Consider the following 121,896-nt stretch of genomic DNA (forward strand, 5'->3'; position numbering starts at 1 on the left):
CTCCGCAATGTCACTTTGAAATTACGTGTTTTATTTTACCTCTCAAATGTTTGGTCAAAACACGCAGCCAAACCCTAAAACCAACACCTAGTTTTCACGACTAAAGCATGAATATGGACATGACGATACAAATACTGAGATTGTTGCAACTCATTTTGTTTTTGCTCCCATCCCAAGTCTCGAGATCGTGATGGTAAAGTTTAATCTCACGTTAAAGGTACATATGTGATAAAATTGATTTGAATAAAATTGAAAATAATAATAAAAATGAGATTAATTATTATAATAATAAAATTAAAATTTATTATAAGATATATGTTTGAATATAAAAATAACAATAATGATGTGATGAATTATAATAAAAAAATGATCATTAAAAATATTAAATATATTATCTAAAAATTATATGAAAAAATTTAAATTATTTAATATTTTAAAATTAATAAATTATTTTAAAATCAAATAATAGTTTTATTAATAAATAAATTAAAATGATTTTTAATTAATTTATTATATAATAATAAAAATTATTTTTATATTAAAATAACAAAATTACTTTATATTTTTAAATAAAAAACTCAAAATCTGAAAAAAAAAGTATAAAAATAAAAATATAATATAACAAAAAAAAAGTTAAAAGCTTTTAACTTAAGGAGAAAAATGAAAATAAAAAAAATGAATTTTAATTTAATTGCATTGTGATAAATTATTTGGATGTCAAATTATTGGTGTGATTGGTCAAAAAAGATTTTATCAAGCCTCAAAATTTTCATTAAAGGGAAGGAGTTTGTTGAGATTTTTCATTCACACCGGAGCCCCATTTTCCATAAAAGACCCTCTTTTTTTTTTTTTTTTACTTTTAAAACTATAGTGCTCTCAAGCTTTTGTTTTTTTTTTTCATTTTGTTCATTCTTTTATTTTTAAATTTTATTTTGAATTAAAAATAATTATTATTTTGATATAAAAAATAATTATCTTCTAAATTATCATCAATTGTATTTTATTATCAATTTTTTAAAAAATATAATCAACTTATTTATTAAATAAAATAATTATATAATAAATAAAAGATAGATATATAATAATATAAAAATAATTTTATTAAATTTCAATTATTTACTGCCTTTATAAATATCAAATATAATACAAAATTTATTATATATAAATTTTAATCTAATACTCATAATGATTATTTTTTTCACTACATTTTATTTTATTATCATTATTGTATTTACATTTAAATATATATTTTACTAATAATTTTAATTTTAGTATTATAATATTTAATTTCATAATTATAATAATTAATTTCATTATTTTTAATGTGACGAAACCAATATGATATGATCTGTAAGAAATATTTTTGTCTTTTCATCGATTTGACGTCTCCAAACAATCAATGGGGAGTAGACTTGACATTATCGGATCCTTAATGAAGGCACACAACTGACATTGTTGGACTCTCATTATCTATCAGTAACGTGAATCGCTATTGTGATCTATGCTTATCAGGCAAGCATGCTGATGTGCTAGGCAGTTATCAGTCCACCTAAGGCCACATCGACACCACCCACTCCAAATCGGACATTACCTGCCACAGTATCTCAGATATAAATGCCTCTCACTCCTTAACGGGTAAGGCAAGTAATCTTTTTTTCTCATTCTAGTTTTCTTACTTACCTTTCTCCCCTATTCATTCACATCATTGACTTCAATGTTAGAATACAAACGTCAGCAACTTCCTGGCTTTGTTCTTCTTTGATAGAAGCTTACACCAACCGTTTTTGGTCCAAACAATGTTAAATATATTTAATATACTATGCTTCCTATTAGAATTTAAAAACTTTATTAATTATGCATGAAATATTTTTTCCATTTGTAAAATGATTTTTTCCCAAACTTGAATTGGATTCTAGGTAACCTAATTACAAAATAAAAATTTAAATACCACATTAAACAGTTTTATGTTGCACCAAATATCATATTAGGTATTTTTCTTTTTTAATCTATAAAAGGGCCAAATGCCACATTATCATTACCTTTCTAATTTGATTTGTAAATGATCAAAAGTTAATGATCAAATAAATGGTAAAAAAACTAACTGTAAAAAAACTATTTCTTGAGAAAAATTAAAAAAAGAAATTCACGAAATATTTTTAAATTTTGGTGTAAATTTATCATTATTTTTATATGAGTAATTCAAATTTACTATTAATCTATCAATAGATATCATTTTACCATTATACTTTTATTCTTAGAATAAATTTACCATCATATTTTTAATTTTGGAACAATTAGAAAATATTAAATAAAATATTTTTATTAAAAACTGTTTTACAATTGAAAAAGTACTTTTAAAATTTACTTGAAAGCAAAAAAAAAAAAAAAAAACCATGAAGATAAAATCTGAAATTTTCTTTTTTTTTTAATTTTATTTATTTACTTTTTTATATTATTTTTTATTAAATATAATTTTACATAATCTTTTTTTTTTATTTTTTCTTTTATCATGGAGCTTTTTATTTGATATAAGGTCACATCATTTTTTTACTTGACCTTGACCTTTTTGCTTGTTATATCATTTTTAAAATTTTTTATTATAAAGTAACTGCCAATAAAATAAATATTACATCTTGACCAATTTTGTTTTCATAATTAAAAATATGATGTTAAATTTATTTCAAAATTAAAATATAACACTAAAATTGTATAATTAAATTTACTATTAAAAATAATAGTATTTTTTTTACCTTAAATATAATAATAATAGTAAATTTAGACTTTACCCTTAAATTTGTTTGTTAAGAGAATCCTTTTTAACATTATGTAGCATAAAGTATAACAAGGATCAATGGAATTATAAGAAAACATGGTCTATTATTAACAAAAGGAGCAGGTATTACAGATGTTTGATTACATTGTTGAACAACTAGGTGATGTTATATACCATCAGCAATCGCCAATTATCCATGTACAATACAAGACCATAACTATTATATTATGTACATCCAAAGTAAGAAAAAATAAAATTACTATAACAATGGTGCAAATTGCTAAAAGTTCCAAATTTTCTTTGTCACATCAATCGATCAACCACACACAATATTATTATCATCCCATCTCCTCTTATTTGACAATCAAAATACAATATAAAATAATATAATTTAAAATTTTATTAAAAAATTATATATAAATTTATAAAAATAAAAATATATTTTTATATTTTATATTTTTATATAAAACAAAATTAATATCACATCAATTTTATTCCAAGATTCTGCAGCCACATCTTTCGGCGCAGTTGCCGGCTTTGCCTATAGGAGCTATCAGTCTACATACAAATTGAGCATATATACATTTGTTTGTATATATAAATATATATTATAAATTGGGGAGGGATAAAGTTACAGTAAAAAATTTTATATTTTTTATATTTTTATTTATTGATTTCAAAAAATTTAAAAGATGAAATTAAAATTTTTATTTATCTTTTTTATTTTCAAATTTATTAAAATTAAAAATTTAATAATGTAAAACTTTTACAGTAAGTTCAAGGTTAGGACGAGTTGAGAAAATTTTGCTCCGAGCAATAACAACAACAAATGGGATAATACAAGGTGGATTTTTTAAGGAAAGCAATGAAAGAAAAAGATTAAAAAAAAAAAAAAAAACCCATATGCTAAGTGGCATCCATCAACCTCAACAGATCCGACAAAAGTGACGCCACCGATCGCACTCTTCAGAAATATCCCCTTCGCCTAAAGCACAAATAAACCCACACCCCCCGCCCGACCCTCCCCCAAAAAAAAAGTGTGAAATCTAGTTTTGATCATTGAAGTCGTTCATCCTCCATGCCGCTGCCAAATTCCATCTTCTCTCCTCCTTCTTCTACCACTCCCGTCGGCCTCCGCCGATCCCATATTTTGGATACCGTTTTCGCCCCTCATTTCTCTTCTCTTCACTCCTCCAGATTGCGCTACAACTTTTCTGACTGTTGCATTAAGACCGATTTCTCTGCAAAAAAGTAAGGAAAAAAAAGACAATCTATCTATCTTTTCATTTATTTATTTATTTTTCATTTGGATTAACTGATTGTTTAGTAGTAATAACATATAAGATGGTTGTAGTAGTAGCAGTTTTGTATGAAAAGATGATGGGTGTTTTCTTGGAATCAAAATTATTAGTATTTTCTTGTTCATGTAGGAACATTGTTTATGCTGCTAACAATGGTACCAACGCTGTTAGTTCAACCTCATTGGTAAAGAATCATCTTCCTTTTGCACCTTTTACTTAACTCACATATGGATTATGGATTTGGAGGCATCATTTTGTTCTTCTAAAATTAACAATTGTTTTCTGTCATATCAAATGCTTAATGTATCCGAGGTTGAATGTTTTATGACGTTGTTCTTCTGTCACAATGTGAGTATATTTTTTAAATTCAACCAAAATAATTGTAAAAGCAGGAAAAAAAAAAGATTGTGTTACGGATCCATATTTGTGTAGAATACATTAGGAGACTAAAATATAGGGGTAAGCCACAACTGAAAGAAATATAGTTTTCGAATACTATTTTATCTTCATAAAGATGCACCACCTATTTGAGTCACTTCTATAGACATTGTAGGTGTAAGGATATGTATTTGGAGTTTTGGACCCGTGAGATGAAGTGTGCTTTTACAGGTGAAAGGACTGAATCGTTATTTCACTAATTGAAGAGCTTGAGATATAGTCCCTCTCTTGCTTTCTTACTGAATTTTGGAAGTTCTTTGGATGTTGGATTTTTATTGAAAAGCTTATTCTATAATAGGTATGTCTGTAAACGTTAGATGACAACCTGATGCAGCATAGGGAAGGGGGGGTGGGAAGGGAAGAGTAGATTAGAGATCAGGAAATATAGGGAAAGGGAAAGACATAGAGGGATTTGGGGGGAGAATGATAGAGAGAACCAAGAGATAGGGGAATCTTATGGCTCTGTTCCAAAATCTCAATAATCCCTAATTGGAAGGGTTTGATACTAAAGATAGAATAAGTATTTATTGCTTACTTCCTATCCCTTATAAAAATTCAAAATACCAATACAACAACAACAACACACTAAGTCTTATATTGCATACTCTGGGGTCGGTTGTATAAAAGACCAATGAGGATCCTAAATGCTATAGTAATCTTCTAGATAAAAAAAATTACAATTAAACCCGTAAAAATATAAAGTTCATAAAACAAATATCTGAGTAGATTAATCCCTGATGAGAGTATTCTCATTCTGCATCACAACTAAATATATAATGATCTGTCATTAGTTTAATTGGGTGATTTTAATTGCAGAAGACTGACCAAGATGCTGATTCTATTCCAATGCCAATAGTTTTGATTGATCAAGATTCAGATTCAGAGGCAACAATTGTGCAGCTGAGTTTTGGAGATCGTTTGGGTGCTCTCATTGACACAGTTAAGTGGCTATTACAACTCATATTGATTTCTCCTTTCAAAAAATTATAAGCTTATTTTTCTGAGATTATTCGCCTAGCCAACAAGCAGAAGCTTCCTCATGTTCAATATTCTCCAATAGTTACATAAGATTGAACTGTGAAATTTCCATGTAAAGCAGGGGCACTAAATTACTCTGTAGAGGCATGATGTGAGTGATTTTTATCTTTTATCTGTTTTATTGTGTAATTTATGCTTAGGTAAGAGACCTCCTTAGTTCAATTTGTTTAATTTACTAGCTGATTGTATTTTGCGGATGCATTTAAAATGCTGAAATCCTAAATATTGTTACATATTGGTTGTTAGTTGCATGAGTTTAGGTCACTGTTCTTAATTAAGTAAATTTGGATGTTTGAGAAAAATGTGTAATACGGATGTTAATAGCAGTGTCTTCTTGTTATACACTAATGAATGGTCTTCATTCCAATTCTAATTATCCTGGGAGGCTATAGATCCTAGCTATTTAATTTTAGGGCAAAAAAAAGTAAAAAGATAATTTCTGATAATTCTCTCTTTCCTTGTTGATTTTCTTGACTCTCCTTTTATTTATGTTTGGGCAGATGAGGGCATTGAAAGATTTGGGATTAGATGTGGCAAAGGGAACTGTTGTCACTGAAGGATCCGTCAAACAAACAAAATTTTTTATCACGCGATTGTGAGTAGTCCTTTAAATATTGATAACTTTGTCCCTTCCCCCTGTTTGACCATGTGTTTTATAACCAGTTGCTGAATACTTATAATAATTCATTTGCTTGACCAGTCTCACAACTTTCTCAAGTTCTCTGCCTCATTGCCTTTGGATGTATAAACTACCAGTTGGACGCTTCTGTTCATAAAAATGTAGTTTTCCCTTATCAAACATGCATAAATCTGCAGTTCTGATGCTCAAAAAGGAAGATGGCTTACATTTGGGAATTCATTAACTAATATAGTACTTTACAGTGGTCATTATTGCTGATTGCAATCTTGTTTGTTTTCCCAATACATACATTTGAAATCAAATGTATGCTATCCAAAAGAAAGAGTTAATTACACATTGGCATAACATGTGGCGTGATTCTATTAGTTAGATGCCGCATAAGTGGGTAGGGTTAATGAATTAGTGGTTGGACTAACTTGATACATATTTTGAAAGTTCAAGGGGCCAAAAGCACAATTTTTTAGTTTGGGTACCGAAGTGTATGCTTTAATGCAGTTTGGGTGCTATGTGTATTAACTAAAAAAAAGAATAAGGAAAGAAATGTATGGTATGCCTTTTGATTGTAAAGCAAGCAAATATTTATATATCATAATTACAGAAATCAGCGGCTGCAGTTTGTTGAGAACTAGATATGAGTCTAGACTGAACTATTAATATTAAGAAAGAAACTGGCTAAAACATAGTTGCAGCTTCCTACCTTAGCAGCCATGTCTAGTTTTAAAGACCCTATTCCTAATTTCTTTTGTTCAATGGTTGGCCAAGATCCCTATAGCCCTATTGAAACCACTAGTTAGATTATGTAGACTAAACTATGGTTCATATGCTAATGAATTGCAAAAAAGTTGTTAATATGCGGAATCAAATACCTATTTTTTTTTTCAAAATTCATTGGGAATTCAATATACAAGGGAATTTAAGATAAAGAACTTGGAGGAAAATATATATGTACATGTAATTAACCATGTTTGCCATCATTATATTGTGTATTTAAGTCAAGTATGGCATGTTGCCTAGGTTGAATTTCTTTTATATTGCCTTGATTCTACTAATTTTTGCCACAACATGAATGGTTTCTAAGCACACTAATTAGCCAAGCAAAAACCTCTATGTTTTTTTTTATCAATTCCAAATGTTGAACACTTTGGTGAGAATTATTGAAATATAAAGAACAAGCCAATCACGTGCTGGACATTAAATATATCTTTGCAAAGTGGATTTGTCAGTAAGGTTTTACTAAATTGTTGTGTCATCATCTTTCCTCCTGGCTTCTTTTTGACTTCTAAATATTTTATGGTTTTTCTCACTCTAGCGGGATAATACGTAAGTGGAATTTGATTGGAGTGTATGCATGTGTGAGAGAGCATTTTTATCAAATTTTTAATGTTTAATTCAGAGTGATCAGCATTCATAAATTGATTTGGTTATGCTAGAGACACTGGGCGCAAAGTTGAAGATCCTGATATGTTAGAGAGAATTCGGCTCACCATTATAAATAATCTTTTGAAGTACCATCCAGTATGTATGCTGAATTCATGCTTTTAGTCTCTCTTGCTCCCCCACCCCCTCTCTTTCTCTCTCATAGGTTGTTGGTCTTTTGAGTTGTCAACTTAAAGTAGATATTCTATACTTACTGATTTTATGCATTAGATTTTGTTACATATCCCGGTTTGAATTTGATTTCTTGCCAGGAATCTAGTGAGCAACTTGCTATGGGAGAGGCTTTTGGATTAAAGGCTCCTGAGAAGAAGGTGATGTTATCTAAAGATAAATGGCTTGAAAAATTGTTTTCACCTAATTAAATTGGTTCGCTTTGTTATTTCTGGTGTTCTATATGCTGCAAATAGTTCCTAAAATATCCATTGACTTAATTTTGGGAGAAAGTTTTCTTCCTTTGTTCAGGCGAGTGCATTTGTTCCTTATACATGGTGCTTCAGGGACGCCCATTTGTCTCTGACAGCCTTGTTATCTCTGATACATAAACATGAAGAAACTATTATAAGACCATGAATATTACGATGTTTGCTGCTTAGCATCATTATTTTGAACTTTCCATATAGTTCGCACAAACTTGGAAAAACATTTTTTACTGTGGTAGCTTTGCAATTGGTTCCTCTTAAGACATTATGAATAGAAGAAACTCTCTGTTTAATTTAATCCTTTCAGTGTTATTTCAGGAGGGGTGAGTAGTGGTGTTTTCAAGGGGAATATTTCGAGTTAATTAGGAGCCAAAATGGTGTTTTAATTCTTTTCAAAGTGTTTCTGATTCAAAACTGATTGCCATAGCTAAGTCCTTTGAACAGATTTAGTTAGGTTCTTTTGACATGGAATGGCGGCCAACTAATCTTAATGCGTTTCTAAGTTTGGTATTTCCTATCCTCCTTTCTGGAGCCTCATGAAGTACTTTTTCTAAGTTCTTCTGTCCCTCGACTTCTAGAATCGATTACTAGGTGTCTTCACTTTATTATTCTTTTTTGGGATGCCTTTTGGTGGGAGGGCTAAGCAAAAGCACATCCCCATGTCATCAGGATTAGATCAGGTTTCAATAATGAGAATACCTTCTTATTTTTAGTTATTAAAGAGTTGTTGCATGTGCTATGTGCGATTGGGATCTTAAGAACTTTGAATCTAAGTCTTTTAATTTGTTGATGCAGCTTGATATCGACATTGCAACTCATATACATGTAAAGGAAGATGGACCCAAGAGGAGGTCTGCTATCCAAATAAATTATAACAGAAATGGATTTCATACATAATTCATGACTCCCCACTGTTTATATCACACATTACCAACATATTAGGGGATTTTAAACTGGATATGAATGCTTTTTTTAGGTTGTGGACTTGTAGAACATAGGTTCCTTTTATGATAATCAGCTTATGCATTTGTGCCATGTGTTACCAGCTTGCTTTCTATAGAGACAGCAGATCGACCTGGACTGCTGGTAGAGATTATCAAAATCATTGCTGATATCAACATAGATGTGGAATCAGCAGAGATTGATACAGAGGTGTCCCTCTCTCTTTGTTTTTATGTGTCCGTGTCAGTGTGCAGACACTTTTGGTTCTGTAACTATTTTCACCACCTTTTGTTCTGTGTACTTCACAGGGCTTGGTAGCAAAAGACAAGTTTCATGTCAGCTACAGAGGAGCAGCTTTAAATAGTTCCTTGTCTCAGGTATTTTTTAATGGTGACAATAGATTTGCTGAACAATAAGTCAATAACGCATTTTTCTTTCTCGGTTGCCTGAGTTTCAACTTTTGTTTATTTCTCAAATAAAGCCAATAAATTTAAGTTGTGATGTGGCAATGCATTTTGAAAAATAAGGACAATAAATTCATGTTTCTTGTCAAACATTTTATGTTTCTGCTGGATCCCTCTCATTTTCCCTCTCTCTCTCTCAAAAATATCTTTTACTGTGTAACCCACAGGTGCTGGTGAACTGCCTGCGTTATTACCTTAGAAGGCCAGAAACTGATATCGATAGTTATTAATACCTGAAGATGTACCTTATAAACCAACTGTACTGGTTCTTGTATCAATTCGTATGTGACCTCAAGGATATCAAACTTGTATTTTTTTTTTTTCAAGATTTATAGATTCATGTTGCCCAATGCATTCTGGGATCTCTTGAAACTTCACATTAATGCTGACTGCTTCCCGTATGAAAGCTAAATGTTGATTCCAAGTAAATTATATGAAAGCTGTTTGCTTTTTGTGATATGGAGCTCTGGCTTCCCATCTATTAATTGTGATTAAGTCTGTATACCCTGCACAATGTTGAATCCATTCGCCCTATAGAATATCTAGTTGATCAGTTTTGGCTTGTTAAAACTGACCGGAATCAATTTATTTCAAAAAGACCAGGACGTATCTAGTCTGATGGAGGTGCTTCTGACTAGATTTAAATCGAGCAGCTGGTGTTGTGATTGTATATTAAATTAACAAACTGATTTCTGATCTTGATGACTGTGTATACCAACAGCCCGTGTAGTGACTCGTTGTATCTTCAGATGTACGCTTAGTTCAACAATCGAAGCCATAAACACAGTTCACCTCTGGTTATACTAATATTCCACGAGACTCAAAAGCTGATCAGCCTTTTCCTTTGATGCTGCCTTTTTTGAGCTTAACCGTCTTTTTCTTTGACCCCAAGCAAAAGCACTGGCCTATATACAAGTATGGCAACAAGTATTAATTCTACCCACCAACAGCCCGAAGCGAACCAAATTGTTTTTTCTGATGCAGAAATCTTGCCTTTCCCGTGTGCGCTTCACATGCATTAGAGTCTAATTATGTTCTTAATTTATATATCCAAAACCTGGAAAGCAACATTTTCCAGTTTTCCCATTCTTAATTGTTCTGGTTGGAAATGAGTTCAGAACAAAACCGGCAATTTGCTGGTCATTTTGCTCCATACCTATGCCATTGCGACCTTGGATTCTGACTCTGATCCAGTTCAAGATTTTTGTATACCGAACACAGGAATTGCGGCATGCAAGAATTTATCAGCTGCCACAGTGGAAGATTTTGTGTTCCCTGGCATAAAGTTCCCTGGGAAATTCAGCGAAACGGGTTCGGCAGCTAAGCCAGTGAATGTTAATATCTTTCCAGGCTTGAATACAATAGGCATGTCATTTGTTCGAGCTGATTTTGAAGTTGGCGGCATTAACGTGCCGCATTTCCATCCAAGAGCGACTGAAATAGCATTTGTTCTTGAAGAAAGAGTTTATTCAGGATTCATTGATACAGAAAACAGAATTTTTGCCTAAGTGATTGAAAAGGGTGAAATCATGGTGTTTCCAAGGGGGCCATTGCACTTTCAAATGAATGTTGGAGATACGCCTGCTACAATCTTGGGAATTTTTGACAGCCAAAATCGTGGTTTGCTGAGAACTCCAAATGCTGTATTTGGTTCCGGGATCGAAGGAAATCTTTTGGGGAAGGAATTTCGATTGAATGCTAAGGATATTGCCAAGCTCAAGAGAAAATTTGCTTCCCACTTATCTCTTGGATACTTGGATGAATAATGCTTTTGCTTTTCATACACAGAAGACTATGCCAACTACAAGAATTATGATGCTGTGCTCAATAAGATATTTTTTAAACAGATTATCAGAACTTTCTTTCTCTAAACTTTTTCATTGATTATTGGTGGTTTGAATTACTATTACGATTTTTATCTTTCTGATAGAACCAGTTTCATTTTCCTTTTTCTTTTTGAAGAGTAACGGCCCTTAGAAGGATTAAGCAGAGGTGTTCCCTTTATTAATATTCTTAAAATAATTTTTTTTAATAGAAAGAAGACGATGGAAAATTGTCTCATCCAATGATAATGATGAATACTTAACTCCAAAGATAATGGCTTTTACATGTCATGTTCTGACTGGAGAAGGCAAAGTAAATTGTTAGCTTTTTTGTACTGGAAAAAGCATATACCAAATAAAGAATATGAGTGCTACTTCTCGCCTGTCTGTTTTAGGTACCATGATTATCTGGAATAGATAGTCTCTTCAACCCAGGAACACAGCGTGAAAAGGCATCTTGAACTGTCGCTAAGCTCACAACTGTTAAATTTCAATCAGTGATGCAACATGGGTAAGTTACCAGTTACTTTACACAAATAAGATTTCGAGAGTAAAATAACAAATGCACCAAGCCAACATGGAGAGTACATTCTTAAAATCACCCGGGGAAAGGATTAAAGCTCAAGAAAAAGCCTGGATGTATTCGATAGTATTATCCCAAAAGAAAAAAAAAAAAAAACAAAAGAAAAACCCAGTGCACAAAACAGCTATGAGACCTTCCTTCGCAACTACACATATGGTGTTCAACATTTTATGTTGTCCTAGAAACACATAACGCAGCCGAAAAATTCAAAATCTGCAAAACATTACATGAAGCAACTAGAATTCTCGATCGACACAATAAACTGAGGATGTTACTAATTGAACAAGCCAAACATACCATCATTCTCTCTTAAACATTTTCATACAACAACCAGCGCACAAGCTATGACTACTCTGTCTTGACGATAGTACAAAGCCTACATTTTGATAGAACAGTGATCAAATTCACCCTTTATTATTTTCTTAGAGCAGTGCACTCAACATCTCATTCCAAATATCAGGGACCCCAGGGAGGCACCAGTGGCTACAGTCGGAGGAAAATTCTCTTGGGTGCTGCCTCTCAGCTTGGTTCAAAGCCCTTCTGTACACAGAAGGATGTCCATCCCTTCGAAAAGCTGACATTGTTGTAATGTCATGTAGATAGACTGGAAATACCATTCTTCTTAATACCCCTTTTAGCACTAGCAGTTGTTCAGGAACATGTGGGTGACTGAAAAATTCAAGGGGAGTTTTCTGGTTATAGCATTTCCAACCATTTTGTCTGCAATGGAAACAAAAAATCAGCTATGTTAAGACAGCATGAAGAAATAAAGGAGCTGAAAGAGACATGAATTTAGGATTTGTTGATACCTGTTATGCCTAGGCGACATACTTCTAAAGATGACTCTGGTATTGCGAGGGTTGAGATTCAAATCTACCCATTTTGCCCATGTAGTGAGTCCTTTCTGGTATGCAATCATTGGATTCATGTTTTTATATATAGATTTTCCCTCCATGTAATAATCCCACCTGTTTATTAGTTGTTGGAAGACAATTTTGTCATCAATTACTACTCAGAGTACTCACTACCTGCATAAAAGCTTTGAGAAAATTTTAAAATGAAAAATATTCTGTATTTAAACATTTCATTGAAATTTTTATTTTCCTTCGAACTTCAGCAATAGAAATAAAGATGCATAGCTACACTTGCTCAGATGGAAATTTTATAGAAATATTATGAGAGGAGTATAGTTGTGAAATGTATCTTACGAACTCCATTGGTCAGAATGAGTCCACCAGTGTGCTGAGTCAAACACAAGAACATCAACCCCTCTCCAATATCTTGCATTCTCCTCAATCAAATCCAAATGCAATACTCTCGTGTTTTGAGGTCCTTTCTTCAGTTCCACAAGCAGTGGAGCCCAAGAAAACTCAATTGATGTCTCAAAATCCTGTAAAACAACAACGTTATGTTACGATTCAATTTCCATACAAGAAAAGGGGGAAATTAGAAAGAATTGAATGCACCATTTTCTTGAGCTGCAGGCAAAAAGAAAGAGTTCTCATTCTGGATTCACATTCAGAATTGAAAGTTTTAGTCAGAATATAATCTTACCAAGGCATGGAAGGCCATGGAAAGACCATTATAGGTCACCTTTTTATGTCCCGTTGGTATAACTCCTTGCACTAGGCAGACTAGACTCTCCCATTGGTTCCTCATAATAGAATCACCTACCAGCATTATCCTTTTCCTTCTCATCTTTCCAAGAAATTTCAGTGCATCAAACCTGAATCAGAAAATAAGGTCAAGAAACTAAAGTTTCTGAATGTCTGGCATAATTGTTAAAAGAGTACCTTCGTCTAGCTAGTTTCAACAAAATGAGTAAAAACCGACTCCGTTAATCATCACACCTGCTACCACCATCGAACTTTTCTGCTAATTATTTATCTTGACCTAAGTTCTAAGCGTCCTGGAAAGAGAATCAAACCCAGAACCAGCATCGCTATATGTCTAATCTCAAGTAAACCATATATATCAGTAATCTAAGTTGTACATTCTTATTATGCAAGGCCATTCTCATTTATATTAGGATCATGTACAGATGATGGAAATTGAACTTGTAGACTGTAGTAATGGTGAAAATATCAGCTAAAACAGGAAGTTGATACTTTATATTATATTAAAAAAGGTACCTGGGAAGAGAACAACCATTTGGCTTCCATTTCCACTTCTCATAGCCAGAATCCGGCCTTCCATTTCTTTGACAGGTAACTGCAGTACTAAGATATGGGCAGTTTGAATCATACAAGGGGTATGACTGATCATAAACCCATTTACCAGCAGAGAAGTCACATCTCCTAGGCGATTCCTGATGCCTGCTTTGCACCATAACAACTTCATTCTCTTCGCTGTTGAGCCACGACAATGACTTGCCCTGAAAGAAACAAACAAGCAAGCTGATCAAGAAGAGGGTGAAATGTGTTTTAAGCCTTGCTTTGTTAGCCATTGAAACCTAGTGGGGGAGCTTTGGAGTGAAAATTCCAAGCGGAGGAGCATTTCAAATGCTCTTAAAGTTATCAACATAGCTTTCTTTCATCAAGCCATGAATTGCGGTAATTATGTGGACCACATCGATATGTCATAGCCATTTCTTCCTTCTTCCTAGAGGCTAAAGCAATTTGGATTTTCATGCCGTTGTCTTATCATGATTCAAGAGTCCAGTCCTCTTCATCTTTTTTTTATTTTTATTTTTTATTGTCTAGATTTAATTTCAAAAAAAAAAAAAATGCTAACTCATTCTTTTATACACGTTAATGAATTATTATGTCATTTGAGTTTTGGATTTAAGAGGGATGTGTTTAATCAATTAGTAAGACATGTCCCCGAATGTGTCTTTTTTTTTTTTTAAATTTCTTTTGAACAATTTTAAAAATACAATCTACACAATTTTAATGCATTTAAAATTTTATTTGAAAATACTTTTCAGTAATTGAATTCAGATTAATAAAGAAAAGAATGTTCCCTAATTAACCAGATTAACCTCTGACACGTGCGCTGATCCTTCTACTCTAAAACATGAGAGAGAAACTTACAAAACAAACTTGAAATTAGATGCCCTTCCCCGTGACTAGCGGATTACATTATTCAAGTGGCTTTGCTCATTTCTTCGCTTTGTAACTTCAAAAGTCAAAAGAGAAAGAAAGAAAAACAATCATGTTATCAGCAAATGCAAGCAAGCATCGAAGCGTTACGAGACTGACAGAGACTCACCGCTATTATTGCTATCAACAACTTTTCACTTTTTGTGTCAAAAGTTTTCCGGTCAAAACTATTTCCAGACAATTATTTTTACTTTTTAAAAAGTTTTTATTTCGTTTCTTTAAAACAACAACAATCATCTTCTTGTCGGTAATTTTAGATTAGCATAATATTACAACTTCAATTTTCGGATTGCAAACTCTATTTCGTCCATGATAAAACACAAGCTAGCAGGGTGAGGATTTTACATTTCCAATTCATAATATATTACCAGCTAATTATTTCCTTTCTTGTATGTTGCCTTTTTTTTTTTTCTTTTATATATATATAGTTACTTCTTATATATGCCACGTCAACACAACTGATGCATAGATCTTGAATCCATTATTGATTGAACCGAGTTATACAATGCATAAAATTTGAGAAAATTTGAGAAACTCAATTTATACAAAGAAATCTGTACATAAAGATTCAGCCCAACACTTAACCTAAGAATACTGACCAATCGTACAATTTAACCAAAATAAAATTTGGAAAAACGTCCTTAATGATTGTCTTTAAAATTTTTGGACACTAGAAAGACAATTTTAAAATCTAAAGACAATTACCAACGCTTAACAAGAAACTCTTACTCTCAATAATTTTTATAATTTTGTGACCATTTCAATTTTTTTAAACAAAAAAAAAATGCTGCCAAACATATTTTTTGCTGATACTTTCCAAAAAAATTGAAAAAAAAAAAACGATATATGTTCATAAAAGAATAACCACAACACATAATTAAAGCAAAGGTTCAAGGAGAATGATCTCATACTTTGATTGCTTATACATCAGCCACATTAATTAATCTTGAAAATTTCCATGACAAAGATCTGTCGACCAGTAGTTTCGCATCATCAATGGTATGCTCTTTTTCCCAATTGAAAATTCTCAGAATATAGCATAGCTGTAATCCCAAGTCTGCAAACTCTATGACTAGTGTGGCATTGTACCATACTGAAACAAATGTTTGAATGTAACAATCCCACAAAGATCAGCATTCACAAACTTCTCCCGCGCTGCGAGATCTCTTCATTTGTAAAACTCAAAGTCAGTGTCAGGCTTCTTCACATTTGTTCTGTAACCCTTTTCAAAATCCTTGGGAAGTATGACATATCGGTTCTTGCGAACTGCATGCATTCCAGCTTCTTGACAGATAGCCGCAATCTGCATTGAATCAAAGCAGGCATGCCAAATAATGAGTGAAAAAGATTAATAACCTAAACTAGATAGGGACAAATAGGAAGCTATGATAGTATGCCACAACTAACCTCTGCAGCACTAATTTTATCAGGCCGAGAAACATAATCCTCCAAGTCCACCTCATCACTTAGGTTCATTTTAGCAGTACAAACCTGTCAAGGGAAACATCACCTTAAACACAACCAACAAAATAAAATGTAACATTTCCTAATCACAAGCTAATGAGAATAGATAAAGAGGAATGAAAGAAAAATACACAACTAAGGACAATCATGAATCACACAGGAAAGAACTAAAAAGACAATAATGACATAGGCATTGATACATTGCCCTACTTGCCTGGAAAACAAGCCTCTTCTGCCTTCTATCGGGCAAAGGGAACTCAATCTTTCGGTCGAGCCTTCCAGGACGAAGAAGAGCAGGGTCCAAAGTGTCTGCTCGATTGGTTGCCATAATGACCTTAACATTCACTGTCTGATCAAATCCATCCATCTAGAAAAGTTGGTCCCAAAAGCAATTGTTCAGAAAAAAGGAATAGTAAATTAAAATATCAACTTGCTAATATATTTGAAGGATAATATTCTATGCAGCATCTTTATTGATACATCAACAAATTCCTCAAGTCATATATACCTGATTCAGAAGTTCCATAAGGATTCGCTGAACTTCTCTATCAGCTCCAGTTTGAGCATCAAACCTAGCAGTAGCAATGGCATCTACCTCATCAATAAAGATAATAGCTGGAGCGTTCTCTTTAGCAAGACGGAAGACATCACGAACCATCCTTGGGCCCTGAAATAAAGTAATGCTCAAGATATTATTGTCCACCAACAGAAGAAGAAGAAGAAGATGAAGAGAGCAGCTAATAATTGACAAAATCAGTAATAAGGACAGTCAAGTTTCACTGCAGGGAACTAAGTCTTACATTAATTAGTGAATGATGAATCCAATGATAACAATTAAAAGAAAAATGACTACTAAATCCCCTTACCTCACCCAAATACTTTTGAACAAATTCAGATCCAACAACTCTAATAAAGGCTGCAGTTGTATGATTGGCAACAGCCTTTGCAAGCATGGTTTTCCCAGTGCCAGGGGGACCATAGAGTAAAACACCACGAGGAGGGTCTATCCCAATCTGTTTGTAGAGCTCATGATGAGTCAATGGTAACTCCACTGCCTCGCGAATTTCCTGCTTTTGAATGTCACATCCTCCAATATCCTAAGATAAGAAAACAAAGTTTCAGATGCCAGAAACAACCACCAAAAGCATAACTATTGTTATTTTTATTCCAAGGAAAAAAAGATATGTACTCAAAGAGTGTCTGGTTAACGTACTACAGCAGAAGACTAACCCTAACATAAGAATCTCTATCCAAGAATCAAAATAATAAAAGAATGAACACAATTCAGTTGATAGTTGAAAGATGAATTTAAATCCAGTACTTCTCTATCAGTAGCACAAAGGGTACAGAAAGGAATCAATATAATAGAACATTCGAACGATTCAACAGAAATAAGGCAACTAAACTACTAACAAGTAAATTTTTTCTAGTATCAATCATACAATAAAAGTGATGCAAAGATTCCCCCACAATATATTGGAGAAAACTATATGGCATATTCCATATAATAGTAGATTTAAAAGATTACAAAAACACATGGACAACTACAAATCCTGCATGATACTCAGAATATTACTGGAGCAACAAGCACTTTTTAAAATGAAATAAACCACTATCCTTCAACTAGTGCTAATTGTGAAGTATCATTGTTTGATACATAGAAAGAGATCAATTAAGAAAATTTCCCCATGCAATATATGGAATTCACTCCATTTCATATTCCAGCTTGAGGCATAGCCTATATTTGCCAGGCTTAAATCCAATAAGTAAATACAAAGGAGCTCATAAAACTTAAAAATATGTCTAATATATCCACAGCCTCAAACTCAAACATCAAATATTTAAGAATGAAAGAGGAAAACAGACTCAAATCATGTTCAACTATTTTTCTTTTGGCATTAATGCTGACCACTGAATGATAATTAATAAATATTGGCAATCAATTTCTGAATCTTCAATGGCAGTTTTGAGCTATGTGTATCACAATTTTCAACAAAGTAACCCTTTTGCAAACTTTTCCTTGTCTTATAATTAACTCAAAATCTCATATTTATTATCCTGACTCTGGCATAAATAGACAGCAGAAAAGCCCCAATTTTATTACATATCCAAATAAATCAATTAAACAAGTATTCAACTTAAGCATAGTAGCAACCAGAAAACGAAAGGAATGAACATGCTACTGACAACAATCACAAAACCCATGTTTAAAATTTCCCCATATCCAACAATTAACCCAAAATCCCTTACTTTAAATAGAAGTGAAGCAAAACCCTAATCCCTAACCAATCGTCGCAAATTGAAAAACCCTAAATCCAAATAAATCAGTCAAATACCAAATTTCAACATAGAACAAATCAAAAAAGAAGAAAAATAAAAGATTAGAAGCTGACGTTGTAAGTAACATCGGGCTTCTCGGACTGGCTAAGCAGAGAAATACTGGAATCGGCCTCCGGAGGCAACACGTCGACCAAAGCATTGGAGTGTCGGTGAAGAGCCACCGAAGCCGACGGCTTTAGCAGCTCTCTGTTAATGGTGCTCAATATCCTCACATAATAATTGGATCCCGTGGTAGAGCCCACGATTCCGTTGTTTTGATCGACCATCTCCATGAATTGGCCTATGACCAAGGGCACCGACTGGATCCGTTTGACTTCCTCCTGCGCCCTCAACAGCTCTCTCTTGAGATTCTTCTGCTCGTCCTTCACGTACTCTTCTTGAATATCTATGAACTCCAACTGCCTTTGAAGTGATTTTAACCTGCTGTACAGATCGTCCTCGTCGGCACCCGTGGGGTCCACCATCAGGTACTGGCCAAGGTCGGATCTTGTGGCGGGAAACGGTGGGTCCGCCGAGGGTTTCGGTTCCGGCACCATAGCTGAGGCTGCCATTTGCTTTCTTCGACTTCCGAGTTTGGATTGACGAGCAAGTAAAGGGAAAAACAAAACAAACAAAAAGTGGGAAGAAATAGTAGTCCGTCGGCTTTTATATACAAGGACCCTAGGAGTACTTGGCGTAGCATCAAGGGTTTTTTAAATATCATTGACATTAAACGACGTCGTTAGCAACTTTATTAATCTTATCCTGCTAAGCTAATATAAAGTCTCAATGGAGTTTGTTTTTAATTTGGTTTTAATTTGATTTAATTTGATTAATTGATAAGAATTAAATTAATTTTAGTTAGTTAATGAAAACAATTTTTAAAAATTTGTTATTTTTTGATAATTTGATTTGAAAATCAAATTAGTTAAAATATTATAAAACTTGTATATAAAACTAAAAAAATATATGAAATTGTTAATTTTATTTCAAGTTATTAGAGTTTTTAACTTAATTCTTTGATATATGAATATTTTTAGTGGATGATTTTATTTAATTTATTTAATATATAAGAAAATAAAAATTTAAAATATAATTTAACTTAATATATTTTATTATTTGATTAATAAAAAAATTAATTAAATTAATCAAAATTATAAGAAAACAAAAATTTAAAATATAATTTAATTTAATATATTTTATAATTAAATTAATTAACAAATAATCAAACTAATTAAATTAATTTTAATTGATTAATTTTTTAAATTAAAAATTTTAATTTAATTAAAAAATAAAATAAAATAATTTAATTACTTTAAATTTAAATAATTTGATTTAAAATTAATTGAACCCACCAAATAAATACTCGAACAAAAAGAAGCGAAATACCTAATCCAATTATTTATTTACATTTTGTATTAATAGACCTGTTAATGGACTGAATTACTCAAATCGACTTGTAAGCCGGACTCTACCTGGGCCGGAGTTCAAGCCCGAGACACTTAAAATAATTTAAGTGATCAAAACTTTAATCTGTCTTTTTTTAATATCCATTTTTTTGGGTTAAAATTTATGTTTAGTTAATAACGTCCGGTGACAAAATGGCAAATAATGTGACATTAATACCCTAGCATAACGTCAGTGGTAAAAAGAAAAAACAATTTATAAACATTAATGACCAAAAATTTTTTTAGTTGTATGACCAAAATAAAAACATCTGAAAACTTTAGTGGCTAATCTGGTAATTTATCCATGAAAAATTCGCCACTCAAACATTAATTTATGAATTTATCCCTATTTAATCAAGAAAAATCATGCAAACATAGAAAATGCAAATAATAAGAGCATACATTACCTTGTGTTTGAACATACCTTTAAAATAAAATAAAAACTCAAAACCCTTATATCTCAAATGCAGGAAAATAGTCTTTTGCATTTCAATTGGAAATTACAAAGGAAATAGTAAAGGTTTAGGGGAAAAATGAAGCAATTATTCATTATTGTTTCCATTAAGGTGGGGATACAAATCCCGACTGGAGATAGGGGGCATAAGAGAAAGAGAAAAACACAACAAATACATGATAGAAGGAAAACAAGCTGCAGAGACAACCAAACTGACATTATACAGCTCAGAGGCATTCAAATCTCCTTAGAAGAAAAGGTACCAACTCCAGAAAGGAACTTCTTACTTGGGAAGTCCAGTTTCTGGGTCAAGAAGAGCCAGATTTTCATGTGAAAGAAGAACAGTGCCTCTCCCAGTTCTTGTGCAGATGAAGTAACTGACATCCCCAGCGTATTTCTGGGCTGGAGCATTTTCCTTAATTTCAGGAGGTGGGGATAAAGCTTCCACATCCTTCACCCCCTCAAGTCCAGCATCTTGTAGTATCGACTTATCACCTATAAAATAGCTGAATAGAAAGGGGAAAAAGAAAAGTAAATAAAGTCAATATCTGAGAATTCTTTCATGGAGGAAAAGGGGGTTACTGTGCAGTGATAAAAGAGCCTACATGATACATGAGTGGATCTTTTTCTTATTATGATCACATCTATTACAATAATCTGATTCCGATATCATGCTCTTAGCACCTGTATTTCCATTTACCTGTCCAGGTCAACATCAGACTTTGGAGGGAAGTAGAAAAGCAGCCAACAAATTAATTAATCCATAATTGCACCACTAAACCATTATGGAAATATAGTAGTTATGAATGTCTTAGCTTGATCATTACACCGATAAATTATATTAGAAATATCATACTTATTCTTGTATGAGGCTTGAACAAGCAAAATGATTCACAAATGAAGCAATCAATATAACTCTTTAGAGGCACAATGTAGCCCAGAACCTCCAATCAAGATAGCATACATATTCCACTGTCTCCGGCATATACTCAATAAATAGGACCCCAACAAACAAAATGATTCACAGGTATCTTGCAACTCCCACGTTTTATTGTCCTTTCAAAAGTTTACAACTGTCTTGCTACCTTTCTTGACATAACAGAATTACTGATTACACAATAAATTGTCAAGATTAAAGTCATTTACTTCAAAATAAAATGGTAGAAATAAGCAAACCTGAGGGGATTTTTCAGAACGATTCCACTTCTCAACATAGCTGATTATCCTGAAAGATCGGCATTTCATCAAAACTCAACTCTAGAGTTTAAGTATGAAACTCCTAGAAGGAATAAGCATATGTAAAACAAGACTTGCCTGTGAGATGTATCATTCATGTAGAATATGGGTGGACACGTATCCAAGCAGACTGCGTGGAACTGGTTACTATCAGCACAAGTCAATTGTGCAAAATATGCAAAATCACGATTTTTTATGGCTTCTTCCATCTATAACATGCGTTTTGGCACAATTTCCTAGTACAGTCCAAAACAGCAACGAGAAAGCCATGAATGAATACAACTTTAAACAATCTCAGATGAGTTTCATATATCATAAAATCTAAATAAAACCTGATCTCAATGAACAAAATACCAAGCGAATTCTACTGGGGGAAGGGGAGTGGGTATGACTCCACAAGAAAAGTTGAATTGGGCTTCATAAGGATTTTAATTAAAGGACTCGCTACATGAAACCCACAACTTTTAGTTGGAAAGTCAACTTTCTGAGTATTTTTTTTTTGGGCCCTAGCTTCCAGTCAGAAACAGAAACAGATGCTGTAAGAGCAAACTCGTTCCAACACTTGCACCCGTTACAGAGGTGCTACTTGTTTGCTTCTGCCGTGAACTTACTAGAGCCAGAAAAATAAAAATTAATACAAAAAATCCAATCGCAAGCACTGAACTTTTGTAGGCAAAAAAAAAAGGAACTTATGCTGGTATAATATGCTTTTGGACATGGACTGTAACGGTGGCAGGGTTTCGTAGGATAAATATTTTATAAGATCAAAAGAGATTGAAAAAATTTTTTTAACGTGTATATTTGAGTTGATAAAATTATTATTAAAAAATATTTTAATAATCTTACACTTCGATAATATTTTTAATATATCAAAAATTATTGTATAATTTAAAAATATAATCTCGAATATTTCGTAAAAAATAAATTTTAAATTTATTAAATTACATAAATAACTTTCAAGATATGATTAAAGTTTTTAAAATTTTAAAAATCATCAAATAATATTAAATTATGATTTAGAGTTCTTTACGAAATTCTTACTTTGAGAAAGTCATTTTATAAAAATATCTCTAAAGGTATTTTAATAATTTCATATATTTTAATGTATAATCAAGGTTTTTAATGTATTAAAAATACTTAATTATAAGTTAAAAGTTTTCTCAAAAATTTATTTTTGAAATTATTACGAAAATATTTCTAAAACATTTCAATAATTTTATTATTTTTGAAGTATAATCAAATTTGTCAATAGTTTAAAAATAACAAATTTCAAATTAAATAAAAGTTAGAACCGATTTCTTTGACCGTTTTGACTATGCATGAAAAGGAGTAGATACGTATTTACGTATCAAAATAGACATGTGTGCGTTAATCGGAAGGCACAAGAAGACAGCTAATAGGTGTTTGGGGAAGCAGAGTGGAAACATAAGTAAACAAATTGTAGATGCAAAGCATGGGAAGAAATTTATCTGAGATTAAGCATTCAAATGATCAAAATATACCAAATTATAAGAAAGGATGCATACCAAATTATTTGCAATATCTAATTGTAAGCATATTTTAAGTTCTTTGGGGGTGGATGGGATGATCTCACTCCAGAGTAGCAATCCGTAAACCATACTTGAAAGAATGCTAATTGTGAGGATTGGAAAGAATACACTCCACGGCAATAACAATGAAAAGATCATCCCAGTGTTTCTCATCTACTAGTTGAACCGCAAGACTATATCACTTCCATCCTCCTCCTAGGTAAATTAAAGAAGAAAATATTAAAATAGGTTAGTCAAAAGGATACTACCCTTCTTGATGGAAGATGGAAGGCAATACAGATGAACTGTTAAACACATACAGATATAACTTACTTTTCCCATACACCACTTAACAAATCCACCAAATAAACTCCGACAAGTGCTGCTTGAACCTTGTCTATATGAAAAAAAAAAAAAAATCAATAAAACCCCACTTGAATTACAACTAAAATTCTAGCATCTCTGTAAAATGAAAGGGCAATACCTAGCAATAGCAGAAAGTTGACTCTCATCTTCTTTGACATTCATAAGCTTTGCAAGCGCTAAAACTGCAATGAACCCAAACTAGAAGTCCCATTAATTGTATTGAACGTTGAAGAAAAAAGGAAAAGAAAGAGAAGGTGAAGGGTATGTATGTTTTTACGTAAGTATTGTGCCAAGACAAGCAAAACCAGCAGCTGAGGAAGCCAATCCGCCAGCTATCGGAAAATCGTTATAAGAGGCAATATGGAGATGCAGTTTCTCCCAATACTTCTTCTCTATCTTTATTCCCTTCTCTTTATCCTCAACTTCACTCGCCCGTCTTCGAATTTCCCTTAAACAGTTCTGGACTCTGGTACCTTCCTCCAGAAAGGGACATTTCCTATACTAACTAGCAAAAAAACACTCATCAATCGATCAAGCAAAATATATAACATTTTCTTCTTTCTTTCTTTTTTTTTTTTTTTTTTGTAACATGTAAAGAAATTTACCTTGCCATTAAGCCACATGCGATCTTGTTGGAAAGCAGGGCTGACAGCGACGGTAGTGGTGGTGCAGAGATGGGCAGGATCAAAGGTAACACTGATGCTGTCGTTGATGGGCAAAATAAGGGACTCATCCCTCTTCCCCCAATACTTTATCACTGATATGTTAGTAGGCGTTTGTGCCGTTCTCATCAACACCCAGTTCTCCCCCATTTTCAGATCGGATCAGATCTCTTTTTCTTTTCTTTTGATTGCGATGCGAGGGAGGAATAGGAAAGGAAGTAAACTAGTAGTATGACTCAAAGGAGAGTCCAAACAATCTCTTATAGAAATAGCAGGACGAAGAGGAACAAGTAAGAGCACAGACAATGAAGAGAATATATGAATAAAATACTATAATTCCATTTATGGAGGCTGTCCAGTCCAAATTGTCATAATTTTTTAACCGACTTTTTTCGCCGACACATTGAATCTCAATGACTAAACATTTTTCCTCCGGACTTGAGTCTTGGACGGGCCCGGACCGGACAGAACTTACATGCATTTCCTTAGCTCCATTGCCTCCGGTTCTCCAATTAAAATCAGTGACATATTCAAAGAGCTTAATCAGCAAATAACTTCCGTTTCCCAACCGTTAACATTTCTTTTTTTTTTTCCTCCTTCTCTTTCTGGCTTTGTCAAAAATTCCCAGAAATATTTCAAGCATCTCAACCTTCCCTGGCGTAAACCACCGCCTACCACCATTAACCACCGTAACCACCTAAGCAATCAATACCTAAAACCTTCACCACATTCCATTAAAATAATTATTCTATTTGGATACAAAAATCACACCAAAAATTCCAAAATTTCTAGATTTAAATGATCAAATGAATATCTCATCATCGTTGATCTAGGTAAGAATTAATTTGATAAATCTTTGACAAAATGGAATAAAGATTTGAAATTATTCTAAAATTTATTCCGAGAGTTAGTAGCTTAATCGGATATGGTTGGATTGGCTGCATAAACATCAATCAATGTTCTATGTCTAACAAAGATAAAAGTGATGAAAGGATAAGAGCAAGACACTAAAAACTATGCATTGCCAAGTAATCAAATCTTGGAGAATTTTTAACAATTGAGTGGTTACGAAGCACCATTAGACGACCATAATTTACTAATATGATTTGATCAAGTAAAAAATTAATGATAAAATAAAAAAAATTAATTCATCTGATCTACTTAAATAAAAATTTTAAAAAAATTAATTAGTCAAGATATGAGAAGTAAAAGGTTATAATGGGATTATTAAGATGGACTTAATTAAAAAGATTAAAAACATAAATTACTTAATTGAACTAAATCAATAATCTAATTCATTACATATAATAAAAGCCATCTTCAGTTGATTTTACCAGGAACAGTTCAGTAATGTATTAAATGAGATTAGATGGTTAATTCGTAAAAAGTCTATGCAATTGTTTTTTGTTTGGAAATATAAAGCAGAAGCTTCTGGAAGTATATTTTAGAGATGACAAAAAGGCTAAAGCTTTTGATGACCGATATGCTAAATGAAAGGAAACCATCTAGCTGTAGCTATAATTATCGGCTAAGATAGCAACAACATTTGGGCCCAGAGTTCCAATTTCTCTCAAATTTTTTTCTCCTTGAACTATTCTTTTTTTCCCCTTTTTTTCATTAAAAAGTCAAATTTTTATCTCAAGTTTTGTTGTTTGATTGAGATTTTTCTTTTTATCATGTATGAGACTATTGCAAAAGGTTTTCTTTAAGGTTTGATTATATAGGTTTTGATTTTGTATGTTTCATTTATTTTGTTGTTTCATGTAAAATCTATGATTTTATTTTTTATTTTTTTTTCTTGTTATGTGGGTCATGATGTTTTGATTTTTCAAGTTTCAGTTTATTTTGTTGCATACAAAATCTGAGTGTTGAAATAAAAATCAACTAATTGATTTTCAATTTTTTTGCTCTTTTCCCTCTAGTTTTGATTCTCATTAATTTCTTGCTAACTGAAAAATTTTTGTTTTTTGAAAGAAATGATAGAAGAATCCACTAAATATAGAATCTAAAAAAGCCTATCAAGGGAAAGTTTTTAACCTTGATTTGAAAATCTTTTACCTTCTCCCCAATTTCCTTTTTTTATTGCATTTATTAATAAAATGATTCTTCATCTTCTAATCAAATATCCATCCTTAAAAAAGCTCAAATCCCTTCATTTCTTCTACCTTATTCACCTTAAAAAATCAAAATGTTTGCTGCCCAACTGTTGCGATAAGGAATATGAGGCATTTCCAATCATTTACGCCAAAGATTTTTAAGGATGGTTTGAGACTATAATGCTTTAAAGAGGTTTCATTCAAGGTAAAAATCCCAACTTTTAATACTTTACAAGCTTTTTTTTATTTCAATACATAGAATAAGCTTTCGTTCTATCCGATAAATTTCATTTGTAGCTTCTTTATATTTAATTAATTAGTGTAGATTATGTACATGAGTTTGATGGCTTATTTGTCATACATTCTACTTTCGATTAATTATTACAAAATTTCATATCATTGTAATGATAATATTTTTAAATTTAAATCCATTTATCATTCATCAATTATGTTTGGAATGTATATTGCACCAGACATAAATTTTAATGATTTGGCATCTATGAACTTTTTTTCATTTCATTTGTTGTATATATGTCATCACTTTTTTTAAGTAAGTAATGAAAGAAAATGAACCAAATTTAAATGTTGTTAAAAAAAGTTAACTTTGTCCTTTGAATGACTGTTGGTATTTTTGTTCTTGATCTATGTGTTTTTTTAACAAATACAGCTACCATCAAATATCTTAGATTCAATCTTTCTATTCCAATTATTAGGTGATTCTCTCTAAAATCTTTTTCTTGTTTACTTTTCATAACTATGTTAATTTTTTTTAAAAAAATTTTGATTAGATTATTGTATGCTTAAAAAAGTTTAAGACAGGCTTGTTTGAAAAAGGTTCCATTTCAAGTAAAAATCGAATCTTTTAGAAATTTGCAATCTCTTTCTTTGTATACCCAAAATAAACTTTCCTTTTGTTTCATTAATTCCAATTGTAGTTTCTTTTTATCTAAGACATATGTTCATTATTTTGAAATTTAAACCCAATTATTATTAATGAATTATGTTCGGAATCTATCTTGCAGCTAACATTATATTAGTTTTTGTGATTTTTTTTCTTTTTTGTTTGCTACTATCATCATTAAATTTAATTAAGGGACAACAAAAATGAAACCAATTTTACATGTTAAGAAAAATGGTAATTATGTTATTTTAAATGGTTGGTGGTAAGTTGTTGTAAGTGTTTACCACATATTAGATTCAATCTCTCTATTCCAAATATTAGGTAAATATCTCTGAAATCCTTTTACTATTTATATTTCATTTAATTGCACTAAACAAAAACTCAATACATGATTGTATCTTGAATAATGTGCTTTTTGTAAAGATTTTAAGATTAATTTTTAGTATTAGATATTTTTGGCAATTGTGATAACTGCTAGTTAATTTGGTCTTAAATGAAAATGCAACTGTTTGATGTTTAATATTCATTTAAATTTATGCTTTTTCATAATTGTTTGAATTGTTAATCCCATTTTATGTTTATTCTTTTGTTTCAAATGACAACACTAAATATATTACTTTTTTTTTTTTTTTTTGCTATGGTATCTTTCATGGATTTTACTCTCTTATTTTAAAGCCCTCGACAATCCTACTTATTTCCCATGATTTTTTAGACTATTGATTTGTAAAAAATTTTTATTTTGCCATCTTTTACATTTCTTTCAAACTATAGTTTACTTTTACTCATGATGATTTTGAAATAAAATATGTACATGTTAATTAATATGTCTTTTTTTTTTAAATATGCATATTTAATGTTTTTCTAATAACCTATTATTAGTTTCTTTAATTTGTAAAGAATATATTACAAATAAAAAATGACAATAAAATATTTGCTAAGCTATTGTTAACTTTATAATTGAATTACCGGAATTACTATTTGTGATGTTTAGTGCCAATGGACATTACTGAAAATTCTCAAGATAGAAAAAATGGAACTAAAAATGTCACAATGAAAGAATATTATGAGTATTTGATTTAGTAATGGTTGTTACATCAAAGTTCATTGTTAAAAGGTAGAAAACTGTTTCATCAATATCTAGTTAATGCATTTGCCAATGTTGAAAATTTAAGACTTGATTACATAAAAAATAATCAAGAGCTACTAGTTGATGCATTAATCAATGTTGAAATTGGATGACTTGATTATATAAGGCATAATCAAGAGCTTATTAGGACTAAACTTTATAAAGGTATAAGGTACTAAAAAACATATTAGCTATATGCTTACCTATACTTGAACACATTCATGACACATGTAAAATCAACTGTTCACTCATTATTGATTTTTGTTTGATTATGGCAACATAAAAAATACACCACAACCATAAAGAAAAATTACCTATTTAAATTCTTCAAAGAAACATTTATATTATGCTATTAATGGTTTTACATATTTTCAGGTGAAAAACTTCTATGAAATATTTGTTATTACAAATAGACTTTTATATAAACTATTTAGGTTTCAATCATTCAATATATATTGTGACAAAAGTCTATAAAAATTATAATATAGAATAAAATAGGAATTAAAAATTTGTAGTAATGCATGAGATGCTTACTAGCATAAAATAAAAGTTGTCCCCAATTAAATTTGTTATGGACAGCTCAACAATGTATTAAAAAAGAATTTAGTGGGTAATTTTTGGGTGAAAATTATTTTTAAGTTTTGGTTTCTGTTTCTTCTCTTTTTTTTTACTCTATTTTGTGTTTTTCAAGTGAAAGCTCAAACTGTTCTTCTTAGTTTTTTTTTTTTTTTTTTACAGTATTCTTTGTTCAATTGAGTTTTTCTCTTCTTCTCATGTTTAATTTTTTGATTTTTTTTTGCTCTTTTTTATGGGTGATTTTTTTTTGTCAATGTGTGTCGTTGGTGTTTTGACATTATTGTTTTCATGCATGCATGGTGTTCGATTAATTGTTTTTGTTTCTCATGTATTATGCAGATTATTTTTTTTATACAGTTATGAGATTTTTTTAATATGATTTTGTGTTTGGATTACTTTTTTTTTTGTGCATGGTGTTTTTTTTTTTTTTTGTTATGTTGGATTTTTTTTGTTTGGGTTAGTAATTGTTGGTTGTATATTGATAGAAGTTATTAGTTTTATATTTGATTTTTTTTCATCAATATTATTTTTTGATTTTTGAATTGATATTATTGTGGTTGTCGATGTTGTAATAGTTTATATTTGATTGTTTTTTGTTCATGCATGTTGTTTTGTGGGTTTTGGGCTTTTGTGTGGTTTGTAAGATTTTATTGATCTTGAAGTTTGATTATAAATAGGTAGGGTTGACAACCAGTATAGTGACGAAAAAAAAAATTTGCTAGAAACTCTTGATTGCAGTTAAAGGATGATTTTGTGTATATGTTTTCTAGATTTATTTGATCTAAATTTATGGTGTCTAAGTTGTAAAAAGAGGATTTGGCTTATGCTGCAATAGTGAAAATTGTATACACTATGATGTGAGCAAAAACCTTTTAGCTAAAGAAATATTGAAGAAAATAATAGTAGTAATTTCTAAGATTAGATTCTTTAGAATCACTAAGCTCAACTTATTGAAAGTTAAAAGCTATTGTAACAATTAGTGGAAAGAAATGGTTTCTTTAAAGAATAAATAACTTTAACATTATTAATGTGCTCATATTTTTCCAATTTTAAATATATAGAAAACAATTATTTATTCTCTGTTTTAATGTTGTTGCCATAGTTAACTTTTCTATGGGATTGTCATTTTTATTTTGTACATAAAACTTGCATCTGGGATCAATATATTTATTTCATGGTGTCATAACATATAGATCCACGGACCTATCACTAGACATGAATGAAATGAGTCACTATCAATTTTTTTTTGTCTAGATGTGATTGACCACTTGATTGAATCTGATCTGTAAAACAGATGTTAGGTTCAAAGTCGATTACGCTTGAGGAATGTTGTAGCACCTCTACAGTACCCATTCAAATGATGGTACCAATTTGATTTTGAATTATCCAAGCCTTGGTCATTTTATGATTTTACCAAATACTTTAGTATTGAAAATTAACCCTAAAATTATCCCAATAGTTTGGTAGCAATTCTGGATAATTCTCTCACCTCAGGAGTATTCATGTAGATTAATGACCCACTTTGAAAAGGCTTCGTCATCGAATTTATTAATTTATTTTATCCTGAAAAAATTAATGAAGCCTCCCAATAATTTGGTAGGGCTCACTTCAAAGCAATCCCTAAATAGTTTAAAGAATAAAATTTGTTATTATTTGGAAATTTATTTTTTTATTTTTTTCTCTTTTTTTTTCGAAAGGTTTTTTTTATCACTTTTTTTCTTTGAAAAAGTCTCCCTTTTTTTTTTTTAGAAATACTAATGACGAAAATATTTATAACTTTTTTTGTATCTTTTTTAATTTTTAAAAGAAAAGAAAAAAAATAAACCAGAAAATATAAAACAATGAGTGAAAATAAAATAAAATAGAAATAAAAAAATAAAAATAAAATGGAAAAAAAAAATCTACGATCGGGTCAAGTCGATACCAGGTTCAACGCAGAATCCTGAGTCAGATTCACGTAAATCCTAAACAGCCAAAACGACATCGTGTAGAGTTGGTATATAAGGCACCCTTCAGCATTTTTTTTCAGAAATCTTAGAGCCTCTCTCTCTTTAACCCAAAAAATTTTTGACTTCTTTCTAGAAAATCCACTGACAAATGCATCCGAAAACCATGAATCTCATCGATTTCTGGGAATGTCATCAAAAAATTCAACCAAAAACTAAAAAATCCACTAGTTTCTAGAAAACATACAAAATTTTGAAAATCTCACCAGAAACTTTAACTTTCGTCGAAAAATTTCACTGAAAAATTTAAAGTTCTTCAAAAAATCCAAAAAAACCCAAAAAAATTCAAAAAAAATTCCTAAATCGTTCTAAGCCTTCCCTGAACCTCATACAACTTTAAATTCACCTCAAGAAACCTAAAATCCCATAAAAACTCTTAATCAAATCCAAAATTCTAATTTTTTAATCACAAAAACCCTTACTACTAAACTTTTCCCAATAATTTTCTCTTTGTTTTTTGTGTGAAAATTCTATAGAAATTAGTCCAATTTATAGGCAACTTTAACAATGATTTTAGAAAATGGACAAAATCAATCTTAGGCTTGAATCCTGAGATTGCATCTTTTCCAAATAAGATTTTAGGTCCAGAATTTCAACAATCATATTAATTCAATTTTGTGTTACCAAAAAGATTCTAATCCTGATTTTTTTATCTACGTACAGGTTGAATAAAAAAGGAAAAATAGAAAAAAAGAATAAAAAATAAAAAATAATAATAAAAAAATAACAATAAAAATAATAACAATAATAATAATAATAATAATAATAATAATAATAATAATAATAATAATATTAATAAACAAGCTCTCCACTTAAGCCTGGACCCAAATGGGCCTAACTAGGCTCGAACCTTAATAGGCCTAATCGACTCAGACCTTAATAGGCCTGGACACAAATGAATGTTTATAGCTATCTTTCTTTGCATATATTTCTTAGACAAATATGATGCAAATACCAAACACCCACTCTGTTCGAGTCAAATTAGAGAGTAAAATCGACCGAGGGTGAATCTTGAGTTGAAAGTAAAATAATCTAACCTGAGACAATGTTGAATGACTGAAAAAATGCTGCGAGTCAGAATATGATTTGACCAGAGTCAAAATCAAATAAATGACTAGACTGATGTCGCGAGTCAAAATACGATCTGATCGGAGTCGAGATCAAATAACTGAGATGATACCACAAGTCAAAAAGTGATCAAGATCGAGTTGATGTCATAAATAAATGACTGGACTGATGTTGTAAGTCTGAAGATGATCTGACCAAAGTCAAGATCGAATAAATGACTAGACTGATGTTGCAAGTCGAAATAAAGTTACCAAGATCGAGTCGAGATAAAAAATGAATTACTGGACTGATGTCGTGAGTCAAAATAAAGCGTCCAGGATTGAGTCGAGATAAAAAATGAATGACCGAACTGATGTCATGAGTTTGACAATAATCTGATTTGAGTCGAGATCAAATGACTGGGACTATGTTACGAGTCAAAATAAAGCGATTAGGATCGAGTCGAGGTAAAAAAAAATTACCGAATTGATGTTATAGTCTGAAAATGATCTGACCTAAGTCAAGATCAAATGAGTGGATAGTGCAAGTGCATGTCTTATGCAAATGAAACATCAAATGCTGTTGATATTGTTAACACCTAGTTCTTTTTCTTTTTAACTTTTTTGTGTATTTTTTGTTTTAGAATTGATAATGTATAAGATCGATTTTTGTAGTGACCTCAAATAGATATATTTTTGGTAGACAATTTTATACCAATCAATTAAAAAATCAAATGCATATTTTGTTCAATTCAGCTCAAGTTTTAGTTCAATTTCACTATTATTGTTTTCAACAAGTTTAAGCTCGGTTAATCACGATAACATGAATTCGTGCAAGTTTGAGCTTGATTAAGTGGGCTGAAGATTTACCTAGTCGCTTAAGAATATCTTAAATCAAATTAACTTGGGAATCCATCTAAGTTTCAAGATAAACTTTGTTAGGTCGATTGATGTATGAGCTCAATGTAAAGGGTAATTTGATTTCTATATTCAGGTATAAATTACAAGTGTGAGCTCAGTTTAGTTCAAGCTACGGGTAATAGAACCTTAAGTTATCCACATTTCATGTCTTCGGGATGGTGTTACCAGTTATATCCTATAACTTGTATGTTGCATCATGGATAACTTCTTTAACTATGTATGGTCTTTCCTAGGTTAGGGCTAATTTGCCATCTCAATCATCTATTCCCGAAGTTTTAACTTTTCTAAGCACCAGGCCATCTTTTTCGATGAACTTATGTCAGACCTTTTTGTTATAATGGCTAGATACCTTTTGCTGATAAGCTGCTATCTGTGTCAAGGCTATGTCTTTCTACTCTTCGACGAGGTCTAGGTCAGCTCTTAACACTTTTTCATTTCTTTTTTTTCCCTTAATTTGTTATTTAAGCTCAAAAAGTCAATTTCGACAGGTAGCATGGCTTCTATTCCAAATGTCAAGTGAAATGGGATTTTAGCTATTAGTACTTTAGTCATCGTCTTTAGAGCCAATAACATACCTGGTAATTCATCGATCTACTTTTTTTTTACTATATCCAATTTTTTTTAAGGCTTCCAATATTGGCTTATTCATCATTTTGACCTATCTATTAGACTAAGGGTTGGCAACCGATGTGAATCTCAAGTTGATGTGAAAGTTTGAACACCATTCCTTGAACCTCGAGTTTTCAAATTATTTGCCATTTTTCGTTATTATGAACTGAGGTAAGCTAAATCTATGGACTATATTCTTTCACATAAATTTTTTAACTTGGGCCGTTGTCGTAGTGGCCAAAGCCTTGGTTTCAAGCTATTTCGTGAAATAGTTTATTGTTACTAAGTAAATCTCCTCTGACCTGTGACTGAGTTGAACAATCTAAAGACATCCATTCTCCATTGCATGAAAGGTCATGGGCTGATAATAAAGGTAAGCTTGATAAAAGGGAAATGTTGCACGTGAGCAAACTTTTGATACTTTTTGCATCTCTTGACCAGCTCAGTCGCATCGCTTCTGATGGTGGGCTAATAATAGCCTTACCTAAGCACTTTGTAGGTTAATGGTTGAGATTTGAGGTGGTTTCCATATATTCTTTCGTGAATTTCTCATAAGACGTAGTTTGCTTCTTTCTTATCAATGCATCTTAGATAAAATAGGCTAAAAGATCTTTTATATAGTTTTTCTTTGATCATTGTATACCTATGAGCTTTCTTATTAATGCTTTAGCTCAGATCCTATATTTAAGTAGTATTTTTGTGGTCAGATACACTTTGATCAATGTCATTCAATATTTTTTGGTGATCTATCTTACAAGTTTGTTCTTGGTGCTTTTGTGTGCCAACTCTTTTACCATGACTTGGTTTGGACTTTCTGTCATTATTCTTAAAGCCAATTTAGGTAAGGAGTCTACCTGCGAATTTTTTAACCTTGGTATTTTTTTTACCTCTGCCTTCTTAAAACTAGCCACCAAAGCCAACACTTTATCTAGATATTTTTGAATTTCATCTTTCCAAGCTCTAAAATCCTTATTTATTTAGCTGACCACTAGTTGGGTGTCGCTATATACAATTATATGTTGAACATTTTACTCGGTTGTTAACCTTAAACTAACTATTAGTGTCTCATATTTTGTCTCATTGTTATATACCCTAAACTTAAATCTCAAAGCATATAGATATTATAGTCCTTCCAGACTAATTAAAATAAGGTTGGCTCTTCTGTTGTGGCTCATGGTCGATCCATTAACATAAAACTTTCAATTTTCCTTATTCGAGATTTTTTCATTTTCTTCTGGTTATCCTTCATTGTGTACCAAGGTAAGCTCTATGACGAAGTCTGCTAGTATCTGAGACTTTAAGGCCAACTTGGGTAATACATGCAAGTTAAATTCATTAAGCTCTACTGCCTATTTGATTAACTTCCCTAACATTTCTAACTTCTGTAACACTTGTCTCAATGGTTGGTCGATTAATACGTGGATCACATGGGCTTAGAAATATAGCCTGAGTTTTTTGGCCAAAGTGATAACTACGTATGCTAATTTTTCTATGCTATTATAGTTGATTTCTTGCCCTGTCAATACTTTACTCACAAAATGCATCGATCTTTACTTTTTTTCTACATCTCAGACCAAAATCGATCTGTGGTGGCTAAGTATAAATACAAGGTTTCACTGGACCTTAACTTCGACAAAATAGGTAGAGAAGGTAAGAACTCTTTGAGTTCTTCAAAAGCTTTTTAACATTAAAGGGTCCACCTAAAGTTAGAAATGTTTTTGAAAATTTTGAAGAATGGCAGACATCATTTTATTAACCTGGATATAAATTGGCTTAGGACGACTATTCTTTTAGTTAACTTCTGCACTTCTTTTACCAAAATCGGTGCTTTCATGTTTAAGATTGCCTGGACCTATTGTGCTTTGCCTCGATCCCTTTTTTATTAATCATATAATTAAGGAACTTACCCGACATGACCCTAAAAGTACATTTACTTAAGTTAAGCCTCATATTATACTTTTTCAAAGTATTAAAAGTATTTCAGAGATCTTTCAAGTGCTCGGTCAAGTTCTTACTTTTGACTATCATGTCGTCTATATATACTTTCATGTTGCAATCAATCTTGTTTTTAAATACCTTGGTTACTAGCTTTTGGTAGGTCATCCTTACATTTTTCAATCTGAAGAACATTACCTTACAATAGTAAAAGCCTTTTTAGTAATAAAAGCCATTTTTTTCTTATCGTCTTTTAGTATTTTGATTTGATTGTAACCAAAATAGGCATCCATAAAGTTGAAGAGGCCATGCTTAGCACTATCATCCACTAGTCGATTTATGCTAAAAGGAAGAAAGTTATCTTTTAGACATACTTTGTTCAAGTCGATAAAGTCAATACACATCCTATATTTTTGTTTTGTGTTTTTTGACCATGATCACGTTGGCTATCTATTCAAGGTAGTATACCCCCTTGATAAATCTTACTTGCAGTAATTTATCGACCTCCTCTTCAATGGCCTTTTGTTTTTTTGGGGCAAAGGCTATTTTTTTTACGAATTGATTTTACCTCGGGATTACTAAACAGCATATAAACGATCACTTAGGTATCAATTCTAGGCAAATTGGATGGTGTCCAGCGAACAGGTCAATATTCTCTCTTCGAAACCGAATTAACTAACCCTTATGCTAAAGTTTAGTTTCAATCTGCATATGTTTTGTAGGGATGTTATCTCATAATAGTATGGCTACTAAATCTTCAGTCGACTCAAGCCAATTTTCATTCAAGTCCGATCTTTGGTCAATTATCTCTATCATAACATATAGATCCGTAGACTTATCGCTAGAATGGATAAGAAAGAAGTCGCCACCAATCTTTTTGGTCTAGGTGTGATTGACCACCTAATTGAATGTAATCTGCAAAATAGATGCTAGGTTCGAGAGTCGATTACGCATGAGAAATGTTGTAGCACTCCCACAACACCCATCCAAAAGATGGTACCAGTTGGATTTCAAATTATCCAATATTTTCAAATTATCCAATCTTTGATAATTTTTATGATTTACCAAATATTTAATATTAAAAATTAATCTTAAAATTGTTCCAATAGTTTGGTAGCAATTTAGGATAATTCTTTCACCTAATGAGTATTTATGGAGACTAGTGTCCCACTCTGAAGAGGCTCCATTGTAGGATTTATTAATTTTTATTTTAAAAAAATGTAAAGTCTCCCAGTAATTTGGTAAGACTTACTTCAAAGCAATCCTTAAATAATTTAGAGGATAAAAATTATTTTTATTTATTTAAAAAGATTTTTTTATTATTTTGAAGACTTATTTGAAAAGATTTTTTTTTTTACTTATTTGAAAAGGTTTTTTTCTTATACGTTAATATCTCATATAACAACAAAGAAACCAGAAATCTATCAATGAAACAAATTGAAATCCGTCCTTGAAATCCAAAGTTTTTAAACTTTTAACAACAACTCCAACAAAATACTCAAAACCTAAGCTTGGTAAAGAATCACCTGTTCTTTCCAATCTTTAACGTCTTTTTAGACCTCTCCTTGGTAGCGTTACAGGCAGCCATTTTCTTGTCCTTTGTTTGAAGAGCATCAACGGTAACCATATCTTTCAAGTCCACATCAAGGAAGTAGCACGTGGGTATCAGGTGTTCGTAATTCATGAGCTTGATGAAGCAACTGACGCGTGATTTCTTGGCTATTTTCTTGGTAGAATCTTTACGGATAACCTTGCTTGCATACTCTTTTATTCCTGTAACCAAACAGTGGCCATAGGGGCGATCACGCATGCCTTCGTTAAAGGACTTCACGACCACCATTTTTCGTCTAGCATATCAGTCTTAGAAGATGATCTTGGCCTTATTGGGTTTTAGAAACTTCACCATGGCAATGGCACCTTTGATTCCCTCCTCACAAACTATCTTGTTTATTTCTTTTCATTTCAACTTTTCCAAAGTACCCAGGGTGGTACTTGTCGAAAAGAATCCTGTGGTGGTGCATGCCTCTAGCGTTTCCTCGACCTCTCAAGTGCTTGCGATGCTTGTCGATATAGCTGTGACCAGCGCTCGCATGGTCACGCTTTTTGCCGTTCTTCTTAAAGTGGGTTGTCATTTCTGATTGGTGCAGAGCTGAGGAGGGGTTAAGGGTGGCTGAGAGACGGTAGGAGCAGAAAGATCAACAAACATGAAATCTGCAATTACGGCCATTATCACATTATGATAGAGGATGCTTTGTGAGGGCCTTTTGCCGGCCAACCCGGGGTCTTGGCAGTGGACGACTGTAATGCTGGATTCAGTGTAGTGTGGGAGAAAATTTTCTTTTATGCTTTTTTTTTACTTCTTTATAGGATTCCACCCTTTTTATTTTAGCCAATAAATTACATGTGAATTAATTGCATAAATCAAGCACCGAATTTTTTTACAAAATCTTTAACGTAATTGCATGAATCAAGCACCAAAATTTACTGCAAAATCTTCAACGATTTTTTCTTTCTTTTTTTTTTTTTTTTTCAAACAAGTAGAAATAAATAAAATAAATTAAATCAAATTAAAATTAAAACTTTTCTTATTGGGCTCAAAATTTCTCAATTAAGCTCAGTTTACAACCGAAAGCCCATTTCCAATCTTAAAAATTTTCGGACAAAATAAGATGTCTACGATCTCTTTTTGTTCAATTAGTATGCTATTGATAACTTTCTGAATATGTATATAGTGAAATTGGTATGTATTATTCATTTCATGCTATGTTTTGGCTAATGTATTAGATAACAAGCAGTTGTTCATGTCAACTTAAGAACTCGATTGTCTTTAAAGTTACTTCAAAAAATTTTAAAAATAATATAAAAGATTTTTTTATTCGAACTTAAGAGCTCAAAGCAGTGTAAAAGTGCATTTTTGTCAGGTTAGTCTTATGTTTTATGTTTTTACTTGTGTTCATGCTTCTTGTAGACTTCCACTGTTTGCCCTTCTTTAGTGCTTTTAGCCTTAGCCAAACTGTCAGTCTACTTTTTAGTCCTTATTTTCATTGTTGTGACATAACACTATCGTGCCATAGACTAATCTCTCTTAACTTCTCTAACCTTATAGGGTGTTGGAAATTTCACTTTCAGATGAAGAGTTGAGCCTATGAACTGTATAACAGATTGGCTAGGTCAATCTAATATCATGTTATAGTCTGATGGGACATTGATAACCATAAATTTTATGACCAAAGTGATAGTCTTCAGTTCTTTTCCTAAAGAGATCGATAGCTTGGTTGTTCCTTTCAGTGGTACTTGTTCATTTCTAAATCCCACTAGTGTTGTGATGATCAGCTGCAACTGATTTTCATCAATTTTTAACTTTTTCATAGTGTCATAGTACATGATGTCGGTTGAGCTCCCATTATCAAATAAGATTTTCTTCACTACATAGTTGCATACTACAACTGTGATCACTATGTGTCATCATGTAGGTGTTAGATTTCTTTCAAGTTTTTTGAGCTGAATGAGATCGATTCACCTTTTCAGTCTTTTTTTTTTTTATCGAAGTGCTTATGGCTATGAGCAAGTTTGGATTGAACTTTTTTTTTACCTAGGTAGAGCTGCCTCTAGTGATCATATTTATCACTTTAGTGATCGATCTGTTGTAATCAATTTGGATTTTTTATTGCCTCGACTTATCTCATTGAACTTTTCTTATTACAGTTTTTAGCTTTCTCTCTATGCCTCGGGTGGGCTCTTTTTGATCTTATCTGTAGTCTATTATAAGTTGGTCATATCGTTGCTACTCTACAAACTTTCTTAACTAACCATTTTTTATCAGGGCTTCAATGTCATTTTTTAAGTCAACATAGTCTTTGGTGTTATGGCCTACATCCCTATGAAAGGCACATATTTTGGTTAGATCCTTTCTTGTGTTTGTCATAATGGCTTCGACCATATAAGGTCAGGATTTCTCTCAATTTACATCAAAATCTTCTTTCGAGAGGTACTTAGTGCAGTATAGTTCTTTTCTCTATTAGGGCTTTTAGCCATATATCGTCTCTCTCTCGAAAAAGGATTGTAGAAATCTTTACCTTTCATATGATTGAGGAAAAGGGATGAGCCTCTTTCACCTCAATTGTTTTTCATCGTAACTTCAACATTATATATTTTATCAGCTATTAGTAGGATGTCTGTTAGAGTTTTAGGTGGTTCTAGTGACAAAGTTAACTTCATATGGTAATATTTATCATTGAGTCCATTTGTTAGTTGGCTATAGTGATCGTTTGCTTTAGGTCTTTAACCTACAGTGCTTTCGCATTAAAATAAGTGACATAGCTCTTCAAAAATTCACTACGACCTTAGTGGATCGACATCAAACTTAGTGTTGTCTCTTTCGCTCTTTAACTACTCATAAATTGAGATAGGAAATAATGGCTAAGCTCTTTAAACATTGTAATTGAACTCGATTCTAGGCTACTATACCAAGATTGACCTACGCCTTTTAAAATGGTTGCAAAGCCCTTGCATATCGAGCTTTGTTTACACCTTACATCATCATTTTAGTCCTATAAAGTTCCAAATGATCGAAAGGTTAGAAGTATTGTCGTATGTTTCTAAGGTCAACATTTTAAACCCTTTAAGAGGCATGGCCTATCATTTTTTTCAATAAAAGGCAAAGCCTCCGAGAACTTAAGCTCATCCTTGAATGTTACTATTTTTGTTTTTAGCTTTTTCTTCATAGCTTGCATCCAAGCTTCTAAGTCCTTATTTGATTGAGGTTTAAGATTTATCGATTTGAATTTTTAAGTTGTGGCATGTGTCGAGTTATGGTTGGGATAGTGGTGAATGAGTGTGTTATACTTCTTTTCTTTGAAGGCTGAGGAGGCTTTCATTTCTTTATAACTTGGCTGTCTTACCTCGACTCTTTAGCCAAGGGTAATTAGGTTAGGTACTTTCAAAACTTATGGTGGGGTTATGGTCTGTAACATCTATTTAAGGGCCTATATCTGCTTGATTAAGGATATGAATTATTCCATGGTCAGGCTTATCCACAGTGGGGTAGGTTGTTCTGAGTGTTGACTATTATGTGTTTCTATTCCAGCTAGAATGGTCGTCTCTCCCTACTCTAAGGTTCTTTTCCTTGGTGGCATTGTTTTATGCTCAATTAATGAGTGAAAAAATAACCCTGTACGTAGGGCATAAAATGTTTGTACCAAACTTCGTTCTTAGGATACTTCTGCAAAGATAGAAAAGAAAGACAGTTAGAAGCAAAAGCAGAGAGTGTTCCCTATATTTGTACTTCGATGCGCAAGTCAGGATAGGTGAGGTTGGAAGGAAAGTAATAAGAAAAATTATGAGTAAAATGAACTTACCTTAATAGTGCTTGGATCTTCATATTATAAATATACGATGAAGGTCCATTAAGGGACAATAATGACAGTGTCGAGTTGATGTTGTGTACTGAGTATGTCTGACTAACCTAACATGTCAAATCTACACAAATATCAAAATTACCCATGGTTGTCTGCTGAAAGCTTCTAACATAGAAAAATAACAATATAACCTTTTGACCACTAAATGTCCCAAACAGGTGCAATAATGGACAAAAGCACTATCACACTAGTGGTTTTTATTGTTATTTGAAACTGATGTTGACTTTTTATAATTGTCAAATGTTTTGCCATTCTTTAGGATGATCAATTTATTTTTTAGTTGTTTTTTTAATCTAGTTTAACTTGCTTCATCATTAATTGTAGGGAATCAATTAATTTTTTGCTTTGGATTTGATTTTGTAAAGAGTCTAAGATTGTATTAGTATTCATCATATGAAAGTTTGCTAGAAAATGGTTTAGGTGGAATTAATTTTGCAAACCAAGCTTACTGATATACTTATATAATAAAGTGAGGTAACCCTTTATAAATTTTATATTATATCAACATTTTGATTTTGATTTTCACTTTCAACTGTTGTACTTATCACGATTCAATATAAACAATATGAACTTTGATAGCTCAAGGTTCAGTTTCAATCTATGTCACTATCTAACATGTGAGACATTTCATAGTAGCAGTAGGTTTGTTTCTGCAGCGCCACACTAGGATTCAGAAGCATAGACCATGAGGGTTGAGGTTCAATGATCTCATGTACTACCTTTCATTTTTACGCTAATCACCAGGCTCAAAATATTTTTCCACGATAACATATTATGAGTGAGGATCTCAATGGTTGAGAAATATGTTTGCTTGACACATATTTATCTGTTGTGAAATAGTGATGCTAACTTAATTCCATGCTAAACATGATGCTTAAGCATATGATGCCGCTTTTTGATGGTAAACATTGCTTTGCTTTTTCCATTGTTTTTTCTTTTTGTTTAGTGGAGTTATAAATTACTATTTGCCTGAATTGAGCTTTTGAAGAATCTGAGACCATATGATAAACAATGTGAAACAATAATTCATGCGGTTTTCTTTCATGCTTACTTAGACTATGGTTTGAATTTATGTGTTTTTTGAACAATTTATTCCAGTGACTAATCAGTTTGATATGCTTCATGGAGGAGCTGAATTATGAAACTGATTTATGTTTGTTTTATGAACTATTTAAGCATTATGACTCGATATGGATTGGCATCTTTTCAAAACAAAATGATTCACCTAGGAAGCGCAATTACCGGTGTGTTCAGAGCTAATTCCATCATCAAATCAGGGGATATCCCATACCTTGATCTGAAAAAACATAAAGTTAAGCATCAGTTCATTCTAGATAAGTTACAAATTCTATCCCTTAATTTAGGGATGTACAGTATGTTGTTCTTTTTATCTTCTCCTACCAAGCTGGTCATCAAGTTTTGCTTTTTAATGAATTTTTACTTGATTTGAAACACAAAGAGTTACTTAATTTATTTTGCTATTTGTCAAATCTAATAAATATTTGCTTGAAATGTGTCACTACAATTTTACATGTACCATTCTATTTGTCACTTTTAGAATTAATAGATTATCTGTTGCTATATACGCCTTGGTGTGGGTGGGGATTATAGTTCTTATCGACAACTCGAAAGAAACTCTATGTACAAGCAATATATTGAGAAGCTCTCAGAATCTAGTCATGTTTATCATTGTTTTTGTTCCAATGAAGTAATAGATTTCAACTAAACTTTATGAATGGGAAGAGAATGTAAATTGAATTACTTTTTGATTTCAGCTGATTGCTTTTTAAATTTGAATTGGAAACTATTTTTACACAACTCTTTTTCTTTTATACATTGTTCAACGTTTAAATTATTAATATATAATTTTATTTTACTTATACAACTAAATCACAAGTGTATAACTTTATTTTACTCATGTCGTGAAGCTCAAGCTTGAAACCTAGTGGATAAATTAAAAGGACACAGAACTTGGTGAGACTAAGAGTGACCAAATATCTCTCTAATGTAAGGATGTTGGTCACCCCTCTTGTAACATGCAATCATTATTGGTTTCTAGTTAGCACTAGAATTTGGCCAAGCCAAATTCTTCTCTTTCATAGATTTTTTCATTCATTATTCGTATGAACTATTATTGGTAGTTTAGAGTGCGGTGCATCCTACATTAGATAAAAATATTTAATTATTGATGAATAAAATTAATTTTTATATTAATTTTATTCATATTTTAAATAATTATATTTGAATAGAAATAATTATTATATGACAAATGATCATAACTATTTGAATCTAAATAGATCATTATTCATAAAGGTCATGATTATACAAAAAATCATAACAATTTAAATAGAAATTTATGTATATTTATTCATTATAAATAGATATTTCAGTATAATCATTTTTACTACTTTTGCTTGGAGAGTTTTAAGGTTTTATTATATCCTAGAGGTATAATTGCTTTTAAGAGAGAGTTTTTCACGACTCAAAGTCAAAAATCTTTTCTATTATTTTTATTTTCTTATTTATGGTTTTCTAATAATTTAAAGGTAATTATGAAATTTATTTTTTGCATGAGGAATATACAAGGAAAAGAAATTGGCAAAGTTGGAAAAATCGACTTTTGAAACAAATATGGAAAGTTTCAACTATTCAAATAGTTTTTTGGTGAAATAAATACTAAATACAATGTAAGTTTATTGTTAGTATCTTTCTAGTTTTAATATTCTACTAAAAGAATTGATGATTAATAATTCATAAGAAACCCTGAGTCTTATTGACTTATGCTTTCTTTATTTACTATTCTTTTAATCTTTGATTATAAATTAAATTATTTAATTTATGTTTCATGATTTTATGAAACGTTATAAATGGATTTTTTCAATCATGATATTGAATGGTCATGAGCATAAAATGGATATGAAATACTTGTTAGCTTTGGTTATGAATTTTTTATAGCCTTATTATATTTTGGTAAGACTATGATTATTAAATCAAAATGATAAAATTTTTTAGAATTATTTTAAGTTATAAAAGAAATTGTGAATTTATAAATCTTTTCAACAAAGAAGTAAGTATATATGTTCTTATCATAAAATCATAATTTATGGTCCATATTCCATGATTGCATTTTATTGACAAGAGAATAATGCACAATTCATATTATTTGATTTATACAATATTATTTCGATAAAAAAAAAAACATATTATCTACGATAACTTCAATTCAATTAGAGAAGTTATATAATTCTTTATAACTAGTTAAAATGCTTTCTATTTGTTAGTTGAAAACTTTTCATTTATTTTATAATTTGGATACAAAATTTATAGTATTGTGTAATTATACATGAAATTTTGACTATTTTTAATGACATGAACCGTGGCGGATATGGTTTTAATTACCAAGATCAAATAATTTTTAAGTATTCAAGAATTGGAATGAAAGTCTCAAAAAGAGACTGTAGAACACTGAGTTTACTAGTTTTGAGGGTGATTATATTTAGTATCATACTTATTAATGCATACTCTCATATTGAGTTGAAATAAAACTTTTTGAATTTTTATGAAAAGAAAATATTAAGATATAGAATATTTACTAGTTATCTTTCACTAAGGATAGATTTGGAGACCTTCAACTTAAACAAAAACAACCACCAAATGGTAAAAAAATAAATAAAATGGTAATTTGATTAAGTATATATGATATCTTGATAATTGAATTGGACATTCTTTAATAAAAAAATGCAAATTTGCAGATGATGGGGGTGATAAGAATCAAAAGAAATAAAAATTTTCACTACAGTATAGTAAGATTTTAGTATAATTTTATTAGCAAATTATCTAAACTAATAAGTTTAGTACAACTTATTAAAGTAAAATCATAAAAGGTACTTCAATTTCTTAGAAGGACTAAAATAGCTTGATTTATTCATTGAGTTTATCCAATTGTAGTAGAAGAATAATTGTATCAAAATAGATAAAAATGTAGAAATAGAATAGTTGAAATTTTATATTAATGAGTATAAAGTTGTAGCCACAATTAATATCATTTATTTCTTAAAATGACAAAAGCAAGGTAATAATATCTAAAACATATAAATGATATGTAAAATAAAAAGTTTGGACATATTAGCCTGAGGTTATTATATTAAAAATTCAATCTTAAGTGAGGGTAATTACTATAAAAGAAAATTGAATCTCAAGATATTTTATTAGTAGTACTGCAAGTATAATGAATTTAAACTCTTATTATTAGACACCAATAACGGAAACCTAACTTTTAATTAGTAACCTCTAATTACAAAGTTTAATGGGTAAAAATAAGATATTGTTACTTGTCTATTAAGTACTAGTAAAATTCATTTAAATTTTAAAAATTAGTGTGATCTATTACATAAGGATGATAGGCTTTTATACTCTTAATGAAGTTTATTGTTTAAAGGTTTAAAGTAATAGAGACATAATGGAAACTTTAATTATATAAACATAAAAGTGGTGTCGTCTCAACAAGAAAAATTAGGATATATCTTGTAAATGTTTATGAATAAAATAAGCACATAGCCATAATAGTGCTAAAACGGTTATAAATCTTTAATAAAAGAATAAATAAGTATTAGGTATGTTATATATTTAATTCTAATACTAGAAGTTGAGATTTAATCTGCGTACATCATTAATTTCGTTAGAATTTTAAGATATATACCTTGAGTAAAGGTTTAAATTGAGATATACTTTTTTGTATTTATAATATTTATTTGTATGAAAGGTTAAAAATTAAGTGCCAACATTTCAAATTAGTGGTAGATTATTGGTAGTTTAAAATGTGATGTATCTCATATTAAATAGAAATATTTAATTATTGATGAATAAAATTAATTTTTGTACAATTTTATTCATATTTTAAATAATTATATTTGAATAGAAATAATTATTATATAACAAATGGTCATAACTAATTGAATATAAATAAATTATTGTTCATAAATGTTATAATTATACAAAAAGTTATAATCATTTAAACAAAAATTTATATCTATTCATTTATTACAAATAGATATTTTAGTGTAATTATTTTCACTATTTTTATTTGGAGAGTTTTAAGATTTTATTGTATTCTAAATACATAATTACATTTTAAAAAATCTTTTCATGCTTCAAATCCAAAATTTTTTTCTATTAATTTTATTCTCTTATTTATATTTTTCTAACAACTATCATTGGAGATTAAAAGTCTGTATGCTTATGACATCCTAACTTAAAGTTTCATTGATTCTTTGATTTACCAGTTTACAAGGTTTTTAAGCAAAGTTTATTTCACCTTTTAATTAGTGCTAGAGTTATGCAAAATCCTTCGTTTTGAAAATAAAAATTTTAAATTTTTATTAAATTTACTTATTACTTGCCTAACTAATTTCTAACGATAAATACATTTATCAACTTTTTAAAAATATGGATTCAAATTTTCGAAATTGAAGAAAGATAAAACTAACCAAAAAATAGGAGTGAAAAAAAATTGAAAAAAATTAAAAATCAATTCGAAATTATAATATTCAATTTGATTTAGATCGATTTTTTTATTCAGTTCGAATTAAGTTCGAATATTAAATTTATATATTAAGTTTATATCCAATTTTGAATCAAAAAGTAAAAAACAAAAAAAAAATCGAATTATATATTTTTATTAATTTTTATGTATATTTTAAATTTTTATAAAATAAAAATAATTATTTTATAACTAAATCTATGAAAATATATTAAATATCATGTTAAAATAATATAAAAAAAATTTAAATTTAAAAATCAATATACCGAATTGAACCAATAAAATTCAATTCAAATTGGATAATATGAAAGTTTGATTCACATTGAAATTGCATTTTAAAAAATTTATAATTTTATGTATTATTTTAAAAAATTGAATCAAATTCGATTTAAACCATTACTATCATTACCGATGAAACTACAAATTATCCTTGAACCATTTCTTGTTTCTTGTTCCTCGTTTTTCCTAAATCTTAAGATTTTTAAGTTTTTCCCTTGTCTTCATGACATTTTGTCATCAACAACCTACTATAATGGAAAATCCCCATTACTATGCTTTGCATTATCTGCAACCGCAACTCTATATCCTTTGTACATTTTCTCAGCTTTACCGTAAGCAATCTAGGATAAACAAAGAAGCAGCAATGAACTAGAACAGAAAAGTTATAAAACAATGTCTAACAGTCCACCAATATATCCATTAAATCTAAAGAAAATCGTTGTAAAATGTTTGTGTTACATTCCAGTATCCATCGTACTAATGTTTGTGAAAGCTAAACAATACTAGAAACTACTGCTTCTGTCCAACCAGAAATGCCCTTATGATAGTTTCACTCATCCCATCAGCATATGGAAACAAATGGCCTGCACCTGCTAACTCATGGTACTCAATCCATGGAAGTCTTTCGGCAATGTAACGTTGAAGGATAACTGGCACAAAGCGATCTTCATCTCCCATCCAAAGGTGAACACTGCCTTCATTGTTTGGAAAAGGAGTCTGGAGCTCAAGGGGATTGAATTCCCACTTCCCAAAACCAATCCTCATGTCCCGATGTAAGGACTCAAATACTCCTTGCTGAGTTACCAGTCCCTGCATAGAACAAGATCAATAGGTAAATTCTGAATTTGTCATTAGATATCATAATAGCATTAATGAGATCAATTTGCCATTGTTTACCAAAACTTTAGACGAAGTAAACATTTTCTGGACTAGTTAATTTTGTTAAGAACTCTTACTGTGATCCTATCTGAGAATATTTATGAAGAACAAAACATACTCCTAGAGTCTGATAACACAACATCTGAGGCCTATATTGTCAGCATATTGGTTTTCATATTCAAGTTTCTCTTAATCACAAGACTTGCATTTTACCCTCATTAATGAACACTCTCTGCAGTATCTTCCTCCTCATCGTAATAGAAAGAAAGTTACCTACCTTGTGATTTTGTCTCTTGGCAATTTTAGGTAGAATTTGGACATCTTGATGGGAGAAAATTTCAGGTCTACGGGATACTACACCAGATGCAGGAAAAAGTTTTTGAGTGTTCCACCAATAGACCAGAAATGGAAAATAGTGAGCAACACGCAGGGCCCATTGATCTTGAGGTAGCTGCTGGTGGTATGCTTCTGTAGATAAGTTGCCAGGAAAGCCAGGCCACCAGTAGTTGATAACCGGTGCCAATAGCGTTGCTCCTGCTAGCCTGAAAACATCTCAGAAATTGGAACAAATAACACCTTAAAGAAACACCAACGAGACAATGCAGAAAGGCACCTCTCTGTATTATAACTATCAGAGTGAAACATTTATGCTGATTTTAAAATAACAAATCGCCCATTACATGTAATATTGAGATGGATTTAAACGAACAATGTTCATATCCAGCATTTCATTCTCATTGCAAACTTCTTTCTCCCGTTCAAACTTGTGCATGAAGATATCTTACCTATGAGGTATGTACTTGAGGCAGCTCCAGACAGCATGGCCTCCCATAGAATATCCAATTATATAAAATTTGGGTCCGAGTCCCAACTGATCGGCAAGTTCTTCTATATCAAGGGCCAAACTCTTCAGTGTTCGTCTTGGATCAGGATCACTTTCTCCATAGCCTGGTCTATCGAAGGACGCGCTGTATATCCCTAGCTCCTCAACAACTTCCTGAAATAATGAATCCAGATTAAATTAACCAATACACCACTCACAAAATTATTGAATTCACTGATTATTAAACAAGTGAAATCAAGACAAGAAAGAAGCACCGGGGACAGGCGTGTGACAATGACTTCATCATGTCTACAACTAGAAAAGCCATGAACAAAGATGATCTTATGTTTGGCCATTTCTTTTGGTATACCATGTTCCTTGTAGGCCAGATGTCTTCCATCCCTCAGTTTTATTCTAGTTGCTGTAACAGGAGGGCCCTCTGGAGATCCACATATCTTGGGAGCTGGAGGCTGGATGGCCTGATATGTCCATGCCAGCAAACCAATTAAAAACACCAGTATAATTCCCTTGTGCATCCCTGAAAAGGTTTTTAAATTGGAATTTTTTTTAATGGTGGTATGCAGATATGGAGAAAAGTAGAGCCTATAACTTGAGAGAAACTCGATGTGGTTGCCTCCCACCCAATATCTTTTCCATGGAAGTGGGAATGTTGAAACCAGTACTAGTAGCTAAAATTTTGGGTATTAGCTAGAATATTGGTTGGACCAGATTTTGAGATGCATCTCCATTTGGATTGAATCAACAAGCTTATCAAAATTAGCATTAATTACTCTGACAACCACAGAATACTCAAATTACCAAAACGCAGGTCCATAAACACCAATCTATTTCAAATATACATATATATAATTGGTAATTAATTTTTGAAATGTGAAAAAATTTTGTACAAAGTAAAACAAACTGCAACAGGTTGCATTCTAACAAAAAGGAGAAATCATACAAATTAATTGTGATTAAAGGTTAAGATACAATAAAAATGTCGGAACCATCTATCCCTTAAGAAACTTGTCTGAAATGAACCCATTTGACGTTAAGCAAAAAGGGGAAAAAGAAAAAAGGAAGAAAGAAGAAAGGAAAGAAACCTTTGGTACATTTAAAAGCTACTTTCATTCTCAAACTCTACATAGAATATCTTGCTCAACCTTCGCATGGTAACAAGTAAGAAGTACAAATTATTGGCAACCCAATGAGCATTAGAAGGAGAGAAAGAACCTGAAGAAAATAGAATGAAGCTGAAGCAGCCTGATATTTCCCTTGGATTTTTTTTTTCAAGTTAATTTTCAGTTCTTACAACATTTATAAGATTATCAAGCAGTTGAACAAAGAATTAGGAGTTGAAAAAACTGCCAACTGCCATGAGTGATGAGTGGTAGGAGTTGAATCGGATCATAGACCAATAAAAGGTGCTGCAACAAGAAACCCACCTGTTTTGTTTGTTGCCTAATTAAAAGTTATTTGAACATCCGCGAGTTGCGGTCAATAAAAGTTTTTTGTTTTGTTATTTTTATTTATATTTTTTTATAAAATTTATTTAATTAAAAAAATAAATGATAAAAAATACAAACAGAAGTGGTATCTGAATACTTAAATTAACTATTTATTTTCACAAAATATATTTAATAAAAATTCTAAAACAAAAAATTATAAATAGTAAAAAGAACAAAAATTTTAAAAAAAAACTCATAGGAGGTGTCACATGGACACCTTCATCTAGTTTAAAATATTAATTTTTTATATTAAAGTATCAAATAATAGTTTTCTTAATATAATGTATAATTAATTTAATAAAAAAAATATATATATTTATATATATCTTAAAATGAATTAGGACAAAACAACTTAAACATATTTTGTTTCAATCTCGATCTTATAAAAAATTCGATCTATTTAAACTCGATCTCAATTTAAAAAAATTTTTTTTATCAGATTAAGATGAATCAAAACCCATAAAATACAGATTATTTTAACATTTTTATTAATTTACAACTTTTATTAGAAAATTTATCTAATAAAAAATACAAAAAAGGTGAAAAAAAAGTTAAAAGAGAGTATCATATGGATATCTCCATTGGCTCATTTTTTTAACAAAACTAATTTAATAAAAAAAGTTTTTAAAATATTAAAAAAAAAAAAAGGAATTCATTAAGGTACTATGTAAACATTCCAATTGAGCTTAAAATATAATTTTTAAAATTAATATATTAAATAATAATTTTATTAACTAAAAAAATTTTAAAATAATAATAATAAAGAAAAAAAAATAATTAAGGTACCATGTAGATATTTAAATTAAATTTAAAATGTTAATATTTTAAATTAGGATATAAAATCATAACTTTATTAATATAATATATAAATTTAAAATTAAATAAATAATAAAATATATACTTTTATATATACTATAGAGTGACTTGGGACAGAGCATTTTAAATTTTTTTTATTCTATCATTGCTTTTCTATAAAAAAATCAATCCAACTTAACTTAATATTAAATTTTTACAAAAACATTTATCTTAAATTAAGATGAATAGAAATCTGTCGGATACTAATTATTTTATTATATTTATCAATCAGTTCATTGTGTTATAAAATTAATCTAACTATAAAATACAAAAAAAAAAAAAAAACACAAAAGGAAATAAACAAATGAAGTGTCACATACTTCCACGAACATTATTTTCTTAAATAATTTATCTAATAAAAAATTAAACAAAAAAAAAGTAAAAACAAAAAAAAACAAGAGAAAAAAATCACCTCAGGTTAGATGGAAAGCTATTGGACATTAAATGTTTTGCCATATCTACTCATCGACTCTTTTTATTGCAAATTTTATGTAATTAAAAAATAAAAAAAAAAAGAAAAAAATCAAATTGTGATGTCATGTGACATCTCTAATGGGTTTTTTAACAAAATTATCTAAATTAAAAAAAAATAAAAAATAGAAAGAATTATAAAAGGTCACATCATACTTTAAATCAATGTCAAATAAAAATCAAAATAAGTAAATTTTTTATAATAAATGAATTAAATTTTAATTATGTATCAATATAATGTTTTTATTAAATTAAGATATTAAATAATAACTTTATTAATGCAATAATATATATAAATGATAAATAATAAAAATAAAAATAAAATTTTATATATACTCAAAATAAGACAAAAAATCTTAAATCATCTTTTGACTCGATCTTGATATGATTTTGAATTTTTTTTTTAAAAAGCTCGCACATATTGGATTGGACTGAATAGAAACTCATGTGACATAAATTATTTTGTCATCTTTATATTTGTGTTGAAAATTTTATATTATAGATTTTAAAAAATAAAAAAATAAGTTTAAAAAAATATAAATATGGATATGACACTACACTTTCACTAATAATTTTTAAAAATAATTATCAAATTAAAAATAGAAAAAAATAAAAATATATTTTCAATAATAATATCAAATGAACCATTTAAAAAATTAAAAAATAAAATTTTTCATTACATTTAAGAAAATAATAAAAAAGGTAAATTAAAAAATTAAAAAAATAAAAAAAATCAAATGACTTAACATACGTAATACTCTTGATATCAAGTGCATCTAACAAAAAACTAAAATAATAATAAAAAAAAAAAACAAGTGGTATACCTTTGATAGCAAATGAATCCAAAAAATTTTTAAATCTAAATAAATTTATTAAATTTAAAAAAAAAAAAGAGAAAAAGGATGAAAAAAGAAAAGTAAAAAAAAAAATTGTATAAATGAATCTCACACAAAAAAATGAAAATTTTAAAATATTTTTTTATAGTTTAAAAACATATTTATTAAATGTAATAAAAAATAAAACAAAGTTAAAAAAAAAAAAGACAAAGCAGCGACGACACGTGTACAAACCTGTATGCAAGATTTATATAACTGACGGTGGCTATGATTTGCCTCTTTGTGATCATTCGTCTCTAGAAAAATCTAATTCTCACGTCCACAAAAAGTGATACTTGTCTTAATTCCTATTCAAAATGTAAACATGACAAGATTTATATAACTGACGGTGGCTATGATTTGCCTCTTTGTGATCATTCGTCTCTAGAAAAATCTAATTCTCACGTCCACAAAAAGTGATACTTGTCTTAATTCCTATTCAAAATGTAAACATGACAATGACGCATCCTTATCAAATAAAAAGCGTCAAAGAAATAATCATGTATTAATTCCTCTTGAAGAAGTAATCATGCACCGACATTCTTTGTTTTAGTGGCACTCTTTGATTTTTTATTTACCAGTGCTGATTTTTCTTTGCATGGGTTAATTAAATTAGTTTTATTATTTTATTTAATAAAAAATTCTATCATATGAATCACATTTAAAAAAAATTTTCACTTAAAAATTTTTTAGAAATTAATCATTTGTTATCAAAATTTTAATTCTAAATTTTAAATTTTAATTTTTAATTTTTATAAATTTCTTGTTTTTATTATATTTTTTATTGCTTGAAAATAAATGTCAATTATCATTATTAAAATTTTATCTATAATTTTTCATCATTTTGGATCAAATTTAGAAAAAAATTTCATATAAAATTTTTTTCAAAAGTCAATTATTAATGATTTCTATGAATTTTATTTTTGAAATAATTTTTATTTATTTTCAAAATTTTAATATATTCTATTTTTGGCTTGAAAATTAATATCAATTATCATTATTGAAATTTTTTCTAAAAATTTTCCCTAATTTTGGTAAAATTTAAAAAAACTATCTTATATTTTTTTTTAGAAAATCAACCATTCGTAACTATTAAAAATTTTATCGTCAGATTTTTTATTTATTTTCAAATTTTTATTATATTTTTTCAAATTTAAAAATTTATTATTTTTTGACTAATCATATCTATCCCAATTTAAAATTTAAATAAATAACAAATAAAAATAATTAAATAAAATTAAATAAAAATAAAATAAAATAAAACAAACTAATAAAGTAAAATAATTAAAAACAAAAATTATGTCTATGGGTACAATGATAATTTAACAATATTAGATAGGCGTCACATAGAGAACCCTTAAGAGACTCTTTTAACCTAATGTAATATGGATTTTCTTTTCTATTTTCTATTTTTTAATTTTTTAATGTTTTCTATTTAATAATTTTTATTCGTAAGGCCCACAAACATCTTTTAAGTTTCACATGTCAAGCTCTTTGTTTTTAATTTTCTTTTTTTTCTCTTTCTTACTTTTTTGTTTACTTTTTTCTTTTTCTTTTTTTAAATATTTAATAAATATTTTTGTTTTTAATTTTTTGTAAGGTTTATTTAATATTATTGATGAAAAATATTTATTTTTTTTCATATTTTTATTTTTTTATAATTTTTTTAAATTAAATCATTCTGTAAGAAAGATATATCAATGTACGTGTTTTCGTAATGTCCTAATTTAGTTTTTTTGTCATTTTTTAGTTTTATTTTTTATTTTTGCTTTTACTTTTTTAAAACATCTATGATACAAATTTTGCAAAACAACTCATTATTGCTAACGTTGTGCAGCAACTCAACTTATTTTATTTTATTTTATTTTTGCTTTTCATCTTTTTTTTTTGTTTTTTAATTAAATCAATTTTTTTGAAAAAACAAAGTCAACAAATGTGTTCACACAGCACCCTATTTTGCTTTTTCGCTTTTCATCTCTTTTTTTTGTTTTTATTTTTTATTTCTTTAATTAGATATATATATTGCAACAAAAAATAGGTAAATAATATTTTTAAGATAAAAGTCAATTGAGATATTGATGATGAGATAACCAATATCTACTAGGTTTTGATTCATTTGTATCCAATAAGTGTATTTAATTTTAAATTTAAAATTAGATTAAATTTTTTTTTTTTAAATTAAGGTTAAGTTAGATATAAGTTTAGGCTGTTTCGTTTCATCCGAATATATACAAATATATTTTATTATTATTTATATATATATATATATGTATTATATTAATTAAGTTATTGTTTAGTACTTCAATTTAATAAGTTCATGTGACATCCTCATTTGGCTTCTTTTTTTTTTTCACCAATTACTTCAATTTTTTTTTTTTAAGTTTCTAACTTTTTTAATTTGATAAATTTTATAAAAAAAAGTTGATGAATGTAAAGATGGCAAAATAATTTATATCCCGTCAGTTTCAATTTATCCTAATTTAATATATACAAATTTTTTAAAAATTTGGTTTTGGGTCAAGGTTTTTTTTGTTTCTTCTACAATTGAGGTTGAGTGAGATGTGGGTTTATAGTATTCTGTCTTGGTCTAAATAGATATATATTTATCTTTTTAATTATTTATTTAATTATATATATGTATTATATTAATAAAATTATTATTTAATACCTTAATTTAATAAAAATATTATATTTATATATAACTAAAATGTAATCTATCCATCCATCAATTAAATAAATTTTACCTATTTTGAGTTTTGTTTGACCTTATTCATGGTGTTGACATGGCACCTTTTGTTTTTCTTCACTTTTTTCTTTTTTCCTTTTTTCTATGTTTTGGTTTTATTAATTTTTTGTTTTTAATGTAGAAAAAATTTATAAAAAAAAATGGATGTATTCACATGACAACCTAATTTGGTTTTTTTTTTTTTGTTTATTTTTTTAATTAGATCAATTTTGTAAAAAAAAATGATGAAAAAATAATTCATATCTAATAAATTTTAATTTGATCTAATAAATGTGTGATTTTGTTTAGATCAAAGTTGAGTTGGGACAAATTAGGCTTTTTGTAGAGAAATTACTTGAGTTGGCAACTAGTTAATATTGTTTCACACCGATACATTTTGAAATATATATATATATATATATATATATTAACCATTAATATAAATTTTGCACATTGACTTCCACATGTTGCCCATCTTTAACTCATTTTTTCTTTTTTGTTTATTTTTCTTTTTAATTAATAAGCATAGGTCAAAAATGGATTTAGGATGCTGTCCCAAGCTACCTTATGTTATATATAAAAGTATATATTTTATTATCTATTTACTTTTATATTTATATATATTATATTAATAAAGTTATTATTCTATACTTTAATTTAATATATTAACAATCCATATATCATGTGGGTTTCAAATTTTTACAATTCAATATACCCAAGTTTTTAAAAAGTAAAAGACTAGGTCAAGGTTTGTCCCTTTTTTTTTAAATTATAGTTGTGTCTGAGGTGTATTTTAGGTATTCTATCTTGCCTCAAGCATATAAATATATATAATTATTTTTTTAATTTTATATTTATATATGTATTATATTAGTAAAATTATTATTTAATACTTTAATTTAATAAAAATACTATACTTATTCACAATTACAATGTAATTTATCCATCCATCCATTATATAAATTTTATTCATTTTGAATTTTGCTTAACCCTTGTTTTAAAGGTGTTGATTTGGCACTTTATGTTTCTTTCTTATTCTTTTTCTTTTCTAATTTTTCTTTATATTTTAATTTCTTTTTGTTTAGATAAATTTTGCAAAAAAGCAATGGAGGTATACATGTAGCATTCCAATTTATTTTTTACTTTTTATTTATTTTTTTAATTAGATAAATTTTATGACAAAATGTGTCAATAAATAGGAATGACAAAATAATTTGTATTTAATAAATTTCAATCCAACCTGATCTATTAGAAGAGCAATTGTTTTTTGAATAGGGACAAATTTAGTTCTTTAAACACAAATAAAATTGGGTTAGCAATGGGTTAATTGCACTTTATCCTTATTCATCTAAAGAGATATATATATATATATATATAAGTATATTTTAAAATCTACTATATAAATTTCACACTTTTTTGCCACCATAATATAAAAAAAAAAAGCTCATTTTTCTAATTTTTAATTTTTTTTACTTTTTACTTTTATTTTTTATTTTTTACTTTTCATTTTTTTTATTTTTTAATTAAATAAAATTTTGTAAAACATAATTTCAATTAAGGTGTCATGTAGCACCTCATTTGTTATTTGTTATTTTTTTGTTTTTTTTGTATATTTTAATTAGATAAATTTTACAATAAAATGAGTATGTTAATATGAATGACAAAACAATCAATATTTGATAAATTTCGGTCTATCTCAATTTGATATAAGCATTTTTATAAAAAATTGATCTCAAGTCGAGTCAGGTTAATTTTTTTAAGGAAAGTAGAGATAGGCTTAAAGTCAATTTAGGGTGCTTTGTCCAAGTCAACTCATGATATATATAAAAGTATATATTTATATATATTATATTAATAAAATCATTATTTGATACCTTAATATAAGATATTAATATTTTTAGCGTAATTTTGAATGTTCACATAGCACCTCAATGATCACTTTTTTTTTCCTCCTTATTGTTTCTCCTTTTTATGATTTTTTATTGGTAAAGTTATTGTTTGATATCTTAATTTAATAGATTAATATTTTAAACTCATTTGAAATATCCAATAGTACTCTAATAGGCTCCATTTTTTCTATTTTTTCTTTTTATGTATTTTTAATTAAATTAATTTTGTTAAAAAAAAGGTAAATGGAATGAATGTGATATCTCCATTTGACGTTTTTCCTTTTTGTTTTTTGTATATTATTAATAAGATAAATTTTGCAAAAAAAGTATCAATTGATAGAGACATCAAAATAATTCATATTCGACGAGTTTATGTTCATCTCGATCTGATAAAGAATAATTTTTTTATATTTATATTTATATTATTATAGATTTTGTAACTTAACATTTATATTATTATTATATATAATTATTTTTATTTAACTTTTTATATTTTTCTACTTCAATAATCATTACTCCTATTAAAAATATAAAAAATATACTTAATTTCTTTCATTCATTAAATTTATAATAAATTTTTTTGTGTACGAATAATTAAAAAAAATTAAACCGCAGTGAAGTGCAGATCAATTTTTAGTAAATTTCTTTAATGATAGAATGAATAAAATACCATATTTATAAAATTCAAGTTGCTATATATAACCCCATTGAAAATTTTTTAGTTACGCGGCTGTAATTATCCCTTACTAATTTTTTGGGTTGAAGGAATTAAACTTTAATTATTATTTTTAATAAAATCTTACAACTAAAAGTATTAAAATAAGACTTGCAAATTTTAAATTTCAAAATTTTTAAAATATAGTTTTTAAACTTGAGTTTATTTGAGAAAAAAAAAAAAATATGAACAAACGATAGGGGGGAATAATATTTTTCCTTTTCATATAGGGGGTTAAATGTGAATACATAGATGCCAATTGTTAATATTTTGCACAAACTTTTACTTTTAAATTGATTTTGAAACATTTGGGAAGAGTTTATAGAAATTCCGCTTTGAATGTTTTACCAACCTTTTTGATTTTGAGAGTCTTTGTTTGACATAATGTTGTTTTTCTAGAATCGCTTTTAAAATGTGTTTTGGTGGGACTCTCAAGGCTTTAAATTGTCGCTATCAAGGACAGAAGTCTAGTCTTGTAATATTTTTTTCAATGGAAAAAGTTGAGTCTTGTGAAATGTGTGTTATTGCTATGATGCCGGAGACGACTCGTATCTACCTTTCAGGTTCATTTATGAGTGCGTGTCAAAGCAATTTTCTATTGTTGTTGGCAGTTGCCAGTCATTCAAGGGCAAACACCGCATTTTCAGAGTCAAGATTAAAAGATTGACTGGACTGGAGAACAAAATTCTTCGTTGGAGTCTTCACTTCAATTCATTCTACTCCATCACCCATACCATTTTTCATCCCTATTTTTCATACAGCGTCTCCGTACCGTTGCTGCTGCATCTAAAATTAAAGTTCATTTTTTCTTTTTAATACATTTGCTATTTGTTTTTTTTAATATAAATGAAAAAAAAAATAAATAAAGATGAACAGAAAACAATAAATATAGAAAGTGGAGGATGTCAGTACCTAATTGATTCAATCATCTCTCAAGGTTTAATTTGAATCAATGACAGCATAAAATAATTGTGTCTACAAAAGAATGAATATTGCTTCAAGGATAATGAAAGCGTTACCATAGTTATTAATTTCGTTTAAGTAGTGATTGTATCAGTCATTCCAATTATATCAAAATACAATATACTTATAAATAACTTTTCATACTAGATTTAATACCAAGTAATATCTATTGTTTTTGTTGATTTCAATAAATTTTGATAAATTGACTTATTTCAACCAAAACGTGAATGTAAATAATATTTTATAATTTTTAATATATCTATTGTTATTTAACTATTTTTAACATAATAAAAATAAAATTAATTGATAAAATATCCCTTAAAAGTTGAATTTATCTATTTTTTATTATAATTTATTTTCTTATACTTTATTTTTTCAAATCAAAGTCCATAAATATTTTAATCTCTTTTAAGAAAATAATTATATTCCCTTTCTAAAATTTAAAAATCATAAAACCAAAATTAATTTATTTTATCTCTTTATTTTTATCTTAATATTTGCATTAAAAAAATACTTTTTTAAACATTATATGATTAGATTAAATGTTTAAAAATATCATAAAAAATTTATAATATTATTTTTTATATTTTTAAACTTATTTATTTGATTTTTGAAAATATTGTCTATTTATTTTGTAAATTATTAATAAGATTATAATGTACAAGTTCATATATACTTATAAATAAACATATATATATATATATATATATATACATTAAATTGAAAAATTCAAAACAATATACCAAAACAATTGATACCGTCGTATACCACATTTTTAAAGAAAATCAAAATGTTATCCGGTATGAAGTTACCTACCTTGATGTTACCACTCAGGCTACCTTAGCAGTGTTTGATGAGTGGTTTCCTCGAAGCCAAAAGTTAACGAGGAAGGAATCGAAGATAATCTGCATAACAATATCAATGGTATAAAAACAATGATATTGACAGCAAGAGAAGCTGAGAGATAATGATATAACCTGAATTAAATGTGCAGCAACACATGGTAGAACCAGTAAACCAGATTCACTAAATGCACCACCAAGCTGCTCCACAACTGCCACCTTTACAGGCAGAGTTTTCTACAATCATCGAAAAAACAAGAGCTTGAGAAAAAGTGCTTTTAGAGGAGAAAATTTTTTTTTTGTAAACAATGGCTAGCTCAAGATAGCCACCTGGCTTGCAACAAGCAAAGCTGCTTGGGCATTTTCTTTCTTGGCAAAAATTGATTTACTACCGCCAGGGACAGCTGAGAGGCTCCTTATAGCAAGAGCGTTAAAAGCTAACAGAATGAGGTGTAAAAGCCAGCAATAAATTAAGGAATCCTTAAGTAAGCAGATGCAACTCCATCAAAAGTGTATAAGATACAATCAATACGGAAATTATGCATAATAGTTTCATCAAGTTCTCATTTTTTCCCTCCCTACCTGAACTATATGTACACAACTTTTGGACTAATGCTAAACAAAATACACAAAAATTGTATGATTGGCTATAACAAATTGGAAAGACAATAGATTGGAATATTAGTTTTGACACGAGTTGTAATTTGTAAACCCAGGTTAATAAATCTACCCAAATGATCTAGGTCAAACTAAAATTGCTTGCACTTCAGATTCGCATGAAGACAGTTCGCAGTGAAAGACACAGGATTAACTCAATTGAGACTTACAATAAAGCAACAGCAGGCAAACTATGCCGAGCCACAGAATGGGAAACATGAAAGTCTAACATCATGCAAGAGACAGGTCCTTGGTGGGAACATCAGATGTGATCCTACAATGACAGTTAATGTCAAGCCAGTTTCCATACTATTAGATCTATGATCATTTCTTTTACAACAGGATCTTAGGTCTGATGCATGAAAGTTTTCATAATTTTCTTGTATGTCACTGTTATCAGTAAACTGGAAAAAGAACGAAATGGACATACATTGCCACTCCAATAGCAACAATAAAAGCTGCAGGTTTAACCACCATAAGTAACAACCTCGACCTGCTCACTTGCATCCATGGCACCTGGCAACCATCATAATTATGAAACATAATACAAGTTAAAACCAAAATGGCATCTAAAGTTGCTGCATTATTTCTACAAGAATCATATCTGAGCTTCAGACACGTTTTCATAGAAACAGTGAACCTTAAGCTTTTAATAAAAAGGAAAGTTGATTTTAAATTAAGAGAAATGACAAGAAAATTTTGAAAAACATGAAAATTTGTTGGCACTTGACATAGTATGAAATAAGCCTAATAGAATATTATTAATTGTGTAAACTGAGAAATGACACATGCACAGTAAGTACAGCATGCATTTTAGAACCATAACCACGGTGACACAAACATATAGACTAGTATCAGATAAACCCAACATCTCAATAATGACATGCCAAATTACCTTTGATATGATTCCATCCAAATATTTTTGGTTTTACTATATAGCATCCAAATTACCATTTTTAAGTAAACAAATACAAGCATAGACTTAACTGAAAAGCATTCAAACTGGTTAAAAGTTCATGAATGTATCATATTGAAGGCATAACATGGTTTCTCACACGGCTTACTTTTAGCACTTTTAACATAGGTACTAATAAGCTAAACCTCAAAACATTGATAAAAATGCAAAATACAAAATATAATCCTAAAGCCTAATACGTGGAAAATAAGCAAAACACGAATTAATATAAAATAGCCTAAATAATCTAAAAACCGTAAATCGCTATAGAGAATTACAATTAAGCCACTTGTATGATTCAAAAATAAGGAAAAAAATTCTTAAATAGTTTAAACACTCAATTAGCTTCTTTCCATTCTGTCACAGAATCTAGCTCGTCTTCCCTAAACCCCTCAGCAGGATTCTGGCCTTATCTATAAATTTAAATATTATTCTGACATTACTTTCTAAATGTTAGAACATATGGTAGTGGACAAATTAACTCTTAAGAACTTAAATGAACATGGTAATGGTTTAAAGATTAAGAATGAATAAGTGAGAAAAAAGAGAAAAGAACAAAAAAAAAAAAAAAACTAAAGGTTCCATAAAAGCATGTAAGGACCTAAGAAAGGGAAAGAGGGAGCTTGATAGGTAGGAGGACAGGAAGTAAAGAAATAGAGCCAAATAAATAAAGCTTAGAAGCAAGGCGTGAGAATTGGCTGCTAAAGACTGTTGAATAAGTGATATCGAAACCTATTACTGCATTTAAGATACAATCCCCAAATTGATAGGCAGTCTCCATAGTGCCACAACTAGTCAAAATCAGTATAAAGTTGGGTCAATAAGTATTTTTATAAAAGAATTTAACTAATAAACAGGGTTCTTATATAGGTAGAAAAAGGATAGCCATGGCATTATATCTATGCGAGATAGCATAATCAAGGAAAGCTCAGGGTACCGTTCAATTTAAAACAGACATATTGCAGTCCAATTTGTTTGGTATCTCACCTGCTATGGCATCCTGTGCTGAATCGTTTATTTATATAGTCAGGGCAAGGGCCATAACAAAGAAACAAGCAGTTTTATCTGAAACAATAGTAGGCCTAGAAACACGCATGTCAAGTGTAATTGCTGAACTTGACTATTTTTAAGCTATTCGTTGAAATAAATTAAAAGATCCGATGTTCCAAATTTCAGCAGAGTGAATGGAATGAAATGTTGAAACTTGAATGGAAGAAAACTTCTGAACTGCCAACATAAACTTCAAATGGAAAGAGAGAAATTGTTTCAACACGTTAAAAGCAAAAGTTAAAATTACTTGATGTTACAATATTATTATACGTAAAATAAAACTAAAATGATCCAAAATTTAGGCCTTACTAAGCTGACGAAGACTGCACTGATCTTTGAAAATAGCTTACGGTTATGGTCAACGAAGTCTGCCAATCCTGTATTACACAGTTTAATCATGTTTGAGAGCATGAGTTGGTAAAAAACATAGAAGAGAACTTCCGAGTAGGTGCTGTACATGCAACAAGAAAGCCAAAATACCGTGCATTAAAATTTTCAGTTTGTCTTCACAAGCTCAGATAGCCTTATATTTTTACACAGAAGGAAATTTCTTTCTTTTCTCTGGTTTCTTGAGAATCCATTACTTGGTTGTCAGACATAAAATAGCAATTAGAGATAAATGATAGTCTTGAGTGCACACTGCACTGTTTTTGAGGTTTGGAAGTAAACAAAAGAGTGCTCGAGAATGGGAAAATCTGCCACCCTGAAACTCAAAGAGATTAATAACCTCTATTCATTCTTTCAAACTAATCTTCCGAATCCTGAAGTACATGGGCTCCCATTTTCAGCCTATAGAATTTGATTCTTAAATAGTTTTGAATACCTAACCTTTTGCATTTCAATTTTTACGCTTTGCCAAGATGCATATCAAATAAGACAACATTTACCAGAATTAAAGGTATGTAGAAGTATTGATAACAATCACTACATTATCAAAAAATGAAAAAAAAAGGGCATTCTTAATGTCAGCTACATGTTCCAATCAGCTATCCTATCATTTAGAGGTGGCAAATGAGCAGGCCAGGTTTGGGTTGGGTCATTTGGGGTCAAAGAATATTTAAATATTTTCAGGTTTGGGTTATTTTCGAGTTACAGTTATTGATTTTAAAGTCAAATCAATATAATTTTGGGTCATTTCAGGTTAATCTATCAGATCATTTGGGTTTGGGTCAAATCAAATTCAGGTTCAGGTCATTTGGAGTTCAAATTGTTGACTTTTCTTGGTCAAAATCGGGTTGGGTAGGATTCAGGTTCGGGCGGGTGAATGGGTTTTTCAAATTCAGATCAGATTTGACAGCTCTACTAACATTTCATCCAGTCGAAACATTATAAGTATGAGGAAGCTAAGAAGATTGGTGCATTAGCATAAGTATATTCTAAAACATGGATGCCTTAGCATAAAGATTATGCAGAACCTGCTTAGAAGGAAAAGGGAAAAAATAGCCATGATGGAGAGGCTCACCTCTGAAGGATTCTCATAAAACCTGTAATTAGGAGGCAAAAATTACAGTTAGAAAACAATAAAAACCTATAGGAAGGTTATTCTAATACGACTTGGAGGACCAGTTTTTGTAGTATTAACTTTTCTTTTTAATTTTTGGATAAATAGTATTAACTATTCACTATGTATCAGAAGTCAACCATTGTGTATGCCGCTCTCCCTGACCCCCCCACACCCCCCCCCCCACGGGCAAAAAAGTAACAACATGGTGAATGTAAAATCATGAAAGAAAAAAAAAAATACTGAACTATGCTACTCAAGTACTTCATTTCAAATAGCATGAATTTTTCTTTCTAAATTAGTGAAACCAGAAGAATTTTCTTCTTTCCAGGTAAGAATCAACGGAAATATTACCTTCCCCAATATCAGAGGAACCAAATGTCTAAGAACAAGACTTCTAAGTAGTTGTTCAGTTGGAACAGACACACCAACTCCATCAGCTATGAATTTTGAGATGGAAAATGGAATCTGAAAATGATATATTAGCATATGTTCATTTAAATTAAAAAGGATAGAAAAAAAAAAGAAAATTGAAATTGATAAATCAAACATGTTTTAAACACACAATGTGCATGCGTGTGCACATGAGAGAGGAAACATGAGACAACTTAAAACTTCATTCATTTTTTTTTTTTTTGGATACATATGATCTTGGACTACATAATGGTAGGTATACCTCTCCTATCCCACAAAACCCACTCCTTCCCAAGATTTGTACCCAAAACCTCCAAGTTGGTTTCTCTGGTTCTTAACTGCTGGTGTTCCCCTAGGTCTAGAACTTCATTGAATTACAATGTAATAAATGTTGATTTAAAAGAGAATAAAAAAAAAGAAACAAATGCTCTGATCTTTAGAACATCATTTTTCTCACTTTAGCCCAAGACAACTTAGTTCATTTTGATTGTTCTTTATGCTCCACCATTACAAATCAATGATTTAAAACTTAAGAGATAACCTAACCAAACAGTAACTCTAACAACTTAGATCTTCTGCCTGCTTGATTACCATCCTTTCCTAAGATTTTCAAACTTAAACCTTTATCATTGTAACACGTAAAAATTTCAATTATAGCTGTACACTTTATCAATCCTTCTATTAGTATTTGTGGAAAAACCAAGAGTAATTGAAAACTTCTATATTGAATTATACAAGCACCTTAGGTTTATATACAACTAACTAGAGGATAAATTAGGAAACTAAATCTTCCTAAGGTTGATCCCTATGATTGAGGGATCGTCTATCCTAATTTTATATCCTTAACTTTAGGGATACAAATACTTAATTCTAGGGATACAAATATATACATATTACACCCAGTTGTAACTAAATGTTTTCCCACACTGCCTTTCAAGCTAATGAATAAGTGTTTTAATTTCTTGAAATGTTGCACTGTTAAGACCTTTAATCAACACATCTGCAAGTTGACCCTTGGTTGATACATTCGGTGTACAAATCAACCCACTGTCTAGTTTCTCCTTTATGAAGTGCCGCTCTAATTCAATGTGTTTTGTTCTGTCATGTTGCATAGGATTGTATACAATGCTTATTAAAGACTTTTTATCACAATAAAGTCTCATTGGTCCATCCCACTCAATCTTCAAGTCTACTAGGATAATTTTAACCATAGTAATTCACAAATTCCTTAAGTTATTACTCTAAACTCTGCTTCAGAACTTGATCTTGCCACCACATTCTATTTTTACTCCTCCAAGTCACTAAATTACTACCTAGGAAAATGCAATAGCCCAAGGTGGATCTTTTATTAGTTACTGAACTTGCATAATCAATATCTATATATGCCGATAGTACCAACCCAAAATTTCGTTTGAATAAAATACCTTTCCCAGGATTGGCCTTCAAATAGTGTAGTACACGATAGCCAACCTACAGGTGCACTTCTTTAGGACTATGCGTAAACTGACTTACCACACTCACAGCATATGCTATATCAAGTCTAGTATGTAAGCAATAAATGAATCTTCCAACTATTATCTGGTACATCTCTCTATACAATAGCATCTTTATTAGTTTCTCCGAGTTTATGATTAGGATCTATAAAAGTATTTGCAGGTTTAAATGCAAGCTTCTTGATTTCCTTCAAAAGATCCATCACATATTTCTATTGTGAGATGAAAATACCATGCCGTAAGTGAGCCACTTCAATTCCTAGAAGTACTTCAATCTCTTTAACTCTTTTATCTCAAATTCTCAGGCCAAACACTATTTTAGAGATTCTATCTCTTTTTCATCATCTCCTATTATAATTATATCATCAACATACACTAACAGAACTATAACTCTCCTTAAACCTGAGTGCTTGATAGTGTGTGATCCCTTTGACTTTGCTTATATCTCATTGCTAACATCACTTTGACAAATCTCCCGAAGCACGCCCTAAGAGATTGTTTAAAGCCGTATAAAGCCTTTTTTAGCTTGCATGCTTTGTTTGCTTCTAGATGACCTCCGAATCCCGTGGAACCTTCATATGTATTTCTTCTTCGAAATCACCATGTAGAAAAGCATTCTTTACATCAAATTCTTGAAGTTGCCAATTGTAATTTGCAGCCAAGGGTAAAAAAATCCTATTTGTATTCATCTTGGCAACTGAAGCAAAAGTTTCTTGATAATACACTTCATAAGTTTGAGTGTAGCTCTTAGTCACCAACTTGGCTTTATACCTGTCAACAATACCATCCACCTTGTATTTTACATTAAAAACCCATTTACACCCAACTAGGTTTTTTCCTTAAGGCAACCCTAACAATTCTTGTGTCTTATTTTTCTTTAAGGCATCCATTTCTATTTTCATGGCTTGCTTCCATTTTTTATTAGATAATGCCTCGAATAGTGTAGTTGGAATAAAAATAGTGTTTAGGCTCACAAGGAAATTTTTGTGGGATGGTGAAAAATTTTCAAATGACATAAAAAATTAGACACTGGGTATAATGGATGCTTAGTATATTCTCTGGTTCCTTTTTTAATGGCAATAGGCAGATTATAATCACTAGTTTTAGTTTTAGGAAATTCATGCTCATTTTGAATAATAAAGTCAGAGATAGTAGTTACCTCATTTCCATAGTTAGGATTAGGTTCTTGTACTTACACTGGTTTAGGAGTTAGAACTTTCCTTCTTGAGTATCCCTGTAATTCCTTCATAAAATCAAGATAGTATTATCCTTCATCACACTTCTGTGTTTGGAATGAGTTCAAACTCATATTCAGTGTTTAACTTGGACTTAAAAGAAATAGATTTAGACCTAAAAAAATTAATGGGTGAAGATGTTGAGGAGGAGGACAAGTTAAGCAAAAGGAAATTTTTATCCTTATCTTCCATGAATGAAGTCTCCTCCTGAAGATAAGGTTAAGTAAAAAATGATTTACTTTTGTCAAAAGTGACATCTATGGACAGAATTTTTTTTGTAGGAAGATGCTAGCAATTATACCCTTTCTGAGTTGATGAATACCCCACAAAAATACACTTAATTGCCCTTGTATCCAACTTCCTCCTATAATGATTGTGAACATGAACAAATGATGTACAACCAAATATCCTAGGTGTGAGATTATTTGTGATATTATAGTTGGGATAGAATTATGAGAGTAGTTCCACAGGAGTTTTAAATCCCAAAACCCTTGAAGGTAACCTATTTATAATATATGTGACAGTGATAACAGCTTCCCCTATAGGATTTAGGTACATTTGCTTGAAAAAGCAAAGCTCAGGTTGTGGCTAATAAATGACCGTTTTTCCTCTTTGCCACTCCATACTACTGTGGAGTATTAACACAAAATGACTCATGAATAATCTCCTCCTTTTGGAAATAGATAGACTCTAGTTGAAATAGTCTCTCGCATTATCAGGCCTAAATCTCTTAACTTTCACTCCAAATTAACTTTGGATTATGCTTTGGAAGTTTAAAAATATACTATTCACATCTGATTTGGATTTAAGTAAAAAAATCCAAAAGACCTTGATACAATCATCTCTAAATGAAACAAACCACCTTGCACTAGAAATATTAGAAATTGTATAGGGATCCCATATGTCACTATGAATTGAGTAAAAGGAAGTAATTATTGTTAACTAGAAAAGGCACATATCTATGCTTTGCAAGTTTACAAACATAACAATGAAAATTTTGGACATTTAATCCTTTGAACAAAGAAGGAAACATGGTTTTCCAAAAAAAAGATGTCCAAAACGAAAATGATAAAGCCAAATTGTATCTTTATTAGAGGTTTTCCATAAAGAAATGAGAAAGGTAAACTATTCTTGATATACTTGCATTGTTTGATGTCTTAAGATAATATAGTTCATCATTGTCCTTAGTAAGTCCAATCTTTTTTCCTGAATCCTGATCCTGAAATTCACAATAGGAGAGATAAAAAGTCTCACCGCAGTTCATGTCTCTAACAAATTTTTATATAGATATCAGATTAGTAGACAATCTAGGAACACAAAGAACATTTTTAAGAATAAATGAGGAATTAACTTGAACATCTCCTAACCTTGCCACTGTAGTAAGTGAACCATCTGCAACAACAATTTTCTTATTACCAGGACGCATGGTATATGTATTAAACTTAGGTGATGAACGTGTCATATGGTTTGAAACTCAAGTCAATGACTCATGAACTCGTAATAGACTTATCCAAGACATATAATCCAAAACTAGACTTTAACAAAACTAGAGACCTTACCTGAGTGTGCCAAGGAACATACACCAGTAGGCTTTTCAAGGGTTCATAATAGGCTTCTCAGTTTTTCAATCTCTTCTCTGTCTAACTCTTCTGCTTCCTAAAACTTTCTTGGTTTGACTCCATTACAGTCATGTGAGCTCGGCCTTGATTTCTTGGCTATCCTCGTTTATAACCCCATTCTTTGCTCGAAGTTGAAGGTTTTCCATTTAGTTTCCAACAATGATCTTTGGTGTGCCTCAACTTCTTGCAATAGTTGCACCAAATACTATTATGACTTGAGGTTTTAGCCAAATCACCTTTCCTTTTCTCATTGACTAGTAATTGTTCCAAGCTTTGGTTACTCCCACCATTAGACACCATACTGGATCCTTCTACATGCAGGATATCAAGCATCATTCCTTTTCTACTCTCTTCTACTGTAACCAAGGAGATCACCTCATTTAAAGAAAGCAGATCTTCTTTTTCTAAAATTTGGACTCTGACTTGATCAAACTCAACATTAAGTCTAGCAAGAAAATCATAGACATGATATTTTTCAATAAACTTCTTAAAAGTTATTGCATCTTCACTATACTTCATCTCTATACACTAGTAGTGGTCCATCTCTTGCCAAAGATTTTTCAAAAAAATAACTTTGACTAACTTATTCCCTAGTTTGAAAGCTGCAGTCTTGATCTTTATCGCATAGACTTGAGCAGCATCCTTAACTTTGGAGTAGGTTTGCCAAATTGACTCCAAAATGTCTCTAGTTCAGAATTCCACAACCATGACATAATCATGGAATCCTCTTCATCCTAAGCCTCAAATTTTGGATCTCTTTTCTTAGGATTGATACCAAGAAGATGGCTAAATTTTCCTTTCCCTTTTAGAAAGGTTTGAACCAACTGCAACCACTCCAAGTAGTTCTTTCCATTCAATCCGCACGCAACTTGGATATTTTGTAGTTTTCCTTGGTTTGACCAATTGTCACTTCCTCAAATCGAGTAGTAGAGATAGATTCTGCTATCTCTGACTTGGTTATCTTTTTCAAGACTGAAACGAGTCTTGTTAGTGAAGATTTAACTAGAGACAATTCTTGGTAATGAAGGCCAAAGAAGGAACAAATAAGACTATGGAAGACTTAACAAGATTTGGCTATGAATGCTTAAAAGAGAATTCAGCAATGAATGCTGAAAAAAATTTTCTTCCCAAGAAAATAACACCATGTGAAAAAACCAAGAGGATATTGAAAACCTTTTCTATTGAATTACACAAGCACCTTAGGTTTATATATAGCTAACTAGAGGATAAACTAATAAACTATATCTTCATAAAGCTGATCCCTATGATTGAAGGATTGTGTATCCTAATTTTTCTGTCCTTAATTCTAGGGATATAAATACTTAATTCTAAGGATACAAATTTATACAGATTACAGCCAGCTATAACTAAGTGTTTTCCCACAGTATTAAATCACTTTTGCAAATCATCATTTCCTAAAAATTATGTTGAATATGACCAATCTATTTAGAGGGTACTCTTTGAATTTATCCTTCATTAGAGTCATATTTAATTAACCCCATTTTGAATGCATTCATTCCTTATTTTATAATTTCCAATAGCACCATGTATTCAGATTCAAATTGTGAACAATCACTTTACCATAATTTTTAGAAGCCCACATTTCAATACCATAAAGATGAACTAATTTGAAACTATCCTATTAATTTTTTTTTCCTCAATAGTTCAGCACTAATATGAATAATAACCTCTTAAGTCTAACATCCCATAACATAAGTTAATTGATGGTAGGGGATAATAGTTCTATTACATTACAAAATTCACTAACTAGAAATATATTGTTTTTTCCAGTACATTCTTCCCCTTTATATTTCTCCTTAGTTAACAATAGCAATCTATAAATATAAATTACATTAAAATCAGTGCAATTGATACATTGAAATGATGTACAGCCAGGGGATATCAGACAATAATGATCAACATCAAAATCAGAAAATATTCATAGAGAAGACATAGATAACACTATGCAATCAGCATATCAATCATTGACCAAAATACTCCATCGAGAGTTAAAAGGGAAGCAAGGATATATCAAACATCCAATCAATTCCAATAGCAAAGCTAAAATTTAACAGGATATTAATCATACACCTTTTGCTTGTACAACTTACAATCAAGATTCCCAAAATATTAGATATCACTGTCATTGCAAGAGCAAGTGGAAAGTTCCCCCCAGCAAGCTGCATTTGAAAAATGCATGCCTTATTTAAACACAAAGCCAAAGACATCATGGAATGGATTTAGACAATAAATAGCAACAAGCATGCCTGAGTAAGTGCAGCTGCACTTGATAATGTTGTTGACATACGGTTAAATAAAGCAAGTCCCGTAGTTAAAAGAACAGAAATTATTAGTTTGTAATAAAACAACAACAATAATAATAATAACTAATCATTTTCCCTCTTGTATCGTTCATATTTACCAAGATTGGTGCCCTCCTTGGAAACACGAAAGGGATTATGGGATCTAGATTGTGTTACCTTTACAATCCCAACACTCATTGTACACGATTTGGATACCTAAAAATGGGGATCCAAATTTTTACACGAAACACATAAAACATGTTTGTTAAACCTAAGGTCATTCACAAAGAGAGTAAGAGGAGATGCAAGGGTGGAAGGTAGGGAGGGATTTTGAGTTTGGCAAGCAGCAATATGTTGTGTAGCTATGACTAGATGGAGAAGAAGAACAACAACAATCCCAAACAGATTAGGATTTTCTATTTTATTCCAACTTGGATTCAAATTCCTCAATCCCAAAATCCATTCCAGAAAAGCTTTAAACTTTCATCACAATTGGGTTTAACAAATGATTATACCCTCAAAAAAGAAAGCAACGTGTCTTGGAACCTGATGGGCTTTATTATGTCTTTGGGCTCTTGCTTGATTATATAGTTCAATATCAATTGGCGGGTAATTTTTTATTTTACTCCATTGATTCTGTAGTCAACATGATTGCTATTCATGTAGCCTGCATTAGCCGAAAAAAATACTATTTTATTTTATGAAATTTATTTTGAATTAGCAAATAATGAAAAATATTTGCATTTGAATAAAAAATACTATTGATGATCCAATAGTTGTTTCACAGTATACCAACTAACTGATTCGTACAACATTACCTTATAACTATGACCTACATACACACTGACTTGACTTTTCTAACTTAGCAAAATTGGTTGAGTGCAAAAGATCCAATCAATCAATTCCACTAAGTCAAAAAAGCAACATCATCTACCATGAGTGCCAAAAATGCCAACTGGCCATAATCCTAACGGTTGTTAACGTCACCTATATCACATGACATCTTTCACTCGATATAAGGGTTTATCTGAGTAAAAATCATACATTAGAAGCTTATTTAGGTATAATAAAAGGATAAGAGCTATTTTGAGAAATTAGGATACTTCAAGGGCATATTAAACATTTTAGTCTAATAAAAAAAACTATGCCCATGTCAAATTATAAAATAATTATATTTGATGTCCATGATACAATTTTTTATTTTATATAGGTGCCAAGTGGCTGTTAAAATTGCACTAGCAATGCGCTTAATGGCTATTTTTATCCATTAGGTTTCACTGCACTGGTAATTAATGTTTAGATTTACAATAGCATTTGAATTAAAGTACAAAGCCTTGATTTTGTATGTAATAAATGATGGAGGGCTAAATATGCTTTTTAGTAAAGTTGGAGGGCAAAATCAGGTATGATCCCTTTTGGAACAAAAGAAAAAAAAATCAATCATCTAGATGTCAGTAAATTAAAACATTTGAGTTAAATCATACTTGAAAAATAAAAGGGCAACTAGAAGAAATTGTTGAAAGGAAGTTGAAATCATATAATGAGATGACAAACTGAAACATGGCTTTTGAACATAAAAATCATCATAAAAGCTAATATATTACAAACAAACTATGGAAGGCTTTGAATAAAAGATCAAAGATATCAAAATTTAGTACGCATATGACAATGTCATTCAAATACTAATACCCATACCAATAATGTGGCATGGGTACGGTAGCAAGCTACACCACTTAATATGTGGTGTGAGGGCAGTAGGCTTAGTTGGTATGCTATTTCAGATTCTTGTATGCTTTGAAACAACTATTGGGTCACGGACAGTATATGTTATTCAAAATCCAATAATTTCCATTCTTTGTTACTATAAAACAAAATTACATATAATACAATAGTAGTTTTTTTGGCTAATATGGAGCAATTAACTCTTCTTATCTAAATATGGGGTCATGTGGACTTCAAAATCAGTGGAGTGAAAATAAAAATCACCAACCAATTTACATGGGACTGTATGATCAAGCAATAGCCTGAAGACATAAAAAGCCTAAGACCTGGTCTTTTTTCTGGGCTAGACTATAACCACTTATTAAACCCAAATATGAAGAAAGTACAAAGCCTTTTTAGAATGGATTGTGGGCCTAAAGATTTTGTACTCAAGTTGGAAAAAAAAGGAAACGTGTAATCTATTTGGCATTGTTCTTTTTTTCCATCTAGCCACAACTGTACAATATAATGTTGCGTGCCGAACTCGAAATCCTCCCCCCTCCCCCACCTCTACCTCTCCCTCTTTATCTAGCTTTGTGAATGACCTTAGATTCAACAAATATATTGATTGTATTTGATGAAAAAAAAATCCCCAATTTCAGAGATCTAGATCATGTACCAAGAGTTCCAAGACCACTATGAAACTGAAATCTGGATCCAACAATCTGACTAGCAATTTTGTGTCTATATCTTGAGTTTGCTATGGCTTTCATATTTGAACTTGGGTGTCTCCACCAATTGCCAATTGGTTCTAGGTTGAACACTTGACAAAAGCACAACGGAACTCAAGACAATCAAACTAGTCAACCCTATTTAGTTTTGAGTTTATGTCTTTCTCATATGATTATGTTTTGTCTTTCCAATAGTAAGTTCATCTATACCTCAAATTAGTTTGAAGTTGCTCAAGGTTTATATCATAGTAATTGCAATTCCCTAACAAAAAGGTCACAAGTGGCAAGACTAAGAAAATTATTAGTAAAAGCATGAAACTTAACTCAGCAGCTGTTATAAAAAGAAGTCAGATCCTCCACAAAGTTGGCAACGGCATGAAAAAAAAAAAAAAGAAGGTAAATAGATAATTACTAAATAGTCCTTGCCAGAAGGAACACCAGCAATTCTACTTGGAATTTAGTGGCCATAAGACAGCAGCAACTATATATTTCCAACCATTTCATATTGAAAATAAATTTAAAAAAAAAAGGTCATTTGCAAACTTAGAATTAGAGAAGAACAACATATATATGATAAGTAATTTATTTTCTCAACTTTATTTTTTCAAATTATAAGAACAAGCAAGAAATCTCCCTAAGTTCTATTATCAAACCTGTAACAAACTCAGGAGGTTGAAGCTGAATTTGCAGTATTAGCCTTGAAAAGTATGGAGTAAACAATAGGATGGAGCACTGCAATAAAAGAAGGCAATAATTATTTAAACAACTGTTCTTGCATATTTGACTACAAATTTTAGAAGCATTATAATGCTGAACATTGGAATAAAACATCAAGAGAAGACAGAAGCATGACAGCAAAGATACAAGAAAAACAACCATCTAAGTTCCTTGGTTTTAGCTTTCTATCACTTCCTGAAGGACCATCTGTGGTTCCTAGTGTGCCTCTTTTTTAATTGTGTAATTACTACCTTCCAACAAAACAGAAGTGCAAATATTTAGCCCGGTTCTAGAACTCTGAGGAAGCTCCTAATAAAGTAATTTTTCCCAAGCTGGAGCATTTTTAAGTGGATAAAGTTTATAGTTCTCAATGAAAGATGAAAAAGTACCTTATTATTATGAAAGTGATCTGTAGATTTTTTTTTAAGTTGCCACGCATGAACTCTGTTTTGCGGACTTGGCACTTTCAGCCGCCATACCCATGTTGACACGACACAACATGGACAAAGACATGATATATATACATCCGACACTGTGGTGAAATACAGACTCACCTTCTTCTCAATAGGCAAATCAAACAAAAAATATTAACAATAAAGTGACAAGACAAGATAGATGAATGTAAGTGGTTTGAAGAAGGAAAAAAAACTTTTGTTGTTGTCCTTCTTACTGATGGTCTAGGGTGCTCAGGTTCTCATTGTTTGCAGTTGAAGTAAATTCTAGAAAGAACTTTAGAGCTCAAAAAGAGCTGAATTCTCATCTACCTTTTTAAGGTTAAAATCTAGAAAGCAGATTCTCGTAATTGAATAATTAATTCCCCTAATTTCTTATAATATGAAAGAATGAAAAAAAAAAAAAATTTGAGTTTAAGAGATTTAGAGGGATAAAGAGTTTCCCTCCATTTCCCTTCGCTTCATTTTATAACTCTCTCAAACAAAGGAAATCTATCCTTACCTTCCGTTTCCTTTTATTTCCTACATAGTGTAATATATCAAACAAATGGTTGCATATATATATAACTGCCAGAGATAATTGCACAGAAAGACAAAAAAACTATTATTTATGAAAGAGAACAAAGGGAAATGCAAATATGAAAAATGAACCTACAAAATGCATAATGGCACATAAGAAATTTGAGGTCATACTAGCCCAAAAAGTCCTATAGGCCATGCTTTGGCAGCAGCACCAATTGCATCATTGCGCAGAGTCAAACCTGCATAATAGGTGAATTATGAGAGATGTAAATCATAAGGCAATATCTTTACCATGAGAAAAAAAGGAACAATGCTCAAATTTTACCCGAGATAATAAATATCCCGAAAGTGCTAAATTTTGACAGATAATATTTATCAGCAAGACAGCCAAGGGTAGGATTTGCAAGTCCAAATGCTACCCCACCAATAAGTACTGCTTGTAACATCACAAAAACAACCAAATCCTTGTTATATTTGAGAATGAAAAGACTTATCTCACACAAAGAAGGCATAAGAAAAACAAAATTTTAAATGGACAGGGCAAAGTTTTTGAGATTATAAGGAAAAACTGAACATATTCACATGTTCCTTTCACCTTTCAATAACATGAATCATTTATACCAACGCCTGTTGGTCTGAGTGGCAAGGAGCTCGGTTCTACTTAAGCAAGGTCTCGGTTCTGAGTCTTGTGAATAAAGAAAACAGGCTTGGGAGAGCTTGTTCCCCTTATGGGGTCCGACCAGGCTCGACTCCGGATTAGTCGGGGCCTAAAGTGGCTATCGGACACCGGGGGGGTCCCAGATCAAAAAAGAAAAATCATTTTTGTTGTTAGCACTTGACTCAACTTCATTGTCCTAGTTTCATCATGGATTTTATTTGTAGGATTGTGTTTTTTAGATGATGATTAGAATTGGCTTTCTTGTACCAAAAGCAACATCCTTTCCTTATCCAATAGAAATTCATTTTTTTTTTGGTTGGATAATAAGAAATTGATATCAGGGCAATTGTGGACAAAGCAAATTTAGGGATTTACAAGAGAATAGTATTCATAAGGAGCTTACAAGATTTTCCAGAGATTTAAAGAGCTGGGAAAACACATTCCTGAAATTGCTGTCAATCTCACTACCTCTGTAGTTGCCACCCCCTACTTGCTCATTCGCAGTTACTACCATAATGGAAAGGCAAAAAAAGGATATTTTGACAAATCAATGTTAATTATTCATCTTTCCGTGTGATTCTTTAATTTTCATCAATCTCAATATGATATGCTTTTGCACTAATTCAAACTCTGCCCAAGAAGCCAGCAATCGGAATGACACGTGTATGTGTTTATCCACCTACTATATATCAAATACTGAAGGCATTATCACTTAATCATGAACATTGATTCAAGTTATTTTTTAGCCCCTCCATTGAGCACCTCCTGCTGTGATCATTCCACTTTTTTCTTCTTTTGTTGAATCAATTATAAATGACAAAACTATCCCAACTTTTCTGTTCTTTTCTCATAACAGGCACTATTGTGGACAAATAAAATTAAATTAATATCGCACCTGACCATTTGGCTCAATGCTAGATGCATATGTCCCCTATTCAAAGAGCTACATTCGAATCCCCTTGTCTCCAAATCAAAAAATAAAATAAACAATATCTAATTATGTTGGTCTTATACAAGTTGCATTACTAATAAGTGTGTCTGTTAGGAATCTGAAAGAAATATTGAGAAGGAATTGTTCTAAATGCAAACCCTAAACCCTAAATATATTTTATTAGAGAAGGAATTGTTCTAAAACCAAAAGCAAAAACAAGTCTTTCATTTAAGTGAAAGGGTCTACTGTAAAATATTGAAGCATGTAGTTAAATGATCCCACCGAGGAAGAACATGTTCTGTCTTTTATTTTAGACAAAAAAAGCAAAAAGCAGAGGTCGTTTGAACAATTCTTGTTTCACTTTAAAGTAAATCCTTTTTTCATTTAAAAAAGTGCTTCTTAGAAAGTAAAAAGAAAATAAAAACAGCCACTATCTAAAAATCACCAAAAATACTTGCAGATTTTTTTACTCAAGGTTTTTATCATTACACATTAAACAACCTTATTTTCCAGAACCTTATAGCACCATCAAAGACCATTGCATGGCAACATTCCACAACTGAATTTTCACGAAAAAGAAAGCAGGAAAAGCCAACATTCTCATTTTTTTAAAAGACAGATGAGAAGAATAGAGATATTCAATTTTTATAACTAATAACCTGCAATAAATAAAATCCATTTCAAAATGCACACACCATAAGAATCCTAAAATAGAAAATCAACAATCTTCGAGTGCATTCCTCATGAACAGAAATCATATATTCATATTCAGCTAATTTTGTACAAAAAAATGAAAAATAAAACGGTAAACATTGTTTAAAGCAAAAACGAAAACCACGCTCATTCCCCTTAAACAAATTTATCATTACCTAAGGGAAGAAAATTGTCGGCGGCAAAATTGAGCAAAGGTTTGTCCAATTTAAGCCATTAGCCAAACCTGAACCATTTGTCTACAATTCAAATCAAACTTCGTTAGCTGCAAAAGCATAAAACGAAAAAAAAAAAAGTGAAAGTCAAACTAGAAAGCCTATTGAAGGAAACCTCATCCGACAGTTTACAGCATCTGACAAGTGCTCAAATGGAACGGCTAGGATTGATTCTGAGGGAGCGGCTGATGAGAGGGAAAGTTTGCCGCCGAGAAAATGGCGCCGTGACGGTGCACGGAGGCGTCAAAATTAGGGATCGGATGGTTCCCGCCATAGACCTCTCAAACGATATTGGGAGATGGTGGTTTCTCTGCTAGTCTGCTATCCGGGAGAGGATCCTCTCCACTGCAATGAAATAAGTGGAGATCTCCACTGATATTCAAATAATAATCTATGGTTAAAAGTAATCCACATCACTTCCCTTTTTTTCACCAAACTATGCGTTTCACTTTACTAATACCGTTTCTTCGCTTCTTAAGCTGAAGTCATCCAAAAGCAAGTACAAGAATCTGCTTTTCAAATCAAATTACTACCAACTTTCGGCCAAAAAAAAAAGAAAAAAATTGCTGTCAACTTGCTTAATAGTTAGAATCAAGTAGCTGGGTATTGAACGAAAAAAGGTTATGGGAAGTCTGTTATAGAAACAAAGAGAAAGGCCAATGCCATAGATTTGGAGAAGAAATTAAAAAAAAAAAAAAAACCATTGTAAATAAGAGATAATACGGAGGAGGAAGGATTTTGTGGCTCGACATGTCTTTCTTGCTCAATTTTACCAATGGCGAGGAAGTAAAGCAAAAGAAAAAAAAAAAAAAAAAAACCAGTGAAATGGGTAAAGACGGAAGGAAAGCGAAGAAACGGTGTTGGTTTTGTGAAACGCAAAATTTTAGTCAAAAAGATAAAAAGAGTTATGTGTACAATTTTTAGCTACAGATTATTGTTTGGAAAATCAGTGAACATCGCCGCTGACATCTTTGCGGTGGAGAGGATCCACGCCCCTGCTATCCAGTCTAACTTCAGAAAATATTTTAAATTTACGTGATTCTATAAATGTTAAATAAAATTAGTAAACAAATTAAGTGGCATTTAATCACTTACGATTAAAAATCTTACATTAAATTATTTTAAAAAATAAATTAACAAATGCATTAAAAAATTAATCAATGGTTACAAATTTTTTAATATTCTATCAAACAAGTGATTAATAATTTTTTTCTGTAAAAATAATTTTTTTATCATATTTTCTCAATGCATGTTTAAAAGTATTAATTGTTATTTATTAAATTAATATTAATAAAAAGGTATAATATAAAAGTTAACATATATATTTAAAGTTATATTTTTACACAATAAATAAATAAGTAAATAAATATTAATTTACCAATTAATTATTTAAAAATAATTTTTAAAAAATACATTTAATTCAATTTTTCAAAATTTTAATATCTATCACAGAATTTAATTAAAATGGTAAGAAAATGAAAGAGCTAATGTCGTTAAAGAGCTTTAAATTATAATAAAATTTTTAATATAACAATTGAATTTTAAAAATTTTTAATATAAAATTTGAATTATAAATCTATAATTAATATGATATTCATATTTAATGTGATTGATTTTAAATAATAACGCATAACAAATAAATAATCATCCAAATACTATATTATTTAACATATTTACAATTTAAATATCATATTAAAAATTTTTAAAATTTAAGTATCAAATTTGAGTATATAATTCAAAAATCATTCTAACATTAACCCCAAAAAAAGTACATACGATATTATCATATAAATTTAAATATTTTCATATTTAATTTATTTTAAAAAAATTTTTCATTATAAACCATCAAATTTAAGTAAAATGATAAGGATATACAAAAAGTTATAAAACATTATAATATTAATTCAATATTTTCATATTTAATTAATTAATGATTTGCAAATAAATCTTTAAAAATATATATAAATCAAATTCATTTGAAACATTTCCATATTTTAATAACAACTTAACTTAATTAAAATAATAGGTAGATGAAAAGTTATAAAAAGTTATTATATTTTTTTAAAAGGATACAACGTTATATTAATTTCAATCTATAAATTCATGATTGGACATAAATTTTTTTTTTACATTTTATGTTTATTGGTTTACGTGTGATTTTTAATTTTTTTCATTTTATTTATATATAGGTTTGTAGTGGTAGAATGATGATTTTACATAATATTCTAATTTTTTTTTTTTTTAGATTTCATGATATTATAATTATATTTGATACGTGATTAATTTATCGAGTTATTTCATAGGTATTAGATAAGTGATAATGATAAAAAGAAAAAAAAAAAAGAAAATTTTGAAAAATTAAACTTTGGACGAGGAAGAAGATGAGGAGCAGAAGAGAGCAAGCTGCGCTCCTAGAATTAAACAAATCGAGGGACATTTGGCAGGTGGGGCGTTGGATTGGGTAGGGAGGGATTGGGTGTGGTGGGGTGTTGGGGGAGGGGGTGAGGGTGAGGGTTGAATTTTTTATTTAATTTTGTAATTAATTTTTAAAATTTTTTTAGATAAAATTTAATTAAAGGTTTTGAAAATTTATAATTAAAAAAATAAGAGATTAATAATTTAATATAAAATATATAGAGATTTTAGATGAAAATTTTTTATAAATTTTTTTATATAAGTTAAATGAAAAATAATTAAAATTAAATATTATATTTTGATTGTGTTATAATTAATTTATAATTTTGTATTTGAAGTTTAATTTTTTTGTTATTTTGATATTTATATTATTGTCAATTTTTTGATATTAAATTATTCTTGTTATTTTTATGTAATTATTGAAGATTGTATTTATTATATAATTATTGAAAGTTACTTGTGATAAAAAAATTTATATCAATTAGTGTATCAAAAAGATTAAATTATTTAATATATTTAGCATTACATGATCTATTATTATTACTAAGATTAAAAGCTAAAAAATAAAAAATATATGTTTGAAAATTTTATGAATGCTTTTTATAATCTAAATAAAATTGTGAATAATATTTTAAAAAAAATAAAAAATATTGAGTGTTATAAACTATTTTTAAAATCATTGAATAAGAGTTTTTATAATTATAATTATAATTATTATATTTTATAATAAATTGTGTAAAAAAAAAAATTACGATCGCGATGATCGCATTAACCACAATGATCTCTGTTATAATTAAAAACACGATAAATACGACGCAATCGAAAACGTGAACGCGATCGTTATTTAAATCGTGACTTGTATGCTGAATTCAAATGCTTGATAAGGAGAACCAAACTCACAGCATTGTTTTAAGGCAGGCTAAGCTCTTCAATAAGACCAAACTATTAAAGTTTTTTATACTAAAATTAAACAAAAAACCATTTTTTCTTTCTACAACAATTTCAAAGCCAGACATGATGAAGGAGAAATAAAGCAACAATTTAAAAAAAAAAAAAAAGGGTTAACAGAACTATATGGGAAGCATCAAAATTAAACCATCCATTCCAATCTTAATTATTGTAAAGCAAGCAGCTAAAACAATTAATAATCAAATTGGAATCGACTAGACGATTGGTGATAGCCCAGATAATGTTGCAATAATGGTTAAAATTCTTGTTTTTCTAATGCAATGGAGAAGGATAAGAAGATGGTGATGGAATTGGCACGTCATGTTCACAAGCCTTAGCCTCCTCCGAGGCCGCAAGTGCTTCAACTCTCACCCCATGATAGTCACGTTTGCTCAGCATCCGCTTCGCATCCTTGATGGCACCCACGGCCTCTTCATAGTTCTTAGAACAAAGCAGGTAACTTTCTCTCGCATTGTAGTTCTTGGCTTCTTTGATGAGTGGATACATCGCCGCTTGGGTTACATTTGTGCAGGCGAGTGCTAGTTGGATTGAGATTTTAACCAGGCCATGAAGATTGGTTTGTTTGCATGGAGAGTTTCGTTGGTGAGGACTCGAAAGCGGAAGGAAGGCGATTGAGTTTTGGAGCAGATGGTGTTGATTTCAGCGTTGATTACGTTTGGTCTTGGCTCTGCAAATGATGGGTTGGTGAAGAAAAATGCAAGAGAAAGAGCAACAAGCAGGAGCCACCAAACAAGGCATATCACTTCAGTTGTAAGCGTACGTAGCCAGCAACACTACTGTGATATAATATATATATATATATATATATATATATATATATCGGAACAGTTGAGTAGATTAACTATTAAACAGAAATTTAAGACGGTCAGAAAAAACTGCAGATGACATTTAGGATGGAAAGGAAACCGGTAACCCGATGGAGTACCAGTCTCTTGAAGTTTATGCATAACTGCTGAGCAAGCTTTAAAAACAAGCAATTACTGTGCGAGGAGAGGACATTATGCACGTAAACTTCTCTTGCAACCTTTAAACGCCATTTTAAATGTCATACCGATTGGCTCATGTCTTATTTATTTGTTTTATTTGTAGTCAATCCCTAGTAACAAAAGAAATTGCCGTTTCTTGTTGGTAGCTTCGACTGAACTCAAAATAAATTAGATTATATCGAGGTTTTGGGTTTTTATCTTGTATTATATGCTTGTCCTACATGCCCCAATTGCTTAAAATTGTCCAAACATGAACAATATTGTGTCCAATCTTACAGTAATTTGCACAGATCCTGTGTCTTGACACAAGTTATATGGTGATGGATAACAACGGAACATAGTTGAGAAATGAATATAAAGAAAACAAAAACATTAGACATTCAAATGTTCACATTCTTCTAGTTTTATAAATAAATAAATAAATATATATATATATATATATATATATTCTCTTTGAGACAGTTGCAACTGCATTTTATGCTTTCCTTGTAAGAATTTTGTGGTGAGAAATGATATAGGATGTGGATCTACCATTGGTCCCATACTTGCTTTAGAGGTTGCGGTTTATACTGTTGATTGTGGCATTACTCAGCTTCCTATTTATATGCACAGATATATTGTACTATGTTACTGAATTTATGCAGTGGAGCTACACAATTAAGCCTTCTGTCAATGCACAATAACTTGCAGCATATAGGATTTATATATTGTTGCATTTGCCCTATTTATAACATGCGTGATTCCAGAAATATGCCCACTGTTTTTGACATGTAAAACACGTCTAACTAAATTTATTCTTAACGAATCATCTAATACATGGTAAATGGAGTCATAGAACATGATTATGGTAAAGGTTTGGGTGGTTCGTTATAGTTTGGGTTGGAAGTGGAGCTAAGACAGGAGCCTTGTTCTGGATTGGAGCGTCCTTTTGCGACCTTTTGCTTCAGCTCAGACAACAAAGCCTGGTTCTCATGGTTGAGCTGTTGAGCCTGCCTCCTCAACCTTTCATTTTCTTTGATTATGCAGTAGTTCTTCCAATATAGCTGTGAGTTGAGTTTATCCATCTCAGAGCTGTTTTTGGTTGCCCCCGAATTTGTTTATGCAATCGAAGATGTTAACTTTAGATGAATAAATAGAACGACAGATATTAGAGAACTACAATCCTGAATCATAAAGAAAGCTGGAAGATAGAGAGCAAGAGCCCAGAAATGAAGAACAAACACAATTGAATGCTGATGAGCTGTTGAGATTAGAAAGAAGATGAGAAGCAAACCTTGAATCCTCCAAGTAAGAGCATTTGGCATTGGTTTGAATACATGGTTGACTGAAAATGGGAATAAAACAAGGGTTCTAAGACTTAAATGGGTTACGCAAAAACAACAAATACCATCTGCAAAAGCCCCATTGTCTGCCTTTTTCCAGTAGATATTGATTATATTATAACTTTAACGGTTTAAAAATACAAGAGAGATTGAGAGAGGGGTCATGACTCATGGCTCCGATATGAAAAGAAGAATAAAGTTTATGAAGTTGTTAGAAGAATGCACATAAAAGTGGCAGCTTAGAAAAAGAGAGATGCTTAAGGGACAAGAAGAGGTATCAATGCTCGATAGAGACTGTGATAGAGATTGTGATGTGCATATGTTGAGGTTCATGTGATGGCAGCTCCGCATCATATGCTCCTTTTTTCTTCTTCTTCTTTTTGAAATGCTAAATGCTCTTAAGATAAATAATGAGTTTTTTTCCCCAAGCTAGGATTGTTTGATCTTATTTCCCAAATCGAGGTACTTTTATGGGTTCGGTCTAGAAATGAAGGATGAGTTTAAGAAATTCTTTGTATTTCCGGTATCAAGAGAAGAAAATAGGGATGATGGTTAATCTCCCCTCATCAGAGAGTGTACATCATCTGCAACACCAACAACCCCCACCATCACAAGGTGGATTTGACAAGCCAACAAAGTTTACAATATCCAAATTAGAGGTGTACACTGTGTGAGATTCGAATCAAGCTATGATATTAACATTTTACATGCTTGACTTAATCTGACTTGACAAATTTAAACCTCAAATTCTGTTCAAGCCCTTCCAAATGATTAAATATTAGTACCCAAGCCTCCCAAGATAGTTCTCTTTTAAAAATAAAAATAAAAAAATGATATTTTTTATTTAATCTTTAGCAATTTTTCTTTTTTTTATTAAATTTAATACATGGATTAACTTAACAAATTTTCTAATATTTACACTACAATAAATTAATATGTAACATATTTCATATAATTCAAACCGGAGCTAGCTCAAGCCTTGAATATTAAAGCCAAAGCTCAATCCGTTCTTTAAAAAAATCTCATTGTTTGCCCAGACCTGTTTAATGGCCTCATTGTGCAAATCCCCTTTAAAATGTTACAAGCTTTTGGATAAATATGACCCTTTGATCAATTTAATTCAAATAAAGACTTTTGAGTGAAAATAATTGAATAGAGACTAATTGTTGTAATTTTTTCGCTATTTACTTCTGCATGGAAAGCAAAGATTTTCCCTTATGTTTTTCAATCATAAGACAAAGCCAAACATGTATATTAACCACAAGTTGCCATGTTTCTAAACTTCATGTAAACATTGGAACATTTATGGACAGATTTCTGGCATGAAAGTCTGGTACACAAGTATTGACAAACACCACCGGCATTTAATCATATAAAATGTATAACCTAATGAAATAAAGGGAAAATGTCAGGTACTCAAATATTTTCATTATCTAGTTTGATAGTTTTCGCTCTGAATACTTGTTGAACACATGAATGTCATTAACCTGATGAACCAAAGAAAAGCACGCACACGACTAGATCCTTGGTAAATTTCAATGGGCACAGTTTATTCTACCATCTGTTGAGGCTGCAGAAAGAAATTGCGACCCATTTCACTAGCTATAGGTTAAGTTTGCTCTTAAAGTGAAGCTATAGCATTATCTGTCCTATAATGGTTTATATATGCCAGTCATTGCTTGGGTAAAGTAACCAGCAGAAAACACTACTCGTTTTCCTAGTTTGCTCCTACAACTCAACTCTCAGAACATCCAGATGTGGGAGTGGAAATCAAGACCACACATACTTGGACACCTAGCTAAAATATTAATAAACTTTAGCTCGTAATCAAAAGGTTCAAAATAGGCAGGATCAAATACTTATATGATACGTAATCTGGTTGCATTATTATTTCAGCAAACAATTTTTACAGTAAAGGCATATTATTTCACAGTGAAAGCTTTACCAAAGGGAGATGCTGCACATTCAAAGGCCCACAGGACAGAAGCAGTTTGCCCACTTCTAGACATCTTCCCAGTTCCCTTTGGCTCCTCATCTAGCTGTAAGATAATAGATAATGTCATATTTATATGGAAAATAATCTAAAAATCTAATAAAGAACATAAATGCAATACAGAAATAAAATGTTTATTTTGCCAAACAGGCATGATGCATGTGAGACATACCTTCATCATTGATGAGCGATTACATTCTTAGCTCCAATAATTCTGATCTACTTTCCATCATCATCAACCACAATGATTATGCCAAAACCAAACGAGCTTCTCCAACATTTTCCAAAGATACAAGAAGCTCCAAGATAAATCGAGGGTGGTGGAATGTATCAACACGTATCCATCAAAATGATGTAGCATTCCAGTTCACCCCGGTTCTCTATGCCTGCACTACTGCCAGTTTTGATTACTCTTAACTGCATTGATCCATCATATTCCAAATCAACTTCTAGCTGGCAGGGTGCAGGCATGGCCCAAGCCCCTCAACGGGGCCGGGCTAATCCAAAACTAGCATCAGGCTGCTGTTGATGAGACTATAAATTCAATGATTCAAAGACCAAAATCAGAAATTGGAACTCAAGAGACAAACAAATACCTGTAGGCACAAATTTTTTTCCTTCCAAGAAATGATGCAGGGATTCAGTCTACCCAAATAAAAAATAAGCCATCTTCATGAAGAATTACTAGGTCAACACGTAAATTCTGCTTTTGATCTGAAACAATATTTTTTCATTTCCTTTTTTATTTTTTATTTTTTATTTTTCATGCTTCTAATATTTCACAGCTTTTTTGATGGTGCTTGCTGTTTTCACGATTGATTGTTTATTTGCATAAATTTTAAAGTAAAGCATCTCATTTATAACTGATTACCCCATAATATCTGATACTCTTTCCAATACATAATGTCAGTCCCATCATGAATAAATTTTAAAGGAAAGTATCTTATTTATAATAGATTTTTACTGTTTGCCCTCAGTGGTCAGGAAGAAAAAGGGCATCTAGGAGAGAAAGCAATTAACTATCATACTTAACCATGATTATAAATTATATAGACTGATCTATTCTGCATCCTAAGCTCAAGATTGAACTTAAAACCTAGCAGGAGAAATTTTGTTGGTCACTTGCTGCAAGTGATGATGCTAAGACTGGAATGTTGTTTGAAGATGGAATCCAAACCTAAACATGGTTAAGTGTTTACTAAAAAAAGTGACTAAAACCTATGCATCAGAGGAAGGAACAAAAAAGGTGTGTATTTTACTAAGATTAGGAAGGAGAGTTGTGAAGTTGCTATACCTGCGAAAAAGGCTGGTGAACATGGTCATGAGGGTGGAAGAAAGGCATTCCAGGATGCTGACAAGGATACTGAGAAGAATGTAAATATATGCCAGGTGTGGAGCATGCACCAACATGATTTGGATTAAAAGATGGTATCATTGTTTCAGGATGACCATAACTAATTCCTGCAGCAGTTGATGGTACCGCCCAGGGCCCAGGTAAATGTTGTGGAAGAGGTCGAAGTTGGTGTTCGGTAGATATCTGAGGCCTATGAGTAGATCCAAGTTGTGGAAATTCAGTGTTGTAGTTAATTGCAGGGGTGTACATAGGCTGCATTGTATATGGTCCACTATTGAACCCAAACGCAGGATCAAATCTTTGCATGTACCTGAAGGAAAACAATCACTATATAAACTTTTTGCCTTATGAAAAAAATGGCTTTGCAATACCTAAGTAGCATATATAACTTAACAAATAAAAAACAAATGCAATTGCCATAGGTCAATCCAGCATGATCTTAGCAGCATGTGGAATTGAAAATATAATTGATATTGTTAAGATTTTTATCAACATTTCTCTCTTTCCTCAATTTGCAATCAAAGAAAATATTTCTATCATGTAAGATAATGAAAAATCAAAGGCAGACCTTTAGATTGTTAGTAGACTTGTACAAAAGTATTAGCTAATAGTTCTATTATAATGATTAGAATATTTGATGACATTGAGGAGCCGACTGTTATTAGGTTCCATCCTATTGACTGAAACCGTTTTATTCCCTTGTTTACACTTCCCACCCAAGATTTTGCATATTTTCAAAAGGCCTTGTAGTAGCAGGCATATATCTCTTCTCAATAAATCAGGATAAGCTTAATTGTGGTAGTTAACCTCATAAAGATTTACTGTTTTCCCTTTTCTTTTTTTTTTTGAAAAGTTGAGTTATTTGATGGTGGAGGCCAGAACAGGGGCTTAATTTAATAAACTACTAAAGACAATTTGACACCAATATGAAGTTTTTCTTCTACCAATTACCTCTCAATTCTCTAATTAATGGATGTATAAGTTTTTACAAATGGAAAGTTCCTCTTTCCATTCCTTTTCAAAAAATATAAGTATACCAGGACAACCATGTGTTCATATATTAAAAAGGTATCAGAAAAGAAAAAGATGATAGTGAAATAAAAGGGGTTGAAATTAAACAAATGAAGAGAATTTATGAAAAGAATAAGAAAATAAAGATATTTGAACCATACAGATCAAAATCAACAACATGGATCAGACAGAACAAAACAATATGAATGGTTATTCATATTTATAAATGATAAGGATGAGACTCTTCATCATCCTGAAAACAATCATAGACTCATCCACTCTTAATTGAAACAGTATAGAGATAAAAATTGTTCTCAAGCCTTGTTTTACAATAGTAAAATAATGACTCATGTTGCAAATTAACCATATAACTTTCAACATTAACTTCAATGCACCTTGCAAAGCATGAGACTCCAGAAAAAAAATCAGAAAATCTAGTACCCTACAGGAAACAAAAATTAAAATAGAGGCATACCTATCATAATTTCTGTCATAATCAGGGTCTTTGCGTTCAGTCTCACGATCCCGAAAGATGGCCACCCTATTATTTGGTTTACTCCTACCAATTGGTTCCTTTTCTGTCCTACTTCTAGCTGACCTACTACTACTTGTAGAGGATTCAATCAAACCCCTACCAAAATTTATGTCAGAAACCACTGAAACAGGTTTCTCTTCCATCTTTGGCATTCCTGAGGTACTGTGGTAGGAAATATCCTGCAACCTCAGTTCACTCTCTGATTTTCCACCAGAACCACTGGTAGAACTATTAGAGTTAAAAATCCTTGCTCTAGCTTGGTTATACTCCTCTTTTCTTTCTTCCACACTTTTGCTGTTGTTTGACTTCAAAGAATTTGAATTTGAATTGCTGGTAAGCTGAGACCTTTGCTGTGGCCTCTGTTTAATTGCCACCTTAACAACACCAGGGTCTTCTGATGGTAAATTTACAGGGATGTCTGCCAGGCGAACAAGAGGAAGCCTACATTCAGAAGTCTTACGGACAATAATTCTAGAACCAGAACCATCAGGTGTATTATTGTCTAATAAAACCATTGACTGCAGTGAATAATGCTGCGCCACACGATGTGCAGCCAACCTTAAATATGACGTAGGCAGCTGCTGGAACTCCAATTGCTGCCGAATAGGATCACGGATAAATTTTTCAACATCTTGCTCCATCCTCAGGACTGAAAAAAGAGATTAAGAATTTTCACTTTATGAGTACAGTTAAGCACTCTTGCTCAAATATAAGATGGAGGCCACTCATTCTTTGAAGATACAATAGTACCCAAATCAATAAGTGCCAGAATATGATGCTTTCAAATAAAAAAAATGACAACCACATCAATAATGACAACATTACTGTTTCCTCATAAACAAAACAATTGCAAAATGATAACTATCAACTTCACAGGTAACCGAACATTAAGAAACAAAAGGGCATACTTCTTAAAATGCAAGAAGAAGCACGTAACAGAGAAACAGAATGCAGAACAGCTTCATTTGCAATAGTAAAGCAGACTCCTTGAGCAGCTTAGAGCTTATCAAGGGATGAATAACCAAAAACCAACTCTCACTCAGATTACGGGGTTGTTTTGACTTCTTTGCTACCTTAATTACCTAGTGAAAGAAGTCAATTGTACTTTAAACCTCCCTTATCCTCCAGTAATATAAAAAATAGCTAGTCTAAAGTTCTTGGAATGCTTAAATGCTACATGTTTCCTTTGGCAGTTTCAAGCAAATTTTTGTAAACAAAACTCTTCAACAATCTCAAGAAAAATTATTCAATAATCAAGTTGATTTCGTTTGGAGCCAAACATTCGAAATAAATCAATTAATTAATGAAAATTAAAATAAATGACAAGAAAATTATGATTGAACAATAGTTACATTAAATCCTTTCTTTTTTTAATCTTTGTTCTACAAAAATTTACCACCATATAAAGTGATATACAAGGGACATTAATATACTCATTATAGCTTTGGTGATAGTGATACTCTAAACGTATATGAGAATGGATAAATAGGCTCTTCTGCTAAATTAAAAAGGAATCCTAAAAGAAATTATCAACTTATTTTCCCATTAAAATTATGTACAGCATCTATTCTCTGTTCACCAGGGCTGGAATCTAGACACGGAACAGTTTACCCAAATTATTGGTATTTCTTATCAGTGAAACTTGTTAAGTAACTATTTAACACCACATTTGATCCATGCCAGTTGTTCCACAGAGAAGAACATGGTGCAAAACAGATATTAACCATAAACAATTAAGCATAACAACTGAAAATGAAATTATAGCTAGCTTATGGACCAAGAGGTCTGATAGGCTAGATGCAAAATCAAAGACTAAGCATTTATAGCAGACATCATACATTCGATTAGCAGTTTAATTGTTGGAGAAGCAGACTCCCCTAAATTACATGGCAAAAATAATTATACTCTCAAACAGATAAGTACACCAAGCACCCATGGCAGACATTATATATTATACTGCACATGGAAAAAACTATTATGTTGCAAAATGTATGTGTTACAAAGAAACTGTCCATTAAACATCAACCTCATAACAATATTTAACTAACGTGAAAGTATTAGAACATACAAAATAAAGTACATGTACAAGCTGTAATTTGAGGAAATTTAATAAGAGCAGAGAAGCATAAATCGAAATAGACCAAACAACTTTAGTCTAATAGCTGACCTTAACACCACTCCACAAACATAACTTATTGCATAGAAAGGTACATGGACCAGATATGTTCACTGCAGAAATGTCTGGCACCTCATGTGGCCAATACATTTGTAAATAACATGAAGTTAGAAATATATCAATCCCAGATGCATGTTTTACACAATAAAAATAACAATCCAATGTAAATGTTTAACTATGGAAACAACATTTAGAGCAGAGAATAAATACTTGTTTTCTGTAGATTTAAAATTGGGAAAATGAGATAGCATATAAATAGTGTTAAAGTCATTTGTTCTTCAAAGAAACCCTGCCTTTCCACCAAATTTGTTGAAAAAGCTAAAATTGACCCCTTAATTCATTTGAAAGTTTTTAAACCACAATCACTCTTATAACCAACTAATAATTGATCAATACCTTTAAAACCACAAAGTGCATTAGAAAGCCTTCCAAATTAATCTGACTGAATTTTTTGCATCATAATAGTGAACTAACATGGCATCCTAACTTTCTTTTTCAATCATTCAATTTTCGATATGATCCACAATCAACCAGTGCCATCCATATATACTTTAACACCACTCCCACATGCTTCCTTAAATGCCCAACTTTTAAAAGAGAGTCACTTTAGTTATGGCAACATACAATGCTGAGACTCTTCTAAGAATCTCTTCATCTTATCTTATCAAATCTCTCACGAAGCCTGACCATGTTGAAGAACTTAATTCTGGTCATTGGAAAATAATAAGTTACGACATGCCACTTGCAATGTTAGCATATCACATGCAGCATTACAAAGTTAAGCAATCCAAAGTAATAAAACATAACAAGCAAAGCTGGATTAGCATGTTGCAATTCAGGATATTAATTATTAAATATCAGACAAGCACGCACCAAGAACATGATTAGTTCCAAGAAAAAGACAGTTCTTTTAATTCATTTTTTTGTTTCTTAGTTCACCAACTACTAGGATAAGGCCCCTGAAGCAGCGCATTGGTTCGGAATAGGGCGAGACCTTAGAAAAAATTAGGCCAACAAGAAACCCTAAACAAGGGGAAGGAGTATGCGATAACCCGATCATCTAAATTTCTTGTTCCAAACAAAAAGTTACAATTCCTAAATCCACGAGCCCTAGCGAATTATTTGCAAAAAGAAACGAGACTTACTGGAAAGGCGCTCGCGAGGGTTTTGGATAGCCTCGCGGAGAAACTGATCAACCTGGTTAATGACATCCTCCGCAACCACCTTCTCAGCCGAAGCCGAAGAAGCAGAAGCTAAAGCTGAATAAGAAGTAGCATCAGGAAATTCAGATTTGGCTTCCTTGTTTGAAGAAAGCATCAAGCGGCTCATGGTGGCATCCAAATCGGCCACCTCCCAGGACTCCGGCGCCCCGAGATCCTCCACCACAGACCCTTCCATGGTGGAAAGAGTACCCGAATTTGCCTTTCGAGATCTCTATTATCAATCACAAGAAGGAAATAGAAGCTAGGGTTTCTTGAGAGAAGAATGTATAAGGAAGAGAGATAACCTACAATCTGTAAATTTCATGAGAAATTATATTGAATAGGGTTAGGGTTAGGGTTTGGAGATTTAGCATTACGGATAGTGCGCGCGAGAGAGAGTTGGAGATGATGTTAGTACATTTTCCACTACGACCTTTATTTATAGTTATATCTTTATAATATTCATTTTTAAGGAAAATATTTTTTATTATTAGAGAGGGAAAAGAAAGAGAAAAAGAGGGGATATGGTTTGAGAGATTTGATCACGAGTTTGACTTTGATTGATACATTGCACAAAGCTGTGTAATAGTCTCTTCCACGTGTTTTTTTATTTATATAGATGAAATTTTAAAAATTTTATTAATTATAATAAAAATTGTCATTAGAGTTTAAAAATTTTATTATTTATGAATTGTTATACCGATTCACATTGTTCATTCTTTATTTTTGTTAAGTTAGTATACGTTTGACTATTATATCTCCACCAAGTATGATTGATGTTCAAATTCTTTACCACAATACAAGCTTGCTCCTCTCTATTCATCCATGAAAAAAACTTAACTAATTATCACCAATAATATGTCATCGATACATAATCTCACAATATATCAATTGATATTCAATTTGCTTAAAATAATTATTATAACTTATATGATTTATTCTCTAATTTTATATAAATTTTTTATCATTTGTTAACAATTCTAATCATATCATTATCTATTATCTCATACATAAAGTAAAAAAAAATTTTATGTACACAATTTTGAATCTTTTTTCTTCAAGCCTATTCAATACTCCTTACAACTTACCTTTTCTTTCTTCCAATCATAACCTCATCGTAACCTTTTCTTCAGGTTTATTCAATACTCCTTACAAGTTCACTATGATCAAATAACATAAAAGCACAATGCAATTAATCTTATCCATGACTCCAGCATTTGGCACACCAAGTTCTACCCTCATTGATTCACCCAAATATGACACTTCTCCATTATTTTGTCCCATATCAACACCCTAGGTCCCCATATAAATTTGTGCGCCAATATTATTCTGATGCCAACAATGACAACCACAACTGGCCTTCCCTCAGTCACTTGCTGCACACCACTAGTCTTTGGCACATTATTCCCTTAACAAACAAAAGGCTTCTTGGATTTCATTGCTGCTTGCTCCACTACAACATCAACACAAGTACACAGCCACAACAAGAAACCACATCAGTATACATTTTAATACATGCAACTTGGCCAATAAAGCAAACAATACAAAAAGAATTAGCTTGCCTTTTTTACCCCACAAATATTTTTTTGGGTTGGCACTTTTAACTTTCCTTCTGGTTTGGCTTACCTCCACCTTGCTCTTTCCCTTGATCCAACACCTCCTGCACGATAGTAGCCAGGCTCAGGTTCTCATAATAAAGCAATAATCGCTGATGTTCTCATGGGTGGTAAACGATAAGTATGACAACTTCTCATCTTTCAATATGTTCACCTATTTTGCCTTATCATCTCCAAGTTTCAAAATTCCCTTCCCCAACACACTGGCATAGGACCACCTAATTGTGAAGGAAAAATGCATAACAGGACTTTTTGTGCGAGCCACAACGAACTCATTATAGTTGGGTGGTTATTCGAAGACAACTCAACCTACTTGTTCACCCCTGAGCTTGAAAATAGTAAAGCCACCCATTGATCTTCCTCAACATGTATAACGTCAACACCATGTTCAATTATGGGACCCATTTCATGAGTCGTCAATAAATGAAGTAAGTCACCAGGATTCCTTAAGCATTTGGCACTTGCTGCGATACGGCCAAAATAGAGGTAGCCAACACGAGATGGAAAAAGGAATATAGCAGAGTGAAGAACCCGTGTCGAAAATTGTATAGATAAATCCCCCTCTTTCCTTCATTGGATCCCACTTGACTCCTAATAAAACCTTTGAAAGGGCAAGGAAACGGAGAACATCGAGTTCTTTATATTAAATGCCACGTAGTCCGAAGCCTAGTTTGCCATGCTTGTTATTGCCACTAACCGGTACACATCTAGTGGTCACGTCCCTGGTTCAAGGCTTTCTGTTCCTACGACTCTTCCATAACAACCTCTTTCTTTTTCCCTTTCCCTTTCCCTTATCCCCACACAAAGCACCCACATCTTAAACAACGATGCCACAACCCCAACCACCATTCCCCTGTGCCTCTTGGGCTCCACTATCCTTTTCCATAGGCATTTTCTCCATTTTTTGAGACCCACATCGACCCCACCATTAGTGACTGGCATTATAGTGCGCCACATTATCACTTGATTCTTTATCATAATTATTCTCTTTTGGGCCATTTTCTTAACTTAAAATTAAACGAAGTAAAACCTCAAAAAACTCAAAAATTGACCTACCCACAAATGTTTTTTGAAACCAACGGTAGACAACAACACACAAATATCTCAAACACCAAAAACTTCTCTTGCTTGAAAAATTGATAAAACAAGTTAGCAATCCCTCTTTTTCTCCTATTTATATCCAGCCAAAAGTTTCAATTGAAACGATATGAATTAAAAACCCATTCGAACCAATCATTGAAATAATTCAAATTAATTCTCCAACCAAGACTGACACTTTAATTGCACTCTTTTTCAAAAAACACAATTATTCCCTTCTTAACTTAATTTGTACAATTTAAAATTTAAAAGCAATAAATTTTTCTGATAACCTTTACACGCTATTGCACTACGTGTCCTACAAAGCCACGTAATTTAGAAACATGAGCTTGTGTCTCAGAATGCACTTGAAGACGCGTTTTGTTTACTAGCACCACGCTTGCTCCATAGCATATAAGATTGAAAAAAAATTTTAAGTCCTTACCTACTGTTTCCTATGTCTCATCATAACAGGTCATCAATAAGGCTTATTAAAGCAAAAGCCCTTGACCAATAGGTACTCGTCACAAACAAGGCTTACAAAGGCAAAATTCCTTGACCAATAAGGACACATCATCGACAAGGTTCACCAAGGTAAAGTCCGTCGACTCGAACTTCTTGCCAAGAACTCGAAGAAATGGCTACACAAAGGTCCGAGAGTGATCACTTTATAACCTTTTAAGACTAGAAGATAATTGTTATACCTATTCACTTAGTCGACAAGGTCAATACGAGCAATTGTTATGTCTACTCATACAAACTCATACAAAGTTAGCATAAGCCTGATTGTTACTGTCACGTCATCACTAAAGATAATTCATATATAAACTCCTCGTCACAGTACGAGTTCACCTTTATCTCTTCATCTATAGGAAAAGCTCGCTCAACTGTTATATATATATTCTATCAACTCATCATTTCATAATAGAACAATTGATTTGTAATTTATTTAAGATTATTACATGTAATTTATATTGATTTGATATCATTAAATGTAATTTACATTCATATATATAATTATTCTTTAAATTTTACATGAATTTCATATTAATTTTCATCAACTCAAATTACATCATCGTTCATTATTTATATAAAATAAAATAGAGGTCTAATTACACAATTTTGAATCTTTCCTCTTTAAGCTTACTCAATGCTCCTTACAATTAACCTTTTCCTTCCTCAATTCTTAACCTCAGACAATAGACTAACTTGACTGTCGGAGCATTTATCAAAGAATTAACTCCGGCTCTTCTTGATTATACTTTCTTGTTACAGGTCCAAACTTTCCTTGAACCACCTTCCGCGTCATCCTCTGAGCTTCTTAGCTCACACCTCCCAAAACACCGTCAACATGAATAAAAAATTATCTGTAAAATTTATAATTTTCATTAATTATAAATAAGAAAATTTTTGTATGCTAAGAGTCCGTTTTCTATATTTGTTTTTAGCTAAAAAGTCCGTTTTCTATATTAGAATTTTTTAAAAAAGTTTTAAACTAAAAAATAACAATTGATTGAACAAATATCGCACTCAAATTATTTTGAAAATCATTGTTGGTAGAATATTTTGACCTTGTTATTTGATTTTTTTTTATTAATTGATTCATTCATCTAAAAAATTAAATAATTTTTAATTTTAATTAAAATATAAAATAATAATAATAATAAGTTGGAAAATTATACTTCAAAATATAAAAACACTTTGATTTAAAAGATTAGATCAAAACAAATCACTTCGACCCAAAACTAAGTTTTTATTTTTATTATATTTTTTTAGGTTAAATTTTCTCCATTAATTTTTTATTATTTATTTATATAATCAACGATATTTTTAACATAAAAATAATAAAAAAATTTTCATAAAGCATATGAATATTATGAGAATATCAAATTTTAAAATATTTAAATTTAATATTTAGTATATGGAGATTATAATTTAGTTGTTGGCTGAACCATATAAACTATTTGATCACAAATTATAAATTTTTAATTTAAAATTAATCAATTCATATTTGCCGTTAAAAAAACTTTAAAGGATCCATTGGTTGACACATATTTTATAGTAAATGATTGACATTTTGATGATTTTAATTTAATTAATTAATAATTACCAATGAGTTTAGATAATAATTTATATAATTTTAAAATAAAAAATTTGTAAGATATAATTGCATTGAGCTTATTAAAGAGTTAATATTTAATAAATTTAGTAATTATAATTATTTAGGTATTTAATTAATCGAGTTCAAACACTTAATTAATAATTAAAAAAAATCAGAGTCTATTAAATATTTATTATTTATAATTATAGATATAAATAATATATTAATATTAATTAATTATTTAAATTCAATTCAAATAAAATTTAAATTTAATTAAATTATTATCGAACTAGACTGATATTCAAAACAACTCAACTTATCATTTAAATTAAAGTTAAATATTTTAATATTTATTTCAAATAATTTGTAATTCTAATCAAAATTTTATAATTTAATATATTTTTATTATTTTAATTAATAATTCACTATCTTACCCTTAATATAATTGACCTAAAAAAGCCTAATCTTTTTCATTTTATTCTTACCCACTTCCTCCACGGCTCCCCCACCCCACCAAAAGGCCTGTCTGCGGCGTCCCTTCTTCTCATTCTCTCCCAATCCTTTCCGACGCCGGTGTAGTAGCCAGCTAACCATTCTTCCGACGCCGGCTTAGCCTTTCTCACTCCCCCAATCCCAGGCCAACAGCGCTCCCTTTCCTTTCATTCTCTCCCGATCATTTCTGGGTTAGTCCCTCTCTCACTCGTCGATCATTTCTGGTAACTTTTTAGTATTTTGGATGCTTCTTATGTTTCTGAATGGGTCACTTTGACAGTGAAATTTGGGAACTTTATGATTTGGTGGTATGAGGAATTTGTGATCCAATGGATCCATGTTTTTCTTTGATTGTCTTCAGGGTCTATATTCTATCTGTTTCCCAAATGTAATGTGATTGAATTTCTATGCTTTGTCTATTTTAACTTTAGTTTGTATCATGTTCTTATTCCGTATGTTGGTTAAATGTTTGGTGGACGCCATTAGCTACGATTTTCTTCAGTTGTAAATGTCTATTTCATATTAATAAAAGTCTAACTAAGCAAAAAAATCTCAAATTTGGGCTGCCTTATTTGGTGGGTGCAATGGGTTTTTGAGCAAGAGTTCCAAACTGAAATAAAATAGCAAAGGCATGATGAAAATTAGTATTGAAAAGCAATAAAAGAAAATGCTAGGGAAAGTGCTCTTTATTCTCCATTTATTCTTTTTCATTTATAATCACTGTTCATTTCATTTCTCAATAGAAATTCTAAAAACACTCACTTTTTATGTACAATATATTTGTAAAAAATTTTAATTCTGAGTTCGAGTATAAATAGTCGAGCTTAAAATCAAGTTGAAAATTGAGCTTGTTTTGTACATAGTCATCGAGCAAGTTCGAGTAGCTCATTTTTATCTCGAGTCGAGCTTGAGCTAAAAAAATGGAGCTTGATCAAGCTCGAGTCGAGTTTTGAGTCTTGAATTTGAAGTCAAGCTTGAGCTTGAGCATTCCATTGTATCGGCTCGAACTTGATTGATTACATCCCTATTTGTAACTTGATAGCTCAAGGCAATTCGGTTTTTTTCTTTGACCAAAGGAGAAGTGGCGATGAAAGGTGTTGGAAGATTGATCAGGCGAGCTATGCTTCATCGGCAAACATGCCAATCTCTCTTCCCTTCCCAGTTAATCTCTCGCCGTCTCATATTCTCTTCTTCTATAACGCCATCCTTGTTGGTGGTTGGAAACCCAAGCCATGTCCTTTCCTCCAAGTTTGAGTCGTTAACATCTTCCTTGCTTCCTCTCAAATGGACCCATTTTAGAGGTTGGTCTGTTTTCTTTTTGTTTCTCTTTTTTTTGCCTTTTGGCCTTTGGGGTTGTATTAGTTTGATGGTTTTCTTTACGGTTGCAGGGCAAAGGAGGAGCATGTTTATCCAAACTCAGTCAACACCCAATCCTTCATCTTTGATGTTTTATCCAGGGAAAACGGTTATGGAAGTTGGGAGTGCTGATTTCCCAAATGCTCGTTCTGCCATGAATTCGCCATTGGCCAAGGCCTTGTATGGAACTGACGGTAAGAGTGATGATAGTAGACTAAAGCAAATAATCTACTTTTCTGCTATTTTATGTCATTTTGTCTGAGTGGAGGTAAAAGTAAGCCTGTAATATTGCGGAGGCATCCCCAAGGGGATACCTTAGAGGTTAGAGCTTGAAATCACCATTTGGAGGTCTCAAGTTCAAATTCTGGGATGTATGTAGTGGGATTAATGAGATGGGAGAGTGCTGCCTCCCATTGTGTGGCTCAGTTTCACGTGTACCTAAAAAGTAGTATTGCAGAAGTGACCTGGCTTCTTCTCACTCAGGCTTTATACCTTACAATGAAGCCCTACTTGGTATGGTAATTAAGCAACTTGAGATCCACTTGATTAAGCTTGATTATCTTCAAAATAAAATCTAGATTGACTACAAAGCATGAGCTTTTGAGCTCAACTATTTTTATTTATGTTTTCTTATTAAAAAATTAAATAGAAAAGTTTGATTAGGATTTAGGATTGCGAGCTGCTTTTGGAACTAGATTAAAATGTTCTAACTAAGCTCTCTAAAATATCGAGCTACGTGATATTGAGTTTGACTTGACAGTTATCAACTTGAATTTGAGTGTTTATGAAGTAGAATTCAAGTAGCTTGTGAGTGGGCTTGAGTAGCTTACACCTTTATAGTCTACACTAAATTCAAGTGTTTTTACCAAGATGAAGTTTAAGGGTAAAAGTGATATGGAAGGAAAAAAGAAGTTACTGTTGAAGTCATTAATTAAAGGGTAACCTCATATACACCCATGTGGTTTGCGGCTTTTCCACTTTCACCTCCTCTGGAAATTTTTTTTTTCACTTTTGTTCTTGGGGTTCACTTCCATTATTTGGAAATGGTAAGGTGTCAAAAATAAAGGTGAGGGTAATTTTGGGATTTCACTAAAATCTAGTTGTTTTTTGACACCTTAGCCCTTCTGGTAACGGAAGTGAACCTAAAAAATTTTCCACAGGGTGTATAAGCGGGAAAATCTGATGGTTCTAGTGTAGAATAGTTCACATCTGTTTCATTTGCCTTGCAGTTGATATTTCTGCTCTTTTGAAGGTCCTGCCATAATGTTTCACTTCAAGTTTCAAGTCAAAATATAAATGAATATTTTAAGATCAGAGGGGAATGAAGGGCGAGAACATACATATTGTGAATGGGTTAATTTTCCAATCAAAGTTAAAGACAGCATTTGAAAAAGAAATGACTTGGCTATTTCTTCTCAGTTTAGTTGCATTAATGGACTTAGAAATGGGTATTGGCACCAATTTCTTAAGGAAAGTAATAGAAGTACTGTTTGCATTTCTCTTGGTATTATGCAGGGATCTTTGCTGATTACCTCCTATCCACAAGAAACTATGCAAAATAAAAAAGAAAGAGTTACTAAGCATAATATAGTGGGATTTGCCTATTTCTAGGAAAGAAGGGCTTTTGGGAACAGTAATGTAGGTATCACATAGATTTGATTTATTACAGAGCATATTGATCAGAAGAGTTGTGAAGAAGATGATAGTCCTTTTTGAAAGCTGTTTTAAATAGCACATATGATTCTTTCTTGTTACCTATTGATTATAAAAAGTTTTGAAGGAGTACCATTTTGAAGGGAAGAGCAAATGTCTTACATGGAGCAATATGGATTCTTTTTTGTTATCTTCCATCACGCTCAAATTTCTGAACTACTTCTTTTGAGTAATTAATGGATTAAGGCAATACTTTAAATGAATTGGAAAATAAAAGTTAGACGAAAATGCTGCTATTTTCTATTATTCATGTTTCAAACTCTATCAAAGTCTTATTTGCAATTACTTAGATTAAAAATTCAATCTTATTGTAAATTAGTTTTAGTAAATATTTGTTTGATTGGTTAATGGATGTGTGAAGTGAATCTTGTTTCCTTGCAATGCAGGCATTACTCGAGTTTTCTATGGATCAGATTTTATCACTGTAACAAAGTCTGATGATGCTTCTTGGGATCTCCTCAAGCCAGAAATTTTTGCTGCAATTATGGATTTTTATTCCTCTGGACAGCCATTGTTTCTAGACTCAAAAAGTGCAGCAGCCATGGACACTGCAATTCATGAGGTACCTTTTCTAACTTCAGTTTTTCCAATTTTTGGAATAGTTAACATCTATTTGTAGGCTGGTGAGTGTTATCTAGCATAACTTTTTGCTTTCTGTATCTGAGATTTTTTAGGTTGGTTGTTTCTTGAGTTTTATCATGCTGTATCTGTAGTAGCATGGTTTCAAAGGCTTTGAAGAAGGCTCAGGTTGGATGAAGTAGGCATTTGCCTTTTCATCTTGAACCTGTCTTGTGTCTAAAATTTATGTCATACCCAATAAAAAGAAGTTGCCAATTGCAATATTTAGGCATGATAACTAATTCTTCTGCAAGTGTTGCTAAAACATTCTTCTCTCCCCTCCTATGTTAGAGGTTTGGTGTTTTATTCTCATATGAATCTTATGATCTTAGAATAAGCTGGAGAATTATATTTAAAGAGACTAAAGGAAGTGAAAATGATACAAATGTGGAAGGAAAAAGTATAATTTGGATAGACTAGCAACATTAGTTATTGAACATTGTATACCTGGAAAATAAAATAGATGAGCTTATCTTGTACTTGCGGAGAATATCACTGTGAACATTTCATTCCTTTCTTTCTCAGTATCTTTATTAATCAGAACCACTACCTAATAGTTGCAAAGAAATGTGCATAAATCATGTAAATGCCACTGCATGATGCAGGATGACTCTGAAACAGTTGCAATGATCAAAGAGCTGCTGGAGACTCGAATTCGACCAGCAGTGCAAGATGATGGTGGGGATATTGAATATCGGGGATATGACCCGTAAGCTTCCTTTTATCCTTATTCGGTTTAAATTTTTTTCGAATTCTTATGCCTACTTCATTTATTTGCTTTTGAATTAGCATTGATTGAACATTTCCTATTTGCTTTTGTAGGGACACAGGAATGGTGAAATTGAAAATGCAAGGAGCATGCAGTGGCTGCCCAAGCTCATCTGTCACTTTGAAATCTGGCATTGAGAATATGCTGATGCATTATGTACCTGAGGTAACAATAATGATTGTCCTTATACTTTATTCATAACATATTTGGTATGAAGATGGCTGGAGAGAATAGGATAAGTAAGTGATATTTGAAAAGGAAAACGATTGGTTTCGATTTTTGTGCACACAGGATTAAGGAGTGGAAAAGTATAAATTTTATGGTATGGCATGTTTTATGATTAAAAATATTATTGGATGATAAGTTTTATCGGTCAAATTACCCTTGTTTGCCATATGGGCAATATCATCATATATCTAATAAATCTTTTAAGAAAAAAGCACAAGGGAGTGAAGATTGTAAAGTAAGGGAAAGTCAAATTATACCATCCACCTAGTATTCCGATCTGTTCTAAAACTATATCATCCCATCCCCCTTCAGTGGATGATATGGTCAAGGAATAGACATCCATTCTCAATCCAATCTTTTTGTTTAAAACACGATGTAGGATAAGAAGCATTTATAATCTAGTGTGAAACCATCATAGTTTGTTAAAGCTATATAGGAAGCACAGTTGTTCATCTACATCTTTGGCCAGTTATAATGGTCATATCATCTTACCCTTGGTATGTGAAGGAGTGATTAGTCTGGTCTGTCTCTTAATGCATGTGCTGATGTAGGGTTTTATTCCTATCAGTGAATTAGCTCTAGGGACTTGTTAAGTTGATTTCTTTTGTTGTAAAGACTGGAAGATGGTATGCTCTTACTTTTTAGTTCTCAAAATGAGGCAGAAATTTCCGGTTGTTTTATAAGGAAATTTTTTGTCTAAGGAAGGAGGCTGATGAATAGAACATAGGAGCTGAATTGTATTAAAAGAGAATAGGTTGGCATCAGCGTTATTTTGTGATGCATATTTATAACTACATTTATATGCCGTAGGTGGATTACCGATTACCTATTGTGATGCAGTCATAGTTTTCTTGAATAGTGGGTCTACTGTTTTTTTTCAATGACTACATGATTATGATCAGGATTTGAATAATAATGGTGCAGGTGATGTGTATGCATATCATGGTAGAATCTTTGTTATGTATCTGATATTGTAATACCTAATAACATAAGACAGACATGATTTGTTCTGGATGATGCAGAAGAGCCATCAAAACAAAACAATATATCTTTTAGTTAGTGAAAATTTGTTTCGAGTGAGGGATCCAATTGTCAGAAGCTGCTAACAAGAACATGGATGTCCTCAGTTTTGACCTAAATAATAGTACCTGACAATTGACTATTTCTCTCATTCCATTCTTGAATATCAAAACATACACTGTTCTTGGGCTTAGTATATGTTATTGCTTTACTAGCTTATTCTTTTGATTTTGGCAATCGTTTTGGCAATTGTTACACGTTGCTTGCTTGTTATTTGTGTGGGAATTCTTGGTGGGACCTAGTGTCACGGATCGAAATTTAAACTCTAAACCCGTGCTGCTCCGGGACCCGGACATTCACCCTTCCGGCATCTCGGATCAGCTTGACTGCCACGGTTCACATCCTTGTGAGGTATTGTCCGCTCTGGCCCCCCTAGCTTCACGATTTTATCCTACAAAAGGCGTCTCACAAGGAAGAGGTGGTGTGAATCATTTTATACCCCAGTGATCCTCCTATTATGTTCGATGTGGAATTTAAAACTCTTTCTTAAATCCGTAACACTAGCACTAAGCTTCCTTTTTGTTTGATTATCTTGTGGAGTATTCTGATGCAGGTCAAAGGTGTGGAGCAAGAATTAGATGCTGAAGATGAGGATGCTACATTAGCTGGTCAAATGGAGTAGCTGAAAGTTTAACCGTCTCCCTGGGGTAATCACATAAATAACGACTAATGGCAGCCGTCCTGTACAAGAGCTACCGCGGGTTAACTATTTTATCTGATGATGGTCTGTTTACCTCCTGAAATTTTGGATTTCCAATCTATTTACCTGCTGTGTGGACATTGACTTTATTAACATGGCCTGCCTTCTTTTTTTTTTTTTTTTTTGGATCTTTTTCTTCATAAAAAACCGCAAGTTCTAGTATTTTACTCACCTATATATATATTTTCATTTTCAACCTTCTTCTCTCTACAATTTCTCTTTCTCTAGAATCAAGTTGGTAGTCGTCTCTCTCCACAATTCCTTCTCTTTTCTTTTTCACATTTGTTTTAGAATTTGATATGAAAAATTTTGGATTTTTACTCAATGAGAATGGATGAAAAGAAAATGAAATAGAAAGACCAAAAGAAAATTGATAAAAAGGAGAAAGAAAAATTAAAAATGTCATATCAAAAAGATAATTTTTTATGAAAATACCTGCAATTTATATGACAAGGAAAAAAAAGTCAATTTACGTCTTGAAAGAAATTTTTTGTTATTCGGATGAATTAATAAAAAATATTTTTTATTATTTGATTGTTTTTAAAATATTTTTTATAAATAATATTAATATAATTATTAAAATATTTAAAATTATTTATTATTAAAGTATATTAAAATTATTAATATTAAAAAATAACTATATTTAATATTAAAATATTATATTAATATAAAAAATATTTAAAATAAAAATATTTATTATTTTTATATTATTTATTAACATAATAATATTAATAAATAAAATTATGATAAAAAATATTAATAAACAATTTTTTAAAAATATCTTTCTTTTTTTTAAATCGTAAAGTAATTTTAAAAAATATAATTTTATTTTTTATTAATCAATAAATTATTTTTCATTGATTAATCCATTTTTTACAAATTAAATATCTAAAAATACAAGAATTTTTTTTCTGGAGCCGTGGGAACAGCGAACTCAAATATCTATTCCTTAGCCGGAGCCCGGCCAAAGCAGACTATCACAAATTTGATAAGCAGAAAGCATTTAGCAAGGCAAAGAGAAGCGGCTATGGAAACTCTTTGCCCCTCACTATCCACCATTTCTTTTGGACTCAACTCTCACAAATCATTGCGCCTAATTGCCTCCCTAAACGCTAACAGCAGATTTCCCATTTGGGTGCACAACAACAAAACCAAGAACCACTTGAACCTTTCCTTATCCTCTTCTTCCAGTTCTTGCATTTGTTCATCTAAAACTGAAACTGAAACTACAACTTCAGCTTCCTTCGATTCAACAAGTGCCAACAACCATTGGATGGTGGTAATGACGAAGCCTCCAGAAGGGGTCCATTCCAAACCCCAAATCATTGATTACTATGTCAAAACTCTGGAAAGAGTTTTGGGCACTGAAAAAGATGCTCAGATGTGTATATATGATGCTTCTTGTGATACCCAATTTGGTTTTTGCTGCCATGTTGATGAACAAACTTCCCGTGAACTTGCTTGTCAGTGTTTTGTTCTTTCTGTTTTCATTTTTGGATTGGATGTGCCTGCTTTATTGCTTCTTATTCTGAAATGGGTGCTTGAAATTTCTGTTAAAAGAGTTATTGCTATTCTTTTTCAATTATTTGGCATCTCTATATTTGTAGGTTTACCTGAGGTTTTATCGGTTAAGCCAGACCCAGATTACAACTCTGAGAAAAAAGATTACACTGCTTCAAGCATTCAGCTTACTAACGAATTCGATTCAGGAGTAGGAAGTCTGCAGTTATTTCCTTCTGGCAACACCAAACACTGGCTTGTTCGAATGGATAAGCCAGGGGTTGGGGTTGTTACAAAGGCACAAATGGTTGATTATTATACTCAAATACTGACCAAGGTTTTGGGAAAGTAAGTATTTTTTTTATTAAGCATGAAAGAAATTCTCTTCCTTTGTATCATACAGTTTCTTAATTATGGAGTCGATTGCAGTGAGAAGGATGCCCAAATGTGCATATATCATGTATCTTGGCAATCCCATTTTGGTTTCTGTTGTGAACTTGATGAAGAATGTGCGCAGGAACTAGCAGGTTTGGTATATGCTCTTTTTCACTGTATTTATCAAATAAAAGTATTTTGCAGTTTTGGACTGAATGCTTCCTTATGTCACAGGTGTGCCTGGAGTTCGATCTGTTGAGCTAGATAGGAATTTTGAGTCAGATAACAAAGACTATGGAGGTTTCTCTCTTGTTTTACTTAATTTTCTCTTATTTGAAAACTATTCCTGTTGTTCTGAACTTCTGATACCGACCTATTCATTGACTATCCTACACCAGCTGTGGGCTTTATGGAAAGGTTTTAATATAAGAACTAGGAGTTTTGGTATATAGATGGTTTTCAAAAATTTCAATCAATTAGTTCTGGTTGATAATTAGTTGAAGTGCTAGAAAAATATTTCTCTATCTGTCTGGCTTGGCAGGAATTTGGGGAGGATTTATGAGTTTAAAGGTTACAATCAGGAAATTTTTTCAATTTAAGGATTAGTATGTTGTAGATAAAATATGTGTGGGTAAGTAGTTGGATAAACTATCTTTTACTTTGAGGTTACTGCCCAAATTCTTATATCAGATGATGATATCGTTTGATATCATGTTTTCCTGCAAGTAAGATAATCCTTATTATTAACATTTTATTTGTATTACTTTTCCCTATTGGCTTTCGTTTCCTTAGGGATTTATGCTATTAGAGAGAGCTCTTTTTTTTTTTTTTTGGTTTGCTGGTATGTAGATGTTACAATTACTGGTTATTCAATTCAATGCCTTCTTTTTTTTAATTTTTATTTTGATCAATCATCTATGGATTTCAAAGGATTAAATTTTCTTTTTATCCCTTTTTCCTTCCAATATAGACTAACAATTTACAATTTCCAGGTAATAATTTTCAGAATTCTACAAATCTGCCAGAGTCTTCAGAAACTATTGAAATGACCACCATAAAAACAAAGAAACTTTTCATAACAGGTATTTGCTGCTCCAAATCTGATTTTATTCTTTTTGATTTATTTAACATGGTCTTTGTTTCTTTTCATGTTAGTTCTTTTCCTTGCGAATATGATTTGTTGGATCATATTATGGAAAATTAATTTTGTGGTCAACCACTGTTTGTTTTCAACTCATATATACCAAAACAAGGAGAAACAGAAAATTTTCTAATAACGAAGTTGTGAAACAAACATAGTCTAGTCATTATGTGTGATTATCGTCAGTTACTTTATGGCTAATTTTCTGCAAAATAAAAAGAAACAGTTAATTGGTGCACCATCTGTCAATGAAACTGTGTTTCTCTTTCTTGCCTCATAACCTGTCCTACTTTTGTATATTCTTTCATGGGATCCAAAACTTGTAGCAGTGTGGATTCATTTTGTACCTTCCTTTCTTATTTGCTAATTGAAGTCCTTTGTGATCTGAACTTATCAAACAGGCCTGTCATTTTACACATCTGAGAAAACATTACGTGCACATTTTGAAGGTTTTGGTGAGCTTGTTGAAGGTATCTTTGCATGTTTCATGAATCAAGTTTCATGCAAAAATGTAGGTTGACTTGCTAATGCTGCTATTCTCAACAGTTAAAATTATAATGGACAAGATCTCTAAAAGATCTAAAGGTTATGCATTTGTGGAATACACCACAGAGGAGGCTGCAACTGCTGCACTTAAGGAGATGAATGGCAAGGTAAAAAAATTCTGAGGAGCCTTTTCTATTTTTTGCACTTTCTACATCTACAGCACTGTACACTAGTTAGGAGAAATGAGTTTTAGATTTAAGAGAGACCAAAACCTTTAGAGGTAGATTACGAAAGACGTGGATGCAAGTAATAAAAAATGATATGATTGTTAAGAAAGTACATGAAAAGGTAGTGATGCAAAAAGATTCAAAATAGATCTAACATAATTAACTTTTTTGGCCTTTTATAGTTTGTTATTTTTGTTGTTCTACATCTACAGTTCTGGTTTATGACTGTAAATACAGGAAAAGCAAGAGAGAGGCTGAATTTTTTTTTTTCGGGTTTGCTTTTCTAGATCATAAACGGTTGGATGATAGTTGTTGATGTTGCCAAAAGCAAACCGCAGAACTTGAGCAGAGGCGGTTCCAGACCGGCATTCTGACGAGGAAGAGAAGGAAAGAGTGGAGTGTGGGATGAAGTAGAAGTAGGAGATTGTGAGGGGAAGAAATGCCCTTGTACCAGAAGAATTTTGCAGATAGACTACCGAAATTTTGTACATTAAAATTACTAGAAATGATCAATAGCTGTTGAAATTCTTACATCAATATATTTTACTTCATTTAGGAAAATGCCTTCTTAAGTGCCAGCTTGGTCACTGAAGATCACTTAAGAAAACAGAGCCTATTTACACAGTAGAAAATTGACCTTAGAAACAGAGCCCATTCCATCTGATGACACGTCCCCTCCACACAAATTCCCAACCAAACCCCTATAAAATCACAAACCTCGGCAAAGTCTGGAGGAAAGTAGTAGAAAACAACCAAAGCTAATGTGTGTGAGAAAGCCGAAGAGTCCACCTCCATGGGAAGCCCTTGTCTTGGTTGCTCACTACCTTGATCCTAAAGCCTTAGCCACGGCTTCGTGTGTTTCCAAGCCATGGTCTCTAGCCATGTCTTTAGACCACATCTGGCAACCGCTTTATTCTTCCCGCTACCTTTCTTTGTCCAACCTCAAAATATCCTATCCTTCAGTCCCATATCACCGCCTCTATGCTACTGGCCTCGCCGCTTCCAAACGCCGCTTTAAACCCCCATCAAAGCCACGCCTTTCCTTGGACAACCTCGTCTTTGCCATTGAACTATCCACCCGGAGAGCCCCTGTTCTCACCATAGCAGAGCCAGCAAGCAGAATCAATAACATCCAGGGAAATGAAGTGTTTTAAGTTCGATATTGATGTAAATTGCCATGACTGTTCTCCGGGAATTAAAGCTTTAGAAAAGATAAAGATAACGTGGAACGTGGTGTTAAAAGGATGGGAAGCAGTGTTCACGATGGACTGCGAAGGAAAGTTAAGTTCCACGGCGGCAGTGGAAGGATGGTTCTTGGAGGAGCTTCCTTTCTCCAGGGTGTTGCTCCACCGATGTGGGAAGTGGGATGGTTGCGGATTTGAAGTTGGAATTTTCTGCGGATTTGGAAGTGGAAAAAAGTGAGTGTAGGAATTTTGAGGTGCATAGATTGGAGATATGCGAGTATTGATGATGGGCATAGATATTTGCAGCAGTTTCTTCTGCTTTAATGTAAATTAATTCCATGTTTTTGTTCCACATTGAGTAACATGAATGCTAAATCAACAAGCAAAAAATTTTCATTAATCTGAAAAATGTCGAATAAGTTTTTTCTTGTTTGTTTTCATCTTCAACTATTATCAAATTTGATCAAAGTCTAAAATTCAAGATGAAGACCAAGTAAATTTTGAAAAAGAAAAAAGAAATCTGGGTTCATTAAGAACCATTAGCTTAATTTTAGCCTTAAATTTTTCGCGATTAATTACTAATTTTGCACTACATTTCTATAAAATCATTCGGATTGCCATTCCTTGGTTCTTGGAGAAAGGAGTGCTTTGGTGACATCCTCTTAAAAGACTGATGTCATGCATATATATATATATATATTTTATAGCCAATTAGTGGATATTTAATTTAATGACAAGGTCGCTTTTTTTAGTTGCAAATCCAAAGCCAAGTCTTTGACACTATCGAGGCTAAGCATTTTTATATTTTTAAATAATTTCATGTATTGATTTTAAGATAGGAACAAACATTTAAGCTAGATTTAAGCTTAAAGAGATACAAAGAAATTTTAAGTGTTTAAAGGAATTGGTTTCTAAATGAATTAGTTGAATCCCTAAATCCCCCAAAAACATGTATTCGAACTCCAGAGAAAAGAAATAGGGTTAAACTCAGCATGTATATTTCGAACTCTTGAGAAAAGAAATTACCTGTTTGCGAGATCGAACCGTAACTCCAATGTCAGATGAATTGTTATGTATTCTAAACCCAATCTCCGGGCTAAACTCTATCACGCATCTTTCGTTGAATAAAATTACTTTCCCTTATGATCTTATCCAATCCAAAAGAGCCGTCAAAAGGAATTGAGGTCACATAAATAATAGGTTCTTGGTATCCTGACAAGTATTCAATTTGCACTAGAAGTTTAATAGAAATTCAAATCTCTTTTCTAATAAATTACTAATCAGCAGGTCCGTACTATGTTGCATGCTTGTTGTAATTGTGAAAATTCTACAACCTGCAACTAACTTCGAGCGAGAAACAAATTGGAAATCTTGGTTATCACCTTCATTTATTTTGTGAATTTCTATATTTCATAATTTGGAGTTTTCATCATGAAGAGCATCATTAAATGAAAGAGATAGTTCATTCCCATTCTCAAAATCAAATCTGCACCTTACAAATGGAACTTGAAAACAACACTATTAGCTTTCAGCCTCAGAGATGCTCTGTAATGACGGCCACCATGATTATGCAAAACATGCAAAAGATGCAAAGATGTAAATGCCCTCAAACATGCAAAAGATGCAAATACATAAATAAGCAAATAGCATATTACCTCTTATTCTCTTAACAGAAATAGAAGAAGATTCAACACCTGATAGTCAAATGACTTCAGATGAATTGCCCACATCACATCTTCAATGGAGATCTAGTAAAAGCAAACATTTAATCACGAAACATTTTCTTAATCTTTTAGGTTGCATTACATGAAATTTTTTTTTTCATTTTACAATCTAGTTTGGAGAAAGTAACTCCCAATATAAACAAAAAGCATTTTGATTACACATCCAAAATCAATGTAGAAAATCTAAATTTATAAAACATTAGCAGCTTGTTAGTCTTGGAATCAATTTTGTATAGCACTTGGTATTCTCAATATTTAATGTTTATTAGAAATATAAATGCAAAGATATACAAATGTTTCAGGTCAACCAAAGCATAAAAATCATTAATGAATGTAATGAAATGATTGAATTTTAGACTAAAAGAATGATAATCTACATACTAAAAGATTACTAAAGATAGAGAGGACTAAGCATTTCTAATGGCTTTGAACTCCCTAAAAACAAATAAACTCCCACAAAAAAGAATAAAAAGTCAAGTTAAAATAAGATATAATCCGTTTGAAATGTACTTTTCACACCTTTAACTGATATTGCCTGTACCAAATATAACAGCTGGATCAATGGTGTACAGAACATTAAGAATGGAAATTATGAAATAAAATCTTTAAGGATTAGATTTCAATGGTTTAGGGAATAATCATTCATTATTCATTGTTGTTATGAATATAATATGTATTAAAGGAAAGAAAAATGGACTAAACTTCAATTGTTGGTTCAATTAGTTACACATGGTGATGTGATAAAAGGCTATCAATTTCAATGCATCATAAAAACAAAATACGAATCTTGCAATTTTTCTAACGATTACTCTAATGTTTTAATTTCAATTTGGTTGCCAAGTAAGAAAGAGAAACAGACACCTGTAATTGCTTAATTGGAAGGTATAAAAGCTTTTTGATTTATCACTATTTTATCTGCATAACAGTATATCTCAATGGAAGACCACTTCGATTGAGCATTAAAAATAAATAGATAAGCTAAAAAGAAACCTTCATGTATGTATCTACATTAGGATTTGGAACTTTCCCTACCTGCTTCTCTCTTTTGCTGACTTCCTTCATTATTTCTTTCATTAGCATAAAACATATTAGAAATTAAGCTAGTAAATTACATGAAAATCACCATTTTATATATGGCACTTACCGCTTTGCTTCCTATACCCTGTAAGCGTGCAGAAAAATCAAGTGCTCCCTTACCGTCATCTCTAGAGTATGCAGATCATATTGGCTAATGTAAGCTGAGGTTTTATGAGGATTAAACTCGTCCAGTCCATAACCATTGTAAGTTATGCTGTGGGCTGCATAATAATGAAGTAAATATTTTTTGAACTGTGAAGTAGATACTTTTTAAACTATGAAGTAGATAGTTTTACATAGTAACCTTTCAGTTTGGAGCAAAATTTGTCGATAACGGCAGGATTGTGGACTTCCAGGACGCACTGTACAACAAAGTTCCTTGCAGGATCTTGTGCCAGGTACACCACATGATCAGATATCAAGTTCAAGAGTTGATCTCTTCAGGGACATTTGATGTGGGAGATGAAACTGTTCATAGATGCACATCCTCTCTCCTGTATGGCTAGCTGGAGTTAGTTATTGATGGCTTCAATATATAAAAAATCATTCTTCCGAGAATCAACAATGTCTAGGCACTTTTATTATAACATATTGTCCTGTTTGATTAACCATCAATTCCCAGAATTTGTTGACAAATCTTTCACAACCTCTGTAATCAATGGGGATTTCTCAAGCACTTTGATAAGCTTCTTCATTGAGTAACTGCCATATTTATCAATTGATGCATAGAAGATGGCTCCAGAAGAGGATGCTAGTTTATCCATAATCATCCACAACTGGTTTTCATCTTCTAACTCAATCAGCTTTTGAAATAGATAGCGTCCATAATGGTTGGTAATCGTTCTATACCTTATGCACCAATTTTCATTAACATCTTCTATGTTCCTGAGAGAAGAAAGATACATAATAATAAAAATGCTTTCAAATGATACTAAAACAAAAAGAACTGAAATGAGAAAAGGTAATACCCTAAGTAAAGCTCCACTAATTTGATTTGATTAACAGTATGTACTCCAGCCATTTTGACCACATACCAACATCAAAATCCAAGACCCCTAGCTTAGTTTGTACAACAATTTATAGATACCAGTAATCTTCATTTATCGGATCGTTGATTGGTTTGGTTTAAGTATTTTTTATTTTTTTAATTTTTTTAAATTATTTTTTTAAATTGTTTTAGTTTTATTTATGCATGTTTAATACCTCTAAATTTGTTGGATTAAATATTTGTTATTTTATAATAATAATTGATAATAACAACAATAATAAAAAATGATTTCAAATTTTTGATATATATTTTTCTTTATTGATAATAACCCAAGTGTTAAATAAAAAGTTATAAAATGATTATAAAATAAACTAGTAATAAGAAAATTTTCTTGCCTAGATGTTGGAAGGAATATAATCATATTTTAAATAATGATAATTTCGTCTAAATGTTTAAAAATTATTAAAAAAATAATAAATAAATTAAATACTATTAATAATAAATTTTCATATAAAAAAATTCTTTTAAATAGTTTTTAAAAAATCATAACAATTGAACTTGCTCCGAAAATCTACCTAGATATTGGAGATTTCTAGAGATGTTTATGGTTTTTTAAAAAATCTAAAATCCTAAACACCAAACCCTAAAATCAAAACCCTATAATCAAACCCTTAAAACCCTAACTTTTAAATGAAAACCCTAAAATCCTAAACCCCAAAAATTAAAAAATCTAAGCCCTAAACCCTTCCAAACCCTAAACATCGAAACCCCAAATCTCAAAACCTTAACTTTAAAATCATAGATCCTCAAAACCCTAAAATCTAAAATCTCAAACTTTAAAATCCTAAACCCTAAATTTAGCACACAACCCCGAATCATCATAAAAAAGTCACCAAACCTTAAAACTTTAACCTAAACCTATGCCCAAAATTATCCAAAAACTCTAAGGATACATGTGAAAATCTCACATGAAATGATTTATTCCCAAATGCCGCCTAAACAATTGGGTATTTAGGAAACTTTATTTCATTAAGTTTTTTATACGAATCTTTAATTCGCATTAATAATGAGATTAATAAATAAAAAAGTATAATAGTAAATTTGGATTTTAAATATAAATAGTCATACCTAAGCTCTGTCTAGATGTTGAAAAGTCAGGATGGTCTCATTATACTTGAGACCCCAACTTTAAAATTGCATTTCACCACCTTACATAACATTCATCAGCATACATATGTTATCATGTTATTGTTAGCAATTGTATACATTTCTCTATCTTTAATTTTTATTTACTACTTAATAATAAAGTGTTTTATAAAAAAAAAGCAATACATTTATTAAAATTGTGATATTATAAAATAAAATGACAATAATATTTCAAAGAAAAAAATTCTTGGTACTCTGCGTAGATGTTGGAGAGTCACCAATAATTATCTTCCTTGAAGAATGTTATTTCCATTTTCAAAAAATGCCATGGTTAATATCAGTTAAAAAAGTTATATTTAATGTTTTGCCTAGATATTGAAAAATTTTAAGATAATTCTTTAACTTAAAGATTTTTTTGATGCTTATAAATAAAGAATTTTGATAAAATTAATTTTTTTAAATAATAAAAGGGAGTTATTATTAAATTTCAAAATAAAATATTTCATCAAACACCGAAAATAGTGCATGATTAATTTGTATTAATTTATGGGCACTATGGAGGTGCTAATCTTTTTTCACACGTAATTGACTCTCAGACCGAACCTGATTTTCATAGACTAAAATTTATTTTTTTGATAAATTTTAAATTTGCTTTTATAGTTTTCTTATAAAAATAAACTTTCGAGTGATCAATCGCATTTTAAAAAAAGATTGGTGGTGATTCATCTCATTTTTTTTTTATTTTAAAATTTTTTATATCTAACGATTTCAAAATCGTTACGACAACATTTAATGGTACTTTAAATTTTTGTAAAAAAGGTTGTTGTATTTATTATACTTTAGTTTAAACAATCAATTAATAAATTAAAAATGGCGATTCCTAGATTTCTATGTGAAAGCTAGTATTTGGTTTCGTGCTACAATTTAATCAAGATATTAAAATGGAGGGTTGAAATAAAAAAGATGTATTGATTTTTAAGAAAGACAATGAGAAAATATTATATTGTTATTTTGGTGATTGTGAGTATTAAAAAAAAATCAAATAAAACTTAGTTTGTGATTTTTTTTTCTTTTGTTCCTTCTTTTTTTATTTTTTATTTTTATTTTTACAAAAAATCTCGTAGTAGGAAATTTTCATACAATATTGTTATGGTTGGCTTTTTGTGTTCCTACAGAAACAATCCAATTAATGTCTAAAATTTGACAATGTTCCCCCTAAAGTTATTTGATTCTTAAAAAAAGATTAGATTATGAGATAAAAGTTATCTCCTTTATATTGTATAATTCCAATAAACTTTCATATGTTCAAAAAAAAAAAAAAAGGAAAATGACGAGGCACACTTTAGGTCAAGTTGGTGTTTATTAATTTATATTTTGACATGCAAGATTATTTTGACATACAAGATTATGTCATAAAATTTTAATATTTTACCAACAAACTGCATGAATTTATTTTACCGTCCATATGCTATATATGTTTTGTTCCTAAGCTTATGCAAATGCTGCCAATCTAGGCTGTGGGGGTTCAACCAGGAACATCTCCAGAAGGCTATCAACTGAAGTATATTTGTAGTCTGGAAATAGCTGGGAGGCCTCCAGATCTTCCGTACTGAGTTTGAAGCTCATTTGATCACCTTTGATAAATATGTTGTGCATGATTGCCACAGCAATGTTATCTGGATGAGGCAATGCTGTTTAACAAAATAACATAATTTCAATCAAATTGGTTAAATGCATAATTAAGTGGAGAAATAAACTTTTATATGGTGGAACAAAACGTTAGTTGCTTAAAAATATATTTATTTAATTGTTTTCTTATTTACATTTTATTCAAGTTATGTTTATAAAAAGACCACATATACGAATTAATCTAATTGATAAGAAGATAATATCCTTTCTTTATTAGTTGAAAATTTTTTAATTTTTACTAATAAATTTTGATTGGATCATATTAATATAAAAGCATTTTAGTAAAAAATTTAAAACAAACCAATTTGAAAAAAATAAAAAAATAATAAAAGGATCTAAGTGCAGATAGGTTGCTTACTCTCTGAGAGCCTTACAATTTCTTCATGAGAAACATGGATTTTTTTCAAGGTATGGGCCGTCTTTTCCTCCCAAGCGCAAATAATATCTAACTGAGATACAATGTTTCCAGGAGGCCTGATGATGATCACACGATTGGCTGTTCTCGGATCAGTGGCTGCTTTCATCGTATAGTTTGCCACGTCCTCTTCGTAATTTAGAACAGCTGCTTGAAATAAAGAAAAAGGTTCTATTCTTTTATTTATATGGACCATCAAAGTTATATATATATAAATTAGACTTTGAATTCAATGATTTGATTCTATATACATACAAAATTTGTTTTAATTCTGCAATTTTGATCTCTTTATATTAATTTCAATAAGTTTAAGTTTTCTATTTTTATAGAAAATCGATTTAAAGATAATTGATAATGAAATTAAAGTTTCATAATTAAGTTGGGATTTTATATGACATGACATGCGAAGTTAATTTTTTCTATTGCGTTACACACATTAATATGTGTTGTTTTAATTAAGTTTTAATTAATTATTATTTAATTAAAACAACACATTGATATTTTTCATTAATGTGTACCTGACAAAAAAAAGTTCACCTAACAAAATGCTGTGTCATTCAAATTAAAAATAAAATCTTTTAATATTGTTATTAAATATTCTTAAATTAATTTTTAACAAAATGCAGCGGCTAAATTTATTAAACTTGAAGTAAATAAATAAAACAACATAAATGAGATAATAAAGAGATCAGATTCAAACTTTGAAGCCCACAATTTTGAATTCGGAAGAGATTTGATCGTACATTGCAATGAACCAAAGGAAGGTTATATACTCATTTAGTCATTTAAGATGAATTAACTACATTTTAATTGGTAATTAAAATAATAAAATGTATAATTTATACTTTAAACTTTTAAATAATATATAAATTTAATCCAAATTTGAATATTATTAATTTAACTCGATATTTAATCAATATAAATTTATTATATGCATGTTATTTATTAAATAAAAATATTAAATATTTTATAGCAATTTTTATGTGAATATCATTATTGATTGATTCTAAACAATTTTCACAATTCTAATAAAAAAATATATTTTCAATTTACATGAAAAAAATTTTGATAATATGTATAATGAACACATAATTTGATAATATATATTAAATATACCATATATAAATGGATAATTAACGAAATTATAATTTGGATTAATATAATAATAATTTAAAAGTTTAGAGTTCAAATTATATATTATTTAAAAATTTATAGTGTAAATTATGCATTTTATTTCTTTGCATATCATATCAATTTATATAATTTTTTAAAATTTAGATATCAAAATTGTAATTAATCCTTTTTAAGATCTAACAGTTTATCAAATTTCTTTACCGACCTTTTGCTTTACCACTACCGTAAACAACGACTTCATCTCGTTGTTTCTCAGTTGGATGAAGAAGATAGTTAACGAAATACACCGCAAATGAATTTGCAGACACAAAAGTGCATGGGATTTCAGCTGCTTCTGTCGCCCTTCTAATCTTCCTTTTGTTCGAGAATAAAACTTCTAGAGGTGGAAGCCCCTTCACTCTGTCAACTTCGTTCCCGAACTCTGATGGAATAAACCTCTAGTTTGCCATAGAGAAGCACAATTATATACTCGTTATCGGTTAAAAATATAATCAATGATGGATTCAAATATTTTTTACTTAAAATGTCTTCTTATAATATATATAAAAAATTATTAATAAATTTATTACTTTTATCGAAAAATATATAAAAAATTTTTTTGATGGTATTCAGGACAATTTTTTTTTGAAATTTTATTATTTTAATTTTTTAAGAATATCTATGAACACTCTAATCCAAAAAATGGATCCATCACTAAATACAAAAATTACGCTATGTTTAAATAAATATTAATACAAAAAGGAAAGAAAAGGAAAAGAATGAACAAAAAAGTTTTCTAAAAGAAAAGAAAATATATATATAAACCTTGTTTGGATAATTAAAATAATAAATGAAAGAAAATGAAAGGAATTCTAATAATTATTGTTTGGATAAATAGTGCAAAAGAAAGAAAACGATTCATTATAATAATTTTTTCAATTGTAACCTTTTATTGTTTGTGATTTTAGAGCACTCCTGAATCATGATATGTTTGTTATTTTGTCTAGCATCACAATTGCTGTTATATCAATGGTTTTTAATCAAGTGGAACAAGAAGATATTTTACAAATACGCATTGATGGATTTTGAGCTAGTCTGTCTTTCATAAACCCAAAAAATATATCTATTCATATTAAACCATTCATCAAAATCAAATCACAAAAAAATTATAAAAAAATTTTTATATTGGGAGAGATATGTAAAACTTACTTGAAAAAAGAGATGATTTTGAAAAAATTACAAGATAATTATGATCTGCTTAGATTTTTTTATTAAGTTTTTAATATTAATAAAAATATGAACATAATAATCTTTTTATAAAAAAATATTTTTCGACTTTCCTTTCTCTAACTTTTTCTCCAAATTAAGATATTAAAAAAATTGAGTTTACAAAAAAAACCAAAAGTTATTTAGTTTCCATCTCTTTCCCTTTCTTTAAATTAAAAATTTATCATTTACTTTACTTTACTTTCCTTCCTCTCCCCTCAATCCAAATACACTGTTAATTTAGATGGAAGCATACATATTGGACCACTAGAACGGCACAGACTCCATTCAAATGAACCTTAAGTATTTAGAAATGCCCTGTTTTTGCATCTCCTTGCGAAGTAAGTTATCACCTTTATTGTGCCGGCATCTTTCATTGCACGTATTATTTTGAGCTGTTCAAGATGTTGAGGGATTGCAAGTTTGGAGATAACGACCTCTACCTTCCGAAGCAGTGAAACTAGCTTTTCATGGTCATCCAGTTCTCCCTGTTTTACATTGTAGAAAAAGAATAATTAAGACACTTAGTTGCATCGAGTACTGGATTGATTCAACGGTCAATGCATGTAATTTTTCTGTTCAAAGGATCTTCAAAATTATATTTGTATTAACGTAAAAAACTGTTAAGCTTGGATTGTTTTCTAACAAATAATAAAAAGCTACAATAAAGTAAAACATAAAGTAACCTGGATTATGCAAACTCCCATGGATTCAAACTCCTTAAGAAGCTGTAACTTGGAGTTGTGTTCATATGGTTTGAGTGGGCGAGTATAGGCGTAAGTGAAATGTCCCATGGAAACAGATGCCTTCACCATGTATTTGCCAAGATATCCTGTTGCTCCAAATATCAAAATCTTGCTCTTTTCACTACCCATTTTTGTTTGCTCTCACCTTCCTCTATGCATACCTTTCTTCTCCTTCTTATAGGCCAGTGCTCCTTTTAAAAAGAAAAACATAGTTACGATCACTTGACTCAATAATTGGTCAACGAACCCATCAAACAAATTGACTAAGATCTCTTGATATTTGATTTGAGGGTCAATTAAAGTTATATATATTTTCATTTGCTATGTTATTTAAATTCAAGAGTTGGTGTCAAATACAATAGGTGTTCAATAAGAATATATTAATTTTTTCTTAATTTTTAGATTGTCCAATCTCTATTTTCATGTTTCTTATATGTATCAAACACATACTTCAAAAAAATGAAGATTTCGATGAATTAACATAATTTATTTGGAGTTTTGTTAAACAGAGAAAATAAAAAGGTCATAAAGATATAAGGAAATAAATATTGACTAAAAAAATTACAACTTTGGTATTTGGTTGAAAAGTTATAATCTTGTTGAGAAAATTAGAAAGTTAATTTCATTTTTTTTTTCAAATTTACATAAATGTGACTTAACTATTTATTACTGATCTATTATTTTTAAGAGTTCATGAAAAATGATTGTAGATATAATAAACAGATAAATAATAATATGATTTTAATCTCTCATAAGTTAAAATTGTTAAACTTAAATTAAAAATAAAAAATAAAATTAACAAATGCTTAAATTAAATATAAACAATATAATTAAGAAATAACAATTTTTATGTGAGAACTAATTAAATTAAATTTAAATATGTAAAATAATTATAATATGTATAATATATATTAAAGGATTGAAGATTACTAAAAATAATTGCTTATGCAATTATCTTTCAACACCTGCTCGTATAAAGAACCATATCATCCCATCATATGAAAGAGTAATAAATACTAGGACTAGTTTCTTTTTTTTTCCCCTATGAATATATAAATTTCGAAAATTTTAAAAGTTAAAAAAATTAAAAATTTATCGCAAACAATTGCCGGTTTAGTTTTATAAGCTACCAATTTTTTAAGTTATTATGATTAGACACATTAATGGAACAAATGTTTAAGTAGCTTTTCATTTGACTATCCTAACATCGACATTAAAAAGTTTGCAAAATTTTGGGGGTTAAGGCCCACTCAAGCTCCCATGAGGCTCCTCCTCTGATTAAGATTCAAATTCTTTAAAAAAAAAAAAAACCTTTAAATAATAGATTAGTCATTGTCAGACCTCTCTCAAACATTTTCACGTTTTTCATTCATGAAAATTTCAATGCTTATCCTTCCCTTAGTCATCACACATTTAAAAAACATGAAAGAATTGTACAACGTCAGTTGTCGCTGAAGTTATTAGACCAGACAACTTATGCTTTTTTGTCGTAATAATATTTAGGTACGATATTTAGAGTTTCGGATACGATATTTAAAATTTTGCATGGGCAAAGTTTGACTTAGTGATAAAGGACAGTATTTAAAATTTTGAAGTTTTACTTTTAAATTTTATTATATATGAATTTAATTTAATGTTAAATTTATTTAATTATATTTTATTTATTGATCAATTCATTATATATGGCATATAAATATAATATTTGATAATAATTATAATTCAATAACTTACACTTGTAATTTAAAGAAAAAACAAGTTTTATTAATAAATTCAAACACAACACAATTATTGAAATGTGTCAAAATCCTAAACATAAATATAGATACAACTGTTATACATGTTATATAACAAGACACATTTAAGATGTTTAAAACAAGTTGTTTAAATTATATACAATTTAATAAGATTTAATACGAATCATTAATCTATTTATTTTTTAATAAATAATTTATTTAAACCAAAAGGTTTTAATTAATAATTTATTTTTAATATATATAAAAACAAAATTATAACTCTATCATTCAAATTTAACATTAATAGTTATAAAACTACTATAACAATATAACAAAATACTAGTGTCCATAAAATTTGTTAAAAATCTTCAAATTAATAATGTCTGTCACCATTAACCACAAAATAAGATGATCATAATAAACATAACAATATAACAAAATAATAGTACCCATAAAAATTGTTAAAAATCTTCAAACTAATAATGCCTGTCACCATCAACCACGTTATAAGATAATCATAATAAATCTAACAATATAACAAAATAATAGCGTTCATAAAATTTGTTAAAAATCTTCAAATTAATAAAGTCTGCACCATATAAAACAACCATCAACCACAATATAACAAAATAAGTCCATAAAATGTGTTAAAAATCTTCAAACTACACCATCAACCACAATTTGTAGGATATTTTTTCTGATAAATTTAAAATATTTTTACAAGGTTATGGACTTGTGTATTTTTTTATGATAAAATTTTCGTAAAATAGGTAAGTAATAAAATGTTACCATATGGTTCGAAAGGCGATAAAGTTATCTTTAAAGTTTTTAAAAGTGACATTTAATTACTTTAAGGATAATAAGTAAAAATTTAACAAAGTAACCTTAAAAAAAACTTTCATTTATACAATCTTTTTAAGTATTATTTAATTTTTTATATTTTAAATTTTAATTATTAAGATTTGAATCTTAACCATTTTAAGGATACAAAAAATAAAATATATAATAGCATCTTGAAACATGGTGGTTCATGGCCGCTCAACTCTGGCAGTTTAATAATGGTGACATCCTTCTTTAAGTTTCTCTAAATTTCTTTGTTAATAGTAGGATTTTAGGTTTGCATTTGGAGTGCGTAGATTTAGAGAGTTTTAATTTATATTCCTATTAATGATTTGAAGGTCCTATTAATCTGGTTCGCTTACCCAAGTAATTATAGATAACTATATATCCAAAGAAACAAAGGAAAAAATGTAGATGCTGAGGACATTTGGTCCATTGTGACTTGTAGTATACTAGTCTGCCAAACTTTTAGTATAAACACCTTGTGATGCTTTTAAAGTTGGACCCAGTTCATATCCAATAACTTTTTTAAAGATTTACGAAATTTTAAATTTGAATTTTGGATTAAATTGACCAAAATATCCCATAATCAAACATGGTTAAATTCAGTCAAACTTGGTAAACCTTGGGTCAATTTTTGGAATTCACAATTGAATAGGAATATTAAGATTTGAGATTAATAAAATTATGAGTTGAATTTTTTAAAATCTTGATTACACCTCATAAGGGTGGAATTACCAAAATATCTTTTGGGAGTATTTTTTTAATTTATCCTTTTTAGGTCGATTTTTTATGAAAAACTTCATATCATGTTTTAATATTATTTCATGAATTTTGATACATTGAAAACTTTAATTGTACTTCAGAAAGGTTGAAATTACTAAAATATCATTTAGTAGTATTTTTGTAATTTGACATTTTCGAGTTGATTTTTTGCAAAAACTTTCAGATCATGCTTTTATATTATTCCATGAATTCTGATGCATTAAAAATTTTAATTGTACCTCAGAATGAGTGAAATTACGAAAATACCTTTTACCGATATTTTTCTAATTTACCCTTTTCAAGATCGATTTTGCATGAAAGGCTTTAGATCATAGTTATGTATTATTTTATGATTTTTAGTCCTTTAATATAATAAAAATAAATATTGGATCATAAGATTTTAGAAAAATCATGAAAAAGCTTAAAAAAAAAATACTAATAAGGGTAAAATTATCTTTTTTGATAAATAA

At 30.6% G+C, this 121,896-nt stretch overlaps 9 protein-coding genes and 4 pseudogenes across 29 annotated transcripts; 5 read left to right on the forward strand and 8 right to left on the reverse strand.

Moving 5' to 3' along the window:
• The first annotated feature begins 3,628 nt into the window (after positions 1 to 3,628).
• ACR12 (ACT domain-containing protein) lies at positions 3,629 to 9,911 on the forward strand. 2 transcript variants are annotated; one of them, XM_022887700.2, is made up of 10 exons: positions 3,629 to 4,024; positions 4,204 to 4,258; positions 5,332 to 5,451; positions 6,051 to 6,145; positions 7,621 to 7,705; positions 7,879 to 7,938; positions 8,842 to 8,897; positions 9,093 to 9,198; positions 9,297 to 9,365; positions 9,620 to 9,911. In XM_022887700.2, the coding sequence occupies exons 1-10, from the start codon at positions 3,852 to 3,854 to the stop codon at positions 9,680 to 9,682; spliced, it is 882 nt and encodes a 293-aa protein (XP_022743435.2). In that variant the 5' UTR covers positions 3,629 to 3,851; the 3' UTR covers positions 9,683 to 9,911. The 2 variants fall into 2 exon arrangements, with proteins under 2 accessions (XP_022743435.2, XP_022743434.2); XM_022887699.2 differs by having other exon boundaries at positions 3,638 to 4,024; positions 5,329 to 5,451.
• A 458-nt stretch (positions 9,912 to 10,369) lies between these two features.
• On the forward strand, positions 10,370 to 11,325 carry LOC111294787 (germin-like protein subfamily 3 member 2 pseudogene; annotated as a pseudogene).
• Positions 11,326 to 11,983: 658 nt separating this feature from the next.
• Positions 11,984 to 14,970, reverse strand: TBL36 (TRICHOME BIREFRINGENCE-LIKE 36). 2 transcript variants are annotated; one of them, XM_022886704.2, is made up of 6 exons: positions 14,891 to 14,970; positions 13,991 to 14,232; positions 13,413 to 13,584; positions 13,067 to 13,248; positions 12,668 to 12,826; positions 11,984 to 12,578 (listed from the first exon to the last, which is right to left on the reverse strand). In XM_022886704.2, the coding sequence occupies exons 2-6, from the start codon at positions 14,185 to 14,187 to the stop codon at positions 12,281 to 12,283; spliced, it is 1,008 nt and encodes a 335-aa protein (XP_022742439.1). In that variant the 5' UTR covers positions 14,188 to 14,232; positions 14,891 to 14,970; the 3' UTR covers positions 11,984 to 12,280. The 2 variants fall into 2 exon arrangements, with proteins under 2 accessions (XP_022742439.1, XP_022742438.1); XM_022886703.2 differs by lacking the exon at positions 14,891 to 14,970 and having other exon boundaries at positions 13,991 to 14,413.
• An 814-nt stretch (positions 14,971 to 15,784) lies between these two features.
• LOC111293773 (26S proteasome regulatory subunit 6B homolog) lies at positions 15,785 to 19,382 on the reverse strand. Its single transcript, XM_022886702.2, has 6 exons — positions 18,817 to 19,382; positions 17,290 to 17,520; positions 16,932 to 17,090; positions 16,638 to 16,790; positions 16,367 to 16,450; positions 15,785 to 16,262 (listed from the first exon to the last, which is right to left on the reverse strand). Exons 1-6 carry the CDS (start codon positions 19,312 to 19,314, stop codon positions 16,128 to 16,130), a joined length of 1,260 nt encoding a protein of 419 aa, XP_022742437.1. The 5' UTR covers positions 19,315 to 19,382; the 3' UTR covers positions 15,785 to 16,127.
• Positions 19,383 to 20,655: 1,273 nt separating this feature from the next.
• LOC111294449 (diphosphomevalonate decarboxylase 2-like) lies at positions 20,656 to 25,634 on the reverse strand. Of its 3 annotated transcripts, none has more exons than XM_089743535.1 (9): positions 24,381 to 25,634; positions 24,053 to 24,276; positions 23,894 to 23,957; positions 23,743 to 23,806; positions 23,407 to 23,625; positions 21,959 to 22,116; positions 21,821 to 21,869; positions 21,250 to 21,344; positions 20,656 to 21,150 (listed from the first exon to the last, which is right to left on the reverse strand). In XM_089743535.1, exons 6-9 carry the CDS (start codon positions 22,087 to 22,089, stop codon positions 20,928 to 20,930), a joined length of 498 nt encoding a protein of 165 aa, XP_089599661.1. In that variant the 5' UTR covers positions 22,090 to 22,116; positions 23,407 to 23,625; positions 23,743 to 23,806; positions 23,894 to 23,957; positions 24,053 to 24,276; positions 24,381 to 25,634; the 3' UTR covers positions 20,656 to 20,927. The 3 variants fall into 3 exon arrangements, 2 of the variants coding, with proteins under 2 accessions (XP_089599661.1, XP_089599660.1); XM_089743534.1 differs by having other exon boundaries at positions 24,053 to 24,280; XR_016327525.1 differs by lacking the exon at positions 21,250 to 21,344.
• An 11,482-nt stretch (positions 25,635 to 37,116) lies between these two features.
• On the reverse strand, positions 37,117 to 37,936 carry LOC111291598 (large ribosomal subunit protein eL27x pseudogene; annotated as a pseudogene).
• A 9,299-nt stretch (positions 37,937 to 47,235) lies between these two features.
• On the reverse strand, positions 47,236 to 50,064 carry LOC111294471 (uncharacterized). 2 transcript variants are annotated; one of them, XM_089743537.1, is made up of 5 exons: positions 49,824 to 50,064; positions 48,866 to 49,128; positions 48,553 to 48,764; positions 48,045 to 48,309; positions 47,236 to 47,698 (listed from the first exon to the last, which is right to left on the reverse strand). In XM_089743537.1, exons 2-5 carry the CDS (start codon positions 49,124 to 49,126, stop codon positions 47,399 to 47,401), a joined length of 1,038 nt encoding a protein of 345 aa, XP_089599663.1. In that variant the 5' UTR covers positions 49,127 to 49,128; positions 49,824 to 50,064; the 3' UTR covers positions 47,236 to 47,398. The 2 variants fall into 2 exon arrangements, with proteins under 2 accessions (XP_089599663.1, XP_089599662.1); XM_089743536.1 differs by having other exon boundaries at positions 49,694 to 49,850.
• Positions 50,065 to 59,311: 9,247 nt separating this feature from the next.
• Positions 59,312 to 78,299, reverse strand: LOC111294135 (putative sodium/metabolite cotransporter BASS4, chloroplastic; annotated as a pseudogene). Its single transcript, XR_016327526.1, has 14 exons — positions 77,414 to 78,299; positions 77,242 to 77,322; positions 75,109 to 75,216; positions 74,955 to 75,022; positions 73,751 to 73,824; positions 70,625 to 70,688; positions 70,469 to 70,537; positions 63,951 to 64,064; positions 63,558 to 63,579; positions 62,405 to 62,472; positions 60,520 to 60,606; positions 59,764 to 59,892; positions 59,569 to 59,670; positions 59,312 to 59,496 (listed from the first exon to the last, which is right to left on the reverse strand). The product of XR_016327526.1 is annotated as a putative sodium/metabolite cotransporter BASS4, chloroplastic (transcript).
• A 2,494-nt stretch (positions 78,300 to 80,793) lies between these two features.
• Positions 80,794 to 91,689, reverse strand: LOC111293576 (uncharacterized). 7 transcript variants are annotated; one of them, XM_089743542.1, is made up of 7 exons: positions 91,205 to 91,689; positions 87,824 to 88,532; positions 86,278 to 86,647; positions 85,156 to 85,517; positions 84,936 to 85,029; positions 82,942 to 82,992; positions 82,342 to 82,739 (listed from the first exon to the last, which is right to left on the reverse strand). In XM_089743542.1, exons 1-4 carry the CDS (start codon positions 91,455 to 91,457, stop codon positions 85,467 to 85,469), a joined length of 1,383 nt encoding a protein of 460 aa, XP_089599668.1. In that variant the 5' UTR covers positions 91,458 to 91,689; the 3' UTR covers positions 82,342 to 82,739; positions 82,942 to 82,992; positions 84,936 to 85,029; positions 85,156 to 85,466. The 7 variants fall into 7 exon arrangements, with proteins under 7 accessions (XP_089599666.1, XP_089599668.1, XP_089599667.1 ...); XM_089743541.1 differs by having other exon boundaries at positions 82,342 to 82,786; XM_089743540.1 differs by lacking the exons at positions 82,342 to 82,739; positions 82,942 to 82,992 and adding an exon at positions 80,794 to 81,349.
• Positions 91,690 to 96,526: 4,837 nt separating this feature from the next.
• Positions 96,527 to 103,207, forward strand: NFU4 (NFU domain protein 4). 7 transcript variants are annotated; one of them, XR_016327527.1, is made up of 8 exons: positions 96,527 to 96,738; positions 97,624 to 97,848; positions 97,936 to 98,097; positions 100,003 to 100,178; positions 100,840 to 100,943; positions 101,057 to 101,168; positions 102,554 to 102,662; positions 102,852 to 103,207. XR_016327527.1 is itself a non-coding variant. In XM_089743544.1 (7 exons), the coding sequence occupies exons 2-7, from the start codon at positions 97,635 to 97,637 to the stop codon at positions 102,894 to 102,896; spliced, it is 813 nt and encodes a 270-aa protein (XP_089599670.1). In that variant the 5' UTR covers positions 96,527 to 96,738; positions 97,624 to 97,634; the 3' UTR covers positions 102,897 to 103,207. The 7 variants fall into 7 exon arrangements, 6 of the variants coding, with proteins under 6 accessions (XP_089599670.1, XP_022743135.2, XP_022743139.2 ...); XM_089743544.1 differs by lacking the exon at positions 102,554 to 102,662; XM_022887400.2 differs by lacking the exon at positions 102,554 to 102,662 and having other exon boundaries at positions 102,865 to 103,207.
• A 705-nt stretch (positions 103,208 to 103,912) lies between these two features.
• LOC111295479 (RNA-binding (RRM/RBD/RNP motifs) family protein) lies at positions 103,913 to 108,324 on the forward strand. 2 transcript variants are annotated; one of them, XM_022888978.2, is made up of 8 exons: positions 103,913 to 104,474; positions 104,619 to 104,859; positions 104,941 to 105,038; positions 105,121 to 105,186; positions 105,879 to 105,968; positions 106,429 to 106,497; positions 106,574 to 106,680; positions 106,978 to 107,116. In XM_022888978.2, the coding sequence occupies exons 1-8, from the start codon at positions 104,039 to 104,041 to the stop codon at positions 106,996 to 106,998; spliced, it is 1,128 nt and encodes a 375-aa protein (XP_022744713.2). In that variant the 5' UTR covers positions 103,913 to 104,038; the 3' UTR covers positions 106,999 to 107,116. The 2 variants fall into 2 exon arrangements, with proteins under 2 accessions (XP_022744713.2, XP_022744712.2); XM_022888977.2 differs by having other exon boundaries at positions 103,914 to 104,474; positions 107,028 to 108,324.
• On the forward strand, positions 107,502 to 108,324 carry LOC149515047 (putative F-box protein At5g04010; annotated as a pseudogene).
• Positions 108,325 to 114,219: 5,895 nt separating this feature from the next.
• Positions 114,220 to 119,078, reverse strand: LOC149515048 (isoeugenol synthase 1-like). Of its 2 annotated transcripts, XM_089742898.1 has the most exons (6): positions 119,071 to 119,078; positions 118,029 to 118,209; positions 117,696 to 117,830; positions 116,303 to 116,534; positions 114,907 to 115,110; positions 114,220 to 114,550 (listed from the first exon to the last, which is right to left on the reverse strand). In XM_089742898.1, exons 1-6 carry the CDS (start codon positions 119,076 to 119,078, stop codon positions 114,351 to 114,353), a joined length of 960 nt encoding a protein of 319 aa, XP_089599024.1. In that variant the 3' UTR covers positions 114,220 to 114,350. The 2 variants fall into 2 exon arrangements, with proteins under 2 accessions (XP_089599024.1, XP_089599023.1); XM_089742897.1 differs by lacking the exon at positions 119,071 to 119,078 and having other exon boundaries at positions 118,029 to 118,217.
• Between the last annotated feature and the right edge of the window lie 2,818 nt (positions 119,079 to 121,896).

Source organism: Durio zibethinus, chromosome 14, assembly GCF_047325235.1.
Source record: "Durio zibethinus cultivar Kanyao isolate XHJ-2024 chromosome 14, ASM4732523v1, whole genome shotgun sequence".
Lineage (NCBI taxonomy): Eukaryota > Viridiplantae > Streptophyta > Magnoliopsida > Malvales > Malvaceae > Durio > Durio zibethinus.

Coding starts and splice junctions, on each gene's coding strand:
- ACR12 (XM_022887699.2), top strand. CDS start 3,852: ATGCCGCTGCCAAATTCCATCTTCTCTCCTCCTTCTTCTACCACTCCC. Junction 4,259..5,328: donor CTGTTAGTTCAACCTCATTG/GTAAAGAATCAT, acceptor TTTTAATTGCAG/AAGACTGACCAAGATGCTGA. Junction 8,898..9,092: donor GAAGATGGACCCAAGAGGAG/GTCTGCTATCCA, acceptor ATGTGTTACCAG/CTTGCTTTCTATAGAGACAG.
- TBL36 (XM_022886703.2), bottom strand. CDS start 14,304: ATGGCTAACAAAGCAAGGCTTAAAACACATTTCACCCTCTTCTTGATC. Junction 13,585..13,990: donor AATGGTTGTTCTCTTCCCAG/GTACCTTTTTTA, acceptor TTTCTGATTCAG/GTTTGATGCACTGAAATTTC. Junction 12,579..12,667: donor ATGTCGCCTAGGCATAACAG/GTATCAACAAAT, acceptor TTTCCATTGCAG/ACAAAATGGTTGGAAATGCT.
- LOC111293773 (XM_022886702.2), bottom strand. CDS start 19,314: ATGGCAGCCTCAGCTATGGTGCCGGAACCGAAACCCTCGGCGGACCCA. Junction 17,521..18,816: donor AGCCCGATGTTACTTACAAC/GTCAGCTTCTAA, acceptor TTCTTATCTTAG/GATATTGGAGGATGTGACAT. Junction 16,451..16,637: donor AGAAGAGGCTTGTTTTCCAG/GCAAGTAGGGCA, acceptor TTCCCTTGACAG/GTTTGTACTGCTAAAATGAA.
- LOC111294449 (XM_089743535.1), bottom strand. CDS start 22,089: ATGGAAGAAGCCATAAAAAATCGTGATTTTGCATATTTTGCACAATTG. Junction 21,870..21,958: donor ATGAATGATACATCTCACAG/GCAAGTCTTGTT, acceptor CCGATCTTTCAG/GATAATCAGCTATGTTGAGA. Junction 21,345..21,820: donor GTTCTGAAAAATCCCCTCAG/GTTTGCTTATTT, acceptor TGACCTGGACAG/GTAAATGGAAATACAGGTGC.
- LOC111294471 (XM_089743536.1), bottom strand. CDS start 49,721: ATGAAAGTAGCTTTTAAATGTACCAAAG. Junction 48,765..48,865: donor TTGTCACACGCCTGTCCCCG/GTGCTTCTTTCT, acceptor TCATTATTTCAG/GAAGTTGTTGAGGAGCTAGG. Junction 48,310..48,552: donor CTCAAGTACATACCTCATAG/GTAAGATATCTT, acceptor AGATGTTTTCAG/GCTAGCAGGAGCAACGCTAT.
- LOC111293576 (XM_089743540.1), bottom strand. CDS start 91,457: ATGGAAGGGTCTGTGGTGGAGGATCTCGGGGCGCCGGAGTCCTGGGAG. Junction 86,648..87,823: donor TATGACAGAAATTATGATAG/GTATGCCTCTAT, acceptor GTTTTCCTTCAG/GTACATGCAAAGATTTGATC. Junction 85,518..86,277: donor TTCACCAGCCTTTTTCGCAG/GTATAGCAACTT, acceptor TTGAATTTATAG/TCTCATCAACAGCAGCCTGA.
- NFU4 (XM_022887400.2), top strand. CDS start 97,635: ATGAAAGGTGTTGGAAGATTGATCAGGCGAGCTATGCTTCATCGGCAA. Junction 98,098..100,002: donor GGCCTTGTATGGAACTGACG/GTAAGAGTGATG, acceptor CTTGCAATGCAG/GCATTACTCGAGTTTTCTAT. Junction 100,179..100,839: donor TGGACACTGCAATTCATGAG/GTACCTTTTCTA, acceptor TGCATGATGCAG/GATGACTCTGAAACAGTTGC.
- LOC111295479 (XM_022888977.2), top strand. CDS start 104,039: ATGGAAACTCTTTGCCCCTCACTATCCACCATTTCTTTTGGACTCAAC. Junction 104,475..104,618: donor AACTTCCCGTGAACTTGCTT/GTCAGTGTTTTG, acceptor CTATATTTGTAG/GTTTACCTGAGGTTTTATCG. Junction 105,039..105,120: donor ATGTGCGCAGGAACTAGCAG/GTTTGGTATATG, acceptor CTTATGTCACAG/GTGTGCCTGGAGTTCGATCT.
- LOC149515048 (XM_089742898.1), bottom strand. Junction 117,831..118,028: donor TGGGAGTTTGCATAATCCAG/GTTACTTTATGT, acceptor AATGTAAAACAG/GGAGAACTGGATGACCATGA. Junction 114,551..114,906: donor AATTGTAAGGCTCTCAGAGA/GTAAGCAACCTA, acceptor TTTGTTAAACAG/CATTGCCTCATCCAGATAAC.